The sequence below is a fragment of the Papilio machaon genome, chromosome 24 (assembly GCF_912999745.1).
Source record: "Papilio machaon chromosome 24, ilPapMach1.1, whole genome shotgun sequence".
Taxonomy (NCBI): domain Eukaryota; kingdom Metazoa; phylum Arthropoda; class Insecta; order Lepidoptera; family Papilionidae; genus Papilio; species Papilio machaon.
Genome location: NC_060009.1, coordinates 4,656,168 through 4,800,346, shown reverse-complemented (window position 1 = coordinate 4,800,346; position 144,179 = coordinate 4,656,168). Strand labels below are relative to the sequence as shown.

The following is a 144,179-nucleotide window of genomic DNA, read 5'->3' as shown; positions in this document are numbered from 1 at the left end:
AATAATAATAATAATAAAAAAATTAATATCAAATATTATTAAAATAAATAAATAATATATATACACACGGCAAGCGTCGCCACGCCAACAATTCGGTTTACAAGTGATCCTATAGATGTTTCACATCAAAAATGAATTCCCTTCCCACTTACGTGCAGAAAACTATCCCCATAAGAGCTATAATTTAGAACTTATATATATGCTAGGAAAAATGTCGATCTAATAGTTACAGGAAACAAATGTCGAATGTATATGTTTCGGCTGTGAAAACTTAACAACATACATTGGCATATTCTCCGCTATGATTGCATCGAATCACAAAGGCGGGTGGCTCGGCCAATAAGGAAATAGTCACTTAGTGTTCGGGTACCCTAATGGGGTTAAATCAAGTCACACTCACTGCAGGAGATTGTACTAGCAAAGGATAAATATACAGCAGATTTATCCATTTTAAAAATATACTAATAACAATATTTGTTAACTAAGAAACTGAAAAAAATGACAGACAGTAGCCCTATGTTATGGTCATATAACCGTCGGACAACGTGGGTAATTTAGCACTATATCTTTCCCTTCTTGGTAGCAGATCCAGAGACAGAGCCAAAACTTGATAGAAAGATGTAGTGCTAAAAGACATGAGCGAGTGCCAAGTCTCAAACAAATGTCGAGGACAGAGCGAATGGAAGAAACTGTTGAGGAAAGCCGACCACACCACCATATGGGATACGAGCTAGGAGAGAGGAAGAAGAAAGTAGACAATTAACTTTAACTTGCGTTAAATTCTCGAAAATTTAACGCAAGTTAAAGTTAATCGTTAACAGTTAACCATACCAAAATTATACATACTAATTTCACACTTATTGTGGCGACACTTGTTTAAAATAGTAATTTGACTATACATTCTATAACACATTAGTATTAGAGACAAGTATGAATGCATTATAGTATATTTCATTACGAGTGCGGAAAGCCTGTCATTGCAGAGCCGAGGCACAGCCGAAGGTGAGGGTTGACAGTTGGAACAAGTTGTAATGACAGTTCCGCACGTGTACTAAACAACTATTTCAATACAGTTGCGAAAAACTAAAGGAATTTAATAGAATAATAAAAACACAATAAAATCGACTAACTAAAATGTTTGAAAAATGGCGCCAACTGTAAAAGAATACAAACAGAGATTTTTTTTGTTTTCTTCACCCATTCTGGGTAGGCAAAGGGAACTATGCCCAAACGGCCAAGTCTTCAGTAGATTATTTTTATTGCTATGAAATGAAAATGAAATTTAATGAGATGAAATAAAATGAGAACTAACCTAATTCATTAAATCTGATATTGTAACAAATTAGGAACTTCTTTTTAGAAATATTTGAATGAATCATAAAAACTTCAATGATTTTTTTGTAAAAACTTCGTGGTTGGTTTTTTTCTTTTTAAAAGACATTATTTTGACAGTTGGGAAAGAGAACGCACGAGTTTGGAAAAGCTAAAGAAAAAGCACGAGTAAAAAAGTTGTTTTAATACAGTTGCTCAAAAAAGGGATTGAATGGTATTGCAGGGACGAAGAGCGTTCGGAATGTGGGCTATTACATACTCTTGTTTTATATACTCGTAATGAAATATACTATTTCGAACCTTCTTTTGATTTTGTCCTGTTGGTCACGTCTTTCCCGGACGCTCTGATGCATCACACTTGCACGCGAACTTCACATATATCAATTATCAAATCGTTCGTTCACTATTCGAGTTGCCGACAGTAGCCCAACATAGATGAACTTATGAGCGTGGCGTGGCACATAATTTAAACAAAATGACAGCACGTCTCCAAGTTTTTAATTTAACGATTAACGGACTTTTTAACGGAAGTTGAATTTAACGGAAGTTAACAAAAGCGTTAACACTTTTTGAAGTTAAAAGTTAATCCGTTAAGCAAAATGTTAACTTCGTTAATTAACGATTAACGGATTAACGAGTTAATGCCCAGCTCTGGAAATGACATACATACAAAGCCATAAACATACAAAAAAGAAATACGAGCGAAAAAAATTACATTAAAGTGCGACTAACATGCGTGAAATGAAAATAGCCATCTTGTCATGTCTTGTCTTGTGGTAAAGGAAAACATTGTGATGCAAACTGCACATATCTGCGAAGAAATTCAAAGATATGTGTGAAGTCATCTAACCCACACTGGACCAGCGTGGTTGACTAAGGCCGTCGTACGACTCGACAATGTGCTGACGAAAAAATCTATTCTCCTCTTAAAAGTCGAAGTCCTTCAAGAAGCGAGCGTATCACCATCTCAAAGGTCGGCAACGCATCTGCGATTCCTCTGGTATTGCAGATGTCCATGGACGTCGATGTCACCTTCACCTCGGTGTTCTCGCTGCTTGTTTTCCCCCTTCTCTTATAAAAAAAAATAAAAAAAAGTTTCATCGTCATAGTATGACAAAATAATTTAAGAAAATTTAGAAAAAAAATTGAATCGTACTTGATTGGAAGTTATGTTGAAAATATTACACTAACTACACTCGCGTTAATTGAATTTAATTCACTTAAAGTTGATTCCATACTTCCGCCGGAAACAGCCAATCAGAAAATTCCGTTTTAATAAAATATTACAAACGAATACCAGTTCCAAAACGCAGTTATTTCAATCCATATAATAAATATAATCTTTTGGGAAATGCGAGTGCCACCAAAGTGTTTCGCCTCGAAAGAGAACTAAACGCCAAACTCCACAAATAAGAGTATAACGTAAAAAGAAAAACAACGAAAAACTCGTATAACACTTCATAACTAAACTGATTGAGAAAATCTTAGTTGGAACATTATAGAACAGATTGAAAATTTTAAATTTGATGAAAAGTTTAACTTTTTTTCTTAGACAAAGTTCTAATAAATACACAACTAAAACTACATGCAATTTGAAATTAAGTAGTAAGGTGTTACCATTATAAAAGTCTTAAAAATTCAAAGAACTGCAACCTGTCAGAAATAAATCACTCGAGGGTTATAATTCTATTAACCCCCCAGTTCATTGACTCCATGCCCTTTGACATCATATTAATGGCAGGGGTAAAGTAGGAATGCCATAGTAGTACTTGCCCGGATATAATTGAGTCTAATTTGTTAGTCTGACATGGATCCGAATATCTCGTTTATGAAGACAATTTTATTCATCCATTCCCCTGTAATCTGAATTTGACAGATAGCTAATGTATTTATTACGCGGGAAAATTTTGTATGACGATGAAATATATCATATTTTTTAGGTAAAAACATGCACTAACGTCCTCAAAAGTTCCTGTTTTATAAAACTTATCCCGTGGTTTTAGTATAGAAGATAAAAAAAAGTTCAATCAAATTGAAAAAAAAAACACGCTTTAATTCAAAGTTGTTATGCTACTATATTTATAATCTATATTATATACTTATACGCTTGTAGAGGGATAAGATAATCCTTGCATAAAGATCACAATGGAATAAACAGCTTATGAGAGCTTTGGCATCATCTAAACAGAAAGATTGTCCCACACCGCCCTGCTGTATTCAATGAAATAAGTAGATAATGTGGGCACCACTATTTAAAGCTAATCAAACTTAGTTAAGGAGTAGTCTATAGTCGGCCGTCGACAGCGCGCGACGTCCGAAAGCCGCCATCTTGTTTTCGCAGTTCAAATTCAAATTTCGAACACGGCGGTCGAGATACATGTGCTCAGTTTATGGCCAGTGACAGTTACATTTGGATACGATAGCGAGATTTCCTTTTTTTTTACAACGAAATGGTAAGTTTAATAGAAAGCTTGATGTAAGTTTCTTATAACTGGTATTATTATTGACGCCTGTAAATAACATTTAACAATGAATGAAAAGTCCTCCATCTTAAATGTATGAAGGAATATTATCTTAAATTCCAATAAGAATAATATTCCATAGACAAGAAAGACATAAATAAGGATAAAGTTACGAGTCTCATTCAAGTCTATTACCGTCCATTATTCCGTTTGTATGACGTTATGCCAGTATTTAGAGCGATAGCAGACGCGTCATATTATGAATCATTAATCAAGCCCTCGCTAAGTGATGTGAATTCCATAAAGAATGCACTAACAAGCATATTTGTAGGTTATAATTTTGTTTATATTTAGTTGCGAAGGTATTGTGCTTACCTGCCAGTGTTTTTTATAATTTTTATTTTTAAATATAGAACCACAACTGTCCAGTGTCATTGTTATAAAGGAGTTCTTAATTCAAATTGAATAAACAATATTGAAGAAATGTTCTGTTCGCAGGGCGTTAATGAGATAAAGCGGGGTGGTAACCCGACCGCAGATAATAAAGGGCAAAAGTTAAAGATGACTACATATTATAAAGAGCCACTGATAGCTAACGCGACAGTATGATGAACTTGCTCCCAGTGTAAACAGAGCCGCTTTTATTGTAATTACTTTAAATGTATTCATTGTTGGCACTTCGCCTTAAATATCGTTACAATTCTAATATTATACTTCATTTTGAATGTACATTGTATCGTATCGATTAACAAGAAATATAAAAAACAAAAACTTCTTTATACGTCAAAGATTAAAACTTTACACATTCTTAATGCATGTAGTTACTTAACTAAGATGACATTTGGATTGTCGAATGAACCAAAGCTACATTAATCTTACTAATATAAATGCGAATGTTTAGATGGATGGATGAATGTTTGAAGGTATCTCCGGTACGACTCAAAGGATCTCGATGAAATTGGGCATAGATGTAGATCATAGCCTGGAAGAACACATAGGCTACTATTAAGTTTTTTTTAATTCGGATTCGCGGGACAGCTAGTTAGTAATAATGTTAAACAGTTCAATTGTTTGCGTTTAGAATTGAATCCCTAACTTCATATCGAGATAACAATATCGCAAAAACCAAAAATAGGTACTATTTTTAAACCTATAAACATCTACACAGTCGAAATACTGGGGTTGAAAAAACAAACAATCATCCCTTTCAGTGTTTAAAAAAAAACAAAGAGAAATATATGTTTTTTGTACATTTCTTTCAGCAGTGGAAATTTACAGCAAAATTTCCAACTAACATAAGCTCATAGTTATTTAGAGGAATTCTAATAATTTAAGGAATTAACGTTTGTATAAGTAATTAGTATGATAATATAAAATTTTGAAGCTATATTCAAAATCTACTAGTCTTCTAGTTATTTAAAAAAAAAAACAAAAAAATGGGACCCACCTGCAAGCACTTCCTTTCGATTAAAACAATTTTTATCAAAATCGGACCGCCAGGGGCGGAGTATCGCGGTAACACACATAAAAAAAAAAAAAAAAAAAAATTCAGTCGAATTGATAACCTCCTTCTTTTTGAAGTCGGCTAAAAATGGTACTAATTTATAGATGATTAGCTTTTGCCCGAGACTTCGTCCGCGCGAAATTAAAAAACAAACTTAATAAGTAGCCATCCAGAATATGTTCTATATCAATGCCAAATTTAATCGAGATACATTTATTTACAAATTTTTTTATAAGAACCTTCTTCTGATAAAAACAAACAAAACAAAAAAATAATTTACGATATCGGTCGAGTTTTTCGCACGAAATTTTGTGACCAAGGAAAATAGGGATTCGTCTTACTTAACTGCGAATGTTTAGATGGATTTTTGTCAGAAGGTATCTCTAAAAAGGCTCAACGGATTTAAATTAAATTTGGCATAGATATAGAGCATAGTCTGGAAGAATACATAGACTACTAATACAGTTTTTTAACACCGCGAGGACTAAGTCCCGGTCGATAGATAGCTTTTAATATACAATTTTTTGATATCAAAACGTGGCAAACGAGCAAGCGACCACCTGAATCCACCTAAATAGCGAAGTGACCGCTGCCCATAGATATCCGCAATTGCAGATGCGTTGCCTTCCATTAGACGACAGGGGAGGGGAAGTATAGAAAGATAATATGTTCTCTTCTACTTTGTGTAAATACGTTGCAATTATTTCTATTTAATAGAAAATATAAATACGGTTAAGCATAACACTATGGCGTGCTAATTGCTTTCATTAAAAATTATTTATTTTAAACTACACGCGACCGAACTTCCTGTAACATTGTAGTTTTTCATGTCTACATTTTAAATTAATTCCATTGTTTTTGTTTTAAATTAGTAATTTCATTAAGAGGAAAGATTTTATAGTTTATTTGTTTGTTACGAAACTACTGTATTGATTTTTAAAATTATGGTATAGGACATTATTATTAGATTTTTTAATTGTGCGTGGACGGATTCACGGTCATCTGCAAGTATCTTATAATTCCTATAAAGAAAAGTTCACTATATTAAAACAGCAAGTTTTTCTCGTCAAAAAATTAGTATTTATATGTTCCTCACTAATCATGATATAACATTTAGTAACATTATAAATACTTTAAGAGACAAATGTATACTCGATTCCTAAACACATTAAAGTATAAAATCTCTGCTTAAATCTTATCTACAATATTTTTAATCTGTATTTAATACTGGCAGATAAATCAGAATCTGTTAATCGATAACTAAGAAATGTCACATCACTATTACAAGATAACGAACATGCGTTCGCTCCCGAAAACAGTTCTCTGGTCATTCATCCCGATACCATATGGACGAACACGGAGAGTGTCACATGTACTAAGTAAAGAATAGAAGGGACATTTTAAATAATTCCTACTTTAAAAATCTACTTAATTTCCTCACGAAAAATTGTAGTACAATATTTTTTTTCCAATAAAATAATTTAATTCAAAAGTAGTAACTACCAAGTGAACTAAAATAAATGAAAGCGTTTGTGCTTGAAGTGTTAAGTGTGTTTAACAATTTTACTAATACATATTATAAATACGAAGGTTTAGATGTATCGATGGACGTTTGTTAAAAGATATCTCCAAAACGGCTCAACGGATAACGAATAATTTGGCATGGATGTAGAACATACTCTTGAAGTACACATAGGCTACTAATTAAGTTTGTCTTTTCGTCGCGGACAGAGTCGCGGGCGACGGCTAGTAGTTATAATAAATATTAACTATCTAAGCTTTACATAATCAATATTCCATTATATTCAAACATAAGGAGTAATCATTATTAATTGGCTAAAATGTAAGCATTTTATTTTACCACATAAAGTACTGAAAACTTAATTTTCAATTTTATTTCAAATCACATTCAACGAAGTCTAACGAATCAATAACAAGGGAGACATTTAAATCTCGATTCTTGCAGTTTAACGAATTAAGCTTGTAGAAATAACTCGTTGTGATTGTACCGGATACGGTCAGTTCTAACTGTTGTTAACTCTGCGGATGCCACCAATTGATCAATTAAACAGAAGATGGCTGCACATAAGGGACAAAATGTTCCATATATTTTGAAGTTGGAATTTTTTAACGCGTATGTTATAATGAGTTTTCATTGTAAAAAAAAATATAAATACATATTATCATACCTCAAAACTCTCACATCCTTCCCTGTGATAAAAAAAATATATATTTTTAGTACAAATATTACGAGTGAATTTCATTGTTAACAGTTTAACAGTAAGTATTGTTATCTCCGTTTAGTCAAGGAGAATATAGAAGATAACAATCTATATATATAAAAGAAAGTCGTGTTAGTTACACTACTTATAACTCAAGATCGGTCGAACTGATTTAGCTGAAAATTGATGGGGAGGTAGCTTAGAACTAAGAGACGGACATAGGAACTTTTTAATCTTGTGTGCATTTTTTTATTCCGCGCGGACGGAGTCGCGGGTAAAAGCTAGTATTATATAGATCCACGGATGACAAAGTGATTGCAATATGTCATTACAGTCGAAACGCACCTTAAGAACAACTACAACCAATATGTGATGACGTAAATAATTATATATCCAGACCATCTTAATTCATTACTGTGTTGTAACTAGTAACCAATCTTACTAATATTATAAATGCGAATGTTTAGATGGATGTTTGTTTTAAGGTATCTCTGGATCGGCTAAACGGATCTTGATGAAATTTGCCACAGATTTAGAACATAGTCTGAAAATACACATAGGCTACTTATTAAGTTTTTTTTTAATTCAACGCGGACGGACTCGCGGGCGACAGCTAGTGTTAAAGGCCGGCAACGCATCTTCGATTCCTCTGGTATTGTAGATGTCCATGGGCGTCGATGAACACCTTGGTGTTCTCGCTACTCGTTTGCCCCCTACTCTTATAAAAAAAAATATCGTTCATGAACGATATATAAAAACTTTTATATATCGTTCATGAATGAAGGAAATTTAATTATACCATTAATCCTGAATAAGGAATTAGATTAAGTATTCGTATTTCTGCGTAAAATAATGTAATTTTGGTAAAAATGTAACTGTGAAATTCACCTATCACTTTATATGCATATTGCTGTCTCTATTTCTTCAAATAGCATGAAAATATTTATAGGTATGTCGACGGTAAAATAATAAGGAATAGAACTATTTATCTTCTAAACGTATTTATAAATAGGAATCTTATCTATTTAATAAGTTACTTTATAAATTGTCAGAATTGTTATTATATTCAAAATAGTATATCTTGATTCATTTGAACGACTAATTTATGTAAACAGTGAGCCTAACACAAATATTTGTGACAATATCTCGACGTATCTTCATCGTCAATTATGTTAAAATTAGTATGAGTAGTGATGATTTTTGGTGTACTTTACGCCCGATAGGGGGCGCTGCACAAATTTTGTTCATAACGATACGATAGCGATTGTCACAAATATATGTGCTAGATCAGTGATTGTCAAACTTATTTCTTTCACCGCTCCCTTTGAAAATCAATTATATTTCAGAGGGCCCCTAATTTTTATTCAGCCCTAAAACTTAAAAACCACAATTTCATTACTTTAATTAATTTCAATGCCCCCATTTTTTGGGGCTTTTATCGCCCCCTCCTAGATTTCAAAGGCCTCCAAGGGGGCGTTATCGCCCTCTTTGGGAAACACTATGCTAAACCCATAGAACATCAAAGTACAAAATATGATGTACCATAAATATAGTTATCAAAGGTGTTTTAACGAAATGATTTAGGAATTTACGACTATTAGAGCCCAATTACATTAGTCGATTACTCTGTCGTTGTACAGCATGCGGAGAATCCCTGTATACGGACCAAAGACCAATAAAAACGTTTTCGCATGTGTACCTACGTATGAAAATATCTCGCACCATGCATGCAGGCGCTAACATGATGAAACTGCGCCTTAAATTTGAAATGTTTATTTTGTCTATGGGGAAGATATTAAGGCATTGTTTTGAACAGCCGGTTAAATAGTTAACTTCTTATGGAAGTTGCTTTAAAATCGATTGTGGAAATACCGTAAATAAATTGACGAGTTTGTTATATAAAAAAATAGTAATAACAAGATAAGTGGAACGAAAACAAAGTAATAAATAGCAGAAAATATCGTAATTATATAAAACATGAATGGAATAAAACTAGAGACCGTCTTTCATTTATTCAACTGATAGTGTTGTCCTATAGACGTAAACTTATAAATTGTCTATCGTATTTTTCAATGCATAACTTACCGTTGGTTTCTGAGACCAAAATCTCCGGTTTTTTATCACTGTTTTGTCACAGATTATGACAAGGATGACGATGTTTTACAATAAAATACAATACAATGTTTCATACAGAGATTATGGCCTCGGACACCAATGGTTAGAAAATTGTATACGCTGATATATTTTATATCTTTTACTGTACTTACTTACACTTTTGCTGCATATTTTAATCATCGAAAAGCGTGTCCCGATTTTACATCCAACTTGTGTGAAACTATCACTGAACTCTAAATACGGACTGGCTATAAGACGTAGTATTTTGTGTCTATATGATTTCTGCCATTTTGACGCTGATGGTAGCGGTTTGTAGCGTTGGTGTGGATTCGAACTAAGAATATAGATAAAATAAACTGTCCACGTGACAACAAGCGCGTTTAAATCGGAACGAAGTAAATGCTGTCATTTTCAAGCAATCGCCTATCCATTTATAGAGATCAGTGATCTATAGGTATATATGTATGTATATAGTTATTATATCAATAAAAAGAAGACAAGAAGAAAGAAAGAAGAAGAAAGAAGAGAACTAAATCTTATTTCTAAGTACTAGTGCCGCAGGAGTGATTTACACATCTCCTGCTGCTTAAGTGCTTATCAATGAGGATTTAGTGGTTCTACTGCTAGAAGAATGAAGAACAGAAGAGAAGCTAACCTTAATCAGTATAATTTATGTATTACAATATTGCCATCCCTTACATTCTCTTTGAGTAAAACAGAGATAGCAGTGTTCGTAAATGTGACATGTGTTTAAACCCTAAGAAAGAACATACCATAATATTTTTTCGTACTAGCGATTCATAAGAACTCAGCGCATATACGATTCACTGTTTTCCTCGACGCAATCTGCGCGGAGTTGAAAAAAAAAACTAAATCAGTAGCCTATACGTTCCTCCAGACTATATGTTGTACATCTATGCCAAATTTCAGCCAGAATCATTGAGTAATTCTGGAGATACTTTAAAAAACAACCATCCATCCATATAAATTTTTGTATTTGTGATAACAGTAAGATTTGTGTTATGTAGTAATATTTTTTCCATGTAGAAAATTTAAGGATACAAAGCTACAAGACAATTTTATATGAGTTTACATTGTTTATGTTAATGTATTTATCATTACCACTTGATAAAGGGTCATTACCGCTCTGTTTAAATACTTGCAAAGTTTAAACTTGATATCGCTATAAATAACTTTGAAATAAATTACTAATCTTAGGCCCTTCGTACACAAGGCAACGTTAATCTTCAAAAATCGGAAACAAAAAATGTCACACAACGCGCGTCGGCGAAATTTCTATCCGTCATCGCCAAAAACCGTCGCTCGCTACAAAGCAAGATCGTCGTGAGAAAAGTCGTTGCGATTTTTAAAATGGCGGAATAAATCAGTCAATCAAATACAGTTGACAAGTAGTTGCTATGCCTGTACTAATCGAATAGACGACTCGCGTCGACGTATCCAGAGAGCGAGCGACTTCGCCATTCAAGGATACAATATAAAATTCGAATATTTATGTTGCCTTGTGTACGAAAGGGCTAAATAAAGTTACTATGAAAGTGAAAGATTTTTTTACGTTCTTTCAGGTGGTTATAACGCATTTTTTTTATAGATGCTCCAACATTCAACATCATCTCCATGTCATTATTCCGCTCAAATTAGGGTCGGCATTTTCAACAACACGACAAATATAAATCATTGTAAATTGATGCAATTTTACCATTGTGACAATTGTTGAGTTCAATTTTTCAATAATCTATGCAACAAACCAAATGCAATGCAATATGTATACAGACTTCGCATAAATTGATACTAAAGGGTGTCACTTATTAGTGGCCTGAACTATTACATTTAGATTAATTGTATAACAAATTGAAAAATTGCATCCAACATCTCGTAACAATATTCTCATCATTATATTGCTCGATATCTATTCATGACAATATCCGTTGCATAGACAATTTTACAACGAAGCATCACGACCAGATAATACGACGTGCGAAGTGTAACAATACGGTATCAATTTATATGAACACTAAAAGCGCGGGAGGTCAAGTTACAATTGTCACGTAGCCCGTATAGACCACTTAACTCAATAAAACTCCCCTACCCATTAAATTTAATAGTCTATGAAAAGAGAAGTCGAGCGCGCGGCAAAATGCTTCTTCCTGTGAGCTAACGGAAGACGCCGATTGGCTCAATTGCGAGTCCCATTCACCAATCATCGCTCAGAACTCACTATTTGATCAACCTACTCTCAACAATTTAGTTGTTCGAATTTTAAATCTTGAGAACTCGTTTTATTCGTTTATTTTTAAAACTGTTAGCATCATTTACCTAACTATGGTACATTTTACAAAATATGATCTTTATTTTATTTTGAATACTAACAGTCAAAACAATTTAATTACACCTAAAAAAATCATAAAACAACTATCTTTTAGTCTTTCAAAAAATAGAAACATATTTAGTTTTCTAATAAAGAAAGAAGTTTTATTTTAAAACAAACGTAAAACAAAGAATTTACTTACCCTTAAGCACAATAATCCATGACTAGCCTATTTAAGACACAATTGAGAAATATTCTAAATACCTTCCACGAGATTAATTATTTTCCTAAACCTTTTCCAAGAGTCTTGAACATTTAATGAGAAAAAATTGCTGTTTAAAAATATGCAGGCGCTTTCATCATATTTAGATACAGAAAAACTTTTTATTTACATATTAATGCAATATCCTTTGTATTTTTTCTTCTTAATTTGCTACGTCTTTATATTTATTTTTCTACGTCATATATTTCTATTTTTTTTTCAATCGTATCTGCTGTTAAGTCTATATTTACACTAATATTTTTTTTTTATAGGAGAAGTGGGCCTAACTAGCAGAGGTTCGACTAATATAAAAAAAAAACACAAAACAGTTTTTATCATTGTATTTATTTTCAAATTGTTACAAGCAACAAATTTGTACACATTTGACGTCCAAAATAAGCTTGTACTATAAAAAATGGTGTATAATTTATATTTATAATATATACAAGATTATCTTTCTGTTACAGTAAATCTCCACTGTGGTAACACTACTACTACAATATTACTATCCTTCTTATTTTACTTAAAAGAAACAGACAGTAATAGTGTTCGTAAAGAAGTGTTACGCCATTTGTAATTCACAGCTAGAACTTTGCGACTTTGGTGACGAGAACGCCGATGTTTTCTATCTCACTGCAGATAACATCACCGGGCTTGAGGTATTCTGGGGGGTTGCGATACATTCCCACCCCCCCGGGGGTGCCTGTTAATATTATGTCCCCGGGAAGAAGAGTCATTACACTGTAAAGGAACGTTATAACATTTAAGGAAGCCAATAAGAGAGAAAAATCGTCGAAGGACCAACAAAATTTCATTCAAGTCAATAAATTCTTTTTAAATTTCGTTTGTGATTAACAATTAATGATGTAAATAAAATTATAAGACCAATGATTTGCGTTTTTTTTTTATATTCTTTTAGGTAAATTAGCTGACATGAAAGCAGTTCCTGTCGTCAAATTTGACAACTGTGAGCTGTTATAATTTAGTTAGACTTATGCCCACCGATTCAAATAGCCGATAGCATTCAGATAGCAAATAAATAATTTGGACACAATCCTATACCTTTATGGAAGAAGGAGACGGTAGATGAAAAACATCGAGACTTTTAGCGATTGAAAACTGAACTTTGTGACGAGAGTGTTACAACACAATTTTGCGAGAACTAACCATGTTAGTCTTTCTATGATATCAGGTATCTTGTGTATCAGCTGGTCAGTTTTGCTGCACTGCTTCTGCACGCCGTTGACGCTGCATCGTATGGTGAGGTTCTCCGGATCTCCAATTGAACCTTGAGTTGTGATGCACGGCCCAATCGGACAGAACGTGTCCATAGACTGTCATAGATTAAAGATGATACGTCACAGATTGTCATAGAGTAGATATAGATCTTATAAACTATGCTATGTGATGCAGAGCTGTAAAAGGTCAATGCAGTAATCGTTGGTTTCTGAAATCAAAATGTTGCCTAATATCATCACGCCTTTCATTATTTTTGACAAAACAGAGATAATATGTTTTATACGGAAAGGTCTCAGAAACCAACGAAAAGTGCTGCAGTATGTTAATTATGATTAAAAATACTTCATACTTCTATAAAATAATATGTAAGAGCTTGAATCTTCTTAAGATCAATTTTAACAAGTTAAAAACCAAAAATCAAAAATTCCTCTTGCTAAAAATGTAACTAGTAAAGATATTTTCTTTTACAGATTGGTGATCTGTGACAAGAGATTTGACTGGATCGTCACTGTTGTTTGATATATGGATAAATTGTATGGAATATTTCAAAGATGTCACAAAACACTAAAAACTGCATTATAAGACAAGTTATTCGATAAGAATATGTAATATCTTGTGCGCACACTTGAGATATATTGAACTCAAAGATAAGATTTGGGAATGTTACATGACTATGTTGTGATCATGGTCGTTATACGTGATTTTATTTGTTGCTATATTTAAATCTACTAACGAAAAATTTTTACGAGTAAAAAAAATTACTATTTGAATTTTTTGATCCATTGCAATATTAAGTCCTTCTGTAATAGTACCTCAATTATTGTAAAAAGGTATGCCTTTCGAATGTATTTAGAACCTATAACCGTGATTCAACATTACTGAAAGGTACATACGATACAAAACTTAGACTCTACATACATAAGATAAACTCTACAAACCTTGCCCAATAGAAACTGTCCACCATTCTTGGCTTTCTGCCAGTCCCTTGCGCTGATGTCCTGTGCTACTGTATAACCTAATACATAGTCATACGCCTCCTCAGCTCTCACGTTAGTCGCAGTCTTGCCTATAACAACTGCTAATTCTACTTCCCAATCCACCTGCTGTAAATATATAAAAATTAAATAAAGTTAATATGAATGAGTTCAGAAGTTTACCATGAAGTTTGCTAGCGTGATGGTGTCGCAAAATATAAAACAAAAAAAAACTTGAGAGGTGTCAAGGGACACCCGGATGGAACGAAGTTCCTTTCAATTAATTAGTGAAGGAACCAATGTTTATTCTATGCATAAAAAACTTAAGTCTTCACAAGAAGTACATTTTATTTCTATGAATTTTCGTTATATATTATCACGTCGTTGCCATGGTGATATAGCAAAGTGTCGTGACAACTTTTCGTAAGAATTTTTTCCGTCTAGCCCCCTTTCACAACGCGCGATAAGGAACTTCGTTCCAATAATAGAATACCGCCATTGAAAGATTTTTTTTTTGTTTCTATGGGAAATGTTGTAAATTTATCCAGTCACAAAGTGTGATTGTGGAATCAAAAAAGAACTAAATAATAAAATGTGAGGAAAAATAATTTCCAAAAGTATTTCGACTTATACATATTTTGTCGCAAAAGGTGAGATTTTTTTACAGTTTTTAGATTTACATTTGAAACCGTGTAAATAAGAAGAACACAAGGGCAAGATGATACTTATTCTAAACGAGCTGTCCCCCGCTACTCCGTCTGCGCGGTATTAAAAAACGTAATAAGTTGCTTTCGTTTTCTTACAAGCTATATATTATCCAAAATGTTCTATGTCTATGCCAAAATTCATCAAGATCCATTGAGCCCTTCCGGAGATATCTTCAAACAAACATCCATCCATCTAAACATCTACGAGGATATAAACTTTCGCATCTATATATATAAAAGAAAGTCGTGTTAGTTACACTTTTTATAACTCAAGATCGGTCGAACTGATTTAGCTGAAAATTGATGGGGAGGTAGCTTAGTACTAGGAGACGGACATAGGAACTTTTTTATCTTGTGTGCATTTTTTTTAATTCCGCGCCGACGGAGTTGCGGTTAAAAGCTAGTTTATAATATTAGTAAGAAGTAGATGTGGCGACTAAAATGACTTAAATTATTCTTATAAAAGCTTAACATTATATGGCCAGTATCCTGTCCATTTATGATGTAAATTATTTCATCTGTCGCCCACCTACGCCCATTACGAGCTGCCAGCTTAATTTGCTCCAATAATTGACCCCAATTTGTCTGCTACTGAGGTCACATCGCTCCGTGATTCACGGGACATTTTCATTGCGATTACGTATTTAGTCTACGCCTTAAAAATAATTAGTAATTAAAAAAAAGAAACGAAAAACGACAAACTGTTGTGATGTTTCATTTTTTTAATAATAGATGGCATTAATTTTTTAACTTTCAAGTGAGAAGTGAAAAGATCAGTATTTTTATTTTATTTCTCAGTAGAAACATCCTATTTGTATATATATTTATTTTATTTCACAAAGCAAATGCAGCTTAATTTTAAGAACTGAATGGCTTAGGTATATTTTTGAATTGTTTTTTTTTTAATAAATAAAAAAGATTAAATCATTTGTTTGATTGAATATCCCATTGAAAAAATAGTCCCACATTGACTTTGACATTGACAAATGACCACATTGACATTGACAATAACGTAGATTAATAAAACATTGACAATTTTACCATTATTTTTTAAACTACTTCTCGTAACATCGGTTCACAAAACTACAACTAAAATAACCACATTGCAAAGACTGGCAGATTGAAGTTATAAGATAGCCTTTCAATAATATTGCATTTGTATCGTGTATAAAGTTGTCATATAACATCTAATCAATATGTCGTTTTGACCGATGTTATCTCAACACATTCAGTTCTACTAACTCGTCTAGCAAAGGATTAGCCATTAACCGCATGAAGCTCGAAACAGGAAGGTTTCCAAATAAAAAATGTGAGCCGCCATGGGACGCCTGGCAGATGTGAAACATCGTGTGTGTACAAGTAATATGCATAAAATATTAAATATTATAATTAAATAAATAAATAATAATAATAAATAAATATTATTAATAAAAAAATAAAAATAAAAGTGGAATAATAAATATTATTAATAAAATAAAAAATATATATGTATACCTCAGTACAGCGTGGCGACCCGTCGCCACGGCAAGCGTCGCCACGCCAACAATTCGGTTTACAAGTGAGCCTATAGATGTTTCACATCAAAAATCACGAACTATTAAAAATAGGGACGGGGGCTCTAAAATAAGATATCACATGTATTAATTTTCTGCCTAATAACGAGAATTTAATTAATAAAATAATATTTTGGAAATTTTATTATTATTATGATTAAAAAGGAGGTGATTTTGGATGACGGCAGATAGATTGATTTTTAGGACGGAAACCTGGTGTGCCGACTCTACGTAAGTGGGACAAGGGATATGACGACTAAAGAAATAAACGTAATTTTGGGTTTAGGGGATAGGGGTAGTCTAAAACCTCACCACAGTGGTTATTCAAAATTTGCTAAAAATATCACGTGACTAATAGACAACCATCAAGTCGAAAAGAGACCACTGAAATATACGCAGCACACTAGAATACATAGTATAAAACAAAAACACAGAAAATGTTAAGCATTTTGTACTATATAATAAAAAATGTACCTTAGCACAATTACGAAGACGGACTGCAGCACCTGGTCCGATAATCGTACTCGAGAATTTACTGAAGATGATTGGCACTTCAGGCGGGGTCAGGTTCTGCTCCGCACAATGATCTCTGTAGTTTAGACCGACGCAGAGAATTTTGTCCATACCATGTATGGGAGCGACTAAGTTCACAGCATTCAAAGGTATCGGATCAGGATTCGTACATACTACCCTTGAATAAAAGTTATGTTGTGAATGGATTAGTTGGATATAAATGTACAAAACAGATTTTTTTTTTCTCAATTTTGCTTATCCATAATTCTCTTTGCCTCAATATTCCCATTTTGATTTTTGTCCATTCAAAATGAATAGAACATTTAATATGTACATATCTAAAATATTTAAGTTATAACATATTACGATTACGAGATAAGTTGAACCACTTTTTTCAGTTTATTTAATGATAATTTTTAACTGACACAAAAGTAATAATGACATTACTGCACAACAAACTATAGAACATTGATTTTTTAAAAGCAGGTAAACAAGCATCCGGAACAATAAGGTGAGTAATGTTAAAAAAAATTGTGCACAAGTCCAATAATCTGTTTTAACAAACATCCAACAATGTTTATAAAAGGTTCAATCTCAAGGACTTGGGTTAATATAAATAATGATAAAGTAGATAATATCAATGATGTTTTACAGCATACATTTATAAAATTATATTTTATTCTTGTTCTAGTTTTACAACCCTTTGTGGGCCTTGACTATGGGGCAGTAACTTCTGTTTTTCACAAAATATACTCTAGATATGGGAAAATTAATTCATTTACATGCAAACTAAATATTGCCTGATGGGCTGACTCGAGCAGTAAAATGTCACTACCTAACAGAAGACATCCTCACCTTCATCATCACAAAATAAATTATTCCAGATTATTCTGTTAGTAAAAAAGTAACAAAAAAACTTTTTACTCAGTAAGAAGAAAAAAAGTTTTGACAATTTTGGTGATACAAGTTTGAGAAAAAATTAATTAATATATAAATAAAAAAAACTTACTTTCGCACTTTGTCGAGAGAATCAGTTCTTAAAATATCGAGAAGTGAATACGGTATTGAAGGATCGGCTTTATTAACTTCAACAAGATTATCATTTATTAAATATCCGACATAAATATCGCAAGGGCAATCTTTGTAACTAAATTGCACGAGTTTCATGTTTTTAGTTGTTCCGACGGAAAAGTGTCTATTTACTTTAAATGCCGAAGATTTATTGATGTAATTCTTTAAAGGAAACTGACTTTTTATTGACGTTATCGCACGTTTTAAGATAGAAGTCATGTTGATACGTCAGCGTTCAACAAGTATTTCAATAAATTTTCGAGCAGTATCAAAACAAAACAACACAGAGGTTACGCAACAATTTATTTTTCTTTATTTCATTTTATGTAAGGAATGTGTTTTGATTGTACTTTTCGGTAATGTGTAATTTCGTTAAAATCACATAAAATTCACGTCAGTTATCAATTGAATTTTCCTTTATTACTTTTCCTTGTAGGAATCTTGCCAAATTTTGCTCATTTATGACAATGATAATGTTTACATCCATTGTAAATTTCTCGGAATAATTACTAGGTAGGTTAAAAATTTAATCGAATATAATAAAAATAAAGTCATTTCATTATCCAGTCAAGAAATGTTATTTATAATCACAAATTGAAAAAGTCTACGTTAACTTCTCAGCGAAGATAAATCATGTAAATGTCTTTTTTTGCGCAAAATTTTATAGGTATGGTAACACCCAAACTATCGTATGACATATTACATTTCGTTTAGAAACTAAAACTAATCAAAATGTAGTAGTTATAAAAGTTTTAAAACTTGTATTTGTGTGTGTGTTTCATTGTAAAATACAGTTTATTCAGTAATAAAAAAAAAACCTGCACATGAAGCACTTTTATCATAAAAATTTCATTTAATTTACAATGGATACCATACCACAATTATAAAGAGAAAGCATATCATATCAACATGTTACATATTCAGATGAACAAAATTTAACAAAGTGTGGCCAAAACTGCAAACATTAGTCTTTCTCACTATGTTACATATGACCAACTGACATGTGGTAAATAAAACAAAACTCCTTTAAAAATCGTGAAAAAAAAAATAACTTCAAATCTATTGCTGGGTATAAATACCTATAATATAGACTTAGGGAATGGAACAGTGAAAAGTAAATCAATATGGATTTAATAAAATAAAATGTAGACTATAAAGTTTATTTTTAATGAGAGAATATCAAGACTACAAAAGATATTTATCCTTATTACTCAAACATTAGCATCTAGGCTTCTTTCTAGTTATAAAAAATTCTTCTCTTGTGTGGTAAGGTGCATAAGGATCATCAACATAATATTTAGGTCTCTTCCAAAACTTAGTCACCATTTTGTCAAGTAAAGTACTTTGTGTGGAATTACAGAAGACATGCTGTCTTAATCTTCTTTTCTGTGGCTGTGATTTTTTCCATAATTTTTTGTGTCTACCAATTTTTGTTCTAATCCAACCGCCCCAATGGAGTCTAAAGAATCTTTTGACTGCTGCTTTCACAGTTTTTCTTTTACCTTTATTAAGACTAAATTTAGTCACAGTTCTAACTTGCACTTGATTTAAATTACAAGATAAATCTAATATCGTTTTGTTGTCGACTAAACCTTCCTTGATTGCTGGGACAGTTGGAATAAAATGGTTCTGTATATTAAAAGCTGAAAAATTCCTTACATCTTGACGAACGATTTTACCAGCATTCGGGTAAGTGAGACGTAGGGGGAGTGCTCGAAATGCTGGAAGATATTAGTTTAGAGGTTATAAATTATTTTAAAAATTAAAAGTTCAATTATTGTTACCATATTTACCAGAAAATGCACAACGTAACATCATTTAGTCCAATATATCAATGGTTTGTAAGAAATATTGGTTTTACATAATTCCCAATCCAAAGCAAAAACAAATCTCTTTGAATAAAAATGTCAAATGTCAAAGATGTGTTATAGGCTATGAAAGATCAGGGTCGTAGAGTACAAGAAAAAAAAATCCTATTTAAAAAAAAATAAACAATTTAGTAACAAGACTTTTTTTTTAAATTAATGTTATAGTAAAGACATTTAAATCCTAGTATTTTAATAGTTATAATCTTTGATTTGTTGTTTCTACATATTGGGGAAAATAAGAATTCGATGTAAACTGACAGTTGATGTTACAAAAGCCTTTGCAATTTTGACAGGTAGCTGACAGCCATAGTGGAATAAGTTTGGTGCCGAAAATGTATAAATTCACGACTCATTTAGCAAATCCAAATTTAATATTGGTACGTATTGTTTCTTATTGCTTTCTTTACTGATATCAGCAAAAATACATCTTTAAAATAGGTTTAGTATAGTACCTAAATACCGATAGAAATCCCCACTATTTATGTTTTGATTGAAGTTTATGTTCATGAATTTGCAATATTTTTAGGTTTATTTAAGATTCTTCGTGATATAATTTATATATCTCATAAAGTATAAGCGTGATAATCAAAATGTGAACTTTGTTATTGTTGTATCTTACATAACATTAGAGTAATGACATTTTCGTAATAAGTAACCTATAAATTTTTACAAGGACAGTTCGATGAAAAATGAATATTTAAAAAGTGAATAACAAACGAAAATTCACTAGTTGCCCCTTTATAACATCTAAAACTAATATACAGATAAAGCACTCTTGTTTAAATGGAAAAAAATTGCAGGTGAGAAAGCAAATAGGTGATGCATCATGCACAGCTCTCGTTGTGATGCGAGCGCCGCGTCGCACGTATGCTCAGTTTGACAAAGATGCCTGTCCACCACCACCCAAAGCACCACCAAAGTCTCGAAAGGTTCTATGGACAACTGTTGGAGCAACAATTCTTACAGGAGCAGCGGTTGTTTATGCTAAGTATGTATATATTTGCTAAACGTCACTAAGGTCATGGGTTCTAAACCCTATTGTTGAGAACTATATGTTAACAAGCCTTGAGCTTAGCTAGAATGGTAAGAAGAAATATTAGTAAATTTCAAATAATCTGCTATTATATTACAGTCAGATCTAAATGAGTGAGAGTCCGAGAAACAAACACATTATTCATTCTATATCTTTTACTCATAGAGTATTTATTACCCAAGTTTCTTACTTATGGAAGTTGTACATCTGGACTGGACAGTAACTTGCTTGTAGAGGTTTCTTCCTTATCCATTTTCAACTGTATTATTTTTTTTCACAAAGAACACATCAATAAATTGTTATGAACTTGCATTGGGTATAAATTTGCTTGTTTTATTTTATTTCAGGAGCAGTCCAGATGCCAGAAATTGGTTAGAATCAAACGCCCCATGGGCTAATGACTTTATTGCTCTAGTTTATCAGGAGAATACAACATATTGGAAGGCTACCGTCAACCAAATTAGTAGAGCGACCACAGCTATTAGTAATTTCATGTTTGGAAAGGTAATTAATAATTTTGTATGTAAATTGTAAGTTTTTAACAAATGTTTTACATAATTTTATACATTATTAAGGTTTACACAATATATAAAATATAAAAACGTGAAAGTTTAGATGAATGGATGGATGGATGGATGTTTGTTTGAAGGTATCTGGAAAAACTAAACAGAACTTGATGAAATTTAGTACAGACGTAGAACATAGTCTGAAAGAACACATAGGCTATATATTAAGTTTCTTTTTAATTCCATACGGATGGAGTTGCCGGCGGCAGCTAGTATAATATATTTTTCAGGAAAAAGATTAACCCATTTAATTTTTTGCCCATACATTTTTGATCCAGCATTGGAGTGTTATTTGTTAGACAACTAACAAATAATGCGATTCCTCTGGCGTTGCGGATGTCCATGGGCGTCGGATCAAATAACTTTCGGTCCGTTGCTTGTTTGCCCCCTTCTCCTGTAAAAAAAAAAAAAACTAATTTCAGAAGGAGGTGTATTCTGTTGACTATTTTTCTATATATAAATAAAAGTATATAAGTCTGGTTAAATTAGTAAATAAGATTTTTTTTTATACTTCATTGTTTTTAACTAAAGAATAGCAATTTGGATGTACGGATGGATGGTATATGTATAGTTATTTTGATTGTTTTCAGGAAGGTGTATCTCCATTAGATTTCCAGCAAAGATCTGAACAGGATCTGGAGAAAGATGCTGCGGAACATTTTGCTAAAAAAGATTATGAATGTAAGTAACCTTCATACATCTTTTATTGCGGGTTTCTGAGACCAAAATCCCCTTTTCGTAATGTAACATATTGTCTCTGTTTTGTCAAAGATAATGACAGGAATGAAGATATTTATATACGGATATTTTGGTCTCAGAAACCAATGATTGTTCATACATCTTTTTTTAAAATTATAAACTAGCTTTTACTCGCGACTCCGTCCGCGCGGAATAAAAATTAGAAAACAGGGTAAAAATTATCCTATGTCCATTTCCTGGTTCTAAGCTACCTGCCCACCAATTTTCAGTCAAATCGATTCAGCCGTTCTTGAGTTATAAATAGTGTAACTAACACGACTTTCTTTTATATATATAGATGCTTTTTAATATATTTTTTTTCATTTTTTAACATCATTCTAATACTCATGATTAGAAATCCTGTAACATATTGCTAATGTTTTTTTTTCCAAACATATGTTTACTAAAAAAATCATAATTAATTTAAATAATATAACAGGTAGACTTTTGTTTTTCTTCCTTTTAGTATGTGTATGTGATTTACTTTTGTAATTAACTAAAAATTCATGAACCTTTTTAACAGTGCCACCTCCGAAATTTGAACCGCTGTATGTACAAGAAAAACCACCCGTGAAACCAGAACTTGAGACAAAGGGTAAATATAATTTTCAATCATCTTTATATTTTTTATCAATTGAAGGAATAAATTACGTATACAGAGGAACATCAAATTCTGTACAAGGTGGCCATGATATCTTTTTTCTATATTTTTTTTTGATAATTTTTTAGATAAATTGAAGTAACTAGAAGTAAACAACTAGTTTATGCGTAAAATGAGCTGTTTATCTAAGACAGTGATTGTCAAACTTATTTCTTTCACCGCCCCCCTTTGAAAATCAATTATATTTCAGAGCGCCCCTAATTTTTATTCAGCCCTAAAACTTAAAAACCACAATTTCATTACTTTAATTAATTTCAATGCCCCTCATTTTTTGGGCCCCTTATCGCCCCCTCCTAGGTTTCAAACGCCCCCAAGGTGGCGTTATCGCCCACTTTGGGAAACACTGATCTAAGACGTAATCATTTAATTGTTTCATATTAGGTGTATATTATTACTAGTTGTCACCCGCGACTCCGTTCGCGATGAATTAAATAAAAATACATCTGTGCCAAATTTCATCAAGATCCATTGAATCGTTCCGGAGATATGTTCAAACAAACATCCATCTAAACATTCGCATTTATAATATTAATAAGGTTACATGTGTAATATTGAATGTCTTAATACAGTACTAGCTTTTTCATGTTTGTGAATCATTGAGTTAATAGACTAGCTGTCGCCGGTGACTGCGTTCGCGCGGAATTAAAAAAAAAACTTAATAAGTAGTCTATGTGTTCTTTCAGACTATGTTCTAAATCTTTGGCAAATTTCATCAAGATCCGTTTAGCCGTTCCGGAGATACCTTCAAAATAAACATCCATCCATCAAAATATTCTCCATTTATAGATTTAATGTAAAAAAAAGAAAAGTTGAGTATATATACAAAATTATGCTTTAATTTGCAAATTAAATATATTTAAAAATTATAATTTCTTGTCGTAACAGTAACATTAATCCAAACTGAGGAGTGTCCGCCTCAGCAGCCCCCACCTATAGTCATCACTAAGGACATGGTGGAGTTAGAACATGAAATGCACGAGAACACCAAATTAGCTATAGACAACTTCAAGCAGGCAAAGAAGTTCTGCATTGATTATAATAAGGCTTTGTATGCTGTGAGTAACAAAATTATTTATTATTTTTATACAATAAAATATAATTTATTAGCCAAAAAAACTTTAATAGTACAAAAAAAAAAGAAAAAAATTAAAAAGATAAGCTTAATAGTGACTCAAATAGTTTTGTTTTTTTCTTAACGGCCAGTTGTTTTCTTTAATTACTAAAGAGGTTGAATATGTCAAATTGAAACAGATTAAAAATAAATTTTACTCGGATGAAATTTTCAATGATTTCTATGTTTTATGTAATTTAACATCTTTAATTTAATTTCTTTATATCTTAAAGTTAGCTAAACAAGTATTATGCTAAGTTGAAACTAAGTTTTAAAGTTATAAAGTTAGTAATTTTAACATATATTGTAGATAGTAGAAGCTCCTATCGAGGATTTGGATAAGAAGAACTTCTCATCTCTAAGAGGTGCTCAAAACGAACGCGACAATTTAATGAAGAAAGCCCACGAGTCTGCATCTAAAGCGAGATGCGCTATTGGTAAGTACATTTTTACTTATAACTAGCTGTCGCCGGCGACTCTGTTCGTACGGAATTAAAAAAAAACTTAATAAGTATCCTATGTGTTCTTCCAGACTATGTTCTACATGTATGTCAAATTTCATCGAGATCTGTTGAAACGTTTTGAAGATAACTTCAAACAAACATCCATCTCAACATTCGCATTTATAATATTAGTAATATTATTTATAATTGACTAGCTGTCTCCCGCAACTCTGTCTGTGCGGATTAAAAAAAAACTTAATTAGTAGCCTATAGAACACATAGGCTACTAATATTTTCAACTTTCACTTTTTTTTGTACTTTACACAGTAATCTAGCATTATTTTATAATATTAAATATCAAATGAGTAAATTGTCACCTAAATTCGCTAAAACAGCGAGATTACCGCTGCCCATAGAACGAAGATGCTTTGCCTATCTTAAATAGACAGAGGATGGGATGCACAAATAAAAGACTTGCGTTTTTAATTGCAATACATCATCATCATGATCATCATCACTATATATCCCCACTGAGGAGTTCGGAGCCTACCCTAAGTTAGGTATGACTAGGTCATAGTCAACCACAGCTCAGTGCGGGTTGACTTCACACATATCTTTGAATTTCCTTCATTGTAAGGTCAGATAAATGTATATATGTAAATCGAAAAACACATTGGTACATGACAGGATTCGAACCCAGGACCTACAAATTGCAAGTCAACTGCTTAACCCCTGAGCCACCGACGCTCTCATTATCATTTCAATTATTGTTTTTTTTAATTAATTTTCTCTTTTTTGCTAGAAACACTGGACCGTTTGATAAAAGCGGGTGTTCAAGCTCCGCCGGAGAGTATCGCGGCCACTCAGCGCTACATCAAGAAGTTCCGCGCAGATCTGCAGGAGGCTGAGGCTGCGTACAAGGAGGAGCACGAGAAGGCTGTACTCAGTGATAGATATTGGAATAAGGTGAGGTTTACACTGACGAAACATCTACATATGTTAGAAGTTATTTTTTGTTAATTTACTAAGATTTCTCGTAAATATTGTAAGGTTTGTGTTATGATTTGGTGATTCGAATCCTCTACCATGTGATTAGATGTCCATATTCCTTAACTAGTAAGCTATTGGTGTTTACTTTAGCTTTTGCCCGAGACTCTGTGCGCGGGGAATTAAAAAAAAAACGTTAATAAGTATCCTATGTGTTCTTCCAGACTATGTTCTACGTCTATGACAAATTTCATCAAGATCCGTTGAGCCGTTCTGAAGATACTTTCAAACATCCATCCATCCATCTATCTAAATGTTCGCATTTATAATATTAACTAGTTTTTGCCCGTCACTTTATCTGTCTCATGTCTTATTTGACACTATTTAATACATCTGTGCCAAACTTCAATATGATGTGTTGAACCGTTGCGTATTAATCGAGTGAATATGTCATTCAAACTGGAAACATACACATTTCCTGGATCATAGGCTATCTGTGTGTTCTTTCAGATTGTGCTTTAGATCATCATCATCAGTTCACTATATATCTCTACTAAGGGGCTCAGAGTCTAACCTAAGTTAGGTGTAACTAGGTCATAGTCAACCACAGCTCAGTGCGGGTTGACTTCACACATATCATTGAATTTCTTCTCAGATATGTGCAGCATCACTATGTTTTTCTTCACCTTAAGTACGTCGGATAAATGTACTTAAGTAAATAGAAAAACACATTGGTACATTGCGGGATTCGAATACAGGACTTGTGTGATTGCAAGTCAATTGCTTAACCCCTGAGTCACCAACGCTCTAGATATCTTCTAACAAACATTCATCCATCCATACATCCAAATATTTACATCTTACTAACATAAGTGCGAAAGTTTATGGCTCAACAGATCTTGATGAAATTTGGCACAGATGTAGGACTAATTCCGAGAAGAACACATAGGCTACTTATTACGTTTTTTTAAAAAATCTAATTTGTAATATTAGATGTTCTTTCAATCATTGTTGATACCTATTTGTAACATTTCTCACGATTATCCTAGTCACATTACAAACAGCTTGCGAATTACAAAATCGTTCGAGCAACGGATATAGTTCATTGTGGATACATTACCACTTTAGTAGACAATTTCACTGTACATTGAATGACGTTTATTGTATGCAATTTTCCAATTGATTATGCAATTTATCTGAACAGTGTAACTGTTCACAGACATTTGTAGAAGTGTTAGCATAAGACAAATTTATATGAATGACTAGCTCTAGCAACTCCGTCTGTGCGGAATTAAAAAAAAAACGCAATAAGTAGCCTATGTGTTCTACATTATGTTCTATATTTATGTCAAATTTCATAAACGTCCGTGCAGACGTTTTGGATATACAGTGTAAACTCTTTATAACGTTATCTTTTATAACAATAAAATCCCTGTAACGTTGAAGTGAGCCCAACTTGGTTGGTTTGTGTTAAATCCCACATATTGAAACACTCTTTATAGCGATACGCCATTCTCTATTACGAAGAAATGTGTTCATATTTGTAGGCAGTAAATATTTATTATCGGTATTATTGTTTATCACTCCATATAACGATAACTCTATAACGACAAAAAATGCTCAGTTCCTTGAGTATTGTTATAAAGAGTTTACACTGCACCTTCAAATAAACATCCATCCATTTAAATATTCGCATTTATAATATTAGTAAGATTTGTAGTACTATGTAGTGTAAGCGTGGGTTTACACTGATGTAAGTCTTACAAATATTCATTTTATTTATTTATTCACAAAAAACACTAGATTCATAAAAGGTCGCCAAACAGTACAGCAGCATAATTGATTTTCTAAAAAATACTTTTTTAACTTATTTTTACAACATTTCTAGATGTTATCACATGATGTGGGTAATTTCTTAGCCATTTTAGTGCATTGTATAATTTAGGAACAAGGTATTTAGTTGTTCTCTCACCGTAGTAGTTACTTCTACTATTCTGAAACTTCTACTATTCTGGAAGAACACATAGGCTACTTTTTAAGTTTTTTTTTTAATTCCGCAAGGACGAAGCCGCGGGTGATAGCTAGTAACTAATAAATGTAAAATGCCTGGTATTTAGATTACTTTTTTTGTCAGGTGGAAGCAGCTCGTACGGAGTTCAAGGACGAGCTGCAGATGCTGTTCCCCGGCGTGGATCTGAGCTCCAGGAAGCTGGAGCTGCACGGAGACACTGACCTGCTGCTCATGTATACATTGAAGAAGGTTTGTCACCGACTGACTACCTGACCGACCGACTATATCATCGACTGACTATCTGACCGACTGACTATCTCGCCGACTGACTACCTGAGCGACTGACTTTCTCACCGAATGACTACCTGCTCGACTGACTAGCTCATCGACTGACTACCTGACCGACTGATTATCTCATCGACTGTCTATCTGACCGACTGACTATCTCATCGACTGACTACCTGAGCGACTGGCTATCTCACCGAATGACTACCTGTCCGACTGACTAGCTCACTGACTGAGAACCTGAGTGACTGGCTATCTCACCGAATGACTACCTGCCCGTCTGACTAGCTCACCGACGGAGAACCTGAGCGACTGAATTTCTCACCGACTGACCATCTCATCGACTGACTATCTCACCGACTGACTATCACATTGACTGACTACCTGACCGACTGATTATCTCATCGACTGTCTATCTGACTGACTGACTATCACATTGACTGACTACCTGACCGACTGATTATCTCATCGACTGTCTATCTGACTGACTGACTATCTCATCGACTGTCTATCTGACTGACTGACTATCTCATCGACTGTCTATCTGACTGACTGACTATCTCATCGACTGTCTATCTGACTGACTGACTATCTCATCGACTGTCTATCTGACTGACTGACTATCTCATCGACTGTCTATCTGACTGACTGACTATCTCATCGACTGTCTATCTGACTGACTGACTATCTCATCGACTGTCTATCTGACTGACTGACTATCTCATCGACTGTCTATCTGACTGACTGACTATCTCATCGACTGTCTATCTGACTGACTGACTATCTCATCGACTGTCTATCTGACTGACTGACTATCTCATCGACTGTCTATCTGACTGACTGACTATCTCATCGACTGACTATCTGACTGACTGACTATCTGACCGACTGACTATCTCATCGACTCACTATTTGACCGACTGACTACCTAACTACTAAGATCAAGATACATAAATATATTCTAACTTATTATGACTTAAATTTTTAGTCGTATCTATGAATTTATTAAAGTTTTTTTGTTCAGGTGCAATATTTACAAAATGCAATCGCAGAACTTCAGACCGTCAGGGAATTGAAAATAAATCGAGCTATTGAATGTAAGTTATTAGGGCTTTTTTGTCTGTCTGACTCATTCCCTATTAATAAATGTAGACTGTAAAATGTTTTGTGCAAATGTTTCGTCAGTGTAAACGCGGAATGTGATGATAATTAGAAATGTTATTTATTTCAAGGTCACGATGAAAAAGCTATAATTGATGCTAAAGTGGAAGAAACAATCAAACGGGAATCGCTTCATAAGGAATTGGAGTTCCAGAAAAGGGTATTTTTTTTAATTATTCTTAAGTGTTTTTTTTTAAAATAATTATTGTCTTTAATATAAAAAATTCGCGAAAAAATAATATTAAAAAAATAGTAGCTGTTAGGAAAAGTAGTTTATTTGAAACTCAAAAACTACTAAAGCGATTAAAAAAAATCACGTATAAAAAATTCTTATCAGCAAGTAAATTACGCTTAATATTATATGAAGTTATATTTTATAATATTGATAACTCTTTCTTTCAAATAGAATGAGATGGTCCAGGAGCCAGCGACAGATTTTCATGACAATTTTTTTTTTCATCTTCAAGGAGCTGACGTATAATCCACCGTGTTATGGTCAGCTGACTATGTTTTTCTTTTAAAATACTACATAAACTATACTCTGATAAATTTTCAAATGAGAGGAAATGACTGATTTTTTTTTCTCCATGTTTGGGAGGTTGCCACTGCCCACCCCACCCACGGAGCCGCAGCTGACGGTCGCGAGTATTCATAGTATAAATCCCTTATGCATTTTACGAAGTTTCGCTCGATAGGAAATAATTGACAGAAAATGTACCTGGCTCCTGGACTAAGAGGGACGGTAATATATTTTACGACAGTGAAAATATATTTTTGCGTATTTTTTTTTCCAGAGTCTCGCGATTCAGGCTGAAGCAAATAGAAGAATGAAGGAACAATTAAAGAAGCAATTTGAAATACAACAAGAAGTGTTGCAAGATAAATTGAAGGCTAAAGATAAAGAGGTTAGTTTTTTAGTTTTTTAGTTTTTTAGTTTTTTAGTTTTTTAGTTTTTTAGTTTTTTATTTATGGAAATTAAATTTTGTGTTCTAAATATCTTACTATGTTACTAATTTTATAAACTAGCTTTTACCCGCGACTCCGTCCGCGCGGAATAAAAAAAAAAACAGGGTAAAAATTATCCTATGTCCGTTTCTTTCTTTGACTTTCTTTTATATATATATATATATATATATATATATATATATATATATATATATATATATATATAAAAGAAAGTCGAAACGGACGTCGGAACGAAGAAACGGACATAGGATAATTTTTACCCTGTTTTTTTTTTTATTCCGCGCGGACGGAGTCGCGGGTAAAAGCTAGTATATAGATAAAGATCTTTAAACTTCAAATATAAAAGAGATTTTACATATATTTTTATTTATGTTTATAATTTCAGGTTTTATCAAAGTTCAACAAGGCTGTGTCAGAAGAGGTGGAGAAAGAACGCGTTGTGTTCAAGAAGGACATGGCCGCGATGGCGGGGAAATTGATGGCCATAGAGCAAACACTTAAAAGTAAGATTATATTATATACTCTTTGACATATTTAAATAAAATCCATCATAATTTTTTTTTGGTATAAAGTGTAGTTGCGCTTAACAAAGCGACCTCTATTTAGTTTTAATTAACAGAGAATATTTCTCCTATTTATGTGTCATAAAAAAGATGGGAAGGGGAAGAGAAGTAAGAGTTTTCTAGCACGTATTCGTCGGACTGTAGTTGGAAAGCACTTAAGACTTATGTTCTTAATTAAGTAATAACGGTTAAACTGACGTATGATCGTCCGATGACGGCACCGACTAGTTTCGGACCCTTCGGGGGTCCATCTTAAGGGCGAGTGTTTATTTTGAGAACTTCGCGATCACGTCGCGTCTCGTACTGCGGGCCACACACCACACATCCATTTTAGCATACGCATCTCAGCTACATGCAATCTTCTTTCATACGAAACCTTAGTGACCTAACATTCAGATAAAAATCAACATTTATAATATTAGTAAGATGATTTTTGTTTGTTTTAATAGAAAGAGCGAAGGCTGAGGAAGAGGCTCGTCGTTCTCAGTCTCTGTGGGCGGCGGCGGAGGCTCTGCTCTCGGCAACAAGACGAACTGGTGCTGAGGCTAAGATAGACAATGAGATTAAGGCTCTGGAGAAAGCTGGTAAATATATCATCAATAAGAATATTAATTTAAGTTTTTTAGAGCATTGTCTCTGACATTTCCGTTACCCTGATAGCTTGAAAGAGATAAAGCTCTACCATGATAGAAAATTGAGAAATTTGATATGACTTTGCTTGCTAATGTTTTAAAGTGTGATAAGTTTTTTTCTATTTTAAATCTATATATATATATAAAAGAAAGTGGTGTTAGTTACACTATTTATAACTCAAGAACGGCTGAATCGATTTGACTGAAAATTGGTGGGCAGGTAGCTTAGAACCAGGAAACGGACATAGGATCATTTTTACCCCGTTTTCTATTTTTTTTCATTCCGCGCGGACGGAGTCGCGGGTAAAAGCTAGTTTTAAATAAATCTGCAAATGCTTTTTAACTTCTCGTAACATCTTTTTTCTAATAGTTTTACGTATATTTTCAGGTAAAGATGACCGTTTGGTGCAGACAGTACTAAATGGTATACCACAAGAAGCACGTCAGAAAGGAATTGCAACTGAAAAATGTTTGTTAGATAAATTCGAAAAGGTAAAATCTATTTAAATGTACAAATACAATCCAACCCTGAAAAGCGAGAACTGTATGAGCGAGAAACATCTAAGCGAGAAAAATATCTCAGTCTCTTGGATTTTCCCTTATCTAGGTTCGACTGTAAATTTAAAAACTGTTCTCAATAACCGATAATTATAATAATTTTCAAATAATATTTAACTTTCACACTCAGATTTGTCACTTAGTGTAAACTTAGTTTAAGAAATCTTTCACTATGGGACTCTTTTTACCAATTATGTGTGTAAAACTCTTTTTTTTATTTATCGTAGGTTTCTGAGACCAAAATCTAATATATAAAATTCTCGTGTCACAATGTTCGTCACCGTACTCCTCCGAAACGGCTTGACCGATTCTCATGAAATTTTGTGAGCATATTCAGTAGGTCTGAGAATCGGACAACATCTATTTTTCATTTTTTTTTTAACTGCGCGCGGACGGAGTCGCGGGCGACAGCTAGTCTCTATATAAAACATATCGTCATCCCTGTCATTATCAAAACAGAAGTAATAATATGTTTTAAACGGGTACTTTGGTCTCAGAAACCCATGATTAGTTTTGTTTTAGTTGGAGAGAACCGCAATGAAAGTTGCTCTGATTGGCCGCGAGGGGGCCTCGCTGCCAGTTTACTTCTTGTCCTGGCTGCAGTCCAAGTTGTTGTTCCAAAAGGTAATCTTCCACTCATCATCATCATCATCATCATCATCCTACTGTCGAGTTTCAGATTTATCTATCTTCCATCATCTAAGTCTGAATAAAAGTTTTTTTTTAGATTTTCCACTCATCATCATCATCACCATCACCATCATCACCACTCGACCTTTCGAGTTTCATATTTATCTATCTTCCATCATTGAAGTCTGAATAAAAGTTTTTTTTAGATTTTCCACTCATCATCATCATCATCACTATCATCACCATCATCACCATCATCACCATCATCACCATCATCACCATCATCACCATCATCACCACTCGAACTTTCGAGTTTCATATTTTTCTATCTTCCATCATTCCAGTATTAATGAAAGTATTTTTTTTTTTTCAGTTTGCTGAAATTCCTGAGGACGAGTTGAACAACAAACCGACTGACTTCACCAAATTGGATACATTTGATATAATACAGAGGGCGAGGTACTTAATTATATAAGATAAAAGATTCATTTTATAATTTTAACTAAACAAAAAAAAACCTTATCTTTTTGAACAAAATACAGGCACATTCACAATATCTGATATTTCGTCAAAATCTGCAAACTAACAAACATTTTTTTTTATATAGTTTTCTTGTACTTAATTAACTAGGATGACGTAAATCGACGGTGGAGGGGACGAATTGAAAGACGTTTTCCTTTCCTATTCGTCCACTCCTCCATCAAACCCAATGCTTCTTCTCATTCCTTAGAAGAAAAGGTTGGGAAGGTAAAAATACTAAAATGAAACCTTCCGCACGCATATTATCTTGTGTATTTTCTTGGTATTGTACCAGGAGAGCCCTTTGTTTAGCAATTTGACTTTTTTTATATCAAAAGGTGGCAAACAAGCAAACGGCTACTTGGATTCGCCGTAATAGCGAAGCGACCGTTGCCCATAGACATCCACAATGCGTTGCCTACCTTTAATCAACGGAGTAAAGCACAGAAATATATTTCCCTTCCCTATACGTCTCCTCTTCCGCCAAATCCACTTCTTCCCATCCTTTCCTAATAAAAAAATGGTGGGAAGGGAAAGAGGACTAAAATTAGTCCTCCGGCATCACACTCATCAGACTGTAGTTGGAATTACTTCTACTTGACGTCTGTCTTCTGTGTGGTTGTGGTATTTCACTGAGCGAGGACAATTTGTGCACCCAACAGATATTGTTGCGGGATCTACCACTGTTAATACCCTACCCTTCCTATACATCCCCTTTGGTATACTCTGGCCTTGCGGAGGGACGTCAGTTCCCTCTGCATTTTTTATCGTTTATACCACGGGGAGTGTTCCGAAGAACTGTTTGGAACGATTCCTGCTGCCGAGTTTCGTCATCGGACGACCCGACAGACCGCCAGGTACCATCCATACCATCTGGACGGACGGCTGGCATTCCACAACAGTGCGGTTCTCGCGAAATTTCTTGCCGCGCACGGCCGCGTTGTGGAATGGTCTGTCCTCGGCGGTATTTCCAAACCAGTACGACTTAGGGTCCTTCAAGAAGCGAGCGTATCACTATCTGAAAGGTCGGCAACTCATTTGCGATTCCTCTGGTATTGCAGATGTCTATGGGCGTCGATGAACACCTTGGTGTTCCCACTGCTCGTTTGCTCCCTTCTCTTATATAAAAAAAAAAAAAACTTATCCACAGATACCACATGGACCACGGAGATCTTCAGTCAGCTCTCCGCTACGTGAACTTGCTGCAAGGTGCTCCTCGAGCTGCAGCCGGAGACTGGGCTGATGCTGCACGTCATCACCTCGAGGTGCGCCAAGCGGCTCAGGCTGTGATGGCACACGCCTCTGTATCCGGACTCTTGTACTCATAAATGACCAATGCAATGCGAATTTCAAGTTTGTAAAATCAAATTCAGGTTTGTAAAATCTAATTCGACTTTGTAAAAACAAATTCAAGTTTGTAAAATCTAATTCAAAATTGTAAAATTTAATTCAAATTTGCAAAATATAATTCAAGTTTGTAAAATTTAATTCAAGTTTGTAAAATTTTATTCAAGTTTGTAAAATCAAATTAAAGTTTGTAAAATCTTATTAAATTTTCCTAAATCTATTTGAACTTTGTAACATTGAGTACAAATTTGTAAAATCAAATTAAAGTTTGTAAAATTGATTTACAGATTGTAAAATTAAATTCAAGTTAATATGTTCTTTTGGTTATTTTAAATAAACTTTGCATTGAATTTGGTGAAAGTACATTATATCTTAACATCAATTGGGATTCAAGTTGACCGAAGAGAATAAAAAAAGAACAAGACTCCTTCGCTTCTCGTAGTAACTTTAGGTATGGTAACTATTTATATAAAGTCTTGTTTAGTGTTTATTTATTTATTATTATTTACTGCAACTCATTATATAGATTATAAATAATTACCGCTTTAGACAAAAAAAAAATCTTGATAAAAAATAAATAAATTTGTTTGTGATTTGTACGTCTTTGCGTTTCTAATAGTAATTATATTTAAAAATAAAAAAACTCTAAACTGATACGTTTGGTGAATTTTTTTTTATGTTTTTCGAGATGATCTAAACGTAGTTAAATTCACATCGGTTAAAACGACATATCGGTTATAGCGACTAAAATAGTAAATCCCGACAGATTGACATGTGAGTACAGTATCGTTTATTGTAACTGAATATTGTCATTCCTATCGATGTCGTTGTAAGCGATATAGTTCAAATTGATGAGAAGCGAAGTGATACGTAATAAAGATGGAATAACTTCTTACTTTGTAATATTTCAGACTTGTCAAATAAAATCTAGCAACATTGGAAAATATTTTTTTTTATAGAAAAATGTATTGAATATTTGTCTATCTATTTCTTTTTGATTTATTCTCTCGTTTTATTTGAAATGAACGGTAAATCTTTGTCGTACTGAAGTTCGTACGAGTGATTTTGTATCTAGCACGTGATTGGTCCCATTATTTCCAGTAGTACCAACTTTTTAGTATTACACTGTTATTCGAAGTATGGATTAAGGTTTCGTAAAATATAGTTGGGTCACATAGTGCTTTTGAATTTAAAAAAAAATGGCAAATTAAAAAAAATATGTAGATGTCAAAAGATTTTTTTTTTCTATTAAAGAGTAAAACTTGCATTTACGTAAAACGGAACATCTATAAGAGATATTGTTGAAATTACTTAGTCTCTTACAGCAATATGCAGCGGTTTGTGTAAATATTTAAGATGTAATTTAAATAAATTAGACAATGATTTTTATTTACTACATATGTTTTATTTTGAAACTTTACCCTCTCGTCTCCAATTTCTCCGATCCCGTGCCGTTTCTACCCAGTCTCGGACCTGCAGGTCCCGAAATCCCTCCCCCCTTATCCTCCGCCCAGGAAAGAAGGTCCCCCCTATCCACCTCATCCATTCAGCGATACCTAGGACACCTAGGATTTCTAGAGAAAGTGGAAACTTGTCGGAGGCCAAGGCCCACTTCCCCCTCTCGCGAGTTCTTATTGTCGAACACATCTATAACAATATTGACATCTCTCTCAAACTCTTTGGAAAAAACAAAAAACCTTTGTTCAGTTGATCTCTTGAAATCAAATAGACACAAAATATCACAGCTTATAGCCTGTCCAGTGCTATACAGAGGTTCGATATTTTAGTCGTTGCGTCAATTTAAAGAGGTTACATTTAAATTCTAGCAGCTTTCTTTAGCTTGTCAAAATTAATTGTCATTGTAAATGTATTAATTGCTTAATATTTAAATGATTTCGCAAGAAATGTGAAGTAAATTTATCTGCACGTCTATAAATAAGACGAAATGCAACGAATTGCGAGCCATATATTTAAAACAAAAACTGTTTTGGTGAGAAATATTGTATTATAATTTGAATACGAGATTTATTCATAATCGAAATAAAGCTGTAATTTTTGTTTATAGCCATACAAAATTTATGGCGTCTCGAATTTTTTTTACAAGAATCTGCGTAGGACTTTATTTTACGTTAAAATATGCGGGGTAGGGCTAAACTTTTGCCTACATTGTCTTCCATTACCGGCCACTCGCAGCTAACCGAGCTAAATTTCCAGCCTCCATGAACTTTGTTAAAGTGAAATAGGAACACAGTTTTTTTTTAATTATATAATAATTTAATGTTGCATTTATCGTTCAGTATCCGAGGCAGATAGACTACCGATTAGTCAGAATAACTCAGTCTGCGACAAATTTGAAGCAATTCAGAAAGTATCCCGATAGAGAGCCTTGTCCGCTGCCTCCACCACCGCCCAAGCCCAAAGAAAAGGATGACAGATTGATATGGGGGACAGTGTTTCTAGCAACACTAGCAGGAGCATTCGCGTATTACGCTAAGTATGTATTTATTTATACTTCAGAGTTTAATATTTCTCAGTAATGTGGATTTCAACTGCCAAAAGTCTCGTATAATAACAATATTCAAACATATATTTAATATAATAACAATAACAAATAAAATCGACTGACTGTACTTCTGTGAAACCCATTAGATTACGAATGGAATCAACCTCACTGGTCAAAATGAGCTTGGCCGTTTATTTGTTATTTTATAGTTTCATTTATTTTAGTTTTATGCTTAGTTGCTATTTGCTCTAGCAATCTAAAGCTAAGCTAGCTGCTAAGCTCTAGCAATTATAAAAAGTTTAGTGAATAAATAAATAAATATGTTTTATGTACGAGCAGCTGTAAGTACGCGTATTGCGCAATGCATACGGTTCACTGACCTATATTTAATGGACAGGCTACAAAACGTTGTTTTTGTGCCTATTTGATTTTCGCCATTTGTAGCGGTTGTTGGTGATGTGAATTCAAACTGTTAGGAATAATAACAGAAGCGATATGTCGATACAAAATAAATGTTGTCTTTTCCAAGCATTATCCAACTATAAATGTGAGTGCTTTTTGACGCATTACAGACAGTCCCCACAGACTCGTGATTGGTTAACTATATACGCGCCCTGGTTCGATGATATGATAGCTGTCATATTTCAAGAGAATATGTCGTATAAAGAATATATGAACGAATGTATCGAAAGCTTTAAGAAATATATACATATGGATGAAAAAACAGATGTCTGTAAAATCGAAGAACCACCAAAATCGATTCCTAGTAAGCTCACATAAATTAATAAATCTTTATTTCATTTTGATATATTTAAGCTAGGTTATGTACTTTTGATACGTACTTTTGACATAACTTTCCCGCGTAATTAAAGCGTATTGTCTTTCGTATACATGAATACTTTATATTTTAAATTTTACAGCCGTTCCAGAAAAACCCAAGGAAATAATGCAACCTGTCAAAGGCGAGTTAAATCAGTATGCTTAATTACTTCATCTTTTTTTTAATGCATTACTGGACTATAGCTGCATTTATCTTAATATTTCTAGAGGTAATCGAACAGCCGCCATGTGTTCGTCTTCCACCGCCTGTACTAACGAAAGATATTTGCGAAGTAGAATCCTGCTTGAAGGATCTGTTTGAGACAGTTATAAACAATTATGATACTGCTAAAGCGGCTTGTGTGTATTACTGTCAGGTAAAATATAATCTTGTATGGTTAGAGCCTTACCATAAAAAACTTAGTGTTTCAAATACATTTTAGCTTAAACATACGTCAACCCTTTTATACCGTGACTAGCGCCCGGCGCGGATTTTTAACAAATCATGGTTATTGACATTATTATACGTAGGCTTGCGAAATGCGATCTTTACCTAATGCGATATTTATAGTGAAACATATCATCACGTTGACGTTAATTATATCAATCAGCGGCGGTAAAAGGGTTAATCATGTGTTTAACTAAACAGTGTCTAACAGTATTTTTTGGAGTAATACAGTTAGTGTTTTACATCGTATAACTCTTCCATTGAAATGTGAGATGTCATACATTCGTCTTCCTTTACTTGTTATAGGAATAAAATAAGTACGGACTTTTCTTTAAATAATTTCTTATTTAATTACATATTTTGCATATTTATTTATATTTAAGGCAGTGGATGATACAATGAACGATTTCTCAATGCCTAAATTAAAAGAGCTTCGCAAAGCAATGGAAGAGCGCATGGATTTGGTGAGAGTGTCAATACAGAATGCGTTGGAAGCGCAAGAGGGGATGGGTAATTTGAATATTTATTAATTAAAATTTAAATGATATATACAAACTTCTTTATTAGTTAAGACAAAGGGTAACCTGATATAAATGAATAGCAAAGTAACCTGGAAATAAATTTTTGCTATAAGTAAAAAGGTTGCAAATAATATCTACCTTTAACTGAGGAGACTTGAAAATTTATGCAGCAGATGATACTGACTGTACTACTGTTTTTTACATACAGTTTTAGCCTCTTGGTACACAAGATAACGTATACCTACTTAAGAAACTAATAATGTATCCTTGCGTCGCGAGTATCGCGATGCGCCGACTTCGTACACACAACAACGAATAGTCGACACGAGTTGTCTATTCGTATAAACGTATAAACAAGTTGCGAGCGACTGGTTTTGACGACTAAAGAACAAAATGTCGGCGACCCGTGTACCTCTGTAATAGAATTGCTTTATACTCTTAACGACTTAAATGGCTGAGTTTTGAGGATGTACGTTGCCTTGTAAACGAAGGGTCTAATTTCAATGCAAACACTTATCGTTTCTAGAGGAGTTAACACGTTACTTGGAATGCGGGGTACAAGCTCTTCCCGAAGCTATTGAAAAAACGAAAGAAATGATGGAGCAATGTCAGGAGAAGATAAAAGCCATGTTAATACAATATCAGTGGGAAAATGATAAGGCTTTAGTTCGTGACAGACAGTGGCAAATGGTGAGTTTGTATGTTTATATGTTTCGTATGGATATAGTAGCATCAGAAATTTTTTATTAATCAAATTTGACGTACTAATCATGAAGATTGGTTCGAAGAATTTCTACTAAAAATGAACTTCTTACAATTTTATTTTGACCGTAATTTAGAACGGAATACTTTTTTAATAAAATAATTCTCATATTTTAATGATGTAAAAATATTTTTGATGAAAAAGACGGCGACGCGTCATGTTCCGTCTCATCTCCGAAAAATGGATTGTGGAAGTTCGTTTGGCCACACTAAAGAGAGTTCCGTGATCTCTGCCTACCAGGTTCACTGCTGCAAGCTTCTGGGTTACAGGCGTGAGTTGTGTGTGTAAAAACTATTGTTTTCAGGTGGAAACGTACATAGATAAATATACAGAAGAAAATGAGACTCTCATACCTGGTCTGCACTACACACATAATAAGTTGAGAATGGACGGTGATCCAGACCTTCTTTTGTACCACACTTATCGATATGTAAGTTTATTTTATAAATCTATATATATAAAAGAAAGTCGTGTTAGTTACACTATTTATAACTCAAGATTGGTCGAACTGATTTAGCTGAAAATTGATGGGGAGGTAGCTTAGAACTAGGAGACGGACATAGGAACTTTTTTATTTTGTGTGCATTTTTTTTATTCCGCGCGGACGGAGTCGCGGGTAAAAGCTAGTTCTAAATAGAAAATAAAGCGCTTTGCGGATATTATTAATTAAATTTCAATAATCATGTCAATTAATATCACTTGTAATTATGCGGAAAATTTATTTATTTAATAATTTATGTAATGTTTACAAAATTTGGTTGGCATTATGTCAGTGTGTAGGTTTTTAATTCCAAAAGTAATTCAGGTGCTATGCCAATTTTGGTGCGAACAGTGCCCTTGGTGATATGTCTACGGCGCCCACATTTTTTACCATATCTTTGGGGAGGTTATGATAGTAATAGACTTATGGCCTAACGCAGGTATTATTCAGGTGCATCATCTGGGGTCCACTACAGACTGCAGATCACGGGAAATAAAGTTTTGAATTCAAAAGTAAAAGCAGAATTGTAACACCAGTAAAATTTTAAAACGAAAAATAATGTTTAATTTTCTTTTGTTTGTTTTTTTTTTTTTTTTGGGGGGGAAAAATTTGTTACATTCACTACTAATATGTCATTGTAGTGATCGTAAGTTGAGGTTAGTTTTGTCGTAAAATTTATTCTTTTTTTTGTGTACAATAAGAAACGAGATTTAGAAGAAGAACTACAAGAGGTGGTGTCTGGTATGAAGGAGCGTGCGGATAGAGCTGTGGATAGTTAGTAAAATTATACATACTTATTTAAAAAGGTTTTAAATTGTAATAAATGTATACAATAATGTTTTGTTATACAATGATGTTCTGTTTTAACATGACGCCCTTATTCATAACTTTGTACTATGGATTTTATTACATGACAAAAATTGGTAATGTTTTACGCGCATATGTAAGTTTATTTTTATGTATGTGGGTTTGTATGTATGACAATTCCATTGTGACATACTAGAGCGTAAATTACTGGCCTTTTTTAACGCTAAACTTTTTTTTTTCGAAGTTTTTCAGTATAAGAGCCGCTATCAATCGTTTTTTTTTTAATTAAGGTTAGGTTATCATGTTTTAAGGTTCGCAAATTTTGTTATCTTTCAAGTATTTGTTAAGAGTAATACTTTCTTTATGTAGCTATACGTTCGGAAGATGAAAAAACTGAACGAGAAAGGAAACTAGTCTTAGAAAATCTAACCAAATTAAAACGTCTCGAATTGGAAAAAGACTTTAAGACGAGGGTTTGTTTTTTTTTATTTATTTTATTGTTGTTAGTCTGAGAATAAATTACATTACCGTTTATGGTAATCTTGGAATACAATAGTTTTATTTTTAATGTTGTAGGAAGAAAATTTAAAGAAAAGAAACGAGGATATGTTAAAAGATGCATTAAGGAAACAATTACAAAGACACGAAGAGATGTTGGAAAAGAAATTGAAACAAAGAGAGATAGAGGTATATCTTCTTAATAATATTATAAATACAAATTTTTGGATGGATGAATGTTTGAAGGTATCTCCGGAACGGCTCAACGGATCTTGAGGAAATACATCAATGTAGAACTTAGTCTGGAAGAACACATAGGCTACTTTTAAATTTTCTTTAATTCTACTAGTTCCAAATTAATAAAATAATGCAAACGTTAAATTCCTTTAAATAAAAATTCAATATTTTTATCGTAAATTTTATCATTTTGTGAAAATTATGAGATTGATTAAATTGTAATGTATATATATTAATAAAATAAGAGTGTCTGTATGTAACATCTTAAAAAATATATACTCGTATTTCGTACACATGTCTGTCTGCGTTGATGAAAACGAGTTTTTTAAATTATTGGCTATTGGGAACGTTTTTGGCATTTGTTCCGTGTTATCTTCGGAAATTGGGTCGATTTTGACGGAACTTTGACTAGAAGGTAATTGATGCACGCGGACATATTATAGTCAACTTTTTTATTCCATAGTTTTACCCTAAAATGTGACCTATTTCTTGTTCAGGCGACAGCTAAACTCAAACAAATGGTGGCTGACAAAGTTGCAGCTGAAAAGCGTCTCTTTGCAAAACAACGAACCGAAATGGCGGCCAAATTGAAGATTTTAGAAGACAAGCTCGCTGGTTTGTATGAATACCAGTATTTATTTCTTGAGCATATTCAGTAGGTCTGAGAATCGGCCAACATCTATATTTCATAAACATTTAGTTTTTTTTAACTGCGCGCGGACGGAGTCGCGGGCGACAGCTAGTATTAATATAGAGTTTATTTTATAAGAAAATATCCAAGTTCCTGTATAATATTATAAATTTTATATCGTGATTGAAATTTGCGCCATCTATTGTACAAATTAAACAACTAAAGATTGCGAGTTTTAGTTATTTCATTCGTACAATACTAGCAGTTCTTTTTTTAATTTAAAATTGTGAATACATCTTTTAAACATTTGGATTCAATTTTTTTTCTCATATATTCCAGCGCATTTAAAAGCGGAGAAAGAAACTAAAAGATCACAGGAGTTATGGGCGGCTGGATCATCATTGCTGGCTGCGACTCGCAAGGGAGAGAAATGTGTAAACGTCTCTAAAGAATTGAAGGCAATACACAAAGCATCAGGTATTTGCATTTATTCTCGTTAAGCTAACAAATACACGGCTCCGAATATGAATTTGTCCCATTCGGTGTCGAGACCCTTGGTCCGTGGGGTCCTAGCTCTAGAAGGCTTTTTAAGGAAACAGCAAAAAGGTTAGTCGACATCACAGGAGACCGAAGAGCTGGCAGCTACCTCGGACAAAGAATTAGTCTAGCCATTCAAAGGAACGCTGCCAGTATCTTCGGAACCTTGCCTAAAGGGACGCCTTTTAATGACATATTTTAGTTTTTATGTATATATTTAAATTAAATCCATGTTTAGATTTTAAGAATTCTCGTTTTGTATAGTAATGTGAGAATTTATTTAGGAGGCGAGGATAAGCTGGTCTCTACTGTAATGAAGTCAATACCAAGATCTGTGTGGACAGACGGCGTGGTGCCTGATAGTGTACTTAAAGCTAATTTTTACAAGGTATTGTATTTAATTTTTTTTTATTAATTGTATTTAAATAAAAAAAACTTGTGAGCCGTCATGAGACGTCTGGCAGATGTGAAACATCGTGTGTGTACAAGTAATATGCATAAAATATTAAATATTATAATTAAATAAATAATAATGATAATAAAAAATAATTTATTTTATGATAATAATAATAATAACGATGATAATAATAATTATGTATACCTCAGCGTACACTCTACTACACATAAAATATATATATGTATACCTTAGTATAGCGTGGCGACCCGTCGCCACGGCAAGCGTCGCCACGCCTACAATTCGCTTTACAAGTGATCCTATAGATGTTTCACATCAAAAGTGTCCCAAAACTATCAAGGTTTTTTCAAACCAAGAATCCAGGTTTTATTCCAAGATTCGTTTGGTACCTAAAGCCAGAGAATATTTGAATATGTAATTTCAGATGGAGAAGACCGCTTTAAAAGTAGCTTTAGTGGAACTGGAGGGTTCACCTCTACCAGTTTACTTTATATCCTGGTTACAATCGATGTTTTTGTTTTTCAAGGTAACTTTTACTTATCCCACAATCGTGATTTCCACATTAACTACTTTGAATTGACAATATCGTGAACTAAATCTATATATATAAAAGAAAGTCGTGTTAGTTACACTATTTATAACTCAAGAACGGCTGAATCGATTTGACTGAAAATTGGTGGGCAGGTAGCTTAGAACCAGGAAACGGACATAGGATAATTTTTACCCCGTTATCTCTTTTTTATTCCGCGCGGACGGAGTCGCGGGTAAAAGCTAGTATTGTAATAAACTAAAATATCATGTTTCAGGTTTCAGGAATACCACAAAAAGAGGTTGACGATCCGCCCAAAGAACCAGCGAAAGATTTGGATACTTTTGATTTACTCCAAAGGGCTCGGTAAATGATTTCAGATATCTTGGCGGCTCTTAATTTCTGACGAGAAGTTGCGCAAAACAGAATTTTTGGTATGTCGGAGAGTAGCGGGATGAGGAGGGCACTGCACACTTTACTGATGACTTTTGGCCGCCAAGATATTTAAAAAGACTAACATATTATATTATTATACAATATTTCTGTCATTGGTTTTGTATATAAGCTTTTTATATATATTGAGTAAGGCAATATTCTTTCCAAAATGCTAAAGGTAGCTCCACCTTTAATAATATTTGGATAGTAGAATTATAATAGCAATTGTGCTTCTTTCACGTTTATTCAACTTGATAGATAGGACAATGTCTTTCGTAAGATTATCTCCCATTTCACATTTTATTTATGATTTCTTCAGCTTAAACGGCTTTTTTAGCCGACTTCTAAAAGAAGGAGGTTATCAATTTAACTGTATTTTTTTTATGTGTTTTACCGCGAAACTCCGTCCCTGGTGGTCCGATTTTGATAAAAATTATTTTAATCGAAAGGAAGTGCTTGTAGATGGGTCTCATTTCTTTTTTTTACATAACTAGAAGACTAATAGATTTTGAATATAGCTTCAAAATTTGTTGCGAAAATTAGGGACAATTTTGCTTTCAGCGTTTACGTAGACTAAACTATAGGACCTACATAAAAATGATGTATGGACGAATTATAACTCTTTAAATTTGCTAAATAAAAGTCCTCGACAGCCTATATCTATCTTTTATAGTTTTCTCACAATAACCATTTTTTCTTATGGCTGGAGTTTTAGTGCTTGCTATAATATTGATATTGCTATAATATTGATGTTATATGAGAGTGTTCATATCGAATTAGCGGCGAAGCTCGCGATTTACTCGCATTGTCAAGTGAATTTAATCGGTTTGAACTGGTCAACTGGTGACCATTGTGCACACGCGCCCGCGACTTTAATATTAACAAGCCCTTATTCAATTATTTCCCGAAGTTTAATTGGCGTATAATAAACATTGTTTAAAATGTTTATTTCTTGTTAGTTTCTGGATGGAGAGAGGTAACCTAGCAACCGCTATACGTTACGTGGCCTCTTTGGAAGGTGCGTCTCTGGTCGCGGCTGAGACTTGGCTTGAAGCGGCTCGCATACATCTCGAGATCAGACAGGCGGCTGAAGCTATTATAGCGCACGCGGCCGCTTTGGGACTGCAGTATATTTAGTTGAGTAAGTTATAAAATAATAAAGTATTAATTGCGTAATTAAAGAGCGCCCAGATTTAAACCGATAGTGGCGCCTCTTATAGCTTAACGGCCGATGTACACAACTTTGTTATTAGTTACGACGCCATCTTTTGGAAGTCGAATAAAACTAATGCTCATATTCACTCTTATCATACTTTTACTAACAATAAAGAATTCATTAATTTCACTTTACTTGTGTAAAATTTCATAACAAAGATTTCTGTTTTTACAAATAATATTTTACAAAGCTATGATTTATTTTTGCAGAATTACTTGGAGGAAAAAGCAACCAGGCTCTATAAGGTATACGTCAATGTGGGACGTGGCAATTAGTTGGTGAAATTTATTGTACAAAATTACAATAATGTCTTAACTTGATATAATAAACTACCATTTTTTCATTACTTTGCTTTTTATTGTAAAAAAAACGTAATAAGTAGTCTATGTGTTCTTCCAGACTATGAACTACATATTTTCAAATTCCTTGAGCCCTTCTGTACATACCTTCAAACAACAGCTATCCATCCAAACATTCGTATTTATAATATTAGTAAGTAAATAATATTAACGATTTAATCTGATAACTACATAATGAAAGCCATGTAAATATGTTTACATACAAATGTTTCGTCACTGCAAACTATTAAACTATTCACGTGGGAAGACGGGTGAAATAATCGCAGAGCTCCACTACCGCGACCTTTGTATTAATACATCTTGTCATCCCTTTCATTATCTTTGATAAAACAAAGACAACAATGTATATTAAGGCAAGTGACACAGCAGTTGAATTACACGGTTATGCGTGAAAACGTGCGTGTTATTAGTCTACTTTCCAAATGCGTTTATGAAACTGTGGTACATTTCCATTGAGAATTTTCGCCATACTTATTACACTTTGTACGATAGTTGTACAGGTTGATTCATATTTATTTTTTTTATAAAATATTCACCTTACAGTGGCTCACTGTTGAATTGTCTAACCAAAAATATATTGCTATCTTAGTTTCTGTTCATAAATAATTAAAGAGTCGATTTTATATTAAACCTAACATTGATAATAACAACTGATCATAGCCACAATAAGAATATTGTTTGCGGAGGAGTTGTCTTCCTTTTTGTTGTACAGAAGACAGAAGATATGAACTTTAGGTGGGTCAATTTATCAACAGGGGTAGATCCCGTAACAACAATATTTGTTGGGTGCACGAATAGACCGGGTTGACCGGTGTAATACCACGACCACACAGTAGACAGGCGTGAAGTGGAAGCAATTCCAAGTACAGTCTGATGAGCGTGGTACCGGAGGCCTAATTTTAGTCCTCTTTCCCTTCCCATCCTTTTCTAATAAGAAATTGGATTTGGCGGAAGAGGGGACGCATAGGAAATAGAAATATCCCCTTTCTGTGCGTCCCTTTCTCCGTAGATTAAAGGTAGGCAATGCATCTGCATTTGCGGATGTTTATGGGCAACGGTCGCCTCGCTATTGCGGCGAATCCAGGTGGCCGTTTGCTCGTTTGCCGCCTTATGATATATACGTATATAAAAAAAAATAGGCTACATTTGACATCTATCGATTTTAACTTGGTGGGGTGAGCTGCTTAAAAATATCGATTTAAAAAAAATATTCGGATAGAAGTATAGATGATTTTCGTCCGATTAAAAAAAATACAGAACTTCAAAAAAATAACACTTTATGCCCGTCATTACAAGGTTACGTTGTTGGATTTTGATGACCCTATTTCCTTTTGTGCTCTCCGACTCGTCAAATCTTTTTCCCTTCTCATCTTTTTATTGTTAAAACAGGAAAGAGAAAAATAAATTTAATTACTAATAATAAAAAGGAAAAAGATAGATAATGAGCGAAAGCTTTCTTTATATTATTAAATCAATTTAAATTAATTTAATTTAATTTATTAAACTTTTTAAAATATGTAAAATACTTCCTGTTAGTGTCAAACATAAATATTTAATTGCAGTTAACAATCGTGAGCATACTTCTTTTTTTTAAAAATATATGTAATACCTACAATACCCGAGCAATGATTGCAGGTAAATATATGGTGCCCAGGGTACATAATATATACGGAGACCGAACTCTTAAAAAACGTGTACCGTATATATTTAATAGTTTACCTGCATTCATTACGGATGAAAGTATCAAAGGTAAATTTAAAACAAAGCTCAAAAAATTTTTATTACATGCATTGCCATAACTTCTTTTCCCATAACTGATTTCATTATACTTTCATTAAATTTATTTTAATTTTAATAATCATACTTATCTAATTTTATTTTATATAAATTTAAATTTAATTTAATTTTTAATTATCACACTAATCTAATTTTATATTATATCAATTTAAATTTAAATTAAATTTCTTGATCCCACAGTCAAATTATTTTATATAATTTTGTGGGACATAGTTCTATTTTAGGTTTTTTTATTGTATTGTAAATAAATAAATAAATAAATAAATAAATAAATAAATAATAAATAAATAATTATGATTGCATGATTATAATTATTTATATTTAATTCTATTATTTCTTAAGAAAACAAAGTTTACTCTATTAATTAGGTTAAGTTACATATAGTACAAGAGCCACAGCATTTTCTTGCATTTGATATTTGTAAAGGATTTCACGAATGTTACAACAAGAATATATTTATAAGTGAATTTGCGGATATTGTAACGTAAATTAGTAAATGCACATGTTCTTTCGTAAACCGAATCGATAAAGAGACTTGATTACTTGTTAGGGAAACTAATCGACTATTAGTAGCTCGTAATTGTGGTTGTTATATTAATAATAAATATATTATAAGGTAATTAAATTAATTATTATTGGTGATCTTTAATTCATTTAAATATATATTTTTCTATTGTAATTGTAAAATTTATGAACACACAATTATATTCATATCAGATATTGTTAAAATTAATTCCGAAGTTTTATCTTTACGCAACATATGGGGGTTAACGTGAGAGGTTAAATCCACGGTGTGGTGTGTCGAAATTTTCTAAACTAATTTAATTGCTTGTAATTCAGTTCCACTCTTCTTGTAACAAACTCCAAAACTATAATGTAGTAAAATAGTTTTTTTCTTAGCTTTTAAAAATGACTTGTGATGTATTGAATACTTTGTTTCAGTAAGTTGTGATGTTGGTATTAGGATTATCTGTTATCGCGTTCGCATTGTACTGGACGTGGCGATCGCGTGTGACGTCACGTCTGGAACCCCCCGCTTACCCTGGAGGGATACCGTTTATTGGACACGCGCACCTTTTGATAGGAGACAGTATTTGTAAGTATTTAGTTCTACATCTAAGATCGAATAGGTTGGAAGAATCGAATGTCACAAACAGATACCACGGACCTCTATTTAGCTCTGACACACCACTCTCGATACTTCTACATCCATACATCTACGCATACATGCACGAGAACACATTAAGAGCACCCGAAACCGATGTGTATGTCACAAGAACTTTAAACGTGGATTGCACGAAAGGCGTCTAAAAAGGAGTGAAGTCGAGATTATCGAAGTTACATCTATCTGAAAGACGGAAATCTGGTGCACTGATTTTAAGTAAGTGGGATAAACACAGAGATGAAGTTCTAAAATCTAAATTTCATGTGTCTTAGTGTTTAAGCTCGCGGTTAATTTCTAAATGGAAATAAGCATTAAAGACTCAAACGCCTATGTCTTTAAATTATATTGATCTTACAATATTCGATACTAGCTGTTGCCCGCAACTCCGTTTGCGCGGAATTAAAAAAAACTTAATTAATAGCCTATATGCTCTTTCAGACTGTGTTCTATATCTGTGCCAAATTTAAACAAGATCCGTTTAGACGAAATTTCAATGAGATCCATGCAGCCGTTCTGGAGATACCTTGTAACATACATCCATCCATCTAAACATTCGCATTTAAAATATTAGTAAGATACATATTGCGAAGTCAGCGCTTCCGAATATTTTGCTTTCAACTTGAACCTTAATAGCGAACGAGACAACAGAAAATAATAGGCATTAAATAATAGATGCAATAATTTACAAGTTCAATGAAATACAAGACCTAAAAATGAGCCTTGAGCACAATACGAATATTGTGTATTTAAATTTTTATTTATTTAACATATTCACAAGGCTACGTGCAAAGTCATTTAACGAACCGAAAAATAAATTAATTATTAGCAGAGTACAATATCTCTACGGAATATAAGTAATTTGTATTTTTATTTAATTTTATAGTTTTATGGAATGCTGTAAAGGAATTGTCATATACCAGTTTGCAAGTGGGCGGTGTTATATCTGCTTCGATTGGACCTAGGACTATTTATGGTAAAGTTATAAATTACTTTGTTAAACAGATAAATACAAAAAACAAGACCACAAATACGTCTAATATATTATTATAAAAAAAACCAGTTGTAAACCCAGAGTATCGTACTCGGAAGAAGGAAGCAAGTGACACCTCACTAGACAAAAGCAATTCCGTCCTTTGGCTACAGAAGCAATTGAATCGATATATATAAAACCACAGACCCGTGAAAAAAATTAGCCTCTTGTTAGTTGGATAAAAAAAAGTAGTACAAGATGCAATCTTTGTGGCGGCTTGTGGTTAGTATAGAGCACAAGTTTGCGAGCCATCAATAAGTTTGGTTCGCATTATACTTTAAATGAGTTTTTTATGTCATAAGGTGATAAACGAGCAAGCGGTTAATTGAATTAGCCAAAATCGCAAAGCAACCGCAGCTCGTGGACATCTGCAATTGCAGATACGTTGTCTACCGTTCACTGACGGAGGAAAGGATGCAAAGAAAGAGGATATTTTCCCTTCTTATACGTATCCTTTTCCCTCTAATTCAATTCCCCTTATTAATTTCCCCACTTCACTCACTTCCCTTTATAAGAAAATGGTAGAAAGGGAAATATACCAGGGATTTTTATTTGAATATCCATTTTGGTATCCTTTGTCGAAACACGAGGTAATTAAGAATTCTTTGTTTCCAGTTGTAACAGATCCTGACGATTGTTTGACTGTCTCTAACGCGTGTTTACAAAAGGACAATTTCTATAATTTTGCCAAGCCCTGGCTCGGAGAAGGTTTAGTCACTGGAATACGTATGTAAATGATAATAATTCACACTATGATTCACTTAGTACTAATCAAATATGTATTAAACAGTATCCACCGTAAGTAAGCTATTTCATGTTATACACTGCAGTGCCAATATGGAAGCATCATCGAAAGTTACTGAACCCAGCGTTCAGTCAGCTCGTGCTGGACGGTTTCCAGGGAGTTTTCAATAGTCAATCTCGTCGCCTGGTGAGAGACATGGCGGCAGAGGTAGGGAAGGGGCCTTTCGATCACTGGGCTTACACGAGAAGGAATGCTTTGGAGACTATTTGCTGTAAGTAAATATTATAGATACTCACTGCCATACTACGGCCTGATTTTATACAACTCTACACACATCTACGGTATTTTAAATCCATTTGGTTCAATTTCATCTTATCTTATATATATATATATATATATATATATAAAAGAAAGTTTACACTATTTATATTTAATATATTATATTTAATAGTTAGTTACACTATTTATAACTCAAGATCGGTCGAACTGATTTAGCTGAAAATTGATGGGGAGGTAGCTTAGAACTAGGAGACGGATATAGGAACTTTTTTATCTTGTGTGCATTTTCTTTATTCCGCGCGGACGGAGTCGCGGATAGAAGCTAGTTTCATATAAAGTAATTAATATAATTTTCGAATCGATCTCAAACATCCGATATTGATTTAGTACGTTAGTAAATGCGACCCTGGTTGTCAGCTTTTGATTGTTTTACAGTTATACAACTATTTATTCTCGTAATTAAGATGTTTCACAGCGCCATCTATTGTCTTTCTTCTTAATTTGTCTAATGTTGATAAGTGTTAATTTACGTTTATTTGAACAGTGACCGCTCTGGGAGTTGATTTCTGCGAGAACAGCGTCCTGAATAGTCAGTACGAGCACGCGGCGGAGCAGATGTTCAACGTGCTGGTGGAGAGGTTCCAGAAGTTCTGGCTCCACAGCGACTTTATATACAACTGGTCGAGTTTGAAGAAGAAACAAGAGAGATGTCTGGAGATACTACACAATATGTCAAATACGGTAATGAGCCAACGACGCTCCAGACTTGCTTAACCCCAGAGCCACCGACGCTCCTAGACTTGCTTAACCCCAGAGCCACCGACGCTCCTAGACTTGCTAAACCCCAGAGCCACCGACGCTCCTAGACTTGCTTGATCCCTGACCCATCCATGCTCCTAGACTATAACGACTGTTACAGTGATTAAACATCTTATTTTTTGTAGGTTCTAAAAACACGTAAAGCTTCATACTTAAATAATAAGAAGAATGGATTAGAAGCATCGACAGGTCTGTATGAGCAACAATTTATAACCTTCCTATCGTACTTCTTACTAATATTAAACAAAACGCGAATACTTGGATGGATGTATGAATGGATGCTTGTTAGAAGGTATCTTCAAAATAACTCAATAGAGATCGATGAAATTTGACAAAAATACACAGCATAATCTGAAAGAACACAAAGGATATCTTTGATCCCGGATAGTTATGGTTCCTATGGGATACTTTTATTTTGTTTTTTTTACATATATATTCAATTCTGCAACGGCTCAAAATATCATAATGAAAGTGGCATGTTATATACTTCTTTAGTAATTTATACTACTAAATAATTTTTTGTTATTTATTAACAATTCGACGACTAGTGCGTATTCTGCTGGTGTTTCTCATTGGGCAGATCTGCCTACCAATCAATAGACCGAACGGGATAGATGGCCAATTGAATCAAATTATCAATAGGAGCAATGGGAATATTTTTTGATCCTATAGACTCAATCGATCCAATGAAAAAAAATCACACTATATTGCGATGTTAAAAAAACTTATGCCAGTAATATTTCCATTTATATTTGTTTTAAATTATTTACAGTTCGGAAGGTGAAGTCATTTTTAAAGACCGATAAAAAATGCTTGTGTACAGATTTAATTCATCAAAGTAAAAGTTATCGTGTTAATTTTAGGTACAAAATTCAAGGCGTTTTTGGATCTTCTACTAGAATTATCTATAGAGAAAGGAGCGTTCAATGATTTGGAGATAAGAGAACAAGTGGATACAATGATAGTCGGAGGTCACGACACTTCGGCTAATGTTCTTATGTTCGCCTTAGTTATGATTGGATCATATCCGAAGGTGCAGGAGCGAATAATCGAAGAGTAAGTGTTTAACACTAAGACTTAGTCATTCCTTAATTTGCTAAACTCTGAACCTCGCTGTCAGAATATATATAAGGCCACGAAACAATCTTTAATTTTCAATGATGAGGTGGATTCTTGTGTTTATTGTTACATACGGAGATCCTATCATGTCGTCGTGGGTTCGAATCCCGCCATTGAATTATCGTCATAAACCACACAATAGCGCAAGCTTAGACCTTAATTGAAGTGGTCTAATAAAATATTTAAAAATAACTTAGTTTTGCTATTTTCTTTTTTTTTATAAATTTATAAATTTTAGGCTATACGACATTTTTGGGAACGATGACAGAGATGTGACAAAGCAAGATTTATCTCAATTAGTATATTTAGAGGCCGTGTTGAAGGAAACAATGCGGGTGTACCCCATCGTACCTGTGACTGCGAGGTGGCTTGACAGAAATGTCAAACTAAGTGAGTAATGTTTCATGTCACTGTAAAATTTAAAACACTGTTAGTCTATAATCTCACTGACAGAAACTAATAGGAAGTTTTCGAACTGAAAAAATCATTTACTGCAATTAGGAAAATAATGTTGGCTTATGTTTCAAAAACTTTCACTTTGTTACATTTCTAATTCAAGTTTCAAGTTCCAGGATAATGAGAAATTATTTTTTTTTAACATAAAAACTTATCGTTGGTTTTTGATATCAAAATTTCCGTTTAAAATGTTATCAAACATATCTCTATTTTGTCAAAGATAACGACAGGGATGATAATATGTTTTACATAGAGATTTTGGTCTCAGAAACCAACGGTTAGACAGTGTTTCAAATAAAATTTACGATAACCCTTTTATATCGTGACTTTTTTTATAGAAGAAGGGGGCAAACGAGCAACGGACCGAAAGACGAAAAAAAAAACTCTTGCGCCCGGCGCCGTTCGTTTTTTAAAAAACACGGTTATTGAAACTTTTTTATGAAAAATACTATCTGTACCAATAAATAATGAAATGCTTATAGCGAAAGCAGTGCGTTGATACATATTTATGTTGAAACCTGTAATTATGTAGAGGTCAATAATATCAATCGGCGGCGGGCAAAAGGTTAAAACACGTGTATAAATAGACAGTGTCTAACAGTATTTTTTGTCAAAGGTGTCATTATTAATAAGTCTGTGATTAAAGTGTAATAAAGGTCTTAAAAAATCTTTAAATATTAATTTTAATTTGTTACAATTTCAAATTTCCATTGAATTAAAATATACATCAAGGTACACTCATTTAATCATTCATTCGGTTATTTTTTTTCAGAGAACTACACATTAACCGCTGGTCGCACATGCTTTATGTTAGTGTACGGGGTCCACAGACACGCCATGTGGGGACCTGACGCTGAGGAGTTCAAGCCCGAACGCTGGCTGGACTCAGCCACTTTGCCGCACAGTCCCAACGCCTTTGCCGCATTTAATATGGGCAGAAGAATCTGTATTGGTACGATTTATTTTTATTTTTATTCTTCTTTAATCCTTCGTCTTCGTCTTCTTCTACAGGAATTCGAAATGCTCCGATTATTGCCTCAGAATCCTTAGCCGAAAATTGGCAGCGGTCACATCGCTATTTCGGTGAATTCAAGTGGCCGTTTGCTCTTTTGACACCTTAAATTAGAAAAAAACTAATAATAATTTTTATTTGTAGGTAAAACGTACGCCTATTTATCGATGAAAACAACTTTGGCTCACCTATTACGTCACTACCGAGTACAAGCCGACCACAGCAAGATGATATTAAAACTTGACGTCATGCTTAAACCCGAGTGCGGTCACTTCATATCCATAGAGAAGAGATGAAATGTGAATTACAAAAGTCCTAACTCTGTTCGACAAAATTATTAGTCCTTATGGGCATAAGTAACAATAACCTACAATAGCTAACTAACGTCCTCATCATATCAATGTCTTAAAGTACTACAAAATGCTTGTCAAAGGAGTTGATGACTTTCGGAAGAAATTAGAAAATACTGGTAACCCCTTATTTGTAGACGGCCAACGTCAATGTCAAAATCTGACATAAGATCCTTGTGGGACTATATAGACTATACAGATTATAATTTTCATTTGAAACCGACAAGGTTGTAATTTTCTATGACTACTAGCTGTTGCCCGCGACTCCGTCCGCGCGCAGTTAAAAAAAACTTAATAGGGGTATGAAAAATAGATGTTGTCCGATTCTCAGACCTACCCAATATGCACACAAAGTTTCATGAGAATCGGGAAAGCCGTTTCGGAGGAGTTTAACCACAAGCACCGCGACACGAGAATTTTATATATTAGATGTACTATTACAATATTGTTATTGTATCTTTGTTTAATCAACAAGTATTTTAATACTGTTATAAAGTTGATACGACAGTGAAAACTAACCGTAATATAGTCTCACTTCTGGTAAATGTCGAAAATTGGATTAAATACTCGTTCATAGTTACGCTGGGGTGCAGTCACGAAATTTCAAACATATGGTGTTACTAGCTGTCGCCTGAGCGTCTGTCCGTCCGCGCGGATTTAAAAGAAAAACGTAGTATGCTTTGTGTGCTTGTGGCTATGTGCTTTTCCAGACTATGTTATACTCGTACATCTTTGCCAAATTTCATCAAGATCTGTTGAGCTGTCTCGGAGTTACCTTCAACCAAACATCTATCAATCCATCCATCTAAACATTCTCATTTATAATATTAGTAGGATATGTGTGTTCGCACGTTACACGCGGCAGCAGGCGCGGGCGCAGCGAGCTAATGACAATCTCCCGCCCGCGCGCGCACTTGCTTAAGTATGAACAAACACTAAACAAAAACGTCGAACTGAAAATGAGATCATATTTTTACTGATGTATAATTGAAATTGTTGGTCACTGTAAACGATATGTTGTTTTAACCAAGATCATATTAAGCAGTTTGTTTTGTATATTTTTAAAGCTTTACATTATAAATTGTTTAATTATTAATGTATTATTTCTAAACAATGTCTTAGTAACATAATTGCGTTTATTAAAGTAGTCTTTACTTAAGGTTGCTTTGAAAATAAAATGAAGTCATTTCCTGAATATAAAACAGCCATCATATAATAAATATTCAGAAGTTACAAACATTTATATGTACGTATAAATAATTGTGTTTTTTGGAATTATATTAAACTATCTATTACCCCTGACTTCGTCTGCGTAGATAATAGAAGCCACCTATTTAAATCATTTCAAGATAAATTAAAAAAAAACAATTTCAAACAAAATGCACTCAAAAGTAACGTAAAAAAACAATTTCAAACAAAATTCACTCAAAAGTAACATAAAAAAACAATTTCAAACAAAATGCATTCAAAAGTACCATAAAAACAATCTCAAATAAAATACACTAAAAAGAAACAAAATAATGTCATGAAAACTTCTTTCTTTCTTTCTTCTCTCTTTCAAAAACCCTCTAAACTCTAAAGAAAGTTCTCTTCTTTCTTGTAACATGTCTATATTGTATAATTATTGTTATTTCGCAGTCGGTGTCGGCCGAAGTAAATAGGTGACATTTTATATTTGAGATGTATTAGACATACTTACGTTTATGTCCCTAGTTAGGCCGAAACCGACTCCAAAATAACAATAATTATACAATATAGACATGTTACAAGAAAGAAGAGAACTTTCTTTAGAGTTTAGAGGGTTTTTGAAAGAGAGAAGAAAGAAAGAAAGAAGTTTTCATGACATTATTTTGTTTCTTTTTAGTGTATTTTATTTGAGATTGTTTTTATGGTACTTTTGAATGCATTTTGTTTGAAATTGTTTTTTTATGTTACTTTTGAGTGAATTTTGTTTGAAATTGTTTTTTTACGTTACTTTTGAGTGCATTTTGTTTGAAATTGTTTTTTTACGTTACTTTTGAGTGCATTTTGTTTGAAATTGTTTTTTTTAAGTTACTTTTGAGCGCATTTTGTTTGAGATAGTTTTTTTTGTTTTGAAGTCGGCTATTTTTTTTTCTTAAAATGTTTGTTTTATTTCTCTATTTTTAGTGAATTTGAAGTTTAATTACAAATTTCCTTAATACGTATAAGGACATAAATAAGACAAATAAAGAAAAGGACTTTCCTATTTAATATGTGTGTACTTCAATTCAAAAACTAATTTAGAATACACCAGATAACCACTTATCCTTTAAACAATGAAATAATTATCAAAATCGGTATACAAATTGAAAATTAACGAACTAATACATCGTAGCGTGCCTTTAATTTTGTCCAGCCGCGCGCCGCAGTAGCATTTTTCGAATGCGCGTAGTTTTTAATAATTTAATATCTTCCAAACTATTGATCAGAATTACATAGTTTAAAGGCTAATGTAATCTGCATTTAATACTCTAGCCATCAAACATATTTATTTGGATAAGGATTCATATCGAATATAATATAATAGCGCCGTAAGCTTACGACGCTGTTTTTCGTGTGCAATTTAATCGAAGTTTGTTCATAATAACATGGTTTTTGTGAGACATCCATAGATGATAGATATATGCCACCTGAGACTTTTATTTAGCAAATTTAAGGATCTATAATTACTCCATACATCATTTTAATGTAGGTCATATAGTTTGACCTACGTAAGCCCAGAAAGCAAATTTGTGCTATTCATTGTAACGCGATGTAGCATTTTTCGTTTCCGCGTAATTTTATTCTTACGATATCTCCTAAACTATTTGACAGAATGATATAGTTTCAATTGCAAATATAATCTACATTAAATTCTCTTGATAATGAACATATTTATTTACATAAGGGTTAATACTGAACTTGAATAATAGCGTCGGAAATAGGGCATGAATTTAATTAATGTTTCTAAAGAAAAAAATGGTTATTGTGAGAAAACTATAAAAGATAGATATATGCTATCGCGGACTTTTATTTAGCACATTTAAAGAGCTACAATTCGCCATACATCATTTTTATGTAGGTCCTATAGTTTAGCCTACGTAAGCGCTGAAAGCAAAAATGTCCCTAATTTCCGCAACAAATTTTGAAGCTATATTCAAAATCTACTAGTCTTCTAGTTATTTAAAAAAAAAAACAAAAAAATGGGACCCACCTGCAAGCACTTCCTTTCGATTAAAACAATTTTTATCAAAATCGGACCGCCAGGGGCGGAGTATCGCGGTAACACACATAAAAAAAAAAAAAAAAAAAAAATTCAGTCGAATTGATAACCTCCTTCTTTTTGAAGTCGGCTAAAAACGCTTAAACCTGTACTTAATTTTTTGTTGTGAGCATTTATGTCCACGATATTTTTCAACTTCTGAGAATAACATCTATACATTAAATTTTTACCCCTTTTTTGTACCTTTAACGGATGAAATTCGTCAAAATCCATTTAAATGTTCAGCTAAGTAGTAGGTATAAATGCTTTCAGATATCTTGGTGGCTCTTAATTCCGCGCAGTTCACAATTTTAGCTGTAGTAAAGCGCAGCGGGATTCGGGGGGATGGCACTGCGCAGCGCGCCGCTGACCTTGCGCCGCCAAGATATTTGAAAAGAGTAATATCGGAAGGTCCTATGCTAAATTTCAAGGCTTCGTATTTACACTATAGGAAACATTTCTAGATACAAACTTTAACTCTTTTTATACATTTACAGGGCAAATTATAGAATATACAGTCGTCTCTCGTTAATTCTAACCTGCGATCATTTGAACTACTCTATAGTTCAAAGTTATCACGAGTTCCCTACAAAATCTCTTTATATTTCGAACTAAATCAATACATTTTTATGCACTTGGTAATTCGAACGAAAAATCATTGCTATATAACAAAATGACGCGTTAATTCGAACTCATAGACGACCAACACTCGACAATTCAAATTTGCAGAAAGAAAGAGGTGGAAAGATTGTAAGTACATTTTGAGACAAGTTCTAACTTGTATCAACGTACACGGGTCTTTGTTTTTGTTATGATTAATTTGACTATTTGAACACACTTTTTACAAATGGATTTGTTTAGTTATCAATAATTTAACAATTAATAAATAATAGTTGATCAACACTTAATAATTCCACTCCCCAGTGGTGATTGGCTGACGCCTCCGCTGCAGTTATCGTGCCTCATGCGCGCGCGGGAAACCAGCGCTTTCTCATCAACTCAGAGTGACGAGCTTCCCCCTAGCTCGCCATTCGAGTGCTGTCAGGGTGGTAGGGTTCGAGCGAACGCTCTCCAGGAGACTTCAACGCTGACGTGTCCCTATCTGACCCTGTCCTTAGCCATCCTACGACGATAGTTGCCAAAACTTATAATATTGTTAAAGAATAGCAAAAAGATTTTATACAATATTCAAACCAAAAAACGAATGAAATATTTTTTTCCAATTTATTTTTTCTATTGTTTACTTTTGATATATGTCAATTTAAATATATAGTAGTCAAAAATTGGATCCAGGACGAAAAAGTTGTCTCATTTTTATAAATAGTTATCAAAACAAATATTTTAAAATATCAAATTGTTAAATACTTTTCACACGAGCCTATCCGGAACGGGCTGGTAATTAAAATAAATGAATTATTCAATTTATTTTTAATTTAATTCCCACACATTTACATAAATTGTACATAAATAGTACGTCTAGACGTTCTCTAATCATTACCATGAAGGTTATCTGGCTATCTATTATGCTATAATTTGAATCAAAAAAGAAAAAAAAATCTTAATGAACTGTTTTAATTCTGTTTTGGTTAATATACTAAAACCGAAAAAAAAAAGTATTCGTCTAGTCTAGAAGATTCCAACGAGCCCAAACTCGATGAGGTTGTGTCGTTTTATTGCTTCCAGCTCCAATATTAGATATAGAATTAGTAGTACCGTGTCATAATATTGCATCGTCACTTGATTTACAAATGCATGCAAAATTTCAGCTGAATCGGTTGAAGATATTTGTTTAAATATTGACTTGCAAGATTACTTCCGAACTAACAAACATACTTTACAAGTTCAAAATAAGAAGCTTAATATAATAATAATAATATGGACATGCTCTTTCGTAAACCGAGACTATAAAAACGCTAGATTACTTATCAGATAAACTAATTTACATTTAGTAACTCGTAATTATAGTCTTTGTTTTTTATATTTATTCTAATAACATATATAAGGTAAATTATTTCACTTTAGTTGTTAGTGATTTTAAACATAACGTAATAAAATTATTTTTATTATTGTGGAATAGCTTAATACAGAGATCGACGCGAGGGTCGCATAACCGGAATTTTGATGGTCGAAAATACGAATTTAATAAAAATTGTCATTTATATTTAGAGGTTATTAAATTAAATCTCACAAGTTGGTCGATCCATTCCTCTTGTTACACACTCCATAACTATAAAGAAAGTTAACAAGTTCTTTTTTGGCTTTATTAATTATTTAATACGCATAGAGTAATTAGTTCCGCAGAGAATTGTAATGTTGGTGTTAATATTATCTGTTATCGCGTTCGCATTGTACTGGACGTGGCGATGGCGTGTGACGTCACGACTGGAACCCCCCGCTTGCCCTGGAGGGATACCGTTTATTGGACACGCGCACCTTTTGATAGGAGACAATATTTGTAAGTAACATTAGCCATTTGTACATCTATAATCCATTAGAGAAATAAAGAACACCCCCGCACCCCAGGTTTCTGACCCGAAAATTTGTTAGGGACGCGAAAGGGCGGTATAATGCCGCCCATAAAAAGAAAAAAATAAATCGAACAAGTCGGACTCGCCCACAGAGTGTTCAGTACAAACCAGTAGGTATACCCGAGTACGCGTTTACCGAGGCAAGGGGTTGTGAGTTTAAAATTATCAAAAACTAGCTGTCGCCCTCAACTCCGTCTGCGCGTAATTAAAAAAAAGTAGCCTATGTGTTTTTCCAGACTATGATCTATATTTGTACCAAATCTCATCAAGATCCGTTGTGCCGATCTTCAAACAAACATCCATCCATCTATCCAGTAAGATTTAATTAATGATGTAATTAAAAAAATTGGTTTTCACAATTTTTCTTTGTTATGTGCTATACGATATTGCTTTGTACCAAATTTCAAGATTCCGAGGTTTGAATTCCATCGTGAGTGTCAAAAATTTGCGGAAATTTGCGACATAAACGGCTGAATCTTTTGATTGCGTTGGCTTAGGAGTTTGTTTTTTTCATAGCTGCAAGGTGCATTAGACCTGAGTATTTGATATAAATTCCAGATTGATACCTCCACGTGTTTCTGAGAAAAGGGTTCTTGTCGGACGGACAGTAAAGTGATCCTATTAGGATTCCATTTTTTCCTTTCCAGTTACGGAACACTAAAAACGACACCAAATACACTGAAACATTTATTATAAATCATAATCGTCTACGTCACAGTAATTGAAAATGAAAATGTAAATGATTTATTGGCTTAACAAATTGTACAAAGTTTTCATATTGTTGGTATTGTTTGAATCAACGTTTCAGTCTCATCATAAGTTTTAGTCATCAACCAGTCAGTTACAGTCTTTTTGCATTTTGAGAATTTAAGGGGGTAAATGTTAATTTCTTTGTTTATTAAATTGTATAAAAAAGAGGATAGTCGTGGGTATTGACTGGCAGCAAAAGTAGAATTTACTTTGATAACACTTACTACATTTCTTCTTCTTTTTTTATATATCTTTGGGTCATATTTTAATGATTTATGAAATTTTAATATAGTTTGTAAGATAAATAATTTTCTGACAGTCAGAACTTCAGAAATTGTATAAAGGTTTTCTGTTGGAAATCTATACGATTTAAAATAAATAACTTTTAGGAGGGATCTTTGGGACCTTTCAACTTCCAAGAATTTAACCTTGGATGCTCCACCCCAGATAGGTAAGCAGTACGTTATAACTGATTGGGCAAGTGAAATGTAAATCTGTCGTAAAATATCTTTTGGGGCTACATGTCTTAAGGTCTTAAAGGTCCACATAAGTTTCCGCAACCTGCACAAGATAAGTTCGATATGATCATGCCAAGAAAGGCGCTGGTCAACCATCACACCAAGGTATTTTATACGCTTTACTTTGTCAATGGCTGTGCATGTACATGTATGGTTATTAAAATCTGAACACTTATGAATTTTTATTGTAAAATTGTCTGGCGGTTGGGTTCTGTCATATTTGGTAATGCATATGTAGCTTGTTTTTTAGTGTTTAAAGTTAACAAGTTAGAGTCCAACCAGCCTGCTATCCGCGTTAGCTCACATTCAGCATTTGTCCGCACACTATCCCACGTTTTACCGTAAAAAACTAGAGCCGTGTCATCTGCGTAGGAGAAAATGTGTCCATTATGAACCTTGATATTGCAAAGATGATTTATGTATAGAAGGAATAAAGTTGGACCGAGTACACTACCCTGGGGAACCCCATAAGTGACGGTCTCCGATGAACTAATGAAATCACCTATTTTTACCTTCTGTTTACGATTAGTCAAGTAGTCATTGAAAAGACTAAGAGGTTGGCCTCTAAAGCCAATCTCCTCCAGCCTGTGCAATAGTATGTAGACAGAAACAGAATCGAAAGCGTTTTTTAAGTCTAGGAAGACACCCACACATTTGTCACCATTGTCTACTTTGTTAGTAACAAGAGAAGCTAGTTGCAAGATAGCGTCCTCGGTGGACATGCCTTGCCTAAACCCAAATTGTGATGACGATATGATATTATTCTTACTAAGGTAATTTACTAGTCTAAAATTAATAACTTTTTCTAATATTTTTGAAAGGGGTGTTATAACTGATATCGGTCTGTAATTTGTTAAAACTGTCTTGTATCCACTCTTGTGCACAGGGGTGACTATAGCTTGCTTTAATGCAGAAGGAAAAATACCATGCTCAAAGCATAGATTGACCAGGTAGGTAATGATTGGGACAATAAATTCATGTGTTTCTTTAAGAAAAGCAGTAGGTATGTCATCCGAGCCAGAGGCACTAGTTGACTTCAAACTCATCAGAACTTTGCGCACCTCCTGATCATCGATATTAAGAAGAACAAACGATGTAGTGGGTTGGGTTGAATTTTGAATTTGTTTATTAGTTGGTTGTGGTGAATGTTGTAGTGAAATAGCATTAGCCAATTTTTCACCAACCATAACAAAATGATTATTTGCTCTTGATACTACCTCATAAGGGTTTTTTTGTCATTTCCAATAACTCAACGTTTTGTGTCTTAACTAGTCTCCGATTAGTAACTTCATTAATAGCCTTCCATAGCTTCTTAGAATCTTTACGTGCTGCAAGTAATTTTTCTCGTTCGTATTTACGCTTAAATTTTTTAATTAAACAGTTGCAATAGTTTCTATACCTTTTAAATGTAATTTTAAGGATATCGTTTTGTGGGTCAAGTTTCAGCTTTTTTTGGATTAAGTTTCTGTTACGAATACATCGCAGTAAACCAATGGTCATCCATGGTTTTAGCATTTGATTTTTTAAAGGTATTAGTTTTTTAATAGTGTGGATCTTGAGACATTCTTGCATAGTTTTTATTAACGTATCTGTAAGTAAGTTTGGATTTTTTAGAGTTAACAGTTCAGGTAGATTATGTTCCAAATGATCATATGCATTTTTTGTATTTAAGGTCGTTCTAGTTTTAGTTTTAATTTATTTATTAGAATGTATTTTATTAGTTATTTTTAAAATATTCATGAAGTGGTCGGTAACAGTGGTATTAGCAATAGCAATAGTTACCGTGTAATTTTCGAATGGCAGCTTTAGGATGACATGATCAAGACAGCTCGGACCTCTAGTTGGAAGTGAGTGTTCTGGCAAAAGTCCATGCATGGCAAGCATGTTTAGATAACCTAGTATGTTTAAGCGCTCGTGTGATTTTTCTTCTACTCTATAGATTAAGTTGATTTTTATATCACCAACAATGATTATATTTTTGCTATTTTTAATATTTTCTAAATACATGTCCAGTGACAAAATAAAGTCATTTTATTAGCAATAGAAGGAGAGCGATAAATAGCAAGGATAGTAACGTGAAGTAAGCTAATTAGTTAACAAGACGCGTGCGTTAAGTTTACTTCAGTAACAGTAGCCCTATTTTTGAGAAAAGCAACCACCCCATCTGCTTGGTTGAGATGAACTGTTGTCGCATATGTATTATAATAAGGTATATGGGGTATATTCTTGTCAGTTCTCAGCCAACATTCACTGAGAATGATTAAATCTATTTCAAACTTTAAAAGGGATAGATTTAGTTGCAAATCATCAAAATTAGTGTAGACACTTCTGATGTTTTGGCAAATAATAGTAAAATCATTTTGTGTTACATTTAACAGACTAGAAATGTTTTCGATGTTATCAACATGTACATTTGCAATTACTAAGTTGTCTACTTCATTAATGGTGTTGAGAAGATCAATAATTGGCGTCTAAGAAAAACAAACACAGTGTAACTAGAGAGTATAGCATTTTAAATACAGTGCAATTTCCAATATCTGACTGAGTTTTATGTATGAATGTGACTGAATTTGTATGTAAGTGAAGATAGTAGTGTTGTAAAAAAATTGTTATTGCAATTTATGAAAGTATGCGCGAACAAATTAAGATAGAAGGTATATAATAATCTTGTGAAGAAAGGCGATGCGTCATCATAGCTGTATAAGTCTAGTCATATTAAATTCATGAGACTATTCACTTGAGCTTCATTTTTTATTATTATAATTCGTGAGTTCTCATCTTTCCGGACGTACACTCTTCCGTTGGCAGTCCAGTAAAATTTGTACTGCTTTGTCCTTGCCAGTTCGCGAGCCAGGAAGTGTAGCCGTGCACCTTTTGCCGTCAGTTGTTTACATGTAAAGATTGGTGTGTCCCTGTTGACAGTTATGCCTAGGTGTTTGGCACATAGATTTTTTGTGTCTTTTGTTGTAGGATTTTGCCATCTTAAGGAAATCAGCTTTTTGAATAGAGGATGACATTTCCACTATGATCGGTTGATTTTTGCTTCTACTTTCTTATTCTTTGCTCGAATACGGTAGATATCTTTTATGTCGTGCTTCTCTACTTTACAACCAATAGTTTCTGATAAATGACCAACCATTTTAATGAGGTCTTCTTTAGATTCTTGAGGCATATGTGGCACATTTTTTATTTCAACATTCATTTTACGATTTTCTTTTTGGAGATCCTCTACTATGTCTTCTAGGATAGTGATGTAATCTTTATCCTTTTTAGCTTGAATCTCCATTAAGTCAATTTTATTTTTTAATTCTTCATGTTGCGCCGATAGGAAGGCTATAGATTTTTCAATTTTGTTGTTCAATGTTTTGATTTCAGAAAGAGTAGGAAAAATCTTTTTAATGTCGCTACTCTGCGATATCATTGATTGATTTCATTTTCTTTACTTCTTCTCTGAAGGCGTTAAAATCTACCTCGCAATCCGGTTCTCTAGCTCTTTTAGTCCGTTGAGAGACATATACAGGTGATAGACATTCTTGCGTAATATTCGACTCCGAAACAGATCTACTACTATTTAATGCCGACTCCATTTTTATAACAGCTACGGCATAGCGTGGCCCGGCGCGTCGAATATTTATTTCAAAGTCCAACACACAACAAACTTAATTTCAAATTAAAATTTTCTGATCAATCAATCAATCTATATATATAAAAGAAAGTCGTGTTAGTTACACCATTTATAACTCAAGAACGGCTGAATCGATTTGACTGAAAATTGGTGGGCAGGTAACTTAGAACCAGGAAACGGACATAGGATAATTTTTACCCCGTTTTCTATTTTTTATTCCGCGCGGACGGAGTCGCGGGTAAAAGCTAGTATCTTATAAACAAAAAGTCCGTTCACGTTGGATTAGAACGCGGTGCAACACGGCGCTTAGCGAAGTTAAGTCCACAGTCTTCAAGTTAGGCCAAACCGTACAGTTATGAAGTAAGTGAATTTTTAAGGTGTTATTAAGATTTATGATTTTAAAGTTATAAAGCGGGTAGTTAGTTTACAAATGGTGAATGTCATTTGCAACTTCACTTATATAGTCACTAAAAACATTGTCTGATAAAATAGATATCACACTGTTTTTACACCACATTTATTACACTTACTAAAGTTTGTGTATGTTTTATTTATGATATTATCAAAGTTAGCACACAGGGTCATTTTAAACCGTGTAAAAGTATTTTTTATTTACGGAGCACTGTATAACACGTCTACTCTCGGGGAGAATATAAAAATACGGTCGGGGGGAAGAGGGACTTTATTTTACGTAATATTTATCTACTTATTTATTAAGTTTTTTAATTCCGCGCGGACGACAGCTAGTATGTACATATATATATATATATATATTTATTTATTTATTTATTTATTCCTTTATTGCATGTTACAGTATTTCTTGTTTAGAACTTACATGTAACACCCTGCAAGGGCATAGCAATATACAGGTGCATATGTAGGTACCAGAGTGTTTTACAATAATAATTAAATTCTTTTAAACATTTTCCAGTTTACATAAATAGTAATTTCACAATCTATAGAGAAGGTTAACACGAAGCTAATTATACAATACTTCAATAACATTTTATTTCTGCTAATATTATTTTACAAAAATCTAAATTTAACATTCTTTTAAAATATTTTCAATCAGTACATTTAAATTTTAACGATTTCCCTATTCTCTTTTTTATAAATTTTAATTTGACATTTTATCATTAAAGAATTCGTTCAGGCTATAATAACTTTTTTGTATGAGAAATTTTTTGAGTTCTTTTATAAATTTAATAGTCTTTGGAATATCTTTTATGTAGTTAGGTAAATGGTTATAAACTTTAATTAACATTATATGTGGTGAGGTTGTCACTAGAGTCATTGTTGAAAAAGGAATATTAAGTTTGTTTCTATATCTATTGTTACGTTTAATTGTTTTCATGGGTGAATATAAATGAAAATTATTTTTAACAAATTTACTGGCCTCAAAGATGTATATATTACACCTTGTATTAAATCTTTGCCTTTTTCTCACATATTATTTTTCTTTACATCTGGACAATATCTATACGGAATAAAAATTGTATTTTTTCTTCTTCCAGCCTTATGGAATACGTTAAAGGAATTTTCATACACCAGTTTGAAAATGGGTGGTGTGATATCTGCTTCGATTGGACCTCGGACTATTTATGGTAAAGTTGGTTACGTTAAATTTAAGATCTAATACTGTTGAGTCTCCTTATTTGCGACACTGTTTCCTGCTGTTTCTAAATTCACAGGTAAAAAAAAATTGTAACCAATTCCCCCATTTCGGCAACATATTTGACTTTTCGCGGTTTCCGAAGTTGTAATCTGTCTAAATTAGTTTCTTTTATTATTGGTTCGGCATTTTTGTAATTAAATTTAGTCTTTAATTAAAGCCCCATTTTGTTGGCCAGTAAATACATATATTTTTCATCGTTTAAAAAAAACACAATCACTTTTATCGAAAACTTGGAAAGTAAACCTCACAGTTTTTTTCCAATCTGCTAAAATCTCTCGAAACACGATATAATGAAGAATTCTTTGTTTCCAGTTGTAACAGATCCTGACGATTGTTTGACTGTCGCCAACACATGTTTACAAAAGGACGTTTTGTATAATTTTGCTAAGCCCTGGGTCGGAGAAGGGTTAATCACTGGAACACGTATGTAAACGTTTTTAATTTAATTATATGTTAAATAATACAAAAGATACCTTTATTTTACCTTAAAGTAAGTTACATAATATTATTAAACATTAATTTTGCGAAAAATAAACTATTACTAGTAAAATAAGAGATAGAAAAGAGAAATGTGTTATTTTCCGTATATGCTTATTATTTAAAATTAGTATAGTTAGTGTGAGTTTTCTCTTTGATCTTCTGTATAAGGGCCGCCTAGTGTGGTGAAAGCCTGTTCCAGATTCTTCCATGTCTTCCTGTCCGATGTTAGTCTGGTCCAGCCATTCCCAGCTATTTTTATTATATCGTCGCACTACCTTAAATGTGGACGACCCTTTCTTCTTTTGTTATCGATGGGGAACCTGTTAGTTATTATTTTTGTCCACCTTTCGTCTTTCTCTTTGCGTGTGTTCCGTCCATTACCATTTAAGTCGTAATAAGAATTTCACCACATCTTTAGCTTTTGTTTGAAACTTTATCTTTTATTTTAAGTCCTAAGTAGCTTCTTTCAATGCGTCTCCGACATATCTTAATTTTGTTGAGATTTTTTCTAGTTCTCTAACTGGCCTCTGCCAGGTTTGACTTGATTACGTGAGGCAGGGCAGTAGACAAATGTTCGTAGCTTTCGTCTTTAGTTCGGTGTGGATCATACTTTTAAATATGTCTTTTAGAGACCAATATCTGTTCCACGTTCTTTTTATTCTTCTATCTATTTCTTTATCTGTCCCTGACTTTATGACATACATAACATGTTAATATGTTAAATAATATACATAATTATAATTGAAATATAGGTGAATTTTAATGACGAATGATAATGTAACCTTTAACACGCATTAAGTCCAAAGCCCGCTCTCCTTAGGCCAACTCTTGTTGCTTCCCTTGCCTAAGACTCAATCACGAAATAAAGCGTCATTACGGAAGTTCAAGAATATCTAGAGAAGACTTCAAATTTGCTAATATTACATACAAACGAGTCGAAAAGTTTATTTACCTACTACCTAGCTACCTACTACTAGCTGTGCCTTGTGTTCTGCCAGAATATGTTTTACATATGTGCCAAATTTTATCAATATCCGTTTAGCCGTTCCGGAGAAACCTTCAAACAAACATCCATCCATCTATCCATTCGCATTTATAACATTAGTAAGATTTAATATAAATTGCAATTTTTTAAATCTGTGTTTTCAAACTCAAATAATAGATGGCGCTATTTCATCTATTAGAACCTGATTCGGGTTTTTGCTTTTTTAACTGGGGTTAGGTTAATTGATGTCTGTAGTTAAATGGGAAATTGCGAATAGTAATACGGATATAAGCGTCGGTGGCTCAGGGGTTTGGCACTTGACTTGCAATATGCAGGCCCTGGTGGGGACGTATAGTGAGCTGATGATGATGAATACGGATATGATGTTGCAAAGTTTTCTAAAATTGTAAATGAATAAACAAAAAAAAATCTATCGCGTTGGTATTGTTTATTTTATCCTTTTCTGTCGTAACAAAGATTCATACATCCATCCAAACTTTCGAATTTATAATATAGGGTTTTTCAACAAGAACTTTGTTTTTCAATTGGGGCCACACCAACATGACAGTTTTTACATTTAGTTTTTTGAACCTTTCGTAGTAGATGCTTTGGCAATTGCTACAATGAATTCAATTTCGCTCGAAAATCGCATTAAAATAATTAAAATTAACTATGAAAATGGTGCAATTTATTGTGAACCAAATTTCCCGATCGCTATTCACGAAACTCAGCTGTTAAATGGCCAGCCAGATCGTGTGATTTAACACCACTGAATTATTTTTTGTGTGGCTATGTTAAGGACAGAGTCTATACGGAGCCAATCGAATCGATCGCGGCCTTAAAACTCAAAATCCGTGACGTTATTAACGAAATAGACCCGACATTTTGCCAAAAAGTGATTAAAAACTTAGATGAAAGAATCTCTGTCAGCGTGGTCGTGGTGGACATTTGCCAGATATCATTTTTCATTCATAATTGCCAAACTTTTTTCTCTTCAATCTTCATCTAAACTCTTTGTTTTATTTTGTTTTAGAAAACAAAGTTCTTATTGAAAAACCCTATATTAGTAATGTATAATGTATCCTGTTGGTATTGTACATTTTACCCTTTTCTGTAGTAACAAAGATCCATACTGGCCCGCATCCACTGCTTCGGCTTTCGCATTTATAATAATAGTAATATAAAATGTTACAACATTACAGTGTCAAAATGGAGGAATCATCGGAAGTTGTTGAACCCAGCGTTCAGTCAGCTCGTGGTGGACGGTTTCCAGGGAGTTTTCAACAGTCAGGCCCGTCGCCTGGTGAAAGATATGGAGACTGAGGTAGGGAAGGGATCTTTCGATCACTGGACATACACGCGAAGGAATGCTTTGGAGACTATTTGCTGTAAGTAAATCAGTTACTAACTGTTGCACTAAGGGACTTAAGCGATTATTTAACTAACCTTTAAACTATTTTGAGAGCAGTTTGACTGGACTAAGAGAGAAAATCTACATTCACCTCTAAAAAGATAATGGATTTTTTATTATTTTCTTCAACATAAGAACATCTACTTATCACGTCGATTACTAACTATGAGTCCATTAAAAAAAAAAACGTTTTTTGTAAAAATCTTAATACCACGGTGTAAGAGAACTAAAATGAAGAACAGTGCCATCTTTTGCCGGGTGTGTTACTTCTTGATTCTTCTGATGTAGAAACTCGAAATGATGTCTACGTTTGTTTGAACAGTAACCGCTCTGGGAGTTGAATTCAGCGAAAACAGCGTTCTCAACAGTCAATATGAGCACGCGGTGGAGCAGATGTTCAACGTGATGGTGGAGAGGTTCCAGAAGTTCTGGCTCCACAACGACTTCTTGTACAACTGGTCAAACCTGAAGAAGAAACAGGAGAGATGTCTGAAGATACTGCACAATATGTCAAATACGGTAAACTTGATGTACTGACTTTTACGACCGAATCCAATAAACAATACGAAGTTATTTTATATGGAAGGTTAACCAAAATGAAACGAAAGACAAGGTTGTTATAATAATGATGCTGGTACCTGAATAAATTCTCTACGTTTTATTTGGTTTCAGGTTCTAAAAACACGTAAAGCTGCTTACGTAAACAATGATAAGAATGGAATAGAAGCATCGACAGGTTTGTACGAGCAACGATTTATAATACTTTTTTACGTACAATATAATAAAGGGTAGACAGTGACCATGGATCTCCTTTTGGCGCGGTCCTGACACTCCTATCTTGCTTCTTTCTTATTTAGGCATCTACGCATTCATGCACGTCGGTTTGGGGTGCTCTTAATACCCTTCTTGAGTATTTCATCAATTAGAACGGTATAAGTCCATCTAGCATGGACCCGACCTATGCCGAAAATTATTTTTGCCTCATAAAGTTCCTTTGTTAATCTCCTTTCAAGTAGTAATGAGACCCAGGCAAAATTCTAAGTTTCTAGGTCTCGTATCTATGCTGTGAAAAATGTTTGTAGTTACGAACTTAAACCACCCCTTTTTAGACCTTTGAAGTGTAAATTTAAGAAAAATCTGAAAGACGTATTTAATTATTAGTGCTGAAAAGTGCGTATGCCAATTTGCAAGTAATTCTGCAGAAGGAATAACGTTGCTCCATACAAATCTTAGATCCCCACTTTGGATCTTCAGAGGATGATTTTGGTATAATCTTTTCTGTTTAGTCGCCTATGTAGTGACAGAAAGCTCTATATTACATTTCAAGTCTCTAGTAGTTTTGACTGTGCGTTGAAAAATATTCAGTCAGTTTCCTCGTATAAATGTATATAGTTTTTAATGACCGCTCGTAGTGAAAATCGGCAGATATTATATTTTGGTGATCCTTGAATGATTTCCTCCATGAAGAAAAAAATAGCGCGCTCGACCATTTTATGGAATTCTCTAAAAGTCACGAAGTATTAAACTGTATAAATAAAAAGGCCTGACTTTGCACCTTTAGATTTCCACCTGTTTCGGTCTCTTAAGAATCCTTAAGGCACTGTCTCTGACTGACTGCCAAAACTCTGTCTTGGTTTTTTGATCAGAATTCCCTAAATTTCTATAGCAATGGAATCAGGTCTCTACCTACATGATTGCAAAAAGTTATCGAACAAAATGGCATCTATATACTTTTAGAGAATTATTAGTCAAGATCATCTCGAGCGTATTGCGCGCTAAAGTTCCCAAAACCAAGTGACAGATAGCTGTAGTGAGGCGACGTAAGCGTTGATATTTGACATGTCTAGTGCTGCGCCGATACACCGGCACAGTGTTGATTTTTGTCTCTAACAGTTCGGCCATCCTGCATTTCCTTCGTCCTCGAAGGAGTATTGATCCTTGCTGCATCGTTTTACACGCTGTCCCAAGCGCCATGAAAAGCCAGAACACCTCCAAGAAAAAGGACCTAAAAGCAAATCAGCCCCGTAGGCAGAAAATATAGCCCCGTAGGCAAACATATAGCCCCGTAGGCAAAAAATATAGCCCCGTAGGCAAACATATAGCCCCGTAGGCACAACTTAGCCCCGTAGGCACAACTTAGCCCCGTAGGCAAAACATAGCCCCGTAGGCAAAAGTTGATTTTGTATCAACCATGTATCTGAAATAAAACTAATAATAATTGTTATTAAACATACGCCCCGTAGGCAAAACATACGCCCGGAGGCAACATATACGCCCGGAGGCTAAACATACGCCCGGAGGCAACATATACGCCCGGAGGCTAAACATACGCCCGGAGGCAACATATACGCCCGGAGGCTAAACATACGCCCGGAGGCAACATATACGCCCGGAGGCTAAACATACGCCCGGAGGCAACATATACGCCCGGAGGCTAAACATACGCCCGGAGGCAACATATACGCCCGGAGGCTAAACATACGCCCGGAGGCAACATATACGCCCGGAGGCTAAACATACGCCCGGAGGCAACATATACGCCCGGAGGCTAAACATACGCCCGGAGGCAACATATACGCCCGGAGGCTAAACATACGCCCCATAGGCAATCTTTGATTTTCTTTTATCAATCATGTGTCTGAAATAAAAGTTTTATTAATCATACGCCCCATAGGCAAAACATACGCCCGGAGGCAACATATACGCCCTGAGGCTAAACATACGCCCCATAGGCAATCTTTGATTTTCTTTTATCAATCATGTGTCTGAAATAAAAGTTTTATTAATCATACGCCCCATAGGCAAAACATACGCCCGGAGGCAACATATACGCCCGGAGGCTAAACATACGCCCCATAGGCAATCTTTGATTTTCTTTTATCAATCATGTGTCTGAAATAAAAGTTTTATTAATCATACGCCCCATAGGCAAAACATACGCCCGGAGGCAACATATACGCCCTGAGGCTAAACATACGCCCCATAGGCAATCTTTGATTTTCTTTTATCAATCATGTGTCTGAAATAAAAGTTTTATTAATCATACGCCCCATAGGCAAAACATACGCCCGGAGGCAACATATACGCCCTGAGGCTAAACATACGCCCCATAGGCAATCTTTGATTTTCTATTATCAATCATGTGTCTGAAATAAAAGTTTTATTAATCATACGCCCCATAGGCAAAACATACGCCCGGAGGCAACATATACGCCCGGAGGCTAAACATACGCCCCATAGGCAATCTTTGATTTTCTTTTATCAATCATGTGTCTGAAATAAAAGTTTTATTAATCATACGCCCCATAGGCAAAACATACGCCCGGAGGCAACATATACGCCCTGAGGCTAAACATACGCCCCATAGGCAATCTTTGATTTTCTTTTATCAATCATGTGTCTGAAATAAAAGTTTTATTAATCATACGCCCCATAGGCAAAACATACGCCCGCAGGCAACATATACGCCCTGAGGCTAAACATACGCCCCATAGGCAATCTTTGATTTTCTTTTATCAATCATGTGTCTGAAATAAAAGTTTTCATTATTATTATTTTTACTACCATGTCAAATACCTGGCATTCCGTGCACCCTGTACTCCATGACATCTATATCCATCAAGACTCTCTACAGGTTCGCGGCCTCGGCCTGCTCGCGACAGGCACTTCACGAGCGTACTACTCGCGACGGGTGCTCCACAAGCGCCGTTGCTCGCGACAGGCGCTCCACAAGCGCTACTGCTAACGACAGGCACTTTACAAGCGCACTGCTCACCACACGCGTTTCACTGGTGCGCTGATTGTAAACAGGCACCGCTCAGGCGCGCTGATTGTAGACAGGCACCGCTCAGGCGCGCTGATTGTAGACAGGCACCGCTCAGGCGCGCTGATTGTAGACAGGCACCGCTCAGGCGCGCTGATTGTAGACAGGCACCGCTCAGGCGCGCTGATTGTAGACAGGCACCGCTCAGGCGCGCTGATTGTAGACAGGCACCGCTCAGGCGCGCTGATTGTAGACAGGCACCGCTCTGGCGCGCTGATCCGTAAACAGGCACCGCTCAGGCGCGCTGATTGTAGACAGGCACCGCTCAGGCGCGCTGATTGTAGACAGGCACCGCTCAGGCGCGCTGATCGTAAACAGGCACCGCTCAGGCGCGCTGATTGTAGACAGGCACCGCTCAGGCGCACTGATTGTAGACAGGCATTTTCACAAACGCGCTGATGTCGACACGCGCTTCAATGGCGCGCTGCTCGCGACACGCGCTTCAATGGCGCGCTGCTCGCGACACGCGCTTCAATCGCGCGCTGCTCGCGACACGCGCTTCAATCGCGCGCTGCTCGCGACACGCGCTTCAATCGCGCGCTGCTCGCGACACGCGCTTCAATGGCGCGCTGCTCTCCACACGCGCTTCAATCGCGCGCTGATCGCGACACGCGCTTCAATGGCGCGCTGCTCGCGACACGCGCTTCAATGGCGCGCTGCTCTCGACACGCGCTTCAATGGCGCGCTGCTCTCGACACGCGCTTCAATGGCGCGCTGCTCTCGACACGCGCTTCAATCGCGCGCTGCTCGCGACACGCGATTCAATCGCGCGCTGCTCGCGATACGCGCTTCGATCGCGCGCTGCTCGCGACACGCGCTTCAATCGCGCGCTTCTCGCGATATGCGCAGGTTCGGACCCTTAGGCGGTAACTCGATTTACACGATTTCTCTTGTCATCTCAAACACCAAGTATCTTTGTGGATCTATAACATTCATCACTTGACCATGTAGGGCAAGCATGTCATGACATACCAAACAATAAAATCAAGTTTTAATTCAGAAGTATCCTGGTGACACACAAATTAAAATAAACTGAACTTAGAAAGGACATCAATGACTTAAGACATAATGATATCCATCTGACTCAGGTAATGGCTTTAATTTTATCACAACTCTGCTTTACCAGACCCTCACTAATAAACTGATCTATATTCTCAATTTCAGTTGTTAGGAAAATTCTTTAAATTAATTGAAAAACCTGATCTTGTCTTATTAAACATCAACACTAAAAATATAATAAATGTTGGTTTGATCTTACCGCAGTACAAATTGAACAAGTATCCATGCCAGGACATCCGGCAGCTTATACCAATAATGGCTTGAACAATCATGCTATCTGTCATATTACATGACATGTGACATGCCAATCCCAAGTTTGTCATAATAAAATTTTACTGAATCCTCACCCTTTGGTTTAACTCAATTGGCATGTTCCCTAGTCTGAACTACTACTACTGTTCTTAACAAATGGAAACACTTGAATTAAATTTGTCATCAACTGACATAATGAATACATGGGGTCTTCCATTCATATTTTGGCAAAGTTATCTTTTCCATGCAATTGCATTGTAACATCTTTTCATGCATATTTGTCACAACTTCAAAATTATATTCCACATAATACACCACTGACTTGTATTTTAGTTTTTGTACCAACTCTTTTAATACCTCAATTTGACTGTCTTTTCTCTTTATTCCTCTTTGTGTGTCTTAAAATACAGAAAAGTATTTTTAATTATCCTGTTAAAATATAACATAACCTGTAGTCTTTAAAAGTACTGTCTTAAAGCCAACAGTATATTTAAATATTCTACACAAAACTTTTATCTTTTAACCAAATTATAATCTTAATATTAAATGTATGATTCATATTATTTTACACACCACTTTGGTGTCTCAACATAAATCATACCTTGTTTTAAAATGAAAGGCACTTTTAATATTTTATACAAACTTTTGTGTCTTGACAAACCATAAAACCAAACCTTTAACTCAAACATTAAAATAGAAATAAACACAACAAATGTTGATTTTGTGTTTTCAAGCCAATGGTCTTTTCATGGTCTGTTAATAAAACAATTTTCGTAATATGACTTTATGATTGTACGATTACGGACTTTAGGAAAATGTTTTCAGGTCTTTTAGAAATCACCAAATTAAGAAATCAGTAAATAATTTTGTACAGATAATTAGAAACATGGAACAATCTCACCAAATATGAAGATTTTCACGCTGGTGTGCGTTTTAAGTTTACCATTTACTCGAAGTTCTCAATATCCTTACAAATTTAAAAATCTTACTCTCCGGTAAACAATACGATTCTTTTATGCAACAAAATCACTTTGTGAGTTTGGGTAATATCTCACTTCTGAACTTTTAGAGAATTGTTAGTCAAGATCATCTCGAGCGTATTGCGCGCTAAAGTTTCCAAAACCAAGTGACAGATAGCTGTAGTGAGGCGACGTAAGCGTTGATATTTGACATGTCTAGTGCTGCGCCGATACACCGGCACAGTGTTGATTTTTGTCTCTAACAATACTTAAGTTAAATGTAAATGAACTATATTAAAAATGTTTTAATACTGCGAAGATACTTTTTCCATAACCTAATATGTAAGGAAGTTCTCCCCCTCATGTTAAGCTGCCGGGCTAGAATAAATCCCAAAATCCAAGATTCGCTTCCCCTTTCAAAAATTATGTGTTAATTCTAGGTACAAAATTCAAGGCGTTTTTGGACCTTCTACTAGAATTATCTACAGAGAAAGGAGCGTTCAACGATTTGGAGATAAGAGAACAAGTGGACACCATGATAGTAGCAGGTCACGAAACGTCAGCTAATGTTCTTATGTTCACCTTAGTTATGATTGGATCATATCCGAAGGTGCAGAAGCGAATATTTGAAGAGTAAGTTTATACATATCTCAAAGAATCTTTCTTGTGTTCATTCTTCAATAGCCTAATGGTCGAAAACGTGGGTTTGAATCTGACAGACTGTTGTAATTTTTTCTTTCACGAAAAAGCGTCATGTGCGCGTGGTGGGAGTTTTTTTAAAGCCGTTTTTAACTCATAGCTCCGTTCCTGATTCACCGATTTTGATAATTATTTTTATTCAATAGGTGGTACTTGTTGTACGGTCCCATTTTTATTTTATTAAATACTGACAGTATTTTTTACGTTGTTTTTACGTTATTCTTAATAATACGTACTAAAAAGTCGGTAAAGAAAAGGACAATTTTGTTTTCATGGCTAACGTAGGCTAAACAACAGTTTATATATAAAATGATAAAAGAAAGAATTGTAGCTATATGCTTTGTTATGTAACATCTGTTGCACGAATGGAACAGCTTGCCCGGTGCAATAACACGACCACAAAGACAGGCGTGAAGTGGAAGCAAATCCGCTTTTCATCTGATTGTCCGGTGCGATATGTTTTCCTGCTTGTCCGTTGCGATTCGTTTTTCCACTTGTCCACCTTTTAAATTTATTACTTAAAAGTGTTGATGACACTTTTTCCTTCAAATACCTATTTCGTGATTCTATAAATGATGATCTTTAAATTTATTCTGTAAAGGTCTGGAGGTAAGAGTTTGTATTAAGAAATATGTTGACCTCGAAATACAGAATGTAAAGACTAAAGTATATATGTATATGTATGTATATTTGTATATATATATATATATATATATATATATAATACCGGAGACGTTGCAAATTTCTCTTGTTAAGGAACCAAATTCTGCCTATTTCATATGTTTTTTTTGTTATTTTTTTTAATTTATTTAAGCAGCATACATGACTTATGGCTGTATAAAATAAAAGCCTTTGACCACTTTTTAAAAAAAAACTGTCAAAATCACGTCAAAAGTAGTGGAAATAACTAACCTAAAGTACGATTTTATTTATTCAATAACTAAAAATCTCCCAGTCTCCGCAACTTTTAACTTTGGCTAGTAAGTCCTTAGATATAATTGTGTTCGCCATAAAAGCTACAATCGCCAACTCGACCGTCAATAATGTATATTTTAGCCTAGAATATTATTATGAAGTACGATTTTAGGCTACACGACATTTTTGGGAACGATGACAGAGATGTGACAAAGCAAGATTTATCTCAATTAATATATTTAGAGGCCGTGTTGAAGGAAACAATGCGGGTGTACCCCATCGTGCCTTTGACTGCGAGGTGGCTTGATAGAAATGTCAAACTAAGTGAGTAAGATTTCATATTACCGTACAATTGAAAACATTGCTATAACAAATTGACACATGATGTTAGTGACTTATTTTTCAATCACTGAAGCGCCAAAAGCCTCATTGTTAGAGGTAAAAAACATGTTTTTCTGTGATAAATTTGGATTTAAGCGATTGTTTTATTCATTCATTTACTCATTGCCACTATCATTCACTCACTCACTACTTTTACTCATTAATTTATTTCTTCCAGAGAACTACACATTAACCGCTGGTCGCACGTGCTTTATGTTAGTGTACGGGGTCCACAGACACGTCATGTGGGGACCTGACGCCGAGCAGTTCAAGCCCGAACGCTGGCTGGACCCAGGCACTCTGCCGCACAGTCCCAACGCCTTTGCCGCATTTCATATTGGCAGGAGGATCTGTATTGGTAAGTGATTAAATTAAACTTTTTATGAGAATTTCGAAATGTAGAATATATAAAATACATCTAAAAATACTATTCTTCTTTTTTATGAGTTTTAGAAATATGTAAATAATAAAATAAATTAAACCAATTTGTGTCTACAAGTTATAATAATTTCACTTTCCAGGTAAATCGTACGCGTATTCATCAATGAAAACAACATTGGCTCACCTATTACGTCACTACCGAGTACAAGCCGACCACAAAAAGATGATATTAAAATTTGACATTGTGCTTAAACCCGAATGCGGCCACTTCATATCCATAGAGAAGAGAGAAAATGTGAATTTCTAAATTCGTGACACATATACTTAATCTTTATTTGCTAATTTAAAAAACAAAAAACTCGATTGACTGCGCTGCCAACAAAAATAAAAACATACCAAACGAGTAATAAACGATACCCTCTTCGACAATTTACATTATAGTTGCGAATATTTGGTTTTGATTTATGAAGCGGTATTAATTCTTTGGACATTTAAATTGTAGTTATAGTTATGTTTCTTTTTAATTTGCAATAATAGGCGCCAGCAACAAAAAAATCTGTTTCACGAATGGGCTGGCTCGCCCGGTGCAATACCACGATATCACGGAAAAAGTTATTTCCCCGTCCTTCTGCGCCACTGAAGTCAGCTTGTCCGCGCTGCGAGTCATCATGCTGCTGCTGCTGCCTTATTCCTTTTGCGTTTCAAAGTCGCGGAACATTTGGCGGGTGAACGTCGCCACCTGGAAAATAACTAACGACAGCAATTTTAAGATTTTGTTTGAAATAAACAACGGTTTTGCCGAAGTCTTCCGCGTTACCTTTCTTGTGTAAAATGGCTATTTTCTTGCTAACTGTAAATTTTTTTGAAAATCGGTTAGCGGGGAAGAAAATTCCATAAAAAATTAAATCTTAAGAGATTAGACCATTTTCGTGTAGCTGCAATGGATAAGTTACTTCCCCTTACTGCTCAAAGTTCCCATAGCTGCTGAAAGTTTCCAACCTGTAAAAAGGTAAATTAGTGAATATTATAACGTAAATGAGTGAACAAGATCCCATTTTTAATTGTCTCATTAACACTTAGTGTTTAATCTCACGGTAAATCGTTAAATGAAAATAGGGCATGAATTTAATTGATGTTTCTGAAGCAAAAAAGTTAATGTGAGAAAACTATAAGAGATAGATATATGCTATCGCGGCCTTTTGTTTAGCACACTTAAAGAGCTACAATTCGTCCATACACCATTTTTATGTTGGTCCTATAGTTTAGCCTACGTAAGCGCTGAAAGCAAAATTGTCCCTAATTTTCGCAACAAATTTTGAAGCTTAATTTTTGAATTAAACTTCTACTATTCTACTATAGTTATCTACTATTGTTCTAGTTATTAAAAAAAATGGGACCCATCTGCAAGCACTTCCTTTCGATTAAAGTAATTTTTATCAAAATCGGACCACCAGGGGCGGAGATTCGCAGTAACACACATAAAAAAATTCAGTCGAATTGATAACTTCTTTTTGAAGTCGGCTAAAAATAAGCACTAAAGGTCTGAACGCATGGCGAGTATTCTGCAACTAACCGTCGTTACCGCGTGGATAACGCACGTTCGCCGCGGCGATGCGGTGCGAGCAGGGCCGCCGTACCCGGGCGTGCAAAGCGTACTGCACGCTGGCGGCACACCCAGGAGGGCGCCAAATCGAGAAGCATTAACGATATTCACTTAATTCAAGTAGATCTCATAATGCCCATAAGTACGAAAATAAATATCGTAAAAAAAACCGCCCGAAAGACGTATTGGCATTCGTTAAAACTAGTTAAAATGTTAATGTAGTTGTTTGGTGGTTTTGATCGTGATGTTTTATAAAATGGTACGTATTTAGTTTTCGAGGTGTTGAGAGTACGTTTTTTTCTAGCCAGCCTGTAACAGTAGCCAGACCCTTCTCTGCAGCATCCTTACCAGTTTCCCATTAACTATCATGAAACAGAATGACGGTGTCATCTGCAAACATCAGTAAGTCCGCTTTTTGGAGGCTCATTCCACATAAATCATTTATATAAATAAGGAACAGGGTAGACCCCAGTGTACTGCCTTGCGGGATCCTGTAGGAAACACTAGCGGAGTCGCTGATCACAGATCCGTCTCTTACGTTCTGTTTTCTATTTGTCAGATAGTCACTGAACCATCATAAGACTGTTCCTCTTATTCCATAGTTCTCAAGCTTCGCCAGTAGGACCTTCAGAGAAACAGTGTCATACGCTTTCTGGAGATCTAAAAAGACTCCTCATTAAAATAATAGTTGTAATAGCTTAAGAGGTCAATGAAATACAAGACCTTGGAATGACCTTGAGAACAATACCAATGTTGCATTTTAATTTTTTCTATTTAACATATGAATTAGGCTAAAATATGCAAAGTCATGTAACGCACTGAAAAAAAAATTATAAGCCGAGTACAATATATATACGGAATATACTTATTTTGTATTTTTATATAATTTAATAGTTTTATGGAATGCTATGAAGGTATTGTCATACACCAGTTTGCAAGTGGGTGGGGTTATATCTGCATATTTGTCCTAGGACTACTACCTACTTTGTGATAAAGTTATAAGTTACGTTGTTATACAACCAAAAATGCACTAAAAAGTAACAAAATAATGCCTTGAAAACCCTCGAAAGTAAAAAAGTTCTCTTCTTTTTTGTACCATGTATAATTATTGTTATTTTGAAGTCGATGTCGGCCGAGGTAAATAAGTGACATTTTATATTTGAGATGTGTTAAACTAAGTTACATTTAAGGTCCTACGATTCTTTTTTGATAGCTTGTGCGATTTTATTGTGTCAATATAATAAAAGAAATATTGATAAGAGTGTAATAGTTGCCGGAAGTTCTATTGGTCGGTCAAGATAAAGGTTTTCAGGTAAATATTTACTTGGATTTGTAACAAGAAATGTAGTTTCTATCAACTATGTTTTTTTTTTAATTTTACTTATCTTACGTAACGTTGATCGGACGAATGTAATACCCTCTTTGTATACTTACAAAGAGGGTCGACGGTCATTCGTTTTCCCGACGTTTTTCGTGTGTTTCAAGTGTTAGTGGACATTGAAATGCAAATTAGTAATAATAATATGGACATACTCTTTCGTTAACCGAGTCTATAAAGGCGCTTGATTATTTATCAGGTAAACTAATCGACTTTTAGTAGCTCGTAATTGAAGTGTTGTTTTTTATATTCTTTTTAATAACTTATAAAAGGTAAATTATTTTAAAATCTTATTAGGTATTAGTGATTTAAATATAAAGTAAAATAATTATTTTTGTCTCTTATTATTGTGAAATATTAATTTTAACAGTTTTATATTCCTTTTATCTATCTTATAGTATATATAAAAGAAAGTCGTGTTAGTTACACTATTTATAACTCAAGAACGGCTGAATCGATTTGACTGAAAATTGGTGGGCAGGTAGCTTAGAACCAGGAAAAGGACATTGGATAATTTTTACCCCGTTTTCTATTTTTTATTCCGCGCGGACGGCGTCGCGGGTAAAAGCTAGTAGTTCTTAATTCTTATGTTCTAGCATTATACAGAGATCAACGTGAGGGTCGGATAACCGGAGATTTGGTGTTCAAAAATATCAAATTAATAAACTGTAATTTATATTTAGAGATTCTTATATTTAATGTCACAAGTTGTTTGATCCAACCCTCTTGTTAAACACTCTATGACTATAAACTATTTTTTTTTGCCTTAAAAATGATTTAATACGCATAGAGTTCATCGTTCCAGTAAGAATTGTGATGTTGGTGTTAACATTATCTGTTATCGCGTTCGCATTGTACTGGACGTGGCGATGGCGTGTGACGTCACGACTGAAACCCCCCGCTTACCCAGGCTGGGTGCCATTGATTGGACATGTGCATCTTTTTATAGGAGACAGTATTTGTAAGTAACATTAGTTATACGTACATCTAAGATCTAATAGATAAATAAAGAACACCCCGCACCCCAGGTTTCTGACCCGAATATATATTAGGGGTGCGAAAGGGCGGCATAGTGCCGCGTTCATAGAAGTACCCTGTAAGTTTGAATTTGCGACATAAACTGCTGAAACTTTTGATTTTGTTGGCTTAGAAGTTTTCACAGCTCCAAAGGACAGTAAACCTGAGTATTTGATATAAATTCCAGCTTGATACCTCCATGCGTTTCTGAGAAAAGGGTTCTTGACAGACGGACAGTCGGACGGACAATAAAGTGATCCTATTAGGGTTCCGTTTTTTTTCCTTTTCAGTTACGGAACATTAAAAACCGATACTAAATACACTGAAACCTTTATAATGAACCATAATCGTCTACGTCACAATAATTCCATGTCGTAAGTGGGTACAACCCATGAGACATTTTTATTTGATCTTAAAACATTACACCTTGTATTAAATCTTTGTCTTTTTCTCGCATATTTTTTTTCTTTTGCAATCGGGACAATATCTATACGGAATAAAAAATGTATTTTTTTCTTCTTCTAGCTTTATGGAATATAGTAAAGGAATTTTCATACACCAGTTTGAAAATGGGTGGTGTGATATCTGCTTCAATTGGACCTCGGACTATTTATGGTAAAGTTGGTTACGTTAAAGTTACGACCTAATACTGTAGATCAGGGATCCCCAAACTATTTTGGACAAGTGACCCCTTTTTCCAATATGAACCGTTTCCACAGACCCCCATGCCCAAATTATCTACTTTTAAGATCAATTATTGTAATTATTATTATTATTTTTCATTCTGACTTAGGTCAATAGAAGAAGACAGAGTGATAATTAGCAATGCTTTAAGTTCCCCCCCCCCCTGGGGTTTATATCGACCCTTTTGGGAATCCCTGCTGTAGAGTCACCTTATTTGCGATACCGTTTCCCGATAAATTGACGGGTAAAAAAAATATTTTATTATTGGTTGGGCATTTTTGTAATTTAGTCTTTAATGAAATCCCCATTTCCTTGTTATTCATGGAGCGCAACAAAGCCTACTAAACATTAACCAGTAACTATAGGTGTACATATATTTTTCATTGTTTAAAAAAAACTCAAAATCTTTATCGAATCTTTTATCGAAAACTTGAAAAGTAACCCCACAGTTTTATACAATCTGCTAAAATCTCTCGAAACACGATGTAAGGAAGAATTCTTTGTTTCCAGTTGTAACAGATCCTGACGATTGTTTGACTGTCGCCAACACATGTTTACAAAAGGACGATTTCTATAATTTTGCTAAGCCCTGGCTCGGAGAAGGTTTAATCACTGGAACTCGTAAGTAATAATAATAATAATACCAGCCAGTCGGAGACAGAATAAATATATAATCTACAATAATAATATAATAGTGATGTTGTAACAATGGACAAAAGAGTCACGCCACTTTCCTTGGCTAACACGAATTGGCGAAGGTTACCGGTACTAAGTGTCTCGGACCGCATTAGTGTATAGAAGAGGAACGAGTTACAAGGTAGGTTCCATCGCGCCTTAACAGGGCCTGATGTAGACCAATTATCCTCCGTGGCTTGGCTGCGCTTTAGCAACCTCTTTGGGGAAACTGAATGTTTTGTCTTTGCAATCGAAAACATATTCTAAAGGATTGTACGATTGACATTTGTCGGGCATGTCGTCGTCCCGGTGAATCTATTAGACATATCGTTTCCGGTTGTTCTCGACTTGCGGACGGTGCATACTTGCATAGACAGAACCAAGTGGCTAAGTTTATCCATCAGCAACTTGCCCTTAAATGTGCTCTTGTGGATACTGAGGTACCATATTACCAATACCAACCTTCACCTGCGTGGTGGACCAGCGTGGTTGACTATGGCCTAGTCATCCCTATCTTAGGGTAGGCTCCGAGCCCCTTAGTGGGGACGTATAGTGAGCTGATGATGATGAATACGGATATGACGTTGCTAAGTTTTCTTCGTGTAAATATATGAACAAAAATAATCTATCCCGTTAGTATTGTACATTTTACCTTTTTCTGTAGTAACAAAGATCCATACCTCCATCCAAACTTTCGCATTTATAACATTAGTAATAAAAAATGTTATACATTGCAGTGTCAAAATGGAAGCACCATCGGAAGTTGTTGAACCCAGCGTTCAGTCAGCTCGTAGTGGATGGTTTCCAGGGAGTTTTCAACAGTCAGGCCCGTCGCCTGGTGAAAGATATGGAGACTGAGGTAGGGAAGGGGCCTTTCGATCACAGGACATATACGCGAAGGAATGCTTTGGAGACTATTTGCTGTAAGTAAATCAGTTACTAACTGTTGCACTCAGGGCCTTAAGCGATTATTTAACTAACCATTAAACTATTTTGAGAGTAGTTAGACTGGAATAAGAGAGAAAATCTACGTTATTAAATCTCTAAATAGATGACGGATTTCTTATTACTTTCTTCAACATAAGTACATCTTCTTATCTCGTCGATTACTATGAGTCCTTATCAAAAAAACGATTTTCGTAAAAATCTTAATACAATGGTGTAAGAGAACTAAAATGGAGAACAGCGTCATCTTTTGCCCGGATTTACTTCTTGATTCTTCTGATGTAGATAAGTTTTATTCTACATTTGTTTGTACAGTAACCGCTCTGGGAGTTGAATTCTGCGAAAACAGCGTTCTTAACAGTCAGTATGAGCACGCGGTGGAGCAGATATTGAACATGCTAATGGAGAGGTTGCAGAAGTTCTGGCTTCACAGCGACTTTATATACAACTGGTCGAACCTGAAGAAAAAACAGGAGAGATGTCTGGTGATACTGCACAATATGTCAAACACGGTAAACTTGATGTATTTACTTTTACGACCGAACGCAATAAACAACACGAAGTTATTTTTATGGGAGGATAACCAAAATGGAACTAAAGACAAGGTTGTTATCATAATAATGCTGGTACCTGAATTAATACTTTACGTATTATTATTTTTTTAGGTTCTAGAAACACGTAAAGCTGTATACTTAAACAATAAGAAGAATGGATTAGAAACATCGACAGGTCAGTATGAGTAACGATTTATAATAAATACTTTTGTAGCAACATAACTCACGCCCGTAACCCAGAAGGGTAAGCAGATACCACGGATTTCCGTTTGACGCGGTACTGACACTCCTCTCTCGCTTCTTCTACATTTATGCATGCACGCACGCCGGTTTCGGGTGCTCTTTATATTGCCCTTATTGAGTATTTCATTAATCAGGACGGTACCGACCTACGCCAAAACTTAATTTCACGCCATAAATTTCCTTTGTTAATCTCCTTTCACTTTCTATTACAAGGTTAAAGGTTTTTTTTGTAAAACCTTTTATAGAACTCACTTACGTAGTAATAGAAAACCCCATGCAACATTCGAAGTCTCTAGGTCTCGTATACGCTGTGAAAAACATTTGTAGTTACGAAGTTAAACCACTCTTTTTAGACCCTTGAAGTGTAAATTTAAGGAAAACTTGAAAGACGTATTTAATTATTAGTGCTGAAAAGAGCGTATAACAGAAACCTCTTTACTAAATTTCAAGTCTCCTGACACAGTAGTTTCGACTGTGCATTGATCATTATTCAGTCAGTTCACTCCTATAAATGTATATATAGATTTTACCACAGGTGGGCACAGTTAATCGAAAAGTTAACTTCGTTAATCGTTGATTCGTTATTTTAAAAGTTAACTTCGTTAAAGGCCTTAAATTCTCGAAAATTTAACGCAAGTTAAAGTTAATTGTTAAAAGTTAACCATACCAAAATTATACTACTTTTAGGTCTTTTAGCAATGGAACAAGGTCCCTCAACCTACGTTATTGCAAAAAGTTAACGAACAAAATGTCCCCTACATACTTTAATAAATGTAAATGATCTATATTAAAAATGTTTCGAATTTTCATATACGAGTAAAATGCGAAGAAAATTTTACCATAATCTAATGTAACTCAGCTTGTCATGATCGGTATTGTATCGATAGGTTTTTTATACTATTCTAAACGGCTGCCCTAAATACGGGGCCCCTTATAGTCCATGTGCGTAAAAGTACCTGGTAGGGAGCAAGTTCCCTCCTTATGTTATACCTATATACTTTTACTGCTAAATTTTGGGGTTAGTACTAAAATTTGTGTTAATTTTAGGTATAAAATTCAAGGCGTTTTTAGACCTTCTACTAGAGTTATCTACAGAGAAAGGAGCGTTTAACGATTTGGAGATAAGAGAACACGTGGACACCATGATAGCGGCAGGTCACGAAACGTCAGCTAATGTTCTCATGTTCACCTTAGTTATGATTGGATCATATCCGAAGGTGCAGGAGCGAATATTTGAAGAGTAAGTTTATACTTATATCAAAGAATCTTTCTTGTGTTCATTTTTCTGTCACGAAAAAGCGTTACGGCCGCGTGCTGGTAGTTTTTTATAGCTTTTTTTTAACTCGTGGCTCCGTTCCTGAGGATAGATAGCGATCAAATGATAGAGGGTGGTAGCTGGTCGTTTTACGATGTTTGCAAGATACGAATTTTGAAAGTTGTTCGAAAAGTGCCGATCAAATTACCTCCCACGATCTGTTACAATATCAGTAGGACAGCCGAATCTCGTTATCCATGACAACAAAAATGCTTTGGCCACTGTTTCTGCAGTGATATCCGTTAAGGGAACAGCTTCGCACCAACGCGTGAAGCGATCGACGGCTGTCACGTAGTAATGGAACTAAGCTGATGGAGGTAATGGCCCGATAAGGTCTAACTGAACGTATTTGAATCTCGCTGAAGGTAAATCATGGGTGCCTAAAGGCAACGTTACGTGTTACCTTTGCGCGCTGACATGACAAACACGCCCTAGACCATTCGCCACAATTTTTCTCATCAATGGCCAGACGAAACGATCAGCAACAAGCTTCGCGCTTGTGTTAGCGCCGGGATGGCTTAGAGAGTGTAAGCTATCGAATACTTGCTTGCGTAAGAATTTGGGTACTAAAGGCCTGAGAGTCTTTGTGCTGACATTGCAGTACAGCTGCAATCGACTTCCAAGTGTACTTAATTTCTAAATATACAGGGAACTTTCTTGATCTAGAAATGTTGCTAATTCAGAATCGGAGTCCTGAGCTTTATCAATCAATTCGAGGTCCACGGGTCTTACTATCTCCTCAACCTCTTCGATTCGGGAAAGTGCGTCAGCAACGACATTATCTTTTCCGAAGATGTGTTGAATATTGGTCGAGAACTGGGAAATAAAATGCAGATGCCTATATTGTCGTGGACTGCAGTTGGCCTTCCTTTCACTGAACGCAAAACACAGTGGTTTATGATCCGTGAAGATAGTAAACGGTGTTGCTTCTAGCCAATGTCTAAAATACTTAATACTCTCATAAATAGCAAGAAGCTCTCTATCGTATGGTGAGTTGACACCAGCAATAGCAAGATCCGAAGCATCAGTGATAAGACCTAACTTATCTGTAAGGTCTGGATGAGCTAACAGGGCTGCATTAGAAAGACTATCTTTACAGTCTTCGAAAGCTTTTAATGAGTTTTTGTCCATGTGTATTGTCTGTGACGCTTTGACTGAACCTTTAAGCAATGCATTCAGGGGAGCTTGGATTTTGGCTGCGTGGGCGATAAACCTTCTATAAAAGATTATCATTCCCAGGAACTTTCTACGCTGCCTTGCATTTGTGGGAAGGGGGAACTCTTTCATGGCTTGAACTTTGCCCTCCAGGGGCTTCGTGCCATGTTGGTTGATGGAGTAACCTAGAAATGTTACCTCTGGCGCTCCAAAAACGCACTTTGTAGTGTTGATCAGTACGCCATAATCTTTCATCAAGTTAAATAGGAGGCGAAGGTGTTCTTTGTGCTCTCTCTCCTCGTGCGAAAATACGAGAAAGTCGTCGAGATATGGGAAACAAAAATCAAGACCACGTGTCAACTCATCAACGAATCTCTAAAAGGGGGTTGTACATAACCATACGAATGAATAATAGAATGCAAACTCTCCCATTTAGAATATTAGTATGAAGTATGATGATTTTAGGCTACACGACATTTTCGGGAACGATGACAGAGATGTGACAAAGCAAGATTTATCTCAATTAGTATACTTAGAGGCCGTGCTGAAGGAAACAATGCGGGTGTACCCCATCGTTCCTGTCACTATGAGATGGCTTGATAGAAATGTCAAACTAAGTGAGTACAATTGAAAACATTGCTATAACAATTTGACACATGATGTTAGTGACTTATTTTTCAATCACCGGAGCGCCAAAGCCTCATCATGGTTAGGGGTAAAAAAACATCTTTTTCTGTATTACATTTGGATTTAAGCGATTATTTGATTCATTCATTCACTCATTGCCACTGTCACTCACTCACTCACTCACTACTTTTACTCAGTCATTTCATTCTTCCAGAGAACTACACACTAACCGCTGGTCGAACGTGCTTAATGTTAGTGTACGGGGTCCACAGACACGCCATGTGGGGACCTGACGCCGAGGAGTTCAAGCCCGAACGCTGGCTGAACCCGGCGACTTTGCCGCACAGTCCCAACGCCTTTGCCGCATTTAATATTGGCAGGAGGATTTGTATTGGTTAGTTATTAAATTAAACTTTTATGAGAATTTCGAAATGTAGAATATAAAATACATCTAAAAATACTATTCTTCTTTTTATGAGTTTTAGAAATATGTAAATAATAAAATAAATTAAACCAATTTATGTCTACAAGTTATAATAATTTCACTTTCCAGGTAAATCGTACGCGTATTCATCAATGAAAACAACATTGGCTCACCTATTACGTCACTACCGAGTACAAGCCGACCACAAAAAGATGATATTAAAACTTGACGTTGTGCTCAAACCCGAATGCGGCCACTTCATATCCATAGAGAAGAGATAAAATGTGAATTTCTAAATTCGTGACACATGTAATTTTTTTTTTTTTTATTTATTTATTCACAAAAAAATTACTCTACACAAGAATTATAAAAAGTCGCCAAACTGCACAGCAGTTTGATGGCGACAGACACTCATTATATCTAAACCTACTATTAAGTGTAATTAATTTTCTAAAAAATACTTTTTTAGCTTATTTTTTACAACATTTTTTGATGCTATCACCTGATGTGGGTCATTTCTAAGCCATTCTATAGCATTGTACAATTTGGGAACAAGATATTTGGTTGTTCTCTCACCGTAGTAATTACTTGCCCTAGTTGTAACATATTGGCCCTCTCTCACCCGTTTGGTTTTGTATATATTGTTTGTTTTAATTTTATGTTCTTCTCTGAAATAGTTATCTAATATAATCCTTAACTTAACTTTCTTTTCTATAGGCAAAATTTTACATATTGTAAACAATTGATTGTAATCTTTTTTACACGATTCTAACGTATTTTTATTCACTAGTTTTTTAAAAAATCTAATTTGCAAGTTTTCTATGTCTAATAAATATGACTTAAATGTCCTACCATAAACAGCAACACCATAGTTTATGAGAGAATCTACAAGTGCATAATAAATCATATATAAAGTTTTTATATCTACAATTTGCTTCAGGTAAAAAAACTTTCCTAAGAGTATCGATAGCTTCCTACCAACCTCATCTATGTGACACTTCCAATTGAAGTGTTGATCTATTATTAGACCAAGATATCTGTAATTTTGAACATATTCCAATTGCGGACACGTACAAGCTTGTTTAGACATATGGAGGCACTGATACGAATGCCCTGTAATACTTATGTCACTGTTATTAATACTTTTTGCACCTCTATTATAAGGAGAATATATGCGCATGCACTTAGTTTTACTTATGTTAATAACGATACTGTTATCGTGCGCCCATTTTGTTATACTGTCAAAATCAGCCTGTATGTTTTTTTGTATTTGTGTCACATTTTTATCGCCATATACTAAACACATGTCGTCAGCGTACATGTACAGACAGGAGTGCTTAATTGTTTTGGCAACACTATTAACATACAAATTAAAACCAACCGGGCCGAACACTGACCCAGTCGGGACACCTAGACTGACGCTGGCTTCCTCGCCTGTAACATTGTCAACCATAACTTGTAGTGTTCTTTGTTTTAAGTAATTACTAAAAAATGTATTTGTTGGGCCCCGGATGCCACAGTCACTCATAGCTTCAAGTAATATTTTGTAATCTAAAGTTTCGAACGCTTTTTTGTAATCGATGAACAGTACTATTACTTGCTTTCCGCTGTCTAGGTATTCGTTAATTGTATCCATAAACTTCGTCAGCGCAGTGCTGGTGTCCCGACCCGGCCGAAATCCGTGTTGACACTCGGACAGTATCTTATTATTCTCTAGGAACGAGCTAATCTGCCCCACCACCACTTTTTCAGCGATCTTATTAATGACTGAAAGCAAGGCGATGGGGCGATAGTTGCTGTAATCTAAATGGGAGCCATTTTTGTAAATAGGGCGAATTATAGATTTTTTTAATATGTCTGGATAATATCCTGTTTTTAAACACATATTAATAAAGTGCGCTAATACTGGGCTTATATCACTTTTTATATATTTTATGTCCTGTACCCTAATTCTATCTATCCCCGGTGCTTTATTTTGACTTAAGTTGTCAATAATTTTGACAACTTAAGTCACTTAATCTTTATTTGCTAATTTAAAAAACAAAAAACTCGATTGACTGCGCTGCCAACAAAAATAAAAACATACCAAACGAGTAATAAACGATACCCTCGTCGACAATTTACATTATTGTTGCGAATATTTGGTTTTGATTTATGAAGCGGTATTAATTCTTTGGACATTTATAGGTAAATTGTAGTTATAGTTATGTTTCTTTTTAATTTGCAATAATAGGCGCCAGCAACAACAAAATCTGGTTCACGAATGGGCTGGCTCGCCCGGTGCAATACCACGACCACACAGAAGACAGGCGCGAAGTGAAAGTAATTCCGCATTTCGTCTGATGAGTGTGGTGCCGGAAGTCTAATTTTAGTCCTTTTTCCCTACCCACCCAAAGTGGATTTGGCGGAAGAGGGGACACATAGGACGGGAAATATCCTCTTTCTGTGCGTCTTCTTCTCTGTTGATAAAATATTTCTATGGGCAACGGTCGCCTCGCTATTTAGGCGAATTCAGGTGGCCGTTTGCTCATTTTTGATGTATAAAAAATCCTCATTGTTATATAGAGCTTTCTGAATAACTCTATTTTTAAATGACGCGAGGCTGGTAACCGCTGCGACGCTGTCCGGCAGTCAGTTGTAGACGGCAGGACCCATGACGTGCGTCGACTTCTCCGTCTTGGCCAGTCGGTGCGCCACTGAACCCAGCTTGTCCACGCTGCGATTCATCATGCTTTATTCCTTTTGTGTTTTAAATTCACGAAGTATATAAAAAGTGAATGTATTGGCATTCGTTAAAACTAGTTAGAATCCTAATCTGGTTACTATTTTTTTTTTTTGGTTGACTTTAAGTCGGCATAGTCGGTATTGCACGCGGGCGACGAAACAGCTATCGGTGGGCCTGGTTGCGAGGTCTATAAAGCGATGACTTTAAACGATATTGAGCTTACCGTATTGGATAAGGATACAAAAAATTGAATCCTTTCGTGAGCGAGGGGAAAACCAGAAAATCCGTTAAAACACAACTATAACCTTATAGTACTTTTTATCGTTTTTCAAAATATTCATAATATATGATTTTTTTAATACCTTCTTTAATTGTTTTATTTAATACCACAATCTAACTGAATGCAGTTTAGAAATACTGCCATACTTGTTACTTTCAATGGTCTCCTTTTTTTTTAATTATTAAGTATATATTTTTAATAAACCACCATTTAATATGCTTCATTTATTATACTCATTATTAAATTTGTAACATATGAGTAGCTGGAGAGGTCAATGAAATACAAGACCTTAGAATTAACTTAAGAATAATACCAATTTTGTATTTAATTTTTTTTATTTAACGTATTAATTAAGCTTAAATATGCAAAAATATGTAACGCATCGAACAAAAATAATTATTATAAGCAGAGTCCATTAATACGGAATATACCTTATTTATATATATATTTATATATTACTAGGTGTCGCCCGTGATTCCGTCCGCACGGAATAAAAAAACGTAATTAGTAGCCTATGTGTTCTTCCAGACTATGTTCTATATGTATGCCAAATTTCATCGAGATCCGTTGAGCCGTTCTCGAGATACCTGCAAACAAACATCCATTTAAACATTCGCATTTATAACATTAATATGATTTTTATAGTTTTATGGAATGCTGTTAAGGTGGAATGGTGCTATATCTACATATTTGTCCTAGGACTACTACCTACTTTGTGATAGAGTTATAAGTTATGTTTTTATACAGAAAAAAATGCACTAAAAAGTAACAGAATAATGCCTTGAAAACCCCCGAAAGTAAAAAATTATTCTGAAGTCGGTGTCGGACGAGGTAAATAAGTGACATTTTATATTTGAGATGTGTTAAACTAAGTTACATGAACCTACGATTCTATTTAGATAGCTTGTGAATTTTTATTGTATCCCTTAGTCAATGTAATAAAATAAATATTGATTAGAGTGCAATCGTTGCCGGAAGATCTATTGGTCGGTCAAGGTTTTCCAAAGCAACCAGAAGTTTAGGATAGTGCTTCATGTACTTCTTCAGCTTCTTACTCAAGATCCAGTAATGTGCCAAAGAAAGGCTACTTTTCAACAATAAATTGTGAAGATGTTCTCGGAGGTGACCTACACGTGGTGTTCATGTAATAGTTGTTCAAAAACACTTCTCAAAAGACAGTGACACCTGGCATATTATGGAAATAAATTGTGATTTCAAAATGAATGGTCTGAAGTCATAATATTTGAAGGAAGGAAGAATTTACCAATAAACTTATTTAGATGTATTTTGTATGTGATGTTAGAAACAAAAAAGAAACGGAAAAGAGAGAAGAGGAGAAATATATTTTTACAATTGGCGTTAGTACTAAAGATACATTTCAGAGGAACTCACTTCAGTTAACTTCACTGTGGTATTTTGTCGCTTGTAAAATACTACTGCAGCTGGGATGAGGCTGGGATATTATTGCCATCATACGTGTTGGAAAAATGAAACAAATAAAGTCTGTCATCATCATCTCCGTGGTCTTTTCCCATTCATGTGAGGTAGGCACATAATGTTTTATAAACCTTAAAGTTTTAGCTAAGTTTTAATGGCCTGTCGTTTGCCTGTCGCCAACTCTACTTGGGAGGAATATCTTAAAATTAAATAATATAAACTAATTAATTATGACAAAATAATTCAAAATTGCTTCTAAAGTACACCAAAAATAAATATAAGCAATAAAACATAATAAATATAACACAACTTCAAGTTCTTGTATTCTATATAATCGTCCTATATTGGTCTTTAAAAGCATTATTCACACCAACAGATGAGGTTGATCTGGAGTTTTTTTTATAAAAAAACTAGCTTTTACCCGCGACTCCGTCCGCGCGGAATAAAAAATAGAAAACGGGGTAAAAATCCTATCCTATGTCCGTTTCCTGGTTCTAAGCTACCTGCCCACCAATTTTCAGTCAAATCGATTCAGCCGTTCTTGAGTTATAAATAGTGTAACTAACACGACTTTCTTTTATATATATAGACTAGCTGTCGCCCGCGACTCCGTCCGCGCGCAGTTAATAAGCTTATATGACACGTTCGTAGATTTACCATAGCAGCGCCATCTATTGATTACTTACTCAACCCAGTCGAAAGGTATCGACATCTGTTAGAATCATTTGGAGTTAACAGATAATTGTGACTGTCAAATAATAACAGACAAATAATTAGCAATAAATTAAAATTGCGACTATAATTTGAGATTTAAACTATCCTATCTCTCAAGTTGGATCGAACTGCACATGGTGTGCGAATTTTATTATAATCGGTTAAGTGGTTTAGGAGTCCATTGAGGACAAACATTGTGACACGAGATTTATATATTATATTAAGATTACGTAAACATTTACTTGGACTTGTAAGAAGAAATGTAGTTTCTATCAACTAGTTTTTTTTATTTTTATTTAGAGCCTACGTAACGCTGGTGGGACAAATGTAACACCCTCTTTGTAGTAAGTACTTACAAAGAGGGTCGACGGTCATTCGTTTTTCTGACGTTTTTCGTGTCTTTCAAGTGGTAGTGGATATTGAAATGCAAATTAGTAATAATACTATGGACATGCTCTTTCGTAAACCGAGCCTATAAAGACGCTTGATTACTTATCACGTAAACAAATCGACTTTTAGTAGCTCGTAATTGTTTGTTTTTAACATTTATTTTATTTACTGAGAAAAGGTAAATTATTTTAATTATTTATCAGGTATTAGTGATTTAAATTTAAAGTAAAATAATTATATTTATCTTTTATTATTGTGAAATATATCAATTTAAAACATTTTTATATTTCTTTTATAGTTCTTAATTCTTATGTTCTAGAATTATACAGAGATCAACTTGAGGGTCGGATGACGGGAGATTTGGTGTTCAAAAATACCAAATTAATCAAATTGTAATTTATATTTAGAGATTCTTAAATTTAATGTCACAAGTTAGTTGATCGACCCTTCTTGTTAAAAACTCTATGACTATAAACTAAAACAAATTTTTTTTGGACTTGAAAATAACTTAATACGCAGTGAGTACTTTGTTTCAGTAAGTTATGATGTTGGTGTTAATATTATCTGTTATCGCGTTCGCATTGTTCTGGACGTGGCGATGGCGTGTGACGTCACGTCTGGAACCCCCTGCTTACCCTGGAGGGATACCGTTTATTGGACACGCGCACCTTTTTATAGGAGACAGTATTTGTAAGTAACATCAAGTTATACGTATATCTAAGATCCAATAGAGAAATAAAGAACACCCCGCATCCCAGGTTTCTGACCTGCGGAAATCTTTGCCTTTTTCTCACATATTATTTTTCTTCTGCAATCGGGACAATATCTATACGGAATAACAATTGTATTTTTTCTTCTTCTAGCCTTATGGAATATAGTAAAGGAATTTTCATACACCAGTTTGAAAATGGGTGGTGTGATATCTGCTTCAATTGGACCTCGGACAGTTTATGGTAAAGTTGGTTACGTTAAATTTAAGATCTAATACTGTTGAGTCTCCTTATTTGCGACACCGTTTCCCGCTGTTTCTATATTCACAGGTTAAAAAAATTGTGACCAATTCTCCCATTTCGGCAACATATTTGACATTTCGCGGTGTCCGAAGTTATAATCTGTCTAAATTAGTTTCTTTTATTATTGGTTCGGCATTTTTGTAATTAAATTTAGTCGTTAATGAAAGCCCCATTTTGTTGTTATTCATTGAGCACAACAAAGCCTACTAAACATTAACCAGTAACTATACATATATTTTTCATTGTTTTAAAAAAAAAAACTCAAAATCACTTTTATCCAAAAACTTGGAAAGTAGCCCTACATTTCTATACAATCTGCTATAATCTGTCGAAATAGAATTCTTTGTTTCCAGCTGTAACAGATCCTGACGATTGTTTGACTGTCGCCAACACATGTTTACAAAAGGACGTTTTGTATAATTTTGCTAAGCCCTGGGTCGGAGAAGGTTTAATCACTGGAACACGTATGTAAACGTTTATAATTTAATTAAATGTTAAACAATATACATAATTATAACTGAAATATAGGTGAAATTTAATTCACGAATGATAATGTAACCTTTAACACGCATTAAGTTCAATGCCCGCTCTCCTTAGGCCAACTCTTAGGTTCAATTCCGAGAAACAACGTCGATACGGAAGCTCAAGTATACCTAGAGAAGACCTCAAATTTGCTAATATATAGTCCGGTCGCGGAGCACGAAGAATTTCGTACATTGAACTCACATTACCTTTCTTTGTCACTCCCGCGTAAATACAATTAGTCTCGCTCGCACAGAAACAAAGGACGCCGTCCTCAGGGATTGTAAACTTTTAGTTTGTTTGTTTGCATAATAAAAATTTTATGGGCTCCGTTAGAAGGATTACCGAAAAGGTTAATTATTGGATAGTTCGAAATGAACAATCGAAACGAATATTTGAAAGACGAAAGTGCAGGCAACATCATCTATTTTATTGCCGGCTTTCCGATAGTTACTTTTTGGTTTTAAAATATTATACAAATGAATTCTTCACTTCTCGAAATTGAACAATAGAGCAAAGTAACAGTTACTCCGAAACAGAGGAATCGGATTCTGATTTTTGATTTTTTATTATTAGATACTTGTCTAGATTTTTATTACTTGTATTATTAAATCTAAATAAATGATTTATATAATAATAATAACTATATTTTATAAGTTGGTAATTTTTCTTTCTCCTTCAAATAATTCATGTAAACCGCACTAAATACAAAAATGTTTGTAACCTCTGTCAGTAGGTAAAGAGGTCATTGTACGAAATTCTTCCTGCTCCGCGACCGGACTATACCTATAATCAAGTCGAAAAATTAATATACCTACTAGCCGTCTGCTGAATGCTGAAAATGCTGAATTTAAAAAAAAAATATAAATAATAGTATGTACCTTTTGTTCCGTTAGAGTATGTTCCAAATTTTATCAAGATCCATTTCGCCGTTCCGGAGATAACTTCAAACAAGCATCCATCCATCTAGACATTCGCATTAATATGTATATGTATGATAACTTCTTAACCAGCGCACCAAATTCTGAATTTATAATACTTCTGGACACTGACTGCAAAGGAAGAAGAAAACTTCTGGTGATACCTGTAACAACCATCTCTTCTTCAATTCAGAATTTCAAATTACAATTTTTTTTATTTTGTTCATCTATTAGAGCCTCAGTCGGGTATTTGCTTTTTAACTGGGGTTAGGTTTATTAATGTCTGTAGTTAAACGAGAAATTGTGTATTAGTAACACGGATACGACGTTGCTAAGTTTTCTTCGTGTAAATATATGGACAAAAATATAATCTATCCTGTTGGTGTTGTACATTTAACCCTTTGTAGTAACAAAGATCCATACATCCATCCATACCTTTCGCATTTATAAAAATCTAATATATAAAATTCTCGTGTCACAATGTTCGTCCCCGTACTCCTCCAAAACGGCTTGACCAATTCTCATGAAATTTTGTGAGCATATTGAGCAGGTCTGAGAATCGGCCAACATCTATTTTTCATACCCTTATGAAGTTTTTCTTAACTGCGCGCGGACGGAATCGCGGGCGACAGCTAGTAGCAATATAAAATGTTATACCATTGCAGTGTCAATATGGAAGAATCATCGGAAGTTGTTGAACCCAGCGTTCAGTCAGCTCGTTGTGGACGGTTTCCAGGGAGTTTTCAACAGTCAGGCCCGTCGCCTGGTGAAAGACATGGCGGCAGAGGTACGGAAGGGACCTTTCGATCACTGGACATACACGAGAAGGAATGCTTTGGAGACTATTTGCTGTAAGTAAATCAGTTACTAACTGTTGCACTCAGGGACTTAAGCGATTATTTAACTAACCTTTAACCTATTTTGAGAGCAGTTTGACTGGAGTAAGAGAGATAATCTACATTCTTAAAACTCTAAATAGATAATGGACTTCTTCTTCACGGTGTTAGAGAACTAAAATGAAGAACAGTGCCATTTTTTGCCGGGTCTATTACTTCTTGATTCTTCTGATGTAGAAACTCGAAATGATGTCTACGTTTGTTTGAACAGTAACCGCTCTGGGAGTTGAATTCAGCGAAAACAGCGTTCTCAACAGTCAATATGAGCACGCGGTGGAGCAGATGTTCAACGTGATGGTGGAGAGGTTCCAGAAGTTCTGGCTCCACAACGACTTTTTGTACAACTGGTCAAACCTGAAGAAGAAACAGGAGAGATGTCTGAAGATACTGCACAATATGTCAAACACGGTAAACTTGATGTACTGACTTTTACGACCGAATCCAATAAACAATACGAAGTTATTTTATATGGAAGGGTAACCAAAATGAAACGATAGACAAGGTTGTTACAATAATAATGCTAGTACCTAAATAAATTCTTTACGTTTTATTTGGTTATAGGTTCTAAAAACACGTAAAGCTGCATACTTAAACAATCAGAAGAATGGATTAGAAGCATCGACAGGTTTGTATGAGCAACGATTTATAATACTTTTGTATATGAAACATAACAAAGGGTAGGCGAGTAGTTTCGACTGTGCGTCCATAAGTATTCAGTCAGTTTCCTCGTATAAATGTGTAGTTTTTAATGACCTCGCCTTGTGACAATCGGCAGATATTATACTTTCGTGATCCTTGAATGATTTGCTCCTTAAAGAAATAAATATCGCGCTAAAAGTCACGAAATAGTAAACTGTATAAACAAATAGGGATGAAATATAGCTTTTCATTTTCAAATTGAGGCCAAATAACCACTACCGCCTTTCTTGTGTTAATTCTGTCCTGAACACACACCACCTTTAGATTTCCATCATTTCAGTCTCTTAAGAATTCTTTAGAAAGTGTCAGGTCATCATCACTAGGGGACTTCCAAAATTCTCTGATTGACTGCCAAAACTATGTCTTGGTTTTTTGATCAGAATTACCCAATTTGCTATACCAATGGAACCAGGTCCACCTACATGATTGCAAAAAGTAATCGAACAAAATGGCACCAAAATACTTAAGTTTAATGTAACTACTCTTATATTAAACTAGATTATACTGCGAAGAAACTTTTTCCATAACCTAATATATAAGGAAGTTCACCCCCTTTGGTTAAGCTGCGGGGCTAGAATAAATCCAAAAATCCAAGCTTCGCTTCCCCTTTCAAAAATTATGTGTTAATTTTAGATACAAAATTCAAGGCGTTTTTGGATCTTCTACTAGAATTATCTAAAGAGAAAGGAGCGTTTAACGATTTGGAGATAAGGGAACAAGTAGACACCATGATAGCGGCAGGTCACGAAACGTCAGCTAATGTTCTTATGTTCACTTTAGTTATGATTGGATCATATCCGAAGGTGCAGAAGCGAATATTTGAAGAGTAAGTTTATACTTATATCAAAGATCTTTCTTGTGTTCATTCTCCCATAGCTTAATAGTTAAGGGTGCCAAGAACGTGGGTTTGAATCTGACCGACTGTTATGAATTTTTCTGTCACGAAAAAGCGTTACAGCCGCGTGCTGGTTATTTTTATAGCCTATTTTAACTCGTAGCTCCGTTCCTGATTTACCGATATTGATGATTATTTTATTCGACAGGTAGTACATGTCGTACGGTCCCATTTTTATTTTAATAAATACTGACAAGTAGTTTTTCTTCTTAAGACTCATTTTTTAATTTCTCGCAGTAAAAGCGAAATCAACTAGCTTTTGCCTGCGACTTCGTCAGGGCGGAATTATAAAAAAAACCTTATTAAGTTGACTATGTGCTCTTCCACAAAGTGTTCTACTTGTACCAAACAACCATGTTCATGAAGCCGTTCTGGAGACTGCTTGTAACGTCTAGCAGAATAGCGTCTAGTAGAATAAGTATGACGTATTATGATTTTAGGCTACACGACATTTTCGGGAACGATGACAGAGATGTGACAAAGCAAGATTTATCTCAATTAGTATACTTAGAGGCCGTGCTGAAGGAAACAATGCGGGTGTACCCCATCGTGCCTGTGACTATGAGGTGGCTTGACAGAAATGTCAAACTAAGTGAGTAATATTTCATATCACCGTACAATTGAAAACATTGCTAGTTCACGATCTTCCTAATTTTCGAACTATAGAAATCATTTAAAATTTGACACACGATGTTAGTCACTTATTTTACAATCACTGGAGCGCCAAAAGCCTCATGGTTAGAGCTAAAAAATATCTTTTTCTGTGAGACATTTGGATTTTAGCGATTTGATTCATACATTCACTCACTGCCACTGCCACTGTCACTCACTCACTCGCTACTTTTACTCAATAATTTAATTCTTCCAGAGAATTACACATTAACCGCTGGCCGCACGTGCTTTACGTTAGTGTACGGGGTCCACAGACATGCCATGTGGGGACCTGACGCCGAGGAGTTCAAGCCCGAACGCTGGCTGGACCCGGCCGCTTTGCCACAGTGTCCCAACGCCTTTCTTGCATTTAATATTGGCAGGAGGATCTGTATTGGTAAGTTATTAAATTAAAAACTTTATGAGAACTTCGAAGTTTAGAATACAAATACATGTAAAAATATTATTCTTCTTTTTATGAGTTTTATAAATATGTAAATAATAAAATAAATTACACCTAATAATTTAACTTCCCAGGTAAAACATACGCGTATTCATCAATGAAAACAACATTGGCTCACCTATTACGTCACTACCGAGTACAAGCCGACCACAAAAAGATGATATTAAAATTTGACGTTGTGCTCAAACCCGAATGCGGCCACTTCATATCCATAGAGAAGAGAGAAAATGTGAATTTCTGAAATCGTGACACATGTACTTAATCTTTATTTGCTAATAAAAATACAAAAATCTCGACTGACTACACTCTTTTCAAAAACAAAAGCATACCAAAGGCGTAAAAAACCATACCCTCGTTGAAAAATAACCGATTAATTTGCATCTATTTCTTTTCAATTTGTTGTAATGTCAAAAAAGTGCTAAACCTAAAAGAAGCTTGTGAGACTGTACACAAGGCTCTTATGGCAGTTTTTTGACATTATCAGGTGAATAACTAATAGTTTTAAAGGTTACCAGCGAGTGAAATTTTTTTAACTTCTTCCGAAGGTCATCCATGTGGCAACTTTAAACAACTCTGCCTTGATGGTAATTCCTTAATACTAAAAATGATACGTATAAAACACATTATCAAATTAACCAACCAAATATATTTTTCAACTACCCTGTAGTTCATTACATCTACTTTAAATCATCTACTTTAAATAATCTAGCTGCAACTGTCTTAAACTAGAATATGTAAATAAATTTAAGTATTTAGGCCTAAACATTGATAATCATTTCAACTGGAAAACACATGTAAACTATATCTGTAAGAGTTTAAGATCAGTGTTATGTAAGTTTTACCATTTAAAACCAGTGCTAAACAGACATACGCTAAGAATAGTATATTTCGCACTTGCCGACTCGATTGTAAGTTACGGATTCATAGTGTACGGGCGAACATTTAAGACATATTTAAAAAATATCAGAAATTTACAAATAAGACTGATTAAGTTCCTACCACCATCCACCATCCGCCCCTAGAGGTAACTATAGATGATTTGCGTTTCAAATCCATGAAAGAAAAAGCTAGGATTAAACATAATTTTCATAAATGTGACTACCACGCAATAAATAAACATTTTCTAAGCTTTGACTGGGATTTAATACTGAATCACGATATTAATACTAGTCTTCAATATTTTTATGACGTCATATATGAAAGTTTTGATCTCTTTGTTCCCACGTCTAAGAAGAGGAATAATAACTTCCCAGTTTGGTTCAGTGCGGGGCTGATAAAAGTAATTAAAGAAAAAAGTAAATTACATAAAAGGTGGAAAAAGTATAGAAACCCGCGTGATTATTATGAATTTTCTTTACTTCGGACTAGACAAAGACAAATACAAAAGAAATGTTATAAAAAATATATATTATTTACCCAAGAGAATATTAAACGTAATCCGAAAGCGTTCTGGTCATATATAAAATCAAAGCGCGGTGGCAGTCAATACCCTAGCAGTTTCACTTATAACAACCAAACCTTAACGGACAGCGAAAGTATTTGTGCTGCATTTAGTTCATTATTTCATAGTGTTTTTATATCTTCGCATAGTTCTAGTTCTGAAGATAATAATGTTGATGATTGCATGTTTAACAACACTGAGCAAGGTTCACTTTCAAGAAAGGGAAGTCTTCACTGTGCTTAAAGAGTTGGACAAAACTAAAGGAGCGGGTGGCGATGGCGTGCCGGCTATATTTTTATCTAACTGTGCTAAAAGTTTATCATACCCCATTTGTATCCTATTTAATAAGTCGTTACAGGAGTGTACTTTCCCAAATATCTGGAAACAGGCTAATATTGTACCAGTTTATAAAAAGGGCCTTAAAAATTTAATTATCAACTATCGTCCTATTTCCATCCTTAAAACACTAAGTAAACTAATGGAACTACTTGTTTACAGAAGGATTTATCCCATTATAAAACAAGGTATTTCAGAAAACCAGCATGGTTTCTTGAAATCACGTTCTACTACGTCTAATCTTGCTATATTTTCTGATGATGTTTTTAACGGTATGGAGCACTCTGGTCGTGATCTACACAGACTTTGAAAAGGCATTTGATCGTGTAGATCACGCCATCCTACTATACAAGCTTAACAAGCTAGGAATCCATGGAGATCTTCTCAGGTGGATACAGTCTTACCTGAAAAATCGTTCCCAGGCTGTTACCATTGGCGGTCATCGATCCAACTACATCGAAATCCCTTCCGGTGTGCCCCAGGGTTCACACCTTGGACCTTTATTTTGTTGTGCTTACTTATATGATATAGACAAATGTTTACAGAATGCGAAACACTTGATGTATGCTGACGACACTAAGATATACATGACAATAAGTAATCTTAACGATTGCAAATTGCTACAAATGGACTTAGATTCACTATACGATTATTATATAAAAAACAGAATATCCGTCAATATAAAGAAGTGTCACTGTATAAGCTTTACGAAGAAGAAGGACCCTATTGTGTACCCTTACAAATTCGAAAACGTGGCTGTAGAACGAGTTGACGAAATTCACGATCTTGGTGTTATATTCGATTCTAAAATGGTAATGCAAAAGCACGTAGAATATATCCGAAATAATGCTTATCGTAACCTCGGTTTTATCGCTCGTACTTGCAAACCTTTCAGTGACCCCTTTGCCCTTAAAGTCGTCTACTACGCCTACGTCCGAAGCCTCCTCGAATATTGTTGTTCAGTTTGGTCTCCGCAGTGTATAATCTATATTGATACCATTGAACATGTTCAAAAGAAATTTGTGAAAATTCTCAACTTTAAATGTCTTAGGCAACGTTCCACTTACCGGGAGGATTGCAAGCACTTTAAATTACTACCGTTATCTGATAGAAGGCTCCTATTAGATATGAGTTTACTTTACGACATCTTACATAAATTAGATCATCCAACATTACTAAGCCGTATAACATTTTGCACTCCTAAAAAACGTACTAGAAATACCGTATTATTTTATACAACATATCACCGAACAAACTATGGAAAAAATTTATATTAACCAGATTACCTCACCTTTATAATGAAAACTTTAATAATATAGATATTTTTCACTTATCAAAAAAGAACTTTAAAAACAAAATTATTTGTAATATTAATATAACATAAGTCACAGGTATAAAGTAATGTATAATGTCTGTTCTTACACTATCATTTTGGCTACTTATAATGTTGTTATACACACTATTAGCTAAGTTATCACTGTTATTACTACACACATCAAAAAAGTCTAAGCAACACATAATATTTCAAGATATTAATCAATTATTATATCATTTTTTACCAAGTAGGTAATACTTATGTAAACTTTTTTTGATCTATAGGACATACTGGCTGGTTGTGGAAAAAAAACCAAGTATCATTTGTTTTTTTTCACAAATTCAAAAGCGAATGCATTTGTTCGAATTTTACAGCGTTTTCTTTGCTTATTAAAATTTAATATTCGGTATCAATTTTAAGATTCAAACAATAATAAAAAAAAGTTTTGAACAAATTTGAATTTTGAGACATCTTTTACGTTATGGAGCGACGTCATTTGAACGCAGATGAAATGCAGAGAGCTGTAGGGATGTTGCAAGCGGGAAGAACTCAATCTCAGGTATCTCGGTATTTTGGTATCAACAGAAGCGTTATTTGCCGTGTTCATCAGCGTTAAACTAACACGGGAGATCCTGCTGAGCAGCACCCAGGTCGAGGAAGGTGTACAACAACACGGCAAGATTGATACATACAACTGACTGAAAGACGCCAGCCGATGTTAACCGCCCGAGAGATAGGTTTGAGGCTACAAAATTCAAGTAGTGTTGTTGTTAGCTGCCAAACTGTGTGAAATCGATTGCATGAGTATGGCCTACGAGCACGACGGCCAATTAGGTGCCCACCGATACGTCACGGGAATCGCGCTCGTTGAAATGAATGGTTTAGGGAACACATTATATGGACCCGGAAACAATGGGATAAAATTTTATTTTGCGATGAGTCTAGATTTGGGTTCTAGCCTGATACTAGAAGGGTAGGAGTGTACCGTTGTCCTGGAAATACTGAAAGACTGAGGTGGCTTCAGGAAGTGCATCCATACAACGACTTAACAGTTATGGTATGGGCGGGTATTATGAAGAACAGACGAACAGAGCTCGTTTTTGTAAATGGTAACATGAACGCTGTAAATTACGTTGAGGATGTTCTAAGACTTTATGTCCATCCATTCGCACAAGTGCTTGGCTTCGATTTCACCTTGATGCATGACAATGCGCGTTCGCATACAGCTTTGCACACACAGGAGTACTTGGCAAGGGAAAACTTCCTGGTATTGCCTTGGCCTGCACAATCGCCAGACCTCAACCCCATCGAGCATGCACGGGACATGCTCCAGAGACGTGTTTTAAATGACTTGGATGGAGTGACAGCAACCCAACAACTGATGGACTTACTAAAATTTCATTGGGAGCAATTACCGTAGGATCACATTAACAGTCTCATCGATTCTATGAATAATCGGTGCCAGCAAGTTCTCCATAACAGAGGAGACCACACTTTGTATTAATTTATGCAATTTTTGTACAACCATTTAATTTTACTTAAGTTTAGTTGATTAGGCACCTTACTTTGTACTACGTACAAACATTCCTTACTCGTAATTATTGGTAATTAAGATTATTAAAAAGTAAATAAAAAAAAACAATTGTTGTTTAATATCAAAAAGCATTAATAAATAATAAAAGTACGAAAATATTAAGGATTTAATGCGAAAACACATTGTAAAATTGAAATTTATATGTGTTGCTTAGACTTTTTTGATGTGTATATTTTAAGATAATTTTAAGCTGTTGTGTATGTAGATAAAAAATAAATAAATAAATAAACAAATAAATAGTTAGTAAAAATGTTAAGAAAAAATGTAATAAAGATTATGATAAGCTATTTCACGTTTGCAAAATTTTACCAGTAGATAAAAAGATTGATTATCTATTAGGATTAGAATACTATTACAAGGACGAATGTAAAATATTAGTTAAAAATAAATATAATACGCGAAGAGAAAGTGACAAAAAATTATTTCAGCCGAAGGTAAAGAATTACTATGGAGAAAGAACGTCTAATTACATGGTACCAAAATTATTTAATAGAATAGTTAAGCTAAGACAGAGACATGATATAAGCAGAAAATTGTTAAAGTCAAAGCTGACAGACTTGTTTCTCGAAGAAGAAAAAGTGTCCTCATCGATAAACAAATCTGTAACAAAGTGAGGTTATGTTTATGTGTTTAATGTTTATCTTAAGTGCATGTTGTTGATTTAATACATGTTTGTAATAACGAGCGCGTCTCGCCGTTAAGCATTACAGCTTGGCGAGATAAAAAATCTTTGTTAAATCTTTTGAATGAAAAAATAAATAAATAAATAAATTAAAAAAAAAAAAATCACGACTTTTTTGGACCTTTAATGGATGAAATTTGTCAAAATCCGGTTAAATGTTCATGTAACTAGTAGGTATAAATGTTTTCAAATATCTTGGCGGCTCTTTACTCCGCGCAAGTTGCTGTGCAGCATACAATTTTAGCTTTAGTGAGAAAATATTTCTAAATCCAAACTGTATCCCTTTTTAGACATTTACAGGAGAAACTTCATCAGAGCACGTAACACATAGAAAATATTTATATAAATTTTCCGGTAATCCTGCTGTAGGAATTACATCTCTTCATGTAAACTTCGACCTCATTTTAAGGAATCAATTTCGTCAAAACCTTTAAAGTGCTCTCCAACGTAGCAAAACAAACATCTAAGCAAAATTTCAAGTCTCTATACCGCATATTAAACAAGTGTAAAAAGTAAACAATATAAGAAAAATAAGGCGGAAAATTTTACTGCTATAGTTCCAAGGTAATGCGAAAAACAACAAAGTAAAATATAGCACAGAAAGTGTGTAAATGTTCTACATCTGTGACAAATTTCATAAGAATCCGTTCCGGAGATATCTTCTAACAAACATCCATCCATCCAAACTTTCGCATTTATAATATAAGTAAGATAAAAAAAATTGCGACAGCACAAGAGGATTAACAGGAAATGATAACTATATGGAAGTGAGTGTTGGGTCTGGCAATATAAGAATGCGAGTAAAATGAATGCAATGGAAACGTGATCTTTGAGGAACATGATAGGAGTTATTATGAATTATAGACTTAGAAATAAATGGGTAGAATGTGGTGCAAAAGAGGATGTTACGAGTAGAGTTGCGTATATGCTTTGGACTCGTTGAATGAAGCAATTAAGAAAGTAAATTAATACACGACAGAGTGGCTACGTCGGTTGGGGCCATCCTAGACTGACTTATACCATCCAGATTGATGAAATACTCAAGAACGGCGGTAGAGAGATGTAAGAATATAGAAGAAGCGAGAGAGGTATGTCAAAACAGCGCCATATGTAGGACCGTTTTCCCCCTTGATCACGAGCGTGAGTTGTGTTGTTTTTATGAGTTATTTTTTTTATTTTAGGCGTGAAGTCAATACAATTCCGCGTTTCGTCTGACGAGTATGCGTGCCGATAGCCTAATTTTAGTCCACGTTCCATTCCCACACTTTTCTAATAGAAATGATGGAAAGGGGAAGTTGATTTTGCGGAGGAGGGAACGCAAAGGACGGGGAAATATTTTTTTCCGTGATATCTTGGTATTGCACCGGGCGAGCCAGCCCATTCGTGAAACAGATTTTGTTGCTGGCGCCTATAACTGTTTGCATTTAGCATTTGTGAAGCAGCTAATTGTGCAGGCTCTACCACAGTTAAACAACGTGTATACGCACACACCGGATGACTGTAAGTGAGTGTAGGTCATTAAATTCGTTAGTGAAATTAATTTAAAAACCGACAAAAAATTTAAAGGAAAGAAGGCAAAGGAAGAAGTTTTATAAATCTTTATGTTTTTAATCGTGTCCCTTAATTTGTAAAATTGTATTGTTATTCACATATTATTGCAAATTAAAAAAAAACACACAAGTATAACTACAAATTGACTGACCAATCCATCCATCCATCCATTCAGCCTCGTAACGCCCACTGCTGGGCATAGGCCTCCCCCAAAGATTGCCACGATGATCGAACTAAAGATGAAAGAACTAATACCGCTTCATAATTACCAAACAAATCAAAACCAAATATTCGCAACATCTTATATATAAAAATCTTGTGTCACGATGTATGTTGCCCATAAACTTCAAAACTTCTAAATTGATTTCAATTAAATTTCTCATGTGCCCGTATATTGGTCTAACTTACTGGATAGAATAGTTATCATCTCAATTATTTGCTTATGTCGTGAATGTAAACAAATGTATCAACTAATTGTTTCTTAAGCAAGTGTTTATTTTACTGTTTAGTTGCATGAAGTTCTCATAGATGGCGGTGTACGTTGAATCATCGATAAAATTCTTCAATATTGTTTAGCATCTAGATTGCAAATACACCAATAAATGGCACTGTGTTCTATTTCTTAGATTATAAATTCTATTTATTTCACATAATATTTACGTATTAAGTTTTTTTAATACCGTGCGGATGGAGTCGCGGGCGGACAGTTAGTATTATGTAAATTGTCGACGAGGGGATCGTTTATTACACGTTTGGTATGTTTTTATTTTATTAGGCAGTGCAGTCAGTCCAGTTTTTTTTTGTTTATTTAATAAAGATTAAATACATGTGTCACGAATTTAGAAATTAACATTTTATCTCTTCTCTATTGATATGAAGTGGCCGCATTCGGGTTTGAGCACAACGTCAAGTTTTAATATCATCTTTTTGTGGTCGGCTTGTACTCGGTAGTGACGTAATAGGTGAGCCAATGTTGTTTTCATTGATGAATACGCGTACGATTTACCTGGAAAGTGAAATTATTATAACTTGTAGACATAAATTGGTTTAATTCGTTTTATTATTTCCATATTTCTAAAACTCATAAAAAAGAAGAATAGTATTTTTGTATTCTACATTTCAAAGTTCTCATATTTTTTTTAATTTAATAACTAACCAATACAAATCCTCCTGCCAATATGAAATGCAACAAAGGCGTTGGGACTGTGCGGCAAAGTGGCTGGGTCCAGCCAGCGTTCGGGCTTGAACTCCTCGGCGTCATGTCCCCACATGGCATGTCTGTGGACCCCGTACACTAACATAACGCATGTACGACCAGCGGTTAATGTGTAATTCTCTGGAAGAATTAAATTAATGAGTAAAAGTAGCGAGTCAGTGAGTGACAGTGGCAATGAGTAAATGAATAAATAAAACAATCGCTTAAATCCAAATGTATCACAGAAAAAGATGTTTCATACCCCTAACCATGATGAGGCTTTTGGCGCTCCAGTGATTGAAAAATAAGTCACTAACATCATGTGTCAAATTGTTATAGCAATGTTTTCAATTGTACAGTGATATGAAATACTACTCACTTAGTTTGACATTTCTGTCAAGCCACCTCATAGTCACAGGCACGATGGGGTACACCCGCATTGTTTCCTTCAACACGGCCTCTAAGTATACTAGTTGAGATAAATCTTGCTTTGTCACATCTCTGTCATCGTTCCCGAAAATGTCGTGTAGCCTAAAATCATAATACGTCATACTTATTCTATTATGCTAGACGTTACAAGCAATCTCCAGAACGGATTCATGGACATGGTTGTTTGGTACAAGTAGAACACTTTGTGGAAGAGGACATAGTCTACTGAATAAGGTTTTTTATATAATTATGCCCTATCACAGGGAAAAGCTAGTTGATTTCGCGTACACTGCGTGAAATTAAAAAACGAGTCATTTAAGGCCTTTAGGGGAAAAAATATTTAGTGGATCTTAAGGGGATAACAGAAATATATATATACAGTCAAAATCTGTTATAACGACATCGAAGGGACTACTCATATTGAGTCGTAAAAACCGATAGTTGTAACAACTGGTGACAGGTATTAATAGGAAAGATATGTATATTCATGTAGGAAATTAAACCGCATTTTGTTGACTTCAATACAAACGTATAATATAAAAGAACAATATCATTTTTTCATAATTTTTGTATGCATAAAATCTGTAATTTTAGTTTGTTTGAAACACTTCTGTCGTGTATACACATTTTGTAATTCACATTGGATTTTAATCTGCGTATCGTCACAATTTCCCTGCATGTGGAACTCTTCATTAAAAAGAACAATCTTTCGTAATACACTAACAGCATTAAGACCGTCAATCAAAGTTGGCACTGTAAAGTGTTCTTCCGAGTCTTACTGTTCATTTTCATTTTCCTCTTGAACTTCACGTACAATATCACCCTCCGTAGCTGGTGCACAAATTGCAATAGACTGATCTACATCAATGAACTCGTGTGTTTCAGTAGTAGATAAAGCAGGTCGTAAATTTTGGGCTAATTGACCCAAAGAAATATTGTCCTCTTCATCATCTTCAATCACATCATCTGAGGTTCTTGTTATAAGACTTGTAAGATCTTTAAAACCTGCATGCCCAAAGCAGTTAGCTATAGTTTTTTGTGAAACTTGACTATTATACTGTGCCAGATGTGTATACTGTTACCTATTCAAATTGTTTACAATACAGCTGAGCCGGTCGTTCTACAGGTATAATTCTCCGAAAAAAATAACCAAATGTGGTCGCTTAATGCGGTATGTCGTAGTAAACAATGTCGTAAAAACCAATGTTTTCGATAAAGCGGTGTTCGTATCAAATACCGAATCTACCAGGGCCCCGACCCACCCAGCAGAGCTGTCATGTGCCAACGTCTACTTGTAAGAAGCCCGCATCCTCGCAATCCGGAGACTCCCCAGAATGTTCGTATCAACGACCATGGCTAGAGCAGAGCCTGCGCATAGTAACGGAAGATCCCACAGCAACGATAAAAATATGTAGCATACGTGATATGTAGCAGGAAGTCTAAAAGATTGGGGCGCACGTAACACACACACACACCTATGAAGGTCGTGTAAATGCTCATGCTTGGTCAGGCATCTAAGAACATATATAAGGCGAAATACACATCAAATAAATCTCTTCGGTTACCAGCATTAGGTGGTTTTATTTCCCCGTGCTCCGCATTGGGGGTGCACCGTTGATTATTGCCGGTGCACCTCCCGTGCGAGTTGTTCTGTATATCCGCAGTCAGTCCCCTACCCGGGGCCGATTTAGGATGTACATGTTGCCTTTTGAAAACGGCCACATGTGGTCTGCTTACCAGTTTCATTTTTTTTCCAAAATAATTCCTTTGTCATGGATTCACCACAAATATGTCTCTTATTTATTTAAGTAGTGTAAGTATAGCTGTTTTTTTTTTATATATATATAAATTTTCATGACTTAATTACAAATTTTATTAATGCTACTGTTTTTCTTCTTCTTCATTTTCAATAACCTTCCGTTTAGTTTTTTTTTTTTTGTAAGTATTTCAATCTCAGCTTAGTTTGTCCAGGTGCCATTTTAAGGTTTCGTTTTATTGATCATATCAATCATACTCTTCAGTCGTAACGCAGGAGTACGCTAGATCTGGTAATATAAAACACAGCATTACAGGGTTCGTCATTTCATCCTGGAAGACGGTGATATTTCAAAAACTTAGTTCGTTATTCCTTGTGATTATTCGTGATTCATTGATTTATGGCCACATATTCAATAACATTATTCATATAGTGACACTGTCTTTTCCATAAAGTTAATCCTCTAATTGTTAGTGAAATATATGTTGTCCTATTATTTCTTTTCTTAATGTAGATCGCCATTGTAGAACTTGTGTCCTCTTCTTCTTTCTAATCTTTAACTGTGAGTATTTCAACATTCAAGCCCCATGGCTGTCTTTACATACTCCCGATGGGTAACATACATCAGTTCTCCTAGCGGCTGACCCGTCATTTTAATGTTAACTATACGCTTGGACCTTAATTTACGCTGTTATTCAATATTGTTTTACTTCTTATCTTAACTTGAAGTATTCAATACTTTCTACTATTGACTTTGTTTCTGCTTGTGTGATAGTTTGTAAAAACTTTACTACTCTTCCGATACAAATATCTTCTCTTTTCTTCTATCCATGGTTCCACGCTGACCTTAAGCTTTTCTTATTTTTGATGATTGCATAGTCTCGTAACAAGAATTTTTGGTTCATTGTTAAGTATTACTCCACGATAATAGTTAATTTTCTTAACGTGTCTTGTAATTTAAGACTTTCCCGTTATATTTTAATTCATGACATTTCTATTGTATGACTATTTGTTTGTATTCATCATAGCATATTTCACAGTTATACGCTCCGAACAGCACGTCACACCATAGTTTGTTTTCTTGTCGCTTTGACAACTTCCTCAGACAGCGTCATGCCGTGTAATTTTGTTTCTTTATTTTCTTTATACCCTATCTATTTATGGGTATGTTTAGGTTTAGATATTTACTTCAAGACTTTGCTGGCTTCTTTCTTCTTTCTCACATGGACTATTCTATGTAATGAGCTTATACGTAAATGTTGAATAGTTTCTTATTTAGCCATCTCTCAAACGTTTGGTCATTGCAGTGCAAGACCTAGCAATCCATTTTTTTATTTATTTATTTGGTTTAGTATTTCTGTATCCGACTATGGCATTCGCAATTTAAAGTTCCCACATTGTTACATTTTGGCTTTATATTTAGCTATATTTTCCGCCCGATTGAGTTACAAAACTTCTACCCATTTTCTTATATCGCGCGGGCATATAACATTCAGCCAGGACCTTTGATTTTGGTCAGTTTAACCGGTATGTTGTTCTAAACGATGTCGCCATAAACGGTTTTGACTGTATGTACTTATATACTTCTTCTTAAGTCTTATTTATACGTCTTTCTTACATTCTGTATTTTGAGGTCAACATATTTCTTGATACAAACTCTTATTCCCAGACCTTTACAGAATAGATTTAAAGATCATCATTTATATACGTATACGTATTTAAAGGGAAAAGTTTAAAGGAAGCTGACTAAAATTAGGCCTTCCGTACCACACTCATCAGATGAAAAGCGGGATCGCTTAATCTTCACGCCTGTCTTTGCGGTCGTGGTATTAAACCAGGCAAGCTGGCCCATTCGTGCAACAGATGTTACATAACATAGCATATAGCTACAATTTGTTTAACCTACATTAGCCAAGAAAGCAAAATTATCCTTTCATTTACCGACTTTTTGGTACGTATTACTAAGAACTAACGCAAAACTACTTGTCAGTATTTAATAAAATAAAAATGGGACCGGACAACAAATACCACCTGTCGAATAAAAAAAATCATCAAAAGCGGTGAATCAGGCAGGGAGCTACGAGTTAAAATAGGCTATAAAAAAACTACGAGCACGCGGCCGTAACGCTTTTTCGTGACAGAAAAATTTACAACAGTCGGTCAGATTCAAACCCACGTTCTCGGCACCCTTAACTATTAGGCTATTGGAGAATTAAAATAAGAAAGATTCATTGATATAAGTATAAACTTACTCTTCAAATATTCGCTCCTGCACCTTCGGATATGATCCAATCATAACTAAGGTGAACATGAGAACATTAGCTGCCGTTTCGTGACCTGCTACTATCATGGTGTCCACATGTTCTCTTATCTCCAAATCGTTAAACGCTCCTTTCTCTATAGATAATTCTAGTAGAAGGTCCAAAAACGGCTTGAATTTTATACCTAAAATTAACATTGGATGCATTAACACTAGAAAGACGTTACCGGTCATTTGACACTAATTTGAAGATGAAACGTTTCGTCCCTATTTGTTTATACAGTTTAATATTTCGTGATTTTTAGAGAATAACGACTCCATAAAATGGTCGATCGTGAATTTTTTTTCTTTATGGAGGAAAGCATTCAAGGATCACCGAAATATAATATCTGCCGATTTTCACAAGGTTAAGTCATTAAAATCTATTTATTTACACGAGTAAACTAACTGAATATCGACGCACAGTCGAAACTACTGTTTCTAGAGACTTGAAATTTCGTATAGAGGTTTCGGTCACTACGCAGGCGACCAAAGTGGAGGTCTAAGATTTGTATAGAGCAACGTTATTCCTCCTGCAGAATTACTTGCATACGCACTTTTCAGCACTAATAATTAAATACGTCTTTCAGGTTTTTCTTAAATTTACACTACAAAGGCCTAAAAACCACCGCGGTTTAAGTTCGTAACTACAAATATTTTTCACAGCATAGATACGAGACCTAGAAACTTCGAATTTTGCCTGGGTCTCATTACTACTTGGAAGGAGATTAACAAAGGAACTTTATGGGGCGAAAATAAGTTTCGGCATAGGTCGGGGCCGTGCTAGACGGACTTATACCGTCCTAATTGATGAAATACTCAAGAAGGATATTATGAGCACCCCAAACCGACGTGCATGAATGTGTAGATGCCTAAATAAAGAAGAAGCAAGATAGGAGTGTCAGGACCGCGGCAATAGGAGATCCGTGGTCACTGTCTACCCTTTACTATGTTAATAAAAAGTATTATAAATTGTTGCTCGTACAAACCTGTTGATGCTTCTTTTCCATTCTTATCATTGTTTAAGTACGCAGCTTTACGTGTTTTTAGAACCTGCAACCAAATAAAACGTAGAGAATTTATTCAGGTACCAGCATTATTATTATAACAACCTTGTCTTTCGTTCCATTTTGGTTATCCTCCCATAAAAAATAACTTCGTATTTTTTATGTGTTTCGGTCTTAAAAGTCAGTACATCGAGTTTACCGTGTTTGACATATTGTGCAGTATCTCCAGACATCTTTCCTGTTTCTTCTTCAGGTTCGACCAGTTGTATATAAATTCGTTGTGGAGCCAGAACTTCTGGAACCTCTCCACCAGCATGTTCAACATCTGCTCCACCGCGTGCTCATATTGACTGTTGAGAACGCTGTTTTCGCAGAATTCAACTCCCAGAGCGGTTACTGTACAAACAAACGTAGAATAAAACTTACATCTACATCAGAAGAATCAAGAAGTAACACACTGGGCAAAAGATGGCGTTGTTCTTCTTTTTAGTTCTCTTAAACCATGATATTAAAATTTATACGAAAATTATTTTTATGAAAAGGACTCATTGTAATCGACGAGATAAGTAGATGTACTTATGTTGAAGAAAGTTATAAGAAGTCCGTTATCTATTAGGTCTTTACCTGTGAAATTGCCGTTGTGTATGAAAAAAATGAAACGATTTTTTTTCATGTATTTTTATTTTTATTAATCGAAGTAATCACCCATACAATCAATGCATCTTTGCCAACGCAGTGGCAGTTCATTGATGCGCTTCTTAAAGAAATCAGCTGGACGGGAGGCAACAAAATCTTCAAAAGCATTTTATACTGACTCGGGTATTGAATTTTTTTCCCGTCAAGAAATTACCCAAATTCTGGAAAAAGTAGTAGTCTGTAGGCACAAGGTCTGGTTAGTTGCGCGGATGACGGTGAGTTTTCAACCCCAGTTCTCGCAATTTGGAGACCGTCTACTGTGCAATAAGAAGTCGCGCGTTGTCGTGCAGGAGCAGCGGAGACGAGAGATTGACCAATGATGGTTGGAAATGTGCCAGCTTCTCCACCATTGTGTTCAGTTCTTCACAGTACACATCTGCAGTAATGCTCACCCCGTTTGTAAGAAGCTGTGCTGAATCACACCGGCGCAAGACCACCAAACAGTGACCATCACTTTTCTAGGGATAAGTTTTCGTTTAGAGCATTGTTTAGGTGCTGAACCAGAATCCAACCAACTGCAGTTCAAAATTCCTTCATTTGTGTGTCTGTTGAGCAGTGCAAGGGACGCGTACTTCACACTGGCGATCCATTTATCAAGCTTTTTTACCTTGCCAATTTGACGCAAATGGATCAATATTAATTTTAAACTTACGTCGAAAGCTGCTGCTAATTCAGTCGTAGATTGTGTATCATCAGCTTCCGCAATCGCCTTTAATTCGTCATTATTGACCAAAGTCTTCGGACGACCGCGAGGTTAATCTTTCAGGTCTAAATTTCCAGAACGGAAGCGAGCAAACCAATAACAGGTGGTACGTTGGTTTGTACTGTTAACTCCGTAAACGTCGTTGATGTTGCGTGCCGCTTATGTCGCGTTGCTGCCACGAAGGTACTCATATTCCATAATTGCTCGATTTTTTTTTACGTATCCATGATGACGAAAAAGATTGAAATGCGATGAAAATTTAACACTATAGTCCGGTCGCGGAGCACGAAGAATTTCGTACATTGAACTCACATTACCTTTCTTTGTCACTCCCGCGTAAATACAATTAGTCTCGCTCGCACAGAAACAAAGGACGCCGTCCTCAGGGATTGTAAACTTTTAGTTTGTTTGTTTGCATAATAAAAATTTTATGGGCTCCGTTAGAAGGATTACCGAAAAGGTTAATTATTGGATAGTTCGAAATGAACAATCGAAACGAATATTTGAAAGACGAAAGTGCAGGCAACATCATCTATTTTATTGCCGGCTTTCCGATAGTTACTTTTTGGTTTTAAAATATTATACAAATGAATTCTTCACTTCTCGAAATTGAACAATAGAGCAAAGTAACAGTTACTCCGAAACAGAGGAATCGGATTCTGATTTTTGATTTTTTATTATTAGATACTTGTCTAGATTTTTATTACTTGTATTATTAAATCTAAATAAATGATTTATATAATAATAATAACTATATTTTATAAGTTGGTAATTTTTCTTTCTCCTTCAAATAATTCATGTAAACCGCACTAAATACAAAAATGTTTGTAACCTCTGTCAGTAGGTAAAGAGGTCATTGTACGAAATTCTTCCTGCTCCGCGACCGGACTATAATCAATAAACAAATGATAGCTTTTGGAAAAAGAATTCCATGTTTTTAAAATAAAATTAATTAGAATTCCTAGCAAAACAAAAATTATTTAGATTTGAAATGGCCAGTACTGCAGAATGGCAATTTCATAGGTAAAGACCTATTATTTGGAGGTTTAAGAACGTAGATTTACTCTCTTATTCCAGTCTAACTACTCTCAAAATAGTTTAATGGTTAGTTAAATAATCGCTTAAGTCCCTGAGTGCAACAGTTAGTAACAGATTTACTTACAGCAAATAGTCTCCAAAGCATTCCTTCGCGTGTATGTCCAGTGATCGAAAGGTCCCTTCCCTACCTCAGTCTCCATATCTTTCACCAGGCGACGGGCCTGACTGTTGAAAACTCCCTGGAAACCATCCACTACGAGCTGACTGAACGCTGGGTTCAACAACTTCCGATGATGCTTCCATTTTGACGCTACAATGTATAACATTTTATCATACTAGTGTTATGAATACCCATTGAACCCATTGGACAGGCAGATTTTCGCAAAGATTACTGGGTGATCGATCATATCCATTCTACTGAATGTTTCTATCACTTGACATACTCGTCAAGTGTTAGAAAAATACAACGAATACCAACGCACATACTACATCGCATTTATTCACTATAGTAAGGCATTCGACTCTTTACTTCACGAAACGATTTGGGAGGCGTTAAGAGTCCAAGGAATTGAACACAAATATATCCGCTTAATTAAAAATATATATAGTCACAGTACCGCTAGGATTCAATTAGAAAAGAAAGGAAAAAAAATCCGAGTGGAAAAAGGAGTCCCCAGAAGAACAAGGGAACCCCTTATATCCAAAATTATTATCAGCTGTGCTAGAATCGGTGTTTAGATACCTCAATTGGAAAAATCTTGAAATAAATGTGAACGGTGTTCCTCTAACGCACCTACGGTTCGCAGATGACATAGTTTTGTTTGTTGAAACATCAGAAGACATTGAAAAAATGATAAGAGAGCTAGCAACTGAAAGTGAGAATGTAGGCCTAAAACTAATATAAATCCGGAAAAGACTAGAGTAATGACCAATGGAAGGAAAAACACAATAAACATAGAAAATAGTGAAATTGAATATACAGATGAATATATTTACCTGGGTCAGCTAATGACACAAAACGATTCTACACGTAAAAACGCGAGCGGAGAATAAGCAACGGTTGGAGTAGATACTGGGGCATGAGAGAGATCATGAAAGACAAGAAGTTACATATAAATATTAAAAGCAAACTATACAACACCTGCATTCTACCTGTCCTCATGTACGGCTGCCAAACATGGGCTCTAACTCAAAATATAACTAATAGATTAGCAACATGTCAGCACGCAATGGAAAGAAGTATGTTGCTAATAAAAAAAAGTCAGACAGGGTAAACAACCGTACCATCAGAAGCAAGACAAGAGTTACAGATATAGCATCTGAAATCAGAAGGCTCAAATGGCGATGGGCGGGACACACAATGAGAAGACCAGACAAATGGAGCAAAACTCTGACTCAGGTACCCCAGAGACGGAAAAAGGGAAAGAGGCAGACCGCTGAAAAGATGGGATGACGACATTAGGAGTGTAGTAGGAGTGACCGGGAGTAGAGTAGCGAGAGAAAGGTATGAGTAGAAAAGGTTTGAGGAGTCCTTTGCCGACTGGCAAATAGATCAGCAGAAAATAAGCAAAAAGCATATCCTAGAAGAGTAATATCTAACGTGTAACTTTAACTTTATTTAACTTCTAATTTTCAATTATCTTAAGTTATTAAGTTTCATATACCATAAGTTAACCTTTACACTAGCAAACTTTACATTATATTCGTTATTTTTATTGTAACTTATAAGCAGAACTGAATAAAAGACTATTTTTTTTTTAATTAAATTAGTATTATCATTGCGAAAGTTTGGATGGATGTATGGATTTTTGTTAAAAGTTTTAGGTAGCAGTATAGTTAGTTTAGGTAGTTTACACTAGCAGTATCAGGAGGAGGTGAAATGTACAATACCATTGGGATAAATTATTTTTAGCCGACTTCAAAAAGAAGGAGGTTATCACTTCGACTGTATTTTTTTATGTGTGCTACTGCGAATCTCCGCCCCTGGTGGTCCGATTTTGATAAAAATTATTTTAATCGAAAGGAAGTGCTTGCAGATGGGTTCCATTTTTTTTTTTTGATTTTTTTTAAATAACTAGAAGACTAGTAAATTTTGAATATATAGCTTCAAAATTTGTTGGGAAAATTAGAGACATTTTTTCGCGCTTACGTAGTCTAAACTATAGGACCTACATAAAAATGATGTGTGGACGAATTGTAGCTCTTTAAATGTGCTAAATAAAAATCCGCAATAGCATATATCTATCTTTTATAGTTTTCTCACAATAACCATTTTTTTCTTTAGAAACATCAATTAAATTCATGCCCTATTTCCGACGCTATTATTCGAGTTCAGTATTAACCCTTATGTACATAAATATGTTCATTATCAAGAGAATTTAATGTAGATTATATTTGCCCTTGAAACTATATCATTTTGTCTAAAACTTTAGGAGATATCGAAAGAATAAAATTACGCGCAACCGAAAAATGCTATGTCGCGTTACAAAGAAAATCACAATTTTCATTTCTCGGCTTTCGTAGGTCAAACTATATGACATACATAAAAATGATGTATGAACGAATTATAGATCCTTAAATTTGCTAAATAAAAGTCTTGGGTGGCATATATCTATCATCTATGGATGTCTCACAGCTTGTAGGTAATATTAGCAACTATGAGATCTTCTCTTGGTGATTGAGTCTTAGGCAAAGAAAGCAACAAGAGTTGGCCTAAGGAGAGCAAGCTTTGGACTTCTGCGTGTTAAAGGTTACATTATCATTCATGATTAAAATTGGCCTACATTTCAAATATAATTATTAATATTAATATCTATATATATAAAATAAAGTCGTATTAGTTACACTATTTATAACTCAAAAATGGCTGAGTCGATTTGACTGAAATTGGTGGGCAGGTAGCTTAGAACCAGGAAACGGACATAGGATAATTTTTACCCCGTTTTCTATTTTTTATTCCGCGCGGACGGAGTCGCGGGTAAAAGCTAGTATATATATATATATATATATATTAAAAAAAACTTGAGAGGTGTCAAGGGACACCCGGATGGAACGAAGTTCCTTTCGATTAATTAGTGAAGGAACCAATGTTTATTCTATGAATAAAAAACTTAAGTCTTCACAAGAAGTACATTTTATTTCTATGAATTTTCGTTATATATTGTCACGTCGTTGCCATGGTGATGTAGCGCTCATTCGTCGTTAACATACTTACTATAGCAATAAGTGTCGTGACAACTTTTCGTAAGAATTTTTCCGTCTAGCCCCCTTTCACAACGCGCGATAAGGAACTTCGTTCCAAAAAAGTCGTGTTAGTTACACTATTTATAACTCAAGATCGGTCGAAATGATTTAGCTGAAAATTGATGGGGAGATAGCTTAGAACTAGGAGACGGACATAGGAACTTTTTTTTATCTCGTGTGCGTTTTTTTTATTCCGCGCGGACGGAGTCGCGGGTAAAAGCTAGTTAACATAAATAATTAAATTGTAAACGCTTACTTACGAAATGGGCGGGACATGTTGCAAGACTAGGTGATCAGAGATGAACAGTTAGAACAACGTTATGGACCAAAAGGTAGAAGAGGTATAGGAAGAGGTAGAGGTACACGATGGGAAGATGAAATAAAGAAAACAGCAGAAAGAAAATAGAGAGATATGAGCGTCTTTGTAGGAGGCCTTTACCCGAAGAGGGTTTCCTACAGATTAGTTAGTTATTAAAAAAAAGTTAGTAGTAAAAAAAAGTTTTAAGAACAAAAAAATATTAAGAAAAATTTATTAAGGTTGAAAACGTTTTGTTATTGCTAATAGAATTTGCTTTGTACGAGTACATTTTATTTTTTAGCCGTCTTCAAAAAGAATGAGTTACTTATTAGCCGACTTCAAAAAGAAGGAGGTTATCAATTCGACTGTATCTTTTTTTTTTACTTACGAGTTCCAGTGATTAACCCTTCTCCGACCCAGGGCTTAGCAAAATTATAGAAATCGTCCTTTTGTAAACATGTGTTGGCGACAGTCAAACAATCGTCAGGATCTGTTACAACTGGAAACAAAGAATTCTTCATTATATCGTGTTTCGAGAGATTTTAGCAGATTGTATAAAACTGTGGGGTTACTTTGCAAGTTTTGGATAAAAGTGATTGAGTTTTTTTTAAGCAATGAAGAATATATGTATTTACTGGCCAACAAAATGGGGCTTTCATTAAAGACTAAATTTAATTACAAAAATGCCGAACCAATAAAAAAAAACTAATTTAGACAGATTTAAACTTCGGAAACCGCGAAAGGTCAAATATGTTGCCGAAATGAGGGAATTGGTCACAATTTTTTTTACCCGTAAATTTAGAAACAGCGGGAAACGGTGTCTTAAATAAGGACACTACAGTATTAGGTCGTAACTTTAACGTAACCAAATTTACCATAAACTGTCCGAAGTCCAATCGAAGCAGATATCACACCACCCATTTTCAAACTGGTGTATGAAAATTTCTTTAACGTATTCCATAAGGCTAGAAGGAGAAAAAAATACAATTTTTATTCCGTATATGTAGATATTGTCCAGATGTAAAGAAAAATAATATGTAAGGAAAAGGCAAAGATTTAATACAAGGTGTAATGTTTTTTTCTTCTCAGTCGCTTCAGTCTTTACAGACTGGTCGTGGTCATCAAGTAGATGCCGTGACCCGTTTGACTGCTGAGATGCTTCCATTCTTCCCGGACTACTGCTTTTTTCGCACACACGTGTAAGGGGACATCTACTGTCACTCTGACCTGGTCTATCCACCTCATGGGCGATCTACCTCGTGTCCTGGTGCCTTCCACTTTTCCCTGCACTACTAACCGTTCAATTGATACAACATCATCATTGCGTCATGTTTTAGAATCAAATAAAATGTCTCATGGATTATACTCAATTACGAATGGAATTACTGGAATTACTGTTACGTATTTATATTCATTATAAAGGTTTCAGTGTATTTAGTATCGGTTTTTAGTGTTCCGTAACTGGAAAGGAAAAAACGGAACCGTAATAGGATCATTGTCCATCCGACTGTCCGTCTGTCATGAAAACCGTTTTTTTTTCAATTACATCACATAATTAATCTTACTAATATTATGCGAATGTTTAGATGGATGGATGGATGGATGGTTGGACGGATGGCAGATGTAGATCATAGCCTGGAAGAGCACATAGGCTACTTATTAAGTTTTTTTTTAATTACGCGCAGACGGAGTCGTGGGTGATAACTAGTTTTTGATAATTTTAAATTTACAACCCCTTGTCTCGTAAACTCGTAGAGCAGTGATTCTCAACCACTGTGCCGCGGCACTTTTGTGTGCCGCCAAATTTCAAAAGTGTGCCGCCAAATTTTGCAAATGTATAATAATGTTAAAATTATTAAATTATATCATTTAAAAAGAAAAATGTTTTTAACATGAATATATATTTAAATCCACAAAAAATAAATTATTTTATTATTTGCTTTGCATGCGGTTTTTCTTAGTGCCAAATTACGATGAAGCGGCGTGCACAGCAATAGGGATATGTCTCAAGTCGGCGCACACTTGCCACTTCTGCGTACAAAACGTGTAGTTTTAGTGATAGTTGGGATTCACAAGGTGCTACCTAGTAGTTACTGCACCTTTTCTTTCGTTAAAATTGGCAAATGTATGTGATTCGGTTTAATATTAATTTAACACGTTCTATGCCGAGAAAATAAAGTTATTTCCTGTCCAGGCCGTGTCGGTCAGTGATGGTTGACATATAGACTTTCAGTTCAAGCCACGTCAGTCAGTGATGACCGCGTTTTACGAGGGTTTTCAATTCGTTGTTACAGGCCGTTGAGCAGCGCTGTCAAACTAAATCTCATATTAATTGACCCGCGTGGCCCTATAGTTTCAACATATAATGACAAAGTATCTAACTATAAAAGTATGTTCTTGTCACCAGTAACCACTCATGATATAAATAGAATTGTTCATACCTTAAAGCCTAAAAACAGTTATGGATACGATCATATTCCCATGTATCTAATTAAACAAAGTATATCTTTTATTTCTGAACCTATTACTTTTATAGTCAACTTGATGCTAGAAACAGGAACATTTCCCAGTTGTCTCAAAACTGCGCTCATCAAACCCATATACAAAAAGGGATCGAAACAAGATTTGAACAACTATAGACCTATAGCACTTTTACCAGGCTTCTCAAAAATATTTGAGAAGGTGATATGTAATCAGCTAATGAACTTTCTCGCAATAAATAACATTTTAAATACTAATCAATACGGATTTCAAAAGGGTAAAAATACATCAGGAGCTATATTTAAAATTATGAATGACATTTGGAAAAACATGAACGATAAAAACTCAAGCGTAGCATTATTCTTGGATATGTCTAAGGCATTTGATTGCGTAATTCATAAAATATTACTGATGAAACTAGAAAATTTGGGAATTCGCGGAATCGCCCTTAAACTGTTTCAGACTTATCTAGAAGATCGCTATCAAGCAACTATTTTAACAACTTACAATAAAACTACAAAAAGCATTGAAACTGTTCAATCTAAGCTTCAAAAAGTAAATCTCGGTGTACCACAAGGTAGCATATTAGGCCCTGCTCTCTTTTTGATCTATGTCAATGATCTGTTTAACGTCACCAAACATCTGTGTGTTATGTTCGCAGATGATGCTACTGTCTTTTTCTCAGGTAAAAATTTAAATAAAGTAGATTTTGAAAATGAAATTAATAAATCCTTAAAATTAATGATAACGTCTCTCAAGTCTATTAATCTTTCGGTAAATTTATCTAAAACTAAAATACTACATTTAAGAAATTATAAAACTTCTCCACTTAACTTAAACATAACATGTGATAATATTAAAGTAGAAGAAGTAGGCAACGTAAATTTTCTTGGCATAAAAATTGACCCACATTTAAGTTGGAAACTACATGTAGACAAAATTAATAAGAAAATATCTAGCTACTGTTATGTACTCTCGTTACTATCGAGATCAACATCAGTATGTGTAACAAAGAATGCGTATTTTGGTTACGTGTATCCTTTGCTTTTATACGGCATAGTTTTTTGGGGCAATGCAACTAATATTCAAGAAACATTTGTACTTCAAAAGCAATGTATTCGCATAATATATAGTTTGAAAAACCGAGAAAGCCTAAGAAGTATATTTAAAGAAAAAAGAATTTTAACGCTGACTTGCATTTATATTTTGGAGTTATGTCTGTTCACAAAAAGTAATCATCATTATTTTCAACCTAAATCTGCTGAGAGCCGTAACTTACGTCCTTTTCACCAACATGACCTTAAATTACCTAACATAAAAAGTCAAATATATTACAAAAGTGCATATGTCACTGCTATAAGAGTTTTTAACCATTTGCCAATTAAGATAAAATCTATGAACGGTAAAGTTTTTAAAATAAATCTAAAAAACTGGTTGTTAGATCAAGCCTTCTACTCGATGCATGATTTTTTTAACTATAAAAAAACTAGATAGTGGCAATAGATACGGACTTGACCGACCCGCAAGCAAATTCTTGTTAACATTGCAATTCACTTATCAAAAAAAAAGGCGTCTGTGTTTTACACTTATTAACTATATTATTATTATTATTGTTGATAGACGTTCCCAAGTTCTTGCTCTTGTTGTATTTGTTCTGTTTTTGTTTCTTTACCTCATTCTATTACACAAAAATATACCTCATCATTATCATCATATTGCACGCCCGAAGGGGTATCTAACTGTGTTGTAGCTGTGTATAAATGTTTGTAACTTTATAACAATGTAATACAGTTTGCAATAAATGAATTATTATTATTATTATTATTATTATCATATCAAGTTGGTTTTTGAAAAAAAAAAAAAAATTGAACTTACAAAAAAAATCAACAATCACCGTACATAAAAATTTATTAAAAAAATAACACAAATGATCATTTTCTAAAAATGTAACTTTATAAACACTGAAACTTTCTTTAAGATTTTGGTACATAACAATATTAAAGCACATAACAAATAGCCATTAAGCTACCCGACACCGCGGCCCGCGCGGCCCCCCGTAACGGAAAACCGCTTTTTGCAACCTGGCCTATAGGTTGCAAAAAGCGGCAGAAAAATAGTTGAAAAAAAATTAGCGTCTAGAAATGTCATATAGATACAATTCATTTTATACAGTTGATAAACTATTTATGCAGTGTGTTGTAGTAAGTAAATAATTTTTATCTTTTCCTTTGTGTGCCGCCAAATTTAAAAATCGTTAAATATGTGCCGCAACAAAAAAAGGTTGAGAATCACTGGCGTAGAGGTTTAAATCGAAATTCATATCAATTACTCAGGTATACCTACATGTTTGTACGGAACACTCTGTGCGCGAGTCCGACTTGCACTTGATAGATTTTTTTATGGGCAGCACTATGCCCCCTTATTGCACCCTATATAAGTTTTCGGGTCAGAAAGCTGGGGTGCTGGGTGTTCTTTATTCTCTATTAGATCTTAGATGTACATATAACTGATGTACAAACTTACAAATACTGTCTCCTATGATAAGATGCACATGTCCAATCAATGGTACCCAGCCTGGGTAAGCGGGGGGTTCCAGTCGTGACGTCACACGCCATCGCCACCTCCAGTACAATGCGAACGCGATAACAGATAATACTAACATCAACATCACAATCCTTACTGGAACAAAGTACTCACTGCGTATTCAGTCATTTTTAAGGCCAAAAAAATTGGTTTAGTTTATAGTCATAGAGTGTTTAACAAGAAGGGTGGATCAACCAACTTGTGAAATTAAATTTAAGAATCTCTAAATATAATTTACGTTTTAATTAATTTGGTATTTTTGAACACCAAATCTACGGTTATCCGACCCTCAGGTTGATGTTAATTATAATTAAAATGATAATGACTTGTACGCATAGAGTACTTACAATAATTATTGTATAATGCTAGAACGTAAGAATTAAGAACTATAAAAGGAATATAAAACAGTTTAAAATAAATATTCCACAATAATGAAAGATAAAAAAAAAATATTTTACTTTAAATCACTAATACCTAATAACTAATTAAAATAATTTAAATTTTATCAGTTATTACAATAAACATTAAAAAAAAACACTTCAGTTACGAGCTACTAAAAGTCGATTAGTTTACCTGATAAATAATCAAGCGCCTTTATAGACTCGGTTAACGAAAGAGCATGTCCATATTATTATTACTAATTTGCATTTCAATGTCCACTAACACTTGAAACACACGAAAAACGTCTGAAAAACGAATGACCGTCGACCCTCTTTGTAGGTACTTACTACAAAGAGGGTGTTACATTCGTCCCATCAGCGTTACGTAGGCTCTAATAAAAAAATAAAAAAAACCTGATAGAAACTACATTTCTTGTTACAAATTCAAGTAAATACTTTCGTTAATTGTGTAATTTTTTATAAAATAAAATCCAGATCGACCTCATCTATTGGTGTAAGTAATGTCTTGAAAGACCAATACAGTACAATTATCAAGGCAAGAACTTGAAGTTGTGTTATATTTACAATTTTTTATTACTAATATTTATTTTTGATGTATTTTAGAAGCAATTTTGAATTATTTTGCTATAATTAATTAGTTTATATTATATTTAATTTTAAGATATTCCTCCCAAGTAGGGTTGGCGACAGGCAGGCGGCAGGCCGTATAAACTTAAGTCAAAACTTTAAGGTTTATAAAACCCTGTGTGCCGACCCTACATGAGTGGGAATAGAGCAGGGAGGTGATGATGGCACACTTTATTTGTTTTATTTTTACAATACGTATGATGGCAAGAATATCCCAGCCTCATCTCAGCTGCAGTAGTATTTTACAAGCGACAAAATACCACAGTGAAGTTAACTGAAGTGAGTTCCTCTGAAATTCATCTTTAGTACTAACGCCAATTTTATAAATATATTTCTCCTCTTCTCTCTTTTCCGTATCTTTGTTGTTTCTAACATCACGTACAAAATACATCTAAATAAGTTTATTGGTAAATTCTTCCTTCCTTCAAATATTATGACTTCAGACCATTCATTTTGAAACCACAATTTATTTCCATAATATGCCAGGTGTCTTTTCTTGTGGTGTCTTTTAAAAAGTGTTTTTGAAAAACTATTACATGAACACCACGTGTAGGTCACCTCCGAGAACATCTTCACAGTTTGTTGTTGAAAAGTAGCCTTTCTTTGGCATATTACTGGATCTTGACTAAGAAGCTGAAGAAGTACATACATGAAGCCCAATCCTAAACTTCTGGTTGCTCTGGAAAACCTTTACCTTGACAGACCAATAGATCTTCCGCAACGATGACACTTTAATCAATGTTTATTTTATTACATTGACTAAAAGATATATTAGGTATACATATGAAATTGGCGTTTTGTATGGGAGGAATAAAAAGTCGAATATTTTTTAATATAATATATTTAATTAATCAAAGTATGAACCATTATTTTCTATGCACTTTTGCCATCTCATAGGTAGTTCATTGATCCCTTTACTAAAAAAACCAGTCGGACGGGAATCAATAAAATCTTTGAAGGCGATTTGGACTGCCCCATCGGAGTTGAATTTTTTCCCTTGCAAGAAATTATCCAAATTTCAAAAAAAATTCGAAAAAAATGGTGGAGTACGGAGGATGTCTTAGACTTTCCAATTGAAGCTCTTCTAATTTAGTAGCCGTCTGTTGCGCAGTGTGTGGTCTAGCGTTGTCGTGAAGCAGCAGTGGCGTGGAGCGATTGACCAGCCTAGGTTGTTTAGCCGCTAGCTTTTCCATCATGGTTTGCAATTGCTGACAATAGACATCAGCCGTAATAGTCTGGCCAGATTTGAGAAAACTGTAATGAACAATACCGGCACTAGTCCACCAAACGCTTACAAGTAACTTTTTTGGGGTTAATTTTCGCTTGGGGCAGGATTTGGCTGGCTGGCCAGGATCCAACCATTGCGCTGAGCGCTTCCGATTATCGTACAGAACCATTTTTCATCACAGGTAATGATTCGGTTTAAAATACCTTCATTATTGTGCCGGTTTAGTAATGTAACGCAACAGTCGACGCGCGTTTGCCGGTTTGCTTCAGTCAATTCCTGAGGTACCCACCTTTCAATCTTTTTAATCTTCCCAATTTGCTTCAAGTGAATTAAAACAGTTTTACCACTAACATCGCAGCCTGCAGCTAACTCGGACGTGGTTTGCGATGGATCCGCTTCCACAATAGCCTTCAACTCTTCATTATCAATCGAAATTTCCAGAACGAAAACGTTGGAATCAAAAACGAACTGTGTTTTCTTTTGCAACACGACCGCCATACACATCATTCACCCTTCGAGTCGTTTCCGCAGCACTAGTGCACGGGAACTCGTAATCGTAAATAATGCGATATTTTAAGTTTTCCATTTTGTAAAATGAGTGACGCAAACAGAAAAAAAAAACAGAAGAAAAAAACAAATGAATGACGGTCATCGAACCACAAATACATGAGTCTATAGCTGTACAAATTTGAATTTGGAATTCCTTACCAAAGAGGAGAAATTCGTGATTAAAGTGGCCAGTACGAAAAACGCCAATTTCATATGTAAGGACCTAATAATAAAAATGCATAAGCTATCAAAATAGAATCGTAGGACCTTAAATGTTATAGTTAAACACATCTCAAATATAAAATGTCACTTATTTACCTCGTCTGTCATGGACTTCAAAATAACAATAATTATACAATATAGACATGGTACAAGAAAGAAGAGAACTTTTTTACTTTCGAGGGTATTCAAGGCATTATTTTGTTACTTTTTAGTGCATTTTTTTCTGTATAACAACGTAACTTATAACTTTATCACAAAGTAGGTAGTAGTCCTAGGACAAATATGCAGATATAACACCACCCACTTGCAAACTGGTGTTTGATAATACCTTCATAGCATTCCATAATACTATTAAATTATATAAAAATACAAATTAGGTATATTCCGTATATATATTGTTAGGACTGTTGAGGGTAGTCTCACAAAAGGTTTTATAAGGAAGTAATAAGGAAAAGGGCTGCTTGAAGCAGTCTCTTTCCATCTGTCATTGCGGAACGTCTGACATTTTGTTTATTCACGTTCGGTTTTAGTTTATACTACAGCGAGGATTATTATGAAGTAGAGTTAAATTCATTATTTCGCTGTTAGTTTAATTCTTTTAAAATAATTTGCATCAAATATCTTATAATATTGTACTCTGCCTATATTTTTTTTTCAGTGCGTTACATGATTTTGCATATTTTAGCCTAATTCATATGTTAAATAGAAAAAATTAAAATACAACATTGGCATTGTTCTCAAGGTCTTGAATTTCATTGACCTCTTAAGCTATTACAACTATTATTAGCCGACTTCAAAAAGAAGGAGGTTATCAATTCGACTGTATTTTTTTTATGTGTGTTACCGCGAAACTCCGCCCCTGGAGGTCCGATTTTGATAAAAAATATTTTAATCGAAAGGAAGTGCTTGCAGATGGGGTCCCATTTTTTTTTAAATAACTAGAAGACTAGTAGATTTATAATAATAATAATAATAATCAATTTATTTGCCAGAATATGGTACAAATGGTGTTACATGATTGGATGAACAAACATATTCTGCCACGTATGGCATGCAAATATTATATTGAATGCAAATTTAACCTTATTATATAAAATCATATTAGTAGGATTATTTTAGTCATTAATTATTTATTTATTATTAGGTCAACATTTTGTAAATTGTCAGCTAGGAAGTGTTCAACACTATAATAGCATTTATCCAACAGCAAATTAAATAATTGATTTTTAAACCGTGTAAAAGGCAATTGTACAATATTTGAAGGTAAATTATTAAATATCATGATACACATACAATAAACATTTTCCTTAAATAATTTTAGCTTTATCTGAGGTAAACGCAGTCTATTTTTATGTCTACATCGGCTATATGTACTATCGCTAAATGTTTCAAAAAATTGAGGGTGTTTTTTCACAAAGATACATATTAGGTCCTTACATATGAAATTGGCGTTTTTCGTACTGGCCACTTTAATCACGAATTTCTCCTCTTTGGTAAGGAATTCCAAATTCAAATTTGTACAGCTATAGACTCATGTATTTGTGGTTCGATGACCGTCATTCATTTGTTTTTTTTCTTCTGTTTTTTTCTGTTTGCGTCACTCATTTTACAAAATGGAAAACTTAAAATATCGCATTATTTACGAGTACGAGTTCCGCCGTGGCACTAGTGCTGCGGAAACGACTCGAAGGGTGAATGATGTGTATGGCGGTCGTGTTGCAAAAGAAAACACAGTTCGTTTTTGGTTCCAACGTTTTCGTTCTGGAAATTTCGATCTGCAGAACAAGCCCCGTGGACGGCCTGAGACTCAAGTTGATAATGAAGAGTTGAAGGCTATTGTGGAAGCGGATCCATCGCAAACCACGTCCGAGTTAGCTGCAGGCTGCGATGTTAGTGATAAAACTGTTTTAATTCACTTGAAGCAAATTGGGAAGATTAAAAAGCTTGAAAGGTGGGTACCTCACGAATTGACTGAAGCAAACCGGCAAACGCGCGTCGACTGTTGCGTTACATTACTAAACCGGCACAATAATGAAGGTATTTTAAACCGAATCATTACCTGTGATGAAAAATGGGTTCTTTACGATAATCGGAAGCGCTCAGCGCAATGGTTGGATCCTGGTCAGCCAGCCAAATCCTGCCCCAAGCGAAAATTAACCCCAAAAAAGTTACTTGTAAGCGTTTGGTGGACTAGTGCCGGTATTGTTCATTACAGTTTTCTCAAATCTGGCCAGACTATTACGGCTGATGTCTATTGTCAGCAATTGCAAACCATGATGGAAAAGCTAGCGGCTAAACAACCTAGGCTGGCCAATCGCTCCACGCCACTGCTGCTTCACGACAACGCTAGACCACACACTGCGCAACAGACGGCTACTAAATTAGAAGAGCTTCAATTGGAAAGTCTAAGACATCCTCCGTACTTCCCGGACCTTGCTCCAACAGATTACCATTTTTTTCGAAATTTGGATAACTTTTTGCAAGGGAAAAAAATCAACTCCGATGGGGCAGTCCAAATCGCCTTCAAAGATTTTATTGATTCCCGTCCGACTGGTTTTTTTAGTAAAGGGATCAATGAACTACCTATGAGATGGCAAAAGTGCATAGAAAATAATGGTTCATACTTTGATTAATTAAATATATTATATTAAAAAATATTCGACTTTTTGTTCCTCCCATACAAAACGCCAATTTCATATGTAAGGACCTAATATTTCTAAGATGTATAGTCAGGGCAATGGTAAGATTTTATGTCTTTTAAAAAGTGGTTTGCAACTATCTAAGAAGTGAGTACCACATATTGCTCTGATACATTTTTTCTGAGCTTTGAAAACTTTATCTGCCTCTACTGAATTACCCCATATTATTATTCCGTATCTCAGAATTGATGATATGTAAGCGTGGTAGGCTATCAGTGCAGTGTTTATGTTAACTATTTGCTTTATCCTCTTTAGTACATAGACAAATCGATCTGTTTTATTGACAATTTTCTCTATATGTGGTTTCCAACTGCAATGTTTGTCCACGGTTATACCCAAAAATACACAATCGCTAACACTTGAAAGTTGATTATTTTTGTAGTGAATGTTTAATTCGGTTGTGTGTGATTGCAGTGTTTGAAATTGTATAATATTAGTTTTATTCATATTTATTTTAAGATTATTTTGTTCTAACCAGTTAATAGCCTTATCTAAAGTACTAGTAATTTCTTTTTCTAAGTGTGCTTGGTTTTCACATTTTATTATTAATGTAGTGTCATCAGCAAAAAGTATACAATCTTTGTTAACTGCATCAGGGAGGTCATTGATGTATATGAGGAAAAGAAGCGGAGCTAATATACTTCCCTGAGGTGTGCCACAATTGTTTTGTCTAAAATTGGATCTGAAATTTTTTTGTTCGCATTGGTTAGTTTTTGTTATTTCTACACATTGTTGTCTATTCTCTAAATAGCTTTTTATCCATTCATTAGCTTTCCCGCGTATACCGTAAGAGGAAAGCTTTAGTAGAAGAGTTTTATGGCATACAAAATCGAAAGTTTTTTTCATATCTAGGAATATACTACAGACTTTAGTTCTATGATTAAGACTCTCAGTTATCTGTTTAATCAATGAAAAACATGCTAAAGTAGTGGAGCTATTTTTCCTAAATCCAAATTGTTCCTGTTTAAGTAAGCTACATGACGTCATGAAGTGTTCCACCTTATAATACATAACCTTTTCAAAGATCTTCGACAATATAGGTATTAATGTTATCGGGCGATAGTTGCCCATTTCAGTTCTTTTTCCTTTTTTATACAGAGGCTTGACAATTGACTTTTTTAACCGTTCTGGGAAAGTACCTTCCGTTAAAGATAAATTTATTATATGGGCTAGGGGGTTAGCGAGACTAGTTGCGCATTTTTTAAGTACTTTAGTGCTTATGTCATCATAGCCTGTAGAGTTGGTATTTTTTAGGGTTAGGATAATTTTACAAATATCTATGTTATTTACCGGGTTTAGGAATATAGTTTTTGGATTTTCCGGGATAATTGAGTTTACTACTTTATTACTATGTACATTTTGATTATTATTGGTTAAGGAGATATAGTAGTTATTAAATAGTTCGCATATTTTATTAGGATCATCATGTAGTCTATTGTCAATTTCAATAGAGTCTATTTCGGAATTGGATGTTATGTTATTTGTGTTCTCTTTGATTAAATGCCATGCTGCTCTACACACGTTTTTAGATTTTCTTATATATTTTAGGCTGGCTATTTGTTGCGCTTTGTATATACATTTTTTTAGAATTTTAGTATAATTATGATATATAATTTTATTGCGTTTTTTATTATGCCTACATAAATGATATTTAAGATATAATGTCCTTTTCTTAATACAGCTGCGTTTGATGCCTTTTGTTAATCCTCTGTTTTTTACATTTTTTCCAGTGACTTTAACTTTAATGATAGGGAAACATAGATTGTAGAAAAGAGTTATGGTTTCATGTAGTGAGTCAAAAGCTTCATTTACTGTTTGGTAGTTGTATACCTCAGAAAAGGATAGGTTTGAAATGTAATAATTAAATTTTGCTATATTTTCTTCACTTAAATCTCTAACATTTTTAAACCAAAAACTTGAACTTTCTCGAATATTTCCGCCGATTTCTAAGTTTACTCTTACTGATTGTGCGGATTCGTGGTCTGAGAGAGCTAAGTAATGAAGTGCACTTTTTGTGTGTTGTATGTTACTTACTATGAGGTCTAGGCATGCGTTTTTCCGTGTTGGTATTTCAATGTGGTTCTTAAAGTTATTATTAGTTAATATGGAATTTAAAGTATCAGTATTTTTGTCTTTTTTTAATATATTAGGTCCTTACATATGAAATTGGCGTTTTTCGTACTGGCCACTTTAATCACGAATTTCTCCTCTTTGGTAAGGAATTCCAAATTCAAATTTGTACAGCTATAGACTCATGTATTTGTGGTTCGATGACCGTCATTCATTTGTTTTTTTTCTTCTGTTTTTTTCTGTTTGCATCACTCATTTTACAAAATGGAAAACTTAAAATATCGCATTATTGACGAGTACGAGTTCCGCCGTGGCACTAGTGCTGCGGAAATGACTCGAAGGGTGAATGATGTGTATGGCGGTCGTGTTGCAAAAGAAAACACAGTTCGTTTTTGGTTCCAACGTTTTCGTTCTGGAAATTTCGATCTGCAGAATAAGCCCCGTGGACGGCCTGAGACTCAAGTTGATAATGAAGAGTTGAAGGCTATTGTGGAAGCGGATCCATCGCAAACCACGTCCGAGTTAGCTGCAGGCTGCGATGTTAGTGATAAAACTGTTTTAATTCACTTGAAGCAAATTGGGAAGATTAAAAAGCTTGAAAGGTGGGTACCTCACGAATTGACTGAAGCAAACCGGCAAACGCGCGTCGACTGTTGCGTTACATTACTAAACCGGCACAATAATGAAGGTATTTTAAACCGAATCATTACCTGTGATGAAAAATGGGTTCTTTACGATAATCGGAAGCGCTCAGCGCAATGGTTGGATCCTGGCCAGCCAGCCAAATCCTGCCCCAAGCGAAAATTAACCCCAAAAAAGTTACTTGTAAGCGTTTGGTGGACTAGTGCCGGTATTGTTCATTACAGTTTTCTCAAATCTGGCCAGACTATTACGGCTGATGTCTATTGTCAGCAATTGCAAACCATGATGGAAAAGCTAGCGGCTAAACAACCTAGGCTGGTCACTCGCTCCACGCCACTGCTGCTTCACGACAACGCTAGACCACACACTGCGCAACAGACGGCTACTAAATTAGAAGAGCTTCAATTGGAAAGTCTAAGACATCCTCCGTACTCCCCGGACCTTGCTCCAACAGATTACCATTTTTTTCGAAATTTGGATAACTTCTTGCAAGGGAAAAAATTCAACTCCGATGGGGCAGTCCAAATCGCCTTCAAAGAGTTTATTGATTCCCGTCCGACTGGTTTTTTTAGTAAAGGGATCAATGAACTACCTATGAGATGGCAAAAGTGCATAGAAAATAATGGTTCATACTTTGATTAATTAAATACATTATATAAAAAAATATTCGACTTTTTGTTCCTCCCATACAAAACGCCAATTTCATATGTAAGGACCTAATATTTATGTTCCAGTCACCGCACATTATAATTTTCTTGTTTTTATATTTACATAGAGTAGTAGCGAGTAGTTCAAGAGAATTAAGGAATACTGTTGCATCAACTAATGGCGTTCTGTATATACATACGACAATAAGGTTTAGTTTTAATAATTCAATAGCACAAAATTCAAATTGGAGTGGGATTGGAGGAATTACATTACCTATTTCTTTGTATTGTAGATTATTTCTGATTAGGATGCATGAACCACCGCGCCTTTGGTTATTCCGAGAGAAAGATGATACTAACTTATAATTATGTATTTTAAGGTTTGATTCTGTACCCCGCTTAAGAAATGTTTCCGTGAAACATATTATATCGATTATACCTAACTCCTTTTGTAAGTCTGTTAGAGCTATTTCAATAAGTTCTTGTTTATTTAATACTCCGGCAATATTCTGATGAATTAAAGTTATACTTTCTTGTTTAGTTGGTTTTACGAAATAATCGAGTATTCTTAGATTCGGATACTTTTGTTTCCTTTTTAAAATAATTTGTAATTTTAGTTTGTGTAAGGTTAGTTAATGTTTTTGCTGTTGTATTTTGTCTTTGCGTGTTATGATGTTTACGATTGATATATTTATGTTTGTACTTACTGAGGAATTCATTGTAATATTGTTGATAATCAATTTCAATACTCAGTTTTTGAGCTAGATATAAAACGTACTTCTCCCTGTGGGTCAATGTAGGATAGCGATTGATGTAGTATTTATATGAATTGTATATTTTTAGGTATTTACAATTATGATACTTTTGAGTTAATAGTTCTAGGTTATTATTTAACATATTTTTGTTTAGATAAGGATTATATTGAATATTTGTTACAAATACAGTATAAGAACGTAGTTTAAGTATATAATGCATTACATATTTCAGTCATAAATGTATAAGGTTGTTTATCATTTGATCCTAGTATTAACACTATAATATCGTTAGGAGTCAGCTGTTCAAGGAAGTCATCATTGCAGCTGCTTAGAATTTGTGTGCTGGTTGCGTTGGGTTTAATAATAGACGTAATGTTATACTTATCGTTCCATTTGTTTTGTCTTCTCTGTATCATATTTTTACATAGGCCACGGGCTTGTTGATCTCCTAAGATTATAATTTTCTGCTTATTATGTGCCGATCTGCTTGGGTCTTTATAGTCTGATTGTTGGGCTCCTAGTGTATATGTCTGTGTTTCTTTTTCCGTGGTGCAGATGATGGTTTCGCCAGATAATGTGTTATTACAATTATTATTATCCTTTTCAACTATAATGTTATCCGAAGGACGTTTTCGGCTTGTGGGGATTTTGTGGATTTCTTCTTGTGTTTTTTCTTCTGTGTAGAGTTCTTAGGGTTAGGTGAACCGTAAACATCTTTAAATTGGGTTATTATCAATTGTTGTTCCATAGTCTGCTGTTTAAGTTCATTATTTTCTGTACTCAAAATTTGTATCTCATTATGTGCACTTTGTAGATCGTTGCTTAATTTTTCTATTTGTTCTCTGAGTAATTCTGTATCATTTTGATCGGTACCTTCCAGATCCTGTGAGCCTATGGAGTATTGGCTTGATGTTGTTGAGCCGTATGACAAGTTGAGTGAGTCCGTCGATGGTAAAGATTTTATGATGCGGTTTCTTCGAAAGGTTATATTATCTAAGCTCGTACTTTAATTTTTCATTTTATATTACTTTTTATGTAGCTGAAGTGATTTTAGCAATATTAAATTAGTTGGAGTATTCTCTCGATCACATATCCATCTGCCTTTGATTTAAAGTTATCATTGAGTTATATTCAAAAGTTTGCTTCAATATTTTGGCAGGCGCTGAAAATATTTTTTTCGGTGTAGGTAGTAGCAAGAGACAAAAATGTTTTTAAGTGTTTTGTATACAATTTACTCTCCGCAAAATTGAGAAACAATCACATTATTATTTAAAACTTGTCCTAGTTCTATTTCTTTTGTATTTAATCAACGATTATCAGTTTATAGACTGTTCATTAGTAGCCACTAGTATTTAAAGTTTTGTGTATTATTTTCACTTTTCACTAATTTGTTTCACTAAATAACGATATCACTAAGAGATCTCAGTCTTATTTATATTTTAAAATTACATTTTCACTAAATTTCCTCCTTTTACACTTATTAAAAATACTTATATAGAGGAGCTAATGTTTACGTGTTGAATGACAGCTGACGTTACGTTAATACCACGGTGTAAGAGAACTAAAATGAAGAACAGTGCCATTTTTTGCCGGGTGTGTTACTTCTTGATTCTTCTGATGTAGAAACTCGAAATGATGTCTACGTTTGTTTGAACAGTAACCGCTCTGGGAGTTGAATTCAGCGAAAACAGCGTTCTCAACAGTCAATATGAGCACGCGGTGGAGCAGATGTTCAACGTGATGGTGGAGAGGTTCCAGAAGTTCTGGCTCCACAACGACTTCTTGTACAACTGGTCAAACCTGAAGAAGAAACAGGAGAGATGTCTGAAGATACTGCACAATATGTCAAATACGGTAAACTTGATGTACTGACTTTTACGACCGAATCCAATAAACAATACGAAGTTATTTTATATGGAAGGTTAACTAAAATGAAACGAAAGACAAGGTTGTTATAATAATGATGCTGGTACCTGAATAAATTCTCTACGTTTTATTTGGTTTCAGGTTCTAAAAACACTTAAAGCTGCTTACGTAAACAATGATAAGAATGGAATAGAAGCATCGACAGGTTTGTACGAGCAACGATTTATAATACTTTTTTACGTACAACATAATAAAGGGTAGACAGTGACCATGGATCTCCTTTTGGCGCGGTCCTGACACTCCTATCTTGCTTCTTTCTTATTTAGGCATCTACGCATTCATGCACGTCGGTTTGGGGTGCTCTTAATACCCTTCTTGAGTATTTCATCAATTAGAACGGTATAAGTCCATCTAGCATGGACCCGACCTATGCCGAAAATTATTTTTGCCTCATAAAGTTCCTTTGTTAATCTCCTTTCAAGTAGTAATGAGACCCAGGCAAAATTCTAAGTTTCTAGGTCTCGTATCTATGCTGTGAAAAATGTTTGTAGTTACGAACTTAAACCACCCCTTTTTAGACCTTTGAAGTGTAAATTTAAGAAAAATCTGAAAGACGTATTTAATTATTAGTGCTGAAAAGTGCGTATGCCAATTTGCAAGTAATTCTGCAGAAGGAATAACGTTGCTCCATACAAATCTTAGATCCCCACTTTGGATCTTCAGAGGATGATTTTGGTATAATCTTTTCTGTTTAGTCGCCTATGTAGTGACAGAAAGCTCTATATTACATTTCAAGTCTCTAGTAGTTTTGACTGTGCGTTGAAAAATATTCAGTCAGTTTCCTCGTATAAATGTATATAGTTTTTAATGACCGCTCGTAGTGAAAATCGGCAGATATTATATTTTGGTGATCCTTGAATGATTTCCTCCATGAAGAAAAAAATAGCGCGCTCGACCATTTTATGGAATTCTCTAAAAGTCACGAAGTATTAAACTGTATAAATAAAAAGGCCTGACTTTGCACCTTTAGATTTCCACCTGTTTCGGTCTCTTAAGAATCCTTAAGGCACTGTCTCTGACTGACTGCCAAAACTCTGTCTTGGTTTTTTGATCAGAATTCCCTAAATTTCTATAGCAATGGAATCAGGTCTCTACCTACATGATTGCAAAAAGTTATCGAACAAAATGGCATCTATATACTTAAGTTAAATGTAAATGAACTATATTAAAAATGTTTTAATACTGCAAAGATACTTTTTCCATAACCTAATATGTAAGGAAGTTCTCCCCCTCATGTTAAGCTGCCGGGCTAGAATAATTCCCAAAATCCAAGATTCGCTTCCCCTTTCAAAAATTATGTGTTAATTCTAGGTACAAAATTCAAGGCGTTTTTGGACCTTCTACTAGAATTATCTACAGAGAAAGGAGCGTTCAACGATTTGGAGATAAGAGAACAAGTAGACACCATGATAGTAGCAGGTCACGAAACGTCAGCTAATGTTCTTATGTTCACCTTAGTTATGATTGGATCGTATCCGAAGGTGCAGAAGCGAATATTTGAAGAGTAAGTTTATACTTATATCAAAGATCTTTCTTGTGTTCATTCTCCCATAGCCTAATAGTTAAAGGTGCCGAGAACGTGGGTTCGAATCCTGTACTGTTGTAAATTTTTCTGTCACGAAAAAGCGTTATGGCCGCGTGCTGGTAGTTTTTTTTAAAGCCGTTTTTAACTCGTAGCTCCGTTCCTGATTCACCGATTTCGATAATTATTTTTATTCGATAGGTGGTACTTGTTGTATGGTCCCATTTTTATTTTATTAAATACTGAAAAGGAGTTTTGCGTTATTCTTAGTAATACGTACCAAAAAGTCGGTAAATAAAAGGATAATTTTTCTTTCTTGGCTAATGTAGGCTAAACAATAGTATATTTATATAAAATGATAAAAGAAAGAATTGTAGCTATATGCTTTGTTATGTAACATCTGTTGCACGAACGGAACGGCTTGCCCGATGCAATACCACGACCACAAAGACAGGCGTGAAGTGGAAGCAAATCCGCTTTTCATCTGATTGTCCGGCGCAATACGTTTTCCTGCTTGTCTATCTTTTAAATTTATTACTTAAAAGTGTTGATGACACTTTTTCCTTCAAATACCTATTTCGTGATTCTATAAATGATGATCTTTAAATCTATTCTGTAAAGGTCTGGAGGCAAGAGTTTGAATTAAGAAATATATTGACCTCAAAATACAGAATGTAAAGACTAAAATACAAAAGTCAAAGTTACGTCAAAAGTAGTGGAAAATCTAACCTAAAATGCGATTTTATTTATTCAATAACTAAAAATCTACGAGTTCCCGCAACTTTTAACTTTGGCTAGTAAGTCCTTAGATGTTCGCCATAAAAATTGCAGCCGCCGACTTGACGGTGCGTAATCTAAAGTTTCTAACCTAACCTAACCTTTCACGCGGTAAATGCGAAATCAACTAGCTTTTGCCTGCGACTTTGTCAGGGCGGATTTATAAAAATAACTTAATAAGTAGACTATGTGCTCTCCTACATAGTGTTCTACATGTAACAAACAACCAGATCAATCAATTCAAGAAGCCGTTCTGGAGATAGCTTGTAACGTCCATGCAAACTCTTCCATTTAGAATATTATTATGAAGTATGATTTTAGGCTACACGACTTTTTCGGGAACGATGACAGAGATGTGACAAAGCAAGATTTATCTCAATTAATATATTTAGAGGCCGTGTTGAAGGAAACAATGCGGGTGTACCCCCTCGTGCCTGTGACTGCGAGGTGGCTTGACAGAAATGTCAAACTAAGTGAGTAATATTTCATATCACCGTACAATTGCAAACATTGCTAGTTCATGATCTTCCTAATTTTCGAACTATAGAAATCATTTACAATTTGACACAAACATGATGTTAGTCACTTATTTTTCAATCACTGAAGCGCCAAAAGTCTCATGGTTAGAGGTAAAAAAACATATTTTTCTGTGATACACTTAGATTTAAGCTCACTCACTGACTCGCTACTTTTACTCATTAATTTAATTCTTCCAGAGAATTACACATTAACCGCTGGTCGCACGTGCGTTATGTTAGTGTACGGGGTCCATAGACACGCCATGTGGGGACCTGACGCCGAGGAGTTCAAGCCCGAACGCTGGCTGGACCCGGCGACTCTGCCACACAGTCCCAACGCCTTTGCCGCATTTAATATTGGCAGGAGGATCTGTATTGGTAAGTGATTAAATTTAACTTTTTTAAACTTCTTTAAACCAATTTATGTTATAATAATGTCACTTTCCAGGTAAATCGTATGCGTATTCATCAATGAAAACAACATTGGCTCACCTATTACGTCACTACCGAGTACAAGCCGACCACAAAAAGATGATACTAAAATGTGACGTACTGCTCAAACCCGAATGCGGCCACTTCATATCCATAGAGAAGAGAGAAAATGTGAATTTCTGAATTCGTGACACATGTATTTAATCTTTATTTGCTAATAAAAAAAACAAAAAAATAGACTGACTGCGCTGCCAACAAACAAACCAAACGCGTAATAAACGATATCCTCGTCGACAATTTACATAATATGTTGCGAATATTTGGTTTTGATTTGTTTGGTAATTTTGAAGCGATATTAGTTCTTTGGACATTTAATTTGTAGTTATAGTTATGTTTTTTTTAATTTGCAATAATATGCGAATAACGAATGCAAAGTACACTAAGGTCCAAATGTAAAGAGTTCTTCAGTCTCATCGTAGGTTAATTGTTGCAGGTAACATTTTACTGTTCTTTTACATTTAAGACAGGGAAGGGGATATATATTACAAGCTTTATTGATGGTGTTATAAAGGTGACAACTGATACTGGGGTAACTACGGCTTGCTAAAGCAGTTTTGATAGTTATAGGAGGGCAAACCAGATGCTTACGTCGTTTGTTCTTAAATGACGCTGGTTCATAAGAAAGTGTTGAGTGTACACGTAAGGTGATATGTAACGCACATAGCTGTCGAACAGTGAGTACTGAAATGTCTTTGTATAGCTGGGTAGTCGGATACCGATACGGTTTGTGGAGCATGACTTTCAGAACAGCTCTTTGTGCCCTCTGAAGGCGAAGTAAATATGTTTTATATGTTCCACCCCATGCAGATATACAATACGTAAGGAGTGACTGAGCTAAAGCAAAATAAACAGTTTTTAGCAAGGGGCCTGCAATTACATTTCTTAATTTTTTCATAGGGAACATAATTTTGCGAACACGCGACACAGTCACATCGATATGTTTCTGCCAACTCAATGTGCTATCGATGTAAACACCTAGATATTTAACACAGGAGCTTCTATGTAAGGAAGGACAGTGGCAAGAGGTGCCTGTGGAGTGGCAGTTATGTGCTTTTACATCCGGCATGATAGGCTGTGTAGCAGAGTTAGCTGAGAAAGCGATGTAGTGGGTCTTACTTATATTCAGCGTAAGCAAGTTTAATGATAGCCAATCCATGACTATGCCAATTGCATTTTCAGCTGCTCGATGTGCAGATTCCCATGTTACGCCGTCTATAATAAGCACAGTATCATCTGCATAGACTAGAATATTACAATCTGGAATTGACAGTTGGCACAATCTATTTATGTATAATAAAAATAAGGTAGGACCAAGTACGCTACCCTGAGGTACGCCGTAGGTTAGATTCAGATCGTCACTAACATAGTTTTCAACCCTGACACGTTGACTGCGATTTGTGAGATAGTCATGGAAAAGTTTTAGCGCTATGTCTCTGACACCATAATACAAACATATCACAAAATATACATAACACAGAATAAAATCACAATTACATTAGAATAAGGAATATATTATATTGGAATATATTTATAATGGGCGTTGCAATGCTGACCAAATAGGGTTCTCCCTCAGCTTTGTATGCTGGGTGCTCCTCTCTGGTGCACTCAGAGCTGATCTTCCGCGAAAACCCTCACGATTATCCGCACGCCAGGTCCTTGTCATATAGGATATCGTGGCAGTAGGAAAATATTTAACTAACATTACCATCTTGTTGGCATCATATTTTGACCAGTAAGGGAGCTGCAGCTACACGGTTTACTTTTGTCATTTGAATAATTTCTTAATTCCATAAAAATATTACGCATGATGGTTTCACATGTAGGTTAATATACTTATATGATTGTAAGGAATTACTACGAGAATGTCGTAAGTTATAAATCAATTACTGGGAGTTGATGACTTTCGGAAGAAATTAGAAAATACTGGTAACCCCTTATTTGTAGACGGTCAACGTCACTGTCAAAAACTGAAATAAGATCCTTGTGGGAATATATAGACTATACAGATTATAATATACATTTGAAACCGACAAGGTTATAATTTTCTATGCTTATGTACTATTACAAAATACATACAATATTGTTATTGTATCTTTGTTTAATCAACAAGTATTTCAATACTGTTACAAAGTTGATACGACAGTGAAAACTCTTGAAATGGTAGATGTTGATGATGGGATCACTCTCAAACCAAAAAGACACTTAAGGAATGATTCGGAAAATATTTATTTATTTTTTTTTTTTTTTTAATTTATTTGGAACAACTAACGACTACATAATAGATATACGTCTATAATATAAATATAAGACATACAATGTAATTATGTACCCAACATCGTTGTTCACAACTACAGTAACTAAAAATAAAGGAAAGAAACAATAATAATAATAGACTACAATTAAGTTGAGACATAATGTTTAAATACAATCAAACAGTTTAAAACAATTAAAATTAATGAAGTTTATGAAGGCTATGATCAGTTCACAGACCACAAGGGGGCACGCTCACCTGCGTGCGTCTTACATCGTTTTAGTGCGAACAGAACACTTTTAAGAGTGCCACGAATATGACATGATCGAGCTGGCACATGTAATTGTATTTGTCTAGTAAGCTCCATGCAGTTGAATTTTTGATGCACGATATTTGCAATAACATAACATCCAAAAGATTACGTCTCCTGTCAAGCGTGGCCAGATCGTATTTTAGCAATAATGAACTGTATGAGGACTTCGAACGAAAACAACGATAATGCATAGGTACATGGGCTTTTATGATTTCATTTAATTTTAGATAAAAGACATTGCACGCTGAATTTACAGGGTAACTCTGCCAACTGCCAACCAATCATAACTGTTAATAGTTTCATTAATTATTGCGTTGTTTGCATCCAAATAATAATATTTTAATGTTGACTCTGATTGCATAGTTTTACGGTGGCGGTCCCGTGATATAAGTACGTGAAAGGGAGGATGAAGAATGTCAATGGGTACCAATGGATTTAGTACTGGTTCGCAACAACATGTATCATCACTAGAAATAAATAAGTCCAGAATACGTCCCATGTTGTTTTTGATATAATTATATTGTCTAGTATGCGTATCACGAACAAAAATACTCAAAGTGTTAGTTACTACATTGTGGCAGTCACATGGCAGCGAGTATGTTTGAGATGAGGGATCGCTCCATTCAATATAAGGTAGATTAAAGTCCCCGGCGATATATATTTTGTCTATATTCTGTATATTATTAAAATAATACTGTAGTAAGTTTAAAAATATTTTATAAGTAGCTAAATCTTGATTTGGTGGAATATAAACTCCACAAATCACATGGAATATTGTCCCCACTTTAATATTTAATAACATGTAATCAATAAAAGGCGACAGTGAATTGTGTGATTCATTATCATCTAAGGTAAGTGCAAGCGAGCAGCGCTCAACGTGCAGGCCGCGGCGCACGGCCACCAACACGCCGCCACCGTCGCGCCTGCCCGTCGCAGCGTAGTTGCGGTCGCAACGAAATACTATGTAGCGTGAATCAAAAACTTCGCTATCGCTTATGGCGGCTGATAGCCAGGTCTCAGAAAGTATCAAAACGTCATATGAATGCGCTAACACATTCATGTAAATAGTGTTAAGCTTCGTTCGTAGTCCTCGACAGTTTTGATAGTATATGGATATTTTATCAGCCATTCTAATATTTATTAGTATAAACAATATAACCGTAAATGTAATTTATCAACACCAACACCTCTGTGTATAAACACTTATTAAAGTCGTAACAATCACAGAATACTAACGTTATAAAAAGACATGTAAATCTATTACTTATTTTAGGTAAATATAATGTACATTCCGTTGGAATTAAACATTCAATATTTTTAATAAAAGTAAAGCATAAGTCAATACAAAAAAATTACGAATATTAAGTGGGTAAATCGATAATCCATGCTTCTAACACGAGACATAATCCGCACAGACATAGTATAGTTAACTATAGAGGGAACATTTCCAAGACCTTTACAATGTTTACGCATTAATGTAACAAATTTGTCTATTATTTTTTTTGGAACTAAGTAAAAAATCTACATACTTCAAAAAATACTAAACAAATACAATTACCTTTAACAATTGGCTTTAATTTTAGATAAGTTGCCTTTTGATCGAACAGCAAACACAGGTGATGTTTCTTTTTCTCT

General features: G+C 34.7%; 10 protein-coding genes across 11 annotated transcripts; 7 read left to right on the top strand and 3 right to left on the bottom strand.

The window, feature by feature from the left end:
• Nucleotides 1-12,628: 12,628 nt before the first annotated feature.
• On the bottom strand, nt 12,629-18,651 carry LOC106717350 (fumarylacetoacetate hydrolase domain-containing protein 2). Its single transcript, XM_045683978.1, has 5 exons — nt 18,219-18,651; nt 17,171-17,387; nt 14,401-14,565; nt 13,391-13,557; nt 12,629-12,964 (listed from the first exon to the last, which is right to left on the bottom strand). Exons 1-5 carry the CDS (start codon nt 18,497-18,499, stop codon nt 12,808-12,810), a joined length of 987 nt encoding a protein of 328 aa, XP_045539934.1. The 5' UTR covers nt 18,500-18,651; the 3' UTR covers nt 12,629-12,807.
• An 831-nt stretch (nt 18,652-19,482) lies between these two features.
• LOC106717357 (39S ribosomal protein L35, mitochondrial) lies at nt 19,483-20,183 on the bottom strand. Its single transcript, XM_014511212.2, has 2 exons — nt 20,074-20,183; nt 19,483-20,001 (listed from the first exon to the last, which is right to left on the bottom strand). The coding sequence occupies exons 1-2, from the start codon at nt 20,096-20,098 to the stop codon at nt 19,499-19,501; spliced, it is 528 nt and encodes a 175-aa protein (XP_014366698.1). The 5' UTR covers nt 20,099-20,183; the 3' UTR covers nt 19,483-19,498.
• A 244-nt stretch (nt 20,184-20,427) lies between these two features.
• LOC106707337 (MICOS complex subunit Mic60) lies at nt 20,428-34,378 on the top strand. Of its 2 annotated transcripts, XM_045683976.1 has the most exons (18): nt 20,428-20,525; nt 20,949-21,136; nt 21,529-21,685; nt 22,338-22,428; nt 23,009-23,080; nt 24,032-24,201; nt 24,568-24,694; nt 25,503-25,666; nt 27,822-27,947; nt 29,008-29,080; nt 29,216-29,304; nt 29,939-30,049; nt 30,496-30,613; nt 31,123-31,257; nt 31,694-31,797; nt 32,386-32,487; nt 32,867-32,952; nt 34,163-34,378. In XM_045683976.1, exons 1-18 carry the CDS (start codon nt 20,481-20,483, stop codon nt 34,338-34,340), a joined length of 2,136 nt encoding a protein of 711 aa, XP_045539932.1. In that variant the 5' UTR covers nt 20,428-20,480; the 3' UTR covers nt 34,341-34,378. The 2 variants fall into 2 exon arrangements, with proteins under 2 accessions (XP_045539932.1, XP_045539933.1); XM_045683977.1 differs by lacking the exon at nt 23,009-23,080.
• Nucleotides 34,379-36,241: 1,863 nt separating this feature from the next.
• On the top strand, nt 36,242-45,475 carry LOC106707381 (MICOS complex subunit Mic60). The gene is made up of 18 exons (XM_045683912.1): nt 36,242-36,349; nt 36,657-36,853; nt 37,435-37,628; nt 37,783-37,824; nt 37,910-38,058; nt 38,513-38,639; nt 39,177-39,340; nt 39,718-39,843; nt 40,596-40,668; nt 41,071-41,174; nt 41,278-41,388; nt 41,934-42,051; nt 42,407-42,544; nt 42,889-42,992; nt 43,444-43,545; nt 43,826-43,914; nt 44,943-45,124; nt 45,409-45,475. Exons 1-17 carry the CDS (start codon nt 36,305-36,307, stop codon nt 45,118-45,120), a joined length of 2,061 nt encoding a protein of 686 aa, XP_045539868.1. The 5' UTR covers nt 36,242-36,304; the 3' UTR covers nt 45,121-45,124; nt 45,409-45,475.
• A 2,831-nt stretch (nt 45,476-48,306) lies between these two features.
• LOC106717372 (cytochrome P450 4c3) lies at nt 48,307-54,586 on the top strand. Its single transcript, XM_014511233.2, has 10 exons — nt 48,307-48,451; nt 49,404-49,493; nt 50,166-50,276; nt 50,381-50,566; nt 51,119-51,315; nt 51,519-51,582; nt 52,257-52,449; nt 52,751-52,902; nt 53,741-53,920; nt 54,125-54,586. The coding sequence occupies exons 1-10, from the start codon at nt 48,307-48,309 to the stop codon at nt 54,274-54,276; spliced, it is 1,470 nt and encodes a 489-aa protein (XP_014366719.2). The 3' UTR covers nt 54,277-54,586.
• Nucleotides 54,587-59,775: 5,189 nt separating this feature from the next.
• LOC106717364 (cytochrome P450 4V2) lies at nt 59,776-78,341 on the top strand. Its single transcript, XM_045684016.1, has 10 exons — nt 59,776-60,047; nt 66,528-66,617; nt 67,001-67,111; nt 69,356-69,541; nt 69,887-70,083; nt 70,237-70,300; nt 76,098-76,290; nt 77,444-77,595; nt 77,831-78,010; nt 78,174-78,341. The coding sequence occupies exons 1-10, from the start codon at nt 59,903-59,905 to the stop codon at nt 78,338-78,340; spliced, it is 1,485 nt and encodes a 494-aa protein (XP_045539972.1). The 5' UTR covers nt 59,776-59,902; the 3' UTR covers nt 78,341.
• A 3,489-nt stretch (nt 78,342-81,830) lies between these two features.
• LOC123722378 (cytochrome P450 4C1-like) lies at nt 81,831-88,951 on the top strand. Its single transcript, XM_045684018.1, has 10 exons — nt 81,831-81,975; nt 82,557-82,646; nt 83,226-83,336; nt 84,128-84,313; nt 84,651-84,847; nt 85,001-85,064; nt 86,180-86,372; nt 88,068-88,219; nt 88,444-88,623; nt 88,783-88,951. Exons 1-10 carry the CDS (start codon nt 81,831-81,833, stop codon nt 88,932-88,934), a joined length of 1,470 nt encoding a protein of 489 aa, XP_045539974.1. The 3' UTR covers nt 88,935-88,951.
• Nucleotides 88,952-94,744: 5,793 nt separating this feature from the next.
• LOC123722376 (cytochrome P450 4C1-like) lies at nt 94,745-100,500 on the top strand. The gene is made up of 10 exons (XM_045684015.1): nt 94,745-94,889; nt 95,063-95,152; nt 95,566-95,676; nt 97,320-97,505; nt 97,762-97,958; nt 98,112-98,175; nt 98,883-99,075; nt 99,585-99,736; nt 100,013-100,192; nt 100,333-100,500. The coding sequence occupies exons 1-10, from the start codon at nt 94,745-94,747 to the stop codon at nt 100,497-100,499; spliced, it is 1,485 nt and encodes a 494-aa protein (XP_045539971.1). The 3' UTR covers nt 100,500.
• A 7,531-nt stretch (nt 100,501-108,031) lies between these two features.
• Nucleotides 108,032-124,990, bottom strand: LOC106717353 (cytochrome P450 4C1). Its single transcript, XM_045684019.1, has 10 exons — nt 124,846-124,990; nt 120,717-120,806; nt 120,230-120,340; nt 116,425-116,610; nt 114,063-114,259; nt 113,846-113,909; nt 112,810-113,002; nt 108,752-108,903; nt 108,334-108,513; nt 108,032-108,183 (listed from the first exon to the last, which is right to left on the bottom strand). The coding sequence occupies exons 1-10, from the start codon at nt 124,988-124,990 to the stop codon at nt 108,032-108,034; spliced, it is 1,470 nt and encodes a 489-aa protein (XP_045539975.1).
• Nucleotides 124,991-135,638: 10,648 nt separating this feature from the next.
• Nucleotides 135,639-142,005, top strand: LOC106707520 (cytochrome P450 4V2). The gene is made up of 7 exons (XM_045683911.1): nt 135,639-135,696; nt 136,403-136,599; nt 136,753-136,816; nt 137,983-138,175; nt 139,292-139,443; nt 139,687-139,866; nt 139,937-142,005. The coding sequence occupies exons 1-7, from the start codon at nt 135,639-135,641 to the stop codon at nt 140,101-140,103; spliced, it is 1,011 nt and encodes a 336-aa protein (XP_045539867.1). The 3' UTR covers nt 140,104-142,005.
• Nucleotides 142,006-144,179: the final 2,174 nt, after the last annotated feature.

Excerpts from the sequence above, each read along its gene's own strand:
- LOC106717350 (XM_045683978.1), bottom strand. The coding sequence starts at position 18,499 with ATGACTTCTATCTTAAAACGTGCGATAACGTCAATAAAAAGTCAGTTT. Across the intron at positions 17,388-18,218 it reads TCTCTCGACAAAGTGCGAAA|GGTAGTATGTACGAATCCTG; the intron begins GTAAGTTTTTTT and ends CTTTTATTCAAG. Across the intron at positions 12,965-13,390 it reads ATCATAGAAAGACTAACATG|TGTAATGACTCTTCTTCCCG; the intron begins GTTAGTTCTCGC and ends GTTCCTTTACAG.
- LOC106717357 (XM_014511212.2), bottom strand. The coding sequence starts at position 20,098 with ATGATGTTACGTTGTGCATTTTCTG. Across the intron at positions 20,002-20,073 it reads GTTACGTTGTGCATTTTCTG|CATTTCGAGCACTCCCCCTA; the intron begins GTAAATATGGTA and ends AATATCTTCCAG.
- LOC106707337 (XM_045683976.1), top strand. The coding sequence starts at position 20,481 with ATGTATAAATTCACGACTCATTTAGCAAATCCAAATTTAATATTG. Across the intron at positions 20,526-20,948 it reads CAAATCCAAATTTAATATTG|GTGAGAAAGCAAATAGGTGA; the intron begins GTACGTATTGTT and ends AAAAAATTGCAG. Across the intron at positions 31,258-31,693 it reads TAAGGCTCTGGAGAAAGCTG|GTAAAGATGACCGTTTGGTG; the intron begins GTAAATATATCA and ends GTATATTTTCAG.
- LOC106707381 (XM_045683912.1), top strand. The coding sequence starts at position 36,305 with ATGCAACGAATTGCGAGCCATATATTTAAAACAAAAACTGTTTTG. Across the intron at positions 42,993-43,443 it reads TTAAAGCTAATTTTTACAAG|ATGGAGAAGACCGCTTTAAA; the intron begins GTATTGTATTTA and ends ATGTAATTTCAG. Across the intron at positions 43,915-44,942 it reads GATTTACTCCAAAGGGCTCG|TTTCTGGATGGAGAGAGGTA; the intron begins GTAAATGATTTC and ends ATTTCTTGTTAG.
- LOC106717372 (XM_014511233.2), top strand. The coding sequence starts at position 48,307 with ATGTTGGTATTAGGATTATCTGTTATCGCGTTCGCATTGTACTGGACG. Across the intron at positions 49,494-50,165 it reads TGGACCTAGGACTATTTATG|TTGTAACAGATCCTGACGAT; the intron begins GTAAAGTTATAA and ends CTTTGTTTCCAG. Across the intron at positions 53,921-54,124 it reads GGGCAGAAGAATCTGTATTG|GTAAAACGTACGCCTATTTA; the intron begins GTACGATTTATT and ends TTTTATTTGTAG.
- LOC106717364 (XM_045684016.1), top strand. The coding sequence starts at position 59,903 with ATGTTGGTGTTAATATTATCTGTTATCGCGTTCGCATTGTACTGGACG. Across the intron at positions 76,291-77,443 it reads CAGAAGCGAATATTTGAAGA|GCTACACGACATTTTTGGGA; the intron begins GTAAGTTTATAC and ends GTACGATTTTAG. Across the intron at positions 77,596-77,830 it reads TGATAGAAATGTCAAACTAA|AGAACTACACATTAACCGCT; the intron begins GTGAGTAAGATT and ends TATTTCTTCCAG.
- LOC123722378 (XM_045684018.1), top strand. The coding sequence starts at position 81,831 with ATGTTGGTGTTAACATTATCTGTTATCGCGTTCGCATTGTACTGGACG. Across the intron at positions 85,065-86,179 it reads TGGATTAGAAACATCGACAG|GTATAAAATTCAAGGCGTTT; the intron begins GTCAGTATGAGT and ends TGTTAATTTTAG. Across the intron at positions 88,220-88,443 it reads TGATAGAAATGTCAAACTAA|AGAACTACACACTAACCGCT; the intron begins GTGAGTACAATT and ends TCATTCTTCCAG.
- LOC123722376 (XM_045684015.1), top strand. The coding sequence starts at position 94,745 with ATGTTGGTGTTAATATTATCTGTTATCGCGTTCGCATTGTTCTGGACG. Across the intron at positions 97,959-98,111 it reads TGCACAATATGTCAAACACG|GTTCTAAAAACACGTAAAGC; the intron begins GTAAACTTGATG and ends ATTTGGTTATAG. Across the intron at positions 99,737-100,012 it reads TGACAGAAATGTCAAACTAA|AGAATTACACATTAACCGCT; the intron begins GTGAGTAATATT and ends TAATTCTTCCAG.
- LOC106717353 (XM_045684019.1), bottom strand. The coding sequence starts at position 124,990 with ATGTTGATGTTAGTATTATCTGTTATCGCGTTCGCATTGTACTGGAGG. Across the intron at positions 116,611-120,229 it reads AGGGTTAATCACTGGAACTC|CGTCAAAATGGAAGCATCAT; the intron begins GTAAGTAAAAAA and ends TATACATTGTAG. Across the intron at positions 114,260-116,424 it reads TGCTTTGGAGACTATTTGCT|TAACCGCTCTGGGAGTTGAA; the intron begins GTAAGTAAATCT and ends TTGTTTGTACAG.
- LOC106707520 (XM_045683911.1), top strand. The coding sequence starts at position 135,639 with ATGGAGTATTGGCTTGATGTTGTTGAGCCGTATGACAAGTTGAGTGAG. Across the intron at positions 135,697-136,402 it reads GTTGAGTGAGTCCGTCGATG|TAACCGCTCTGGGAGTTGAA; the intron begins GTAAAGATTTTA and ends TTGTTTGAACAG. Across the intron at positions 138,176-139,291 it reads CAGAAGCGAATATTTGAAGA|GCTACACGACTTTTTCGGGA; the intron begins GTAAGTTTATAC and ends GTATGATTTTAG.